Below are 144,179 nucleotides of genomic sequence, written 5' to 3'. Positions count from 1 at the left end.
CTATTTAGAAACTAGTTTATCAAAAAAGACAGCCTACATTTGTTTATATATAAACCTAAGAGTACACTTCTAGTTCTTCATAGGAGGCCTAAATCCAAGAGTAAGAGGATGAAGTTGAAGAATCTTGATGAGGTTGCTATTGTCATAGTCTCAGTTATGACTCCACTTTATCCACTTGGTTTAGGCACTGTAGATCTACTAGGAACATTAGACAAAATATTGATAAAAAGTTGTGTGATAGGTGGAACAAGAGGCCTTAAAGAAAGGTCAACGGTGGAAAGTTTAAATTGATAATCTCATATGCTCCCTATAAACAACAAAGTTGTTTTTATATATCACACAATTATTTATATCTTGTAATGACATAATTCTAATTGGGAGAAAGATTACAACCTCTTCTTGCGGAACAAACTGTGAAAGTGGAATTTCATTCCCTTGTGCTATTAGTGTCATTCTCTTTAGAGTTGATTTAGGTATTTTTTTTCTTCTTTTTTTGTCTTTGTCTAGAGTTACGAACAACATACAATTTATATATCTAAACAATCACAAGATTACGAGCATATCTTTGAAATATACTTTTTGAAGACTACTTACCACTGGATCTATAGTAGTTCTTAACATCATGCAATATTATCATTTTGACTATCTCTCTCTACTACCAAGACCTGTATAAATCATTATTCAAAAATGATATATTAAATACCTTACCATTATATTTACAGACAATTAAACCTCTAACTAATAATGTAATACTTAAACCCTTAACCATTTCTTAAATAAGACAAATCGTACCCTAAAGTAACAATACTTGTGTGGTATTGGTAGAGTTCACTGATACAATATTTTTCTTGCTAGCTCTTCTTTTTTTTCTTGATCATATGCTTTCAATTAGGATCTTTTGAGGGATTGGAGCAAGTCTTGTAGTAATGGTCTTTTTGGCCACACTTATTATAGGTCACTTCAAATGTCTTTTTAGCCTTATTAGAATGCATCTCTCCTTTAACAGAATTAATTCTTTTCTTCATTTTTAGAGGATGAGTAGATTTCTTAATTGAGAGAGGTAATTAATGACTTAGGTAAATCAGTTGGCATCCAGTGCTCTTTACTGTTGACTAGTTTGATGCAATGTTAGTAGGTTGATCTGATATTGTCCATTGTGAGTCATATGTGCACGAAGTCCTCTAACTTTAGCCCCATCTTAGCCATGGATGCAACAACATGCTTTCAGGACAAAGTACAAACTTAATAATTTTATATTAAATTAAACAGACCGAGCAAGTAAATTGAGAAAGACTTTATCAGTCAGCTACTAGACATTGCAGGTAGAAGTCCTATTTTACAAGTTTACTCCAACTTTGTGTCCTTGCCTATGAACTTCAAAAAGTATTTTATTATTGTTTCCAGCCCAGATTGCACTCTACTTGGTGCTCTTAGACTTGATAAACTCATCAAGTTTCTTCTGTTGCATAGGGGCTAACATGCCAATATGATTCTCTAACTTCTTTTTGTGCACAATTCTTTTCTTCATAATGTATGACCTCAAGTGCTTACACATTGTAAGTATTGGCTTTCTCCTGTAATCGACAATCTTGACGTTTCATATCTCGCACATATTATTTGTAATATTATCAATTTTTGGCTCATTGATGAAATAATCCTTACACAACACAGTAGGATCAAACCTCTGCATATATTCTTAGGCTCCCTCATTTATCTGCTTTAACTTTTTCATAGATGTGCTGAATTTTTGGAATGTTTTGCAGCTAGAGCACTTCAATATCCTCTACATATACTCCCATATGTGCATTAGGCATCACTTTCTATTCTAAGCCCTTTCATAATCAGGAAAACAACAACATAAGAGAGTTACATAAATTAAATAAAATCATAAATAAATACATAATAACATATCATACATGAATATGAACAAGTTAGGTTGTAGAATTTACTTTTTGTTGGTTTAAAATAAAATTCTTTCCAAATTGTATTACCTCTTCTAGGTCTTCCTGCAAGAATGTCAAAAACCACTTCCAAATATCCTTGCATTCATTAGGAACCACTGCATATGTAATGGTATAGAAGTGGTTATTGGCATCTTGTCCCACTACACTTAGAAGCTATCCGCCATAATAGCTTTTCAAGAAGCAGCCATCCAATTCAATCAGCGGTCTACATCCCTCTTTAAACCTCTTTTTGGAGCATCCAAACTGATGTATAACTTATCAAATAGTGGCAGAGATTCAGGTTGGAGATTGTCTCCATTAGAATTGTTGATCCAGAATTACTTCTATGCAATTCCATTAGATAATCACGTGTCTTTTCATATTGTGCTCTTTCATTTTCGATCATAACGTTTCTTATAACCTTCTCTAGCTGTCATTCTTGGGTTGAGTTGAACATTATACTCCTCTATCATATAATCCATTACTTTCCTTAATTTAAGGTCAGGTTGTATGAGAAGCCTTTTAACCAATTTTTCAGCCACCTAAGATTTGTCAACCAAATTACTATCAAAATATCTTTCTACAAGAGTGCTCATTATATAAAGTCTTTACTTGAAAGCAACTTTTTGCACTATTTCAAATGAAAATCAACCAAGGACAATTTTTATTTGTACAAGCTACCCTCATTCTATGCTTCTCATTCTTAACATACAATACATCTTTATCCTCGTACACAAAATAATCCTTCAGAGCTCTGTTGAAGACTTTCATAGTAGAAAAGATTTGTCCAACCTTAAATTCCACCTCACCATATTCAGAGTCTCCATTAAAAGAGTCATAAATTGTCTTGCCTTCATCTTCAGATAATATTAGTACATTTCACATTCATACTCATAAGGTTTCTCAAAATCACTGTCCAATTCTACTGCAGTTGGGTTAGGTATGAAATCTTCAGCTCCATCAGCCACATTAGCAACATGTCCACCAAATCCCCCTCCAACAGGCTCACTTCTCCTAGACTTTCTTGGGCCTTTCACATCTAGCCCAGGCCCACTATTCTCATCTTATATTCTCTGTTTATTTATCTCATCTCTAAGTACAATTTTTTTTCTAGTACTAAAATATTTTTTAGAGACTATTTTCTTAGTAGTTTTAGGAGACATCTTTGGCTCACTATTTGTTGAGTTAAGCCCCTTCTTAGATGCACCAACCTTATTACTTTTTTTAGGTGTCACCCTTTTTTTAATAGGACTCATAATCTTTTTTTTCTCTTCAAACTATTGTCATTGCTACTGTCATCAGACTAATATCTAAGAAGCGGAGGCTTATAACCCTCATTCTCAACACTTTCAAATCCATCATCAGAGGAAGATGATGATGAATCAGAGGGTGTCTTCTCACTTAAAATCACAGTTTTCTCCTTAGCTCTAATATCAATTACCTTTGGCAGATCCACGAGATGATTGAAATAGATATAAAACTCATCCACATATCTATTCTTAAGAAGAGCTTCTCTCAGTTCATTAATCTCTTCATTCTCTAAATGACATGAAGCCCAGACTCTATATCAAAATTAGTCACATCATATCAATACATAGCCTTATACTTCAAGTAGCCTAATTCTTTAAATAAAATTACCAAATCAAAAAGATTAATTAGGTCAACATCTAATGGTAAATTTTTTGAACTTTTTCATGTAAATAGTGTAAAACTTTTTCGTTATCTTTCTTAAAATTTTTCTCTTGATGAAACACAAGGACAACCAGATATTTAACCATCTAAAAAATAAAAAGGCCTAAATTAAATCCTAATTAAAAACTCAATATGTTACACAAGCATTTTAATCTGATCTTATTATAAACACCTAATTCTATTACTTTATTTCAACTTTGTTTAATTTATTACATAAAAAATTATTTTTAAACAAATCTCTTCGCTTTCATATTATTTAAATATAGGGCATGACAATATAAAAAATATTTTAACATTTCTAAACCTTAACCAGAGCTGGATTCAGACAACAATAGTTGCATGTCATACTCAAGACCACACACATAAAAAGAGAGAGGGACAACGACACATACCTCTACACTTCGTAGCGTCAACAACAACCATCCAAACTTCGCCAGTAGCGCCGTGCAAGTTCCATCAACTTCATCATGAGAAGCTTCGTCAGCAACCTTGTGAACACATCCCTCTAACTTTGCACACTCACCACTGCCTCAAAGGAAAAAAATGTTCCTCTAGCTACTAGGATTTTCTTATAATTGTTAGAGAGGGTCCATGGAGTTTTATAGAAAAATCTATAAGGCGTGAAATGAAACATCTTCTGGGGAAGCAAAATGGTATTATTTGTGCTCACGTGGAAAAGGCCCCTGTCCTTTCTAACAAGTCACGTGGGTCTCTAACCTCCATCTCACAACCTTAACTCTCTAGCTAAGCAGCTTAATAAAACACATAAACAAGTTTCGTTACTCTTTGATGGCAAAAATGATAGAAGAACCGCATTAGCAAACGGAGCATAGGAACATGAGGTGAAGTAGATCCTTTTTTTTGTTAAGGGTCGTGTTGTCATTCAGGCAAATGAACAGTGTTGGGTTAGTAATTTACTCTTAAATTAAACTTTATTTATTTATATAATTTGTCCAATAAATTTAATTTTAGATAAACCACAAAAAATACACTTGAATTATTTTATCAATAATAAAAATTATCTCTAATTTTGTTATTAACAAAAATACCTTCAAATTATTTAAAAACATGATAAAAATACATGTGTAAAATTAAAAATTTTATTATTTGAGAATATTTTTGTCAGCGATAAGATAATTCGAATTCATTTTTAGTAATTTATCCATCAATCTTAATTAAATCAAAATTATAAATTTAATAATAATCAATTTTTATTTTATTTGTTTTACAAATCTTTTCAACTTTTTTATCTTTTGCCGATTATCGTAGTGGCACTTCAACGCCAAAACAAAACTAAAAGGCACTTGCAAATTACAACACAAGCGTTTACCAAAAAAAGAAAATTACAATTTACAAGACGAGGCAAGCAAGTGACAAACCATGCAATGCAACACCTGTGCACGTGAGGACACGTGCCACCTCTAGTGAAACCCAATTCGTCTCGTTCTTTTTCCCCCTCTCAGATTCATCTCAGGGTTCGTGCAGATTCTTTTGAATGTCTTTGGCTGTGACACTGCCATGTCAGCAACACCACCCTTCTACGCCAAAATTTCTCCCTCCGCAAATATTGCAAAATACTCCATTTTCCACTCTCAACAATATCCAACAACCACCCACAATTATCATTATTATTTTTATATATTTATATATTATACTCAATTTCGGTAGAGAGTTGGTATTGGAATGGCTCAGTTACTCTCTCCAGTCCAAAATCCTTCACTGAGTCTGTGTCCAAGAACCACATCATCATGGCGTGTAATGCCAAACGCTGCAAATTCTTGGAGCTTTGTAACACACAATGGCAACAGAAGAGCCTTCAATTTTGGAAGGCTCAGAGTCGCAGCTGAGGAATCTTTTTCTACCACTGATGCTGTTGCTGATGACTATTATGCAGTTTTGGGCTTGGTAATTGATCAAACTCTATTTCTTTTTCTTTTTTTTTTATCATTTCTTATTACTTTTTGTAGAAATTATTAAAAAACGGAAGTAAAATTACTAGAAGTAATGAAATTCTGACACTTAGTTAAAGAGTCAAAGTTTCTTTTTGTTTTGACCATTAATGTTCATCAAAATATTATGATTCACTTATCAATTGGAATAGTGGTAGTTTCTTTTAGCCAACTAACTAATTCTTTTCCAATTATAGTTACTAAGTTCGTAATATGATTTTTGAAAATCTTAATCATAAAAGCTTCAATAAATTTAAAATAATGGATAAAAACGTATGAATGATTTTATATTCCACCAAAAAAAAAATGAAATGAAACTAATAAAAATTTATTGTTTGGTGGAATTTACTAGCTTCCGGACGCTACACCGGCACAGATCAAGAAGGCCTATTATAATTGTATGAAAGCTTGTCACCCTGATTTGAGTGGCAATGACCCGGAGACTACAAATTTCTGCACATTCATCAATGAAGTCTATGCAGTATTTTTCATTTTGAATATCTTAAATTATGTTCATTGAAACTTTACCCTATGTTTTCTGCATTGTAAATTGACTATTGCAGTGTGCAGGTGCTAAGCGATCCTGTTCAACGCATGGTTTACGACGAAATTCACGGCTATTCTTTGACATCAATAAATCCCTTCCTCGATGATTCTAGCCCAAAGGATCATGCTTTTGTTGATGAATTCAGCTGCATAGGTACTTTTTTACTTAGTCTTGCAATGATATATCTAGAAAGTTATGTAAGTTGAAAAATTCCTGTTATGTTGCAAAATTCCTGAACAGGATGCAAAAATTGTGCCAATGTGGCCCCTGATGTGTTTTCAATAGAAGAGGACTTTGGAAGAGCCAGAGTATACAGCCAATGTGGGAACCCTGAATTAGTTCAACAAGCAATTGATACTTGGTATTATTATTATTATTATTATTATTATTATTATTATTATTATTATTATTATTATTATTTGTTGTTGTTGTCTCTCTGCATGACTCTAATTGATTATTAATCATCCATTTTGGTCACTTGTTGCAACTTTCTTTCTGACGATGTAATTAAAGCATGATACAAATATAATTGAGCCACCTCAATTTTTCATTACTGTCTGAGATATCTAATATCTTTTTCTTATACTGATCTTAGTTAAAAAAAAAAAAAAGAGAAGAGAAACATATTCAAGTCATGATGAGAAATCCATACGACATCGTATAAACTAACATTTCGAGTGATTCGCAAAACATGAAACACAATAACATAGCACATGAACTCCAGATTCAACACACAATAATAGACAAGCTAAACTCTCAAAATTTTTGGCTATCCATTTTACCAAAATGAAAGAAAGAAAAATATAGTGTTATTCAGTATAGGGATGCATTATGTAAGCATATCAATTGAATTTTCATGAAAGCATGCAAATCACATGTTTTGATATTCATCCTTTGTCAACAATATACATATGTATCGAAACATCCAAGGGTTAACTCATTCAACTGATCATTAATTCCAAATGCAGAACCTTCATTTGTAGTTAAAATCCATTATGAGGCATAACAAGGTACCATTACACCAGGATTCAGTTTCATGTTTATATGTGAACAAGAACTTTTCCTCCTCAAGTTTCTAGATGATATATATTATTATCTGTTGATGCTATTAGATCTTAGAACTTCATAACCTTTGGTATGATAATGTTGCAAAAAGAGCCTCCTTCTGTAGGATCTTGAGCCATCAGTGAGATACTAATCTCGAAGAGCTAGAATTTTAACCTTGTGAAGCAACTAAGCCGATCGAGATTGTTGATTTCTTTTATTTTTTATTTTTTAAGCCCTGTTGACTGCATTCATTGGACTTCAGCTGCACAATTGTCACTACTTGAAGACGAGATGCGCCGTGTAGAGAGAGTTAATGTAAGGAGTCCGTTTCTTCCTTCAATTTTTTTTCCCTCTTATGATCTCTATTCATGAGTTTTCTGTCTTCATCTTCTTTGTTTTATACCTCTCTGCAGGTTGCCCTAATGCTTTCTGGTATGGGGTCAGCATCAAGTGATGTTTTCAGAATGGTAAGTTATTTGCATGTTCAAAGTTTTTCTTATAACTTCTTAATTTGCATTTTGTTGAGGGGGTTCAATAGACTTTCTCAGTTTGAAATATGCTTGAAATGACCATATTCTGCATGCTCCGAAAACCTGGCTGAATTACCTTGAATTTTCAACTTAAAACATCTAAGTATCATTAGATAAGGAATCAAACTCAAATGGTTTTAAATTGTGGTTGCGATTTCGGTTGCTTCAACTTCAAGCATAAAGGTGTGATTGTTTATGTTCACAACTTGAAATTTAACTTGTTACAGCTTTGATAAGGCCCATAATGCTATAATTCATCCAATGTTCGTAACCCTTGAAACAGAGGTTATAAAGTCATCATGTTATGGATTAATAGAATGGTTTTCAGGATATTATTCATAGTGTACCATATATGTGTGGATTATTTACGCGTTCTACTTCTTCTTAACTTGATCTTATGACAGGCAAGTAGCAGATGGGAAAAGAGGCAAGCAAAAGTCTTGGTAATAAATCTTATATTCTGATTTATCTTTCCACAAAAAAACCATGTCCTGAATTGAATACTTTATTAATGTGATGAGTTTCTTGAAGGAGCAAGCAAAAGTGAGAATGATGAAGCAGAAAGGTACTGATGCAACAAACTCATACTGGGACAACTTATGGGCAAAACCAAAAGAATACCAAAGTTCAGGTATGGCCATGTCAAACTGCAAAAACTGGTGTAACTTGACACATCACTGATTCCACAACTTGAACCTATAACGTTAAGGTCTCATAACACCACTAAATTGTCATTCCAAGGTTTCCCTTCATTTTTTGATATAGCAATTTAGAAATATTTTATGGCCTAGACACTCTTTCAAAATTAGATTGAATGTGAGACCCATCGTATATAGATCACACACCACATTCAATGGTGAGGAGGGATAAATTATTGCATTCTCATCATGGAGCATTTGGAATATGCTTCTTTCATTTATAAAGTGACATTTCCAATAAAAATACGGATCTATTCATAATAAATGGTAATATATTCTGCCACTTTGTAAATGAATGACACACAATCCACCTAAATCACTAAATGTCTATAAATATGCAATAATTTTTGGATCGAGAGGTGTGCAGTAGAATAAACTACAAGATGTAATAATGAATACAAATTACACATTTACACATTGAACAACTGATATATGACTAGTTATGCCTTATGATTTGGTTTATGTATTAATTATTGTATTACTCTTTATAATTTAACCAAATTTTTTATTAGTTATTTTTTAAAAGAAAAATACAGTCATTCTAGAATGTGTTTTTAGAATATTCCATAATTCATTCTACGTCAAACATAAAAACGAATATTTCAAAAAAAATATTTTTTAACAAAAAATAATTAGAAAGGACCTAATTAAAAGTTTTGATTTAGTATAGGATTTTAATTAAAAACTTTTAAACTATAAAAATTTAATTTAAAATTTAATAAAATTATAAAAATTAACAGAATAATTAATTTTTTGTTTTTTTATTTTCACAACCACAAAATATGAGAGATATATATTCTCTATGCAAAATTGGCAGTTATGATATTTGAGATGTTAATAATTTATTGCAGAGGAGGAAGTGAAAGAAAGAGCAAAAAGAGCTGCTGCTGCTGCTAGAAGATGGAGGGAGTACTCAAGAAGGGGTGTTGATAAGCCTCCAACTTTTAAGCTTCCAGAAGCTGCCTCAAGCAAAGACAACTGACCCAATATTTTACACACTATCTTATATGTAGCTACAAATCCCATGTAATTAATTCATCCATTGACCATAGTCTAAAATTAAATCATGTAAGTCTATTTCTTATTGTATATGCAACAACTCTAATCAAGTAAATATAACACGTTATTTACAAGGGTAAGATACAATAATAATAGAAGAAAGTTACTACTTTACTTCAATGTGCTTTTATTATGACTTTATAGAGATTTGTTTAAAAATAGTCCAACAGTGATGGAATTCCTACTAATTAAGCTCTTTCATTTAAATTGTCAACTTCTTCATTCAAACAACAATATTGTGAGCTGTTGTTAGATTAGCAAAATTTTAAATTTGGTTTCGTCATCATCGTATCTTCCATTTTAAATAGTCGTGAATGAGGGGAGAATATTCTCTCACAAATACCATAGCACACTCATCCTTCTTATCCAATTCAGTTAACCGCAACTGGTTTTTTTTTTTTTTTTTTCAAATCATGTCATTCTCATTCGTACTCAGAATATTGATCGATTTAGTAAAGTTTTTATTTTTTAAAAATGTACTATAAAACATGAATATGAGACAAGATATGACACAGGGTATATAGTTATACGAATTTTAATTTATTGTAAAACATAGGAACACAATATATATATATATATATATAAAATGTAAAATATTTTTTAAATAAAAATTACAATAATATATAAAAATTTTATTGATATTAAAATATAAATTAATGTTTCTTTTAGAAAGTACAAATACATTTTCAAAATATTTTACTAAATCAAGACTATATTTCATCGTACTAGATACAGATACAAATACAAATACAAGGTATAATAATTTGTAAACTATGAAATATAAATATGAGAAAATATTATATTTAAGAGTGAATGCTCCATCCGGCCCCTGACAATTATCTCGAAAGGACAACGAGGTCCCCAAGAAAAAAAAACACCCAATCCGTCCCCTGATAATTTTTTTTTGGGACTGGTTAGCCCCTATGCCAAAAATATAACATTGATTTTTTTTTTGTACAGGGGCCTCGTTGTCCTTTCGAAGTAATTGTCAGGAGTCGGATTGGATTTTTTTTTATTAGGAGCCGGGTTGAGGTTTTTTTTTGTCAGGTGCCTCATTGTCTTTCAAAGTAATTGTCAGGGGCTGATTTTGATTTTTCTCTATATTTAAATGTAAAATAGTAATAAAAATTGATCCAATTGAAGAAATATTTTTAAGCTAACAAATAAATTAGTTTAACTTTGGTTGAAAACAGTTGGTTGTCAAGTTTATCCTATTTTACAAAAATAAATTACATAGTATATAATATGAGATTTAATATTTTATAAGGATTAACTAATTTGGATGCATTGAGATCGATAATATTTTTTTGCATAATATTTCACTAGTAAGTACTTTAAAAGGTCGCCTTCAAATAGCATAGTCTCTCCATACTCATTTAAGAGGTCGCAAATTTAAATGTCTCTATCTTTGGTGAAAAAAATTACTTAAAAGAGTCCAATAAATACCGGCGAAATGTCTTAAATTGTTAAGGAATAGTAGTGTTTTATGCCTTACGATATATAAACCGATATATCATATATATAGCCCCGTATTTATAAAACACACCCACACACTGTTATTCTTTCTATTTCTATTTTTAAATACTAAAATCATAAATATTTTTTTTGGTGACTACTAAAATCATAAATATGCTCTAAGAGACATCATCCCCTACAATAATGAAAATATATTATTAATTTATGAGTCAACCTTTTCTTCTATTCTCTTCCACTTTAGCCCAACCAATCTTATTATTGATTATTCACGAAACAACATAATTTAAGTTGTTGATGAGGTCCCCGTGTCAACTACGCTAACGGCACCTGTCTAATGTTATTGTATTGCTCAGTTATTGAATAAAGAAACAAAAAATTAATTGAAGGTAAAAAATATCTTTATATCAACTTTGAATTTGAATAAACAAATCAAGATTCTTCAGAGGAAGAAAACAAATTTACCCTACCAAGATGGCAAAATCAACTAGTACAGGAATGTCCAAAACGCAAATCAAGGTTACTTTACTCTCAAGAATTCTCTCTCTTTACGAATAAACTTCAAAATGATTTTTGAACACTCAAATCCTTATACTTTATATCTCTATATCCCTCTTATCCCTCTTGAATTTTATAGCGATTCTACTCCATCTCTAAAATCCTAAATTGCAGCCTAAACAACAATGGGGACAAAAATAAAAAGGAACATAGAGAAAAATAAATCTTGGTAAAAAATTGTACATATTGGATAAAAGATATCTACAAATCTACAATTAAGATTTTTTATTAAACAAAAAAAAAAGACAAATACATAAGAACAAAAAAAATATAAGGTATTTTTTAGGTAAAAATTCAAGTACAGTTATTTATGTGATGACAATTTAGTTAAATATATTAAATTATCTTACAATTTTTAACTATTAATTTCACATAAAAATAATTTAACGCGAATTTTGGACGAGGATTATCTTACAATAGATGCAACTGTATGAGCCCAAGACTTAAGATTGTGCTTCATGTCATTCTCATTTCCCAAAGCTGGCACCCTCCAATTGAACAATGAAATATTTCTAATCTCCTTTTGTTCATAAAAATCCCAAGCTTCTGATAAATAAGGCTTAGAATTCGAAACCAAAGCAATTCCATCATTTTTGTTTTGTTCTTCGTTTTCTTCTCTTCCCAATCTTTGCAACCCAGGTATCAAAGAAACCAACCTTGAATCTTTATCTTCTTCAGTGAACACAAAACCCAAATCCATAAACCCTTTCAGCTCCTGAAACTCAAGTTCCGTTAAGCTCTTGCTGCTGTAAAAATTGCCTCTGTTCTTGAATCTTCTTCTTTTGACTGTGTGTTGGTTTTCATGGCTTCTAGAACTTTCCACTGCGAATTCTCTTACGTCTGTTCCGGAAGGAATCGTCCTCAGTTTCTGTAAAGTGAGGACAGAATTCGGCGACGGCGAATCTGAGAAAACAGATGCCGTGTGTCCCAAGTTTTGATCACTGAAGGACCTGAATTCAAGTGTATTATTAGCTGCTTTTGCAACTTCTTCTATGAGCTTTATATCCGTGGAAAGAATCACTTGTTCTTCTTCTTTTCCTTCTTCCACCACCTTCTTATTATGGGAATATTGATCACGTTTTGAAAGGGCTTTGTTGCTTAAGATTGTAGTCTCAAACCAATAGGAATCTAGGAGTTTCAGAACTTGTTCAGCACCAACCATTCTTTTTTTTGTGGTTTGATTTTTGAACTTTGAAATATGGATTCAACTAAGATATGAGGAGGTTGAAGAATATCTATAAATAATGATGAGTAGTTTTTTTTGGAGATAAGAAGAGAAATTGTGCGACTATTTGTTTATTATTTCTGAGTGGCATATTACATTGATTGCCACTGGCACTGCCGAAAAAGTTTTATTATTATTTTTGGTGCTGACCACGCTAGCTTTATTTATTTATATTCTCATTTTATTCGAATATGCAACCTAGGAAGCTTAATGAAAATTTCTTTTGTTTGTCGGGTTTCATGGATATGACAAAACTCATATCCCGATATTCATTTCTTTTGTGGAAAATTGGACAATGAAAATATTTTGTTTTTCTTCCATTAATATGCAATTTCGAAACATTGAAAGTCAAGGGTTCTGAGTTTGATTACAATTATCTCTAGTAGATATAAATTTGTAGGATTGAAATATGAAACTTCAATCTTCCCTTTCTTCGCAGGGATTATGACTTATTTAATACAGATAATTCTTGAAATATTAATAAAGTGGTAAATTTAATTTGTAGTTTAGTAAAAAAGTTTTATATTATTTTTGTTATGTATCAATTTTTGTCTTTTTTTTTATTTTGTTTGTGTTGAGTTCTACTTTTAATTCATTTTATTAAATTAAATTGTGATGTTAGTTATTTTGTTCCTTTTGACTATGTTGGTTTTAGTTGTATCATTTACAATTCTGATGAATGTTGGTTGAAAGGTTGTACTAAAAAAGTTGAAGTGTGCAGTGTTCTTTTTATTGAATTGTATGCGATTTAGAGAAGTTTATTTCTAGTTTGGGATAGTAGATTTCGTGAGGTTATTTGTGAAACAGACGGTTTAAAAGTTCTTTTCTTGATAAACCAAAGAATGCTCGGTAAAGATATTCCAGAATAGAATTTGGCAAAGCATATACAAGAAGTTATGAATTGGAATTAGAGAATGGAATTTGACAAAGCATATACAAGAAGTTATGAATTGGAATTAGAGAATCTCTATTCTTGTAATTCAGAGGAATGCAAATAGTGTTGCAGATTGTATGGCTAAAGCAGCTACTTCTGGCGCGAACATTCAAGAATTGAAGTCAACCATGGAGTGAGCTTCAACATCTAATAGATTTAGATATGAATCTAACCAATTAATTTAGTTTTGTCTTTTTTCTGTTTAGTGCATGTTTGGGCGCCATTATTTTGTTAAAAAAAGGTCTTTTTTCAATGAAAAAAGATCTTTTTTTATTTTTTAACGTGTTTGGCAAATTTCTAGTAGTAAAAGTAAAAGCACTAGTAAAATCAAAAAAAGATCTTTTTTGAGAAGCTGTAATTTACATCTTTTTTTAAAAGATCTTTTTTCCTTAAAAAAAAGATGTTTTTCATGTAATAAATGAATAAAAAAATACTTTTATATTGTTATACCCAAACATAATTGATAGATAAAAAGACCTTTTTACATGAGATATCCAAACATAAAATTACTTTTACTTCTTTATAAGATCTTTTAAAAAAAGATAACTCGAAAAAAGATCTTTTCTTAAAAGCTCACCCAAACAAGCCCTTAGTCAAAACAAAAAAATCATCAATTTCTTCATAGTTCTATTTAAAATACTCATAAGTATAACTCTTAAATCACTTTTAATTTTAAAATAAGTTTTCAAAATCAATTTTAATTTTATTTTTAAATTTAAAACATTCCATTACATCAAATCAAATTCAAATACTTTAAATTCACTAAATATTTTTTAAAATATATTCTTTTAATTATAAGTAATCTAATAAAAACTCATTTTATTTATCTAATTTTCTAAAACTAACTTTAGTTTCACTAGTTTAAAAACTCTTATAGAAAGATTCAAAATCATTCTTTAACTTTAAAATTTTTAACAAAGTTCAAGGCTATAACAGTTAGAAATTAATAATTCTAATTAAAAATCTCAAAAGTATTTATTTTTAAATTTATTACTTTAATTACTCTAAAATTTTTAAAAGTATTCGAGACATATCTCTTTTGATAAAATTAATCAAATCAAACTCATTTTTTTTTTAATCAAAACTTTCAACCTATTTTTGAAACTATAATCAAAACTCTTCAAATTCTTACAAAAATAAGTGAATCCTTGTTATTAAATTTCATTTAAACACTTAAAAAAATTTTAGCAACATCTTTTTTAAAATTCAGACTTTATCACTCTTTAAAAGTTTTATCCAAATCACATTTTTCAAACTTTTTTCAACAATTTCAAAACCAAATCATTACTCAAAATATATATATATATATATATATATATATATATATAAAAGTCGAATTTCTAACACAAAATCTCTTTCTCAATAAATATATATATATACACACGACTTTCAACATAAAACCACTTTTCATATATATATATAAACAAACGAATCCACTTTCCAAATCAATTTTTATTAATAACCACATGCTAACTCAAAAAATCAATAATTTAGTCAGGTAGATAGTAATATACATCCAAAATATTTATTATATTTTCCTTGTACGGTGTCTCCACTCCTTTTTTTATTATATTTATTTTAATTCCTCTATCTTACACCATAATTAAATATTTATTTTATAGTACCCATTAATATTTTTTTATGATACCCATTAATATCTTTATAGTATAACAAATATTTTTTTGTTTTAAAATTAATTAATATTAGTGTATCAATACTCATTATCATGCTTATTGATTAAATCTTTTATACAAATTTAATAAATACACACATTAGTGCGTACAGTAGTATTAATTAGATTTAAAATAAATAATTTTTGTTATAATATAAAATATTAATAAATACTATAAAAAATCAACTATATTAGATTTATATTAAGATTAATCATTAAAATCAACTACAAAATAAAATACATATATAAAAAATATTATTTGTATATAAAAATTAATTATTAAAATTAACCATTATATATTTATAAATAAATACATATATAATTTAATTTATTTTTAATATATATTTTATATTTTAATATATATTTTATTTTAAATTAATTTTAGTATATATTTAATATAATTAAAAAAATATTAATAAATTATTATTTTATTGTATTTATTAATATTTTTTATAGTATAATAAATATTTAAATATATTTTAAAATAGAAGAATACAGATAAATATAATAAGAAAGGGAGGAATAAAAAAAAGTTGGGAGCACAGTACAAAATTTTTTTATAATACATGCCATTCGTCAATACATACTAAGGGAATAAGAAAATTTTGTTATAAATATTCATAGAGGTAGGTTAATCTTGTCATTCATAGCGTATATTTAATTATTTTTAGATGGATGAAGAATTAGGCTCAATTTTTTCGTATGTGATGTGATTGGATATGGAATTAGGATGTGCTAAATCAAATTGTGGAATAGCTTTATGTGAGTAGTAAGAGTTAGAATTCAGACAGTGCGAGTTCTGTGTTGCTAAAAGTTGCTAAATAAATTGGAGAGTCCGATTTGGTAGGAATGGAAAAATTTGAATTTCACAGCATGCAAATTAGATCATGCGTTTTGTATATATATATATATATATATATATATATATATATATATATATATATATATATGAATTTTTGTATGAATCCGAAAATAAATTTGCACAATTCGAATTGTATTTTTTAAATTTAAGAGTGAATACCTCATCCGACCCCTGACAATTATCTCGAAAGGACAACAAGACCCCCAAGAAAAAAAAACACCCAATTCGGCCCCTGATAATTTTTTTTGGGACTGATTAGTCCCTGTGCCAAAAAAAATAACATTAATTTTTTTTTGGTACAGGGGCCTCGTTGTCCTTTCGAAGTAATTGTCAGGGACCGGATTGGATTTATTTTTTGTCAGGGGCCGGGTTGAAATTTTTTTTTGTCAGGGGCCTCATTGTCTTTCGAAGTAATTGTCAGGGGCTGATTTGGGTTTTTCTCTAAATTTAATGAATCAGCTGTGCCTAATTGGTGGGTCCGATTTATGGATATTGTATATATAAAAGTGTGTAACTCGTAGAAGAGATCAGATTCCGTCTTCTTCTTCATCTTGCTCGGCTTCTTCCTCTGGTTTTTTCTATTTGTGTTTCTCTCCTTCTTGGTATGTAGCCCAAAAATCTGGTAGTGAAGTTGCTATTCTTGTTTAGGTGAGTGAGAGAAATGGATGACAGAGTTCTTTTAAAAGTATATTATTTTGGTCAGATTTTGTTACAAATATCTGAAGCAGTAAAATTTATTTGTGAAAATTCGTTAGATGTTGTTATTCTCTTCACAATCTCATTTGAAGAGCTCGAAGGTGTGATCTGTGAGAAGATAGATTCTGAGATGTCAAAAAAAATATCATATATTTTATACAGATATCCTATACCGGTGTTTAGTGGATTCGTCCAATTTCAAACCAAATATGTAACGGACGAAGCGAGTATGCAAGAGATATTTTTAATGTATATTAAAAGTCGTGCTCAGATCTCGTTCATCGAGTTATACGTTGAGTTCGAACAATCTGAGGCCGACTGGAATATTGTACGCGAAGATTACAATAGTGACAGTAAAAAAGAGTTCGAAAGCAATTACGAAGTTGTTAGACAAGACGGAGATGAAGGTCATGGTGATGGCATCATGGTTCCAAATGTGACAGACGTGGCAAATGCACTCGCAAACGAAGTGCCGTTTGAGGAGTCATCTTTCATGCGAGTTTTGGATTTGGAAGCCATGCATGTTCCGGAGTTTCCGGAATATATGAGTGCAGGTACGTAGTTGCCTATATTTATAAAAAGGATTAGAAGCTTGTAATAATTTATCTTGGGTATGATGGGGTAAACTGTGTTTGAGGTACATATTGGCTTCACATAGGTTGTTCTTGTGGAAGTGGATTTGGAGGTGGAGGTGGAGGTGGTGGTGGAGGTGACTGTGGCTCCTGCTCTCGATTGTCAACATCCATATCCTGATTACCCTCATCATTCTCTTGAACCACAAGATTAGACAAGTTCAAACGGTCCCCAAATTTTGTCTGGTACCAGTACTTGTAAGTATCCAAGGGATGCTATGAAGGCATCAGAAGCTCAGTAAGAACGTGATTAAACCTGTTTGTCCACTGCATCACCCAAAATGAATGAGTCGTAGCCGTGACCCAGTTAAGATTCTTAGGACCAGTCAGGACTTCTCCGTGTGCCTTGTCTAGATTCCATTCTGATGAGGAACTCCCCGAACAAAGCCGAACTGTCACCTATACCTATCGGTTACATGCCACTCAATGCATTCAAAACACACCAATGGCACCGTAGCGCTCCACACAACTGAGTGCATGTAGATGTCTGGAGAAATTATGTCCAGATCCACGCGATCGACAGCATAGGCAACCCACACAAACTGAAAAAAATAAAGTAAACTCATGATTACAATCCACTTCAAGATCACAATGACAAGAACAATAACAACAATAATAAGATTAACACTAACACTAAACCCGAAACAAATACTTCTTTAATGAAAACACACATGGCCTTCCTAAAGATCATCCAAGGCTTTCCTAAAGTGAGCAAGCATAAGATATCTATAGCGTCGGTTTTCATGCTCCCAGTTACGCCACCTAATATGACTTATTTCATTAACACAATTGGATTATAAATATGCAGATATGGGGTGTCTATAAGATAATATTACCTGTTTGCAAGCAAAAAATTGCGGAGTTTCCTAAGAAGCGGTGCTAGATATGGCAGGCGGATCCAAGCCCAACTGAGCAGAAGTGTTAGCGGACCATCGATCTCCTTACAGTCATAACGAGATGCCCTACATAACGTCCTGTATAGGTGTGCTAGGCATGCCGATCCCCAACTGTACTGTCCAATACTCCCAAAATCACGAAGCAGAGGTAGAAACTTCCAATGCACAGATGCGCCAGACTTGTCCCCAAACAAGATTGTTCCAATCAACAACATAATGTGGCACTTCACGTACCTTTGTATACTGTTTTCATCAGTCAACTGTAAATTTTCTTTTAGATCTCGCAGCCAGATCAGTTTTATGCAGCTTTCTCTACAGTCCGACTTATTGGGTGCAACTCCAAATTGGTATAAACACTCCGCCTCCAAGGCTTCAAAACTACTCATTGTCATCCCAGTGACTGGAAGACCGTACGTCGAAAGACCAAGAATTATTGCTACATCTTCAAGCGTCACAGCACATTCACCAATCGAAAGGTGAAAGGTATGTGTGGCTAGGTGCCACCTTTCAATTAGAGCATTCACCAGTGCTTTCTGATATTGGACTACCCCAATCTGAGATACATGATAAAAACCAGTTAATCGTAAATGCTCCTCCACCCTATCATTGTACCGATCCGGAGGGATTGGGTGATCACATATCAACATCCTTAAACTCTACAAAATCATAACAAATTATTAGTCAACTCATTAACAATTTCTAATTTACTACTAAACGATAATAATTTTCTTACTAGAGCAACTAAAATATTAAACTTGTGCTAAACTTTTTCGTAATTACAACATTTAGTAGTTACCATGTACTAATCCACCAATTTATTAAGTCTCATTAGTAAAAAATCTGCACAACTAACTCAACAACACATATTAATTGAAACCACACAACTATCATAAATTATCTTACTAAATCCAACTAAAACAAATAATTCTAACTTCTAAATTTAATTAATAATCCTAAAAATTATTCATAACTAACTATTAACAATAACAACTAATACATAATTCTAATTCTTATTAAACTAATAATGCTCTTATTTAATATTAAGACCTCAACTACAACCAAATTAATATTACCAAAAAAACAAATCCACTATATTTAAGTATTTCATAAAACCGAATCATGCTCAATCAAAATTCTCAACAACATTACAAGATTTAGATTAGTTGTTTATTTATTCACAGTTACAAAAAAATGTTATAATATCTAAAATTAATGATAAAATTTAATTAAATAATTATAACTTTAAAAATTATTACAAAAAATTTTAACCATACATTATTTTTTACTTAGTTATTATATCAGTCTAACTCAAATATTATCATTCATTCAAATATTCTCTAATTACAATTAAACAAATATTCTAACTATTATTTTTACATATATTCCTAAATTTTTAAAAATAATAATCATTCTATTTATATTCCTAAATTCAATTTCTAAAAACAATAATAATAATTAACTTCCTATCAATAATAATTATAATTATAAAAAACTAAAAAAATTTCCGAAAAAAATTACATAATCAGATAAAAATAATAATAATCATTCTGTTTACAGTCCTAAATTCAATTCTAACAACAATAATAATTAACTTCCTAACAATAACAATTATAATTATAAAATATTAAAAAATTCCAAAAAAAAGTAATCACGTAAAATAATAAACATTTCTATCCAACTTCTAACAACAATAATAATAACTGACTTCCTAACAATGATAATTATAATTATAAAATATTAAAAAAATTTAAAAAAAATTACATAATCAGATAAAAATGATAATAATTCCTAAATTCAATTTCTAACAACAACAATAATAATTAACTTCCTAACAATAATAATTATAATTATAAAATATTAAAAAAAGTTCAAAAAAAACTTACATATTTTAGATGGCTGAGATAATGTATAATATGAAGTTCAGGACGATCAACATCTCTAGATTTTTTTTCTTTGGTATTTTGATTTTTCTTCCACCATGCAAAGCAAGAACCAGTAGAGAAAGGAAGAAGAAGAAGGAGTGACTACTCTTTGATGTGAAGATGATAGTAATATCGGATAGTGGGTGTGGGTTCAGCATGGGGTAATGTTAGGATTCAGGGCACCGTTGTGGGGAGACATCTATGTGCGACATGTGGCTGGAGAACCACAACACGGACCGTCTGTTTTCGTGCCTACAACTCGGACCGTCCGACAAGCTGTGAGGAACTCACATGGTCCGATTTGTAGTGTTCTGACACCACACACAAGTCAAGCCCCTCTCTTCTTCATAACCACGTCTAACCTCACCTTTGCCTCCATATTAAAATTAAAAAATGGAAGAATTAAGTCTTAAAGTGACTCCTCAAATAAAAAATTATTTATATTTATTTTTGAAATTACATTTTAAAATTTAGAGTAGTTCTTTAAGCAATTTCTATCAAAGAGGGGCATGAATTCGGTACGCGGCTATACATAGTATACCGAAACGCCATTTTCTTGTTTGGCGCACCGGTCAATCGAAGGAGACAAGAATAAAAATGCATATTTTTGGTGGGTCTTTTCCATAATTTCGTATAAGTTAGAGGGGTCACTTTTAGAATTTTTAAAATGAATATATTTAACTTAATGGTCAGAATTAGTTGGACACTCAGCATTTGGTTAACAACTATTACTGCCGCTAAGTTCCTCCTCCAGCCCAGGTTCTCTTTCTCCCCTTCCTCTCCCCTTTCCCCTCCGTCACAATCGCACCCTCTTCCTCCCCTTTTCCCTCCGTCGCAATCGCACCGCCTTCCTCCCCTTCCCTTCCGTCGCAATCGCACCGTCCCTTCCTATCTCCACCACCGAGAACGACTGAAACCTCCCCACTGAGCTAACTTCTTCTCCCACCCCCACTCAGTGTTAACGAGTCTGTTCAGGCGGATCCAAGCATACAAAAAGCCTCACCTCTAACGACGACGGTACCTGATCTACATTGTCGGTTGTCTTCAGCAGTTGATGGCTTCTCTGTCTCCATCAATGGAAAGAAGGTACCTGTTGTATTATCACCCTTCACTTGATTTACAAATATCCCCCTTTGTTTCGTCATAGGTCTGCAATTTTCTTTGGAAGACATCCCCCAATTTTGCGTGTTTCGCTAAATTACCGCATTGTTGCTGTTTGGCACAGGGTTGCCGGGGATGAAGATACCACTGGGGGCATTCGTGTATGATAAACCCATATTTTATGATATATTTTGTGCTTAGTTTGAGTGATTTATTCAATCCTTCACCCACTTATTCATATTAATTGCATAGTTTTACTTTTCCTTCCTCATTATGTGATGTATGTGAAAAACATGTTTCCTATGCTTTAAAACTAATTATTTTAATTACCTTTAATTCCATTCGATGCCGTGACTAGTGTGTTGAGTAGTTTCAGATCTTCTAAGGCAGGAATGACGTAAAGGATGGAAAGGAAACATACAAAAATGGAAGGAAAGCACAAAACGGAGTTTCTAGAGAAACTGGCATCCACGCAATCGCATGGGTGATGCGGACGCATGCCAAGCGCGAATCAACAGCGATGCGGCCGCATGAATGACGCGACCGCACGCCTTAAGCAAAACACATATGACGCGGCCGCATGACTGACGTGACCAGGTGACAAGAAAAGCTCCGAATGACGCGACCGCGTGACCCACGCGGACGCGTGACAGAGGTCACGCACCAGAAATTGCAGAAAATGCCCCCAGCGATTTCTGAAGCCTTTTTTGGCCCAAATCCAAGTCCAGAAGGCATAGACCAGAGGTTATGAAGTGAGGGAACGCATCCAATCAGAGAGACGACTTTAGTTTAGTTTTCATGAGTTAGATTTAGTTTTGAGAGAGGTTCTCTCCTCTCTCTTAGAATTAGGATTTATGATTTCTTTTAGCTTTAGGAGTGACTCTCGATCCCAGGTTTAATGTTCCTTTACTTTAAGCTTCCCTTTCACTTTTGTTCATTCCATTACTTTAGTTGATTATTCACTTTTGCAATTTGATTTATGAATTCTTCCATGTTACAGATTACTCTTTTGAATTAATGTTATTTGAGGTATTTCAGTTTAATATTGCTTTCTTTTCTTTATGCTATTATTGCTTTTACTCTGAAGACATTTTTATTCCAGTAGATTTACTTTTCTTCTTTTGGCCTTGGTTAAGAAATCAGTAACTCAGGAGTTATCAAACTCAAACATGCTTGATAATTGTTATCTTCGTTAATTAAATTGAACTTCAATAATCCCAGTCTTTTCTTAGGAAACAAATAGGATTCGAAGATCAAACCAATTAATCCATTGACCTTCCTTTATCTTAGTAAAGGTTAACAAAGCGGAATTAAGATTCAATTCTCATCATCATTGATAAAGATAGCTAGGATAGGATCTCTAATTTCTCACACCTTGCCAAAAGTTTATTTACAGTCATTTATTTATTTTACTTGCCATTTAAATTGCTTGTTCTTCATTTACTTTATTCGCTAATTAAACTATTCGCTCCTCATTCTCAAAACCCCAATTTACAATCTCCATAACCAATAATAAAAACATACTTCCCTGCAGTTCCTTGAGAAGACGACCCGAGGTTTGAATACTCGGTTATCAATTTTTAAGGGGTTTGTTACTTGTGACAACCAAAACTTTTGTAAGAAAGGTTGATTGCTTGGTTTAGTAACTATACTTACAACGAGAGTTTACTATAACCTCTGAACCATCAATCTTCCGCTTCTTTCAGTGTTGCCGAGGAAGCACAAATGTCCGACGGAGCAGACCACGGAGTTAGATCGTTTGAGGGCGAAGGCTTTGCAGGGATGGAGTCGGACGAGTACGATTTTTAGGAAGATGAAACAGAACACGACCATCATACAGAGGCCGATGTCGACAATGGGATGCGGTTAAATTGGAAGACAATTTGGACAGTGTCGGAGGAATGTCTGACAATTATTCGGATGATGACTTATACACTGTTGATTCCGGCGAATCGATAGGTTGGATTGATTTTTTGAACTTGAGCGAGGAGGAGGTTCTCCGCTTTAATTTCACAGATGTTTACATTGCATTTGAGTTCTACCAGCAATATGCAAAGCACCATGGCTTCGGCGCGAGACGTTTCAGAAGTGAAAAACGTGGTGAATTAAGGATACGGCAGGAGTTCGTGTGCCACCGACAAGGGTACCGATCCCCGAAGTTCTACTCGATGCCTAACCAGCAGAAGAGGCCGAGGGCCGAGACACGGTGTGGATGCCCTGCAAGGATGCTACTTTGCATGGACGATGAATCAGGACGTTGGTGCGTTGCGTACTTTTCAGACGCGCATAACCACCACGTTCTTGAGTTGCGATTTTCTTCCATGCTCCCAGGCCATCGAAGGATGAGCGAAGCGGACATCGAGCAGATGAACGACATGCGTAAAGGAAGCATTGGCGTCTCGCGAATCCATGGTTTTATGGCGAGCCTAGCCGGCGGGTATCATAATGTCCCGTACACAACAAGGGACATGCACAATGTAAATGTGAAGCAACGAAGGGAGGGTGGCCTAGATGCGAAATCGTGCTTAAGGTATCTCTGAGAGTGCAAGTCAAATGATCCAGCACTTTACTATAAGGAAGTTGTTGACGGTGAGGGCGTGTTACAACATTTGTTTTGGTGTGATGGCACCAACCAAATTGATTACCAGGTATTTGGAGACGTGGTCGCATTTGATGCAACGTACAAGAAAAATGTTTACCTTTCACCTCTTGTAGTGTTCTCCGATGTGAATCACCACAACCAAACAGTTGTCTTTGCCGCTGCACTAGTGGCAGACGAGAAAGAAAAGACCTATGTCTGGCTGCTTCAACAGTTGCAAACCTCAATGAAAGGGAAGGCTCCCGCATCCATAATAACCGACGGTGACAGGCAAATGAAGTCTGCGATCGAGCAAGTTTTTCTAGAGGCTCACCATCGACTATGTGCTTGGCATCTACTCCGAAACGCCACGAGCAACATCGGAAAGCCTAAATTCACCAGGATGTTTAGGGATTGCATGCTTGGCGACTACGAGGTCGGAACATTCCAGAGAAAGTGGTTTGAGATGGTTGAGAAATTTGGCGTCGCCGATAAAATATGGGTACAAGACATGTACGAGAGAAGGTACAGTTGGGCCACAGCACACATACGAGGAAAGTTCTTTGCCGGATTTCGCACAACCTCAAGGTGCGAGGGCTTACACGCTGTGATATCACGGTATGTTAAGTCTCGATACAGTTACACTGATTTTTTATGTCATTTCCATCGATGCTTGATGTTCGTGCGTGCAAAGAAAATAGAGGCTGATTTCGAGTGTGCAAATGGTGACCCTATTATGACCACCAACCTGAAACAGTTGGAGCGGGGTGCAGCCGAGAACTACACTCGGACAATATTCTATTTGTTTGTTCACATTCTTGACAGGGCCTGTGCAATGAGGGTGGTTGATTCTGAAGACAACGGTTCGTATTTTATCCACACCGTCTCTCGATACGGCACTCCAGGGAAGGATTGGCGTGTTGTTGCAACGTCTGATATGAGCGAAGTCCGATGCACGTGCATGAGAATGGAATGTTTCGGGGTCCCCTGCGAACATATAATTGCGGTGCTTGTTCTTAACAATGTTCATGAGATCCCAAGTTCTCTGATATTGCCGAGATGGACCAAGGATGTAAAACTTATGGTGGTGCAGTCGATGGGCGTGATTTGGAAAAAACACTGAAAAGTTCCAGTTTGCAAGAGACATTGCATGCTGATGCTGATGCTGAAGCACTTCGAGAACGAACATGCAGCAGACACCAGTTTTTCACCCGAGGGGCCACCCACTGCGGGTGGCAGAGCCCCGGCACGGAATCCACCCAAGCGCAATACAAAGGGTAACGGTGATGACGGTGGAAAGAAAACCAAGCGATGTCGTTTGTGCCGCGAGGTGGGACATAATAGGACGACGTGTCCGGACCGCCGCACAATGGAGTCATCTAGCGCAGTTGCAGATGAAATGGATTCGATGGACACTGACATGGTGGGTTAGTCGTTTTATAGATGATCTAGTTAACATTTATGCCCTGTTAAATGGTTCTAATAATTTGGTTTTTACATTGGTGTCAGCTCTATGATAACCTATCGGGGGATCTGTATGCGACTGCGGAGATTCCTTCGTTCCGATGCTCCGACAGTGACACGCAGGCTGGGTTTGTTGACAGTGACTTCGCTGGGACTAACACGTCCGGGCCAGTCATGTCTCTCGCCGATTGAGCAAAGGGGGCCTATAGTCGTCACTGTCGTGCGTTGCAACGGTATGTTAGTCGAACTTTTCACATTCTCCGGTAGGCGGTAGCCAGACACCGAATATTGTCTGCATTTCATGTTGGTATAGAACCACTATTTGAATTACAGAGTTTATTTTGTTAAACTACATATACCTAAGGATGTCTATATGTCGTCGACATCCAAAATTTTTTTTTGCTATGTTGGCTTTCGTTGGTATGTGGCTGTGCTCTAGAATTAACTGATTTTAATCGTGTATTTTCAGTAAAACCATAGAGCTAAACGGACGACTGATTCCAGAAGTGGAGGTGTGAAGTGGTGTCGTGCGAAGAGCTGCAAATCCACTGTCAAACCCGATGTATTATATATCGTTCATTGTCGACCCTTTTGTTGAACCGGACATGGTAGTTAGGGGCATCTTTATAGCGATTCTATATTTAGTGGATATTTTGTATGCATGTTGGGGATGTTAAGTGGATATTTTGTATGTAACGTTGTGTAGTAGCTTGTGTACTCATTTGAAACCGAATTTGGTTCAATCGCAGTTTTGAAATGCTTTGTAACTTGTAAAAGGTCATGGCTTCTGGATGTAATTTAAAGCACCCGATTAAAACACTAGATGTGATGAATTAAATACACTGAATGAAGCACGGTAACAACTCTGAATCAACAAACAACTACTACTAATTAGCATTTTTAGGAGATTAACAAATCATTGCGAAGTTTCAAAAGTCAAAATTACAAAAATTAGGTAAAGTTGATCGAAAAATTGAAAATTCCTCAGTCGTAATAGTAGAGGGTGATGTGGTTCTGTAAAAAACACATAAACAACAGACTAACGCAGTTTTTTCCAACGAAAATAATTTGACCATGTCCCATATTAACACCGGCCGACGACTACTTCAGTCATTCAAACTTTAAAGCCATTAGCACTAATTGACATACATTTCTAATCCTGGGAGAACACTTTACTTGCATTGCTATATGCACATTAACAAAAGAAAAGATTATCGTGTTTAGTATCTAAAGCATAGGTTAAGGAGGGCAAGGTAGAATTGTATGCTTGGAAATAAAATATAGATTAAAGATATTAATATATTGACATGCAACTTGCAGCATTGTACTTTACAAATGGAGGCAAGAAAACAACATGGATCGAGTGTACTTGGATGGGGGTGGGGGTGGTGGTTGCGGGTTTAGTACACAGGAGTTCTCAATATATATGCAGACGGTAGTCTTGCGGCGCCAGCCGCTCGAAGACACACACATGGCCGTGTCTTAGTTGGCATGCAGTTGCTAGGACAGACCAGCCTACTCCAAAACATCCGTTCGTCCTCCCGGCAGAGTGCCTATACTGAACGGTCCAAGCGCCCCTCTCGTTGGTAATCGAAATTGTGCTATCCTCGTAGACTTCCGGCAAAGGTGGGACATTTGGCTGGAAGCGAAACATATTTTTTAGAGTGAGTGCAATGAAATAATTGGCTAGAACAATAGCACCAGAAATAGTTGCCTTTTAAAATGAACATTTATAGTATAGACCATAGAGTTACCAATTATGATCCAACATAATGTAATTCGGTGAGGACATATATGTTAATTGTCAGCACACTTACGAGAAGACGGGATGTCATGGGGTATACGATTGACACAACAAAGAATGGATTGGTCGATCTGAACCCGTTGGCTATGTGCATTGTCCTGGGGGCCGTCGGATACATTATACAAGTGCAGTCTGTTCCCGGTCCGTCATGAGCCAAGTAGTTTATTTCCATTGTATGCCCGTTGAAGAACATGGCATACATGGTATTTTGAATGTTGTGATAACGGAACAGGACCAGCCACTCATCCCTTAGGCCGTAGTGTTCCCTAACAGTGTCCCATCCTCCACGAAGCACGATCCTTCCATTAGGTTCCATATTCTAGCCCACGCGATGATGCTGTCCTGTAGGCATGATTAGGGTTAAGGGTCGCGGTAAGGACCGACCATAATCCCGCGAGAACCGTCGCGGCAGCATCTGTAGCGGATGGTGAAAAAAAATGCGGTGTCATACATTGATTGATGATTGCAGGTAGAAAAGGAATTGAAATTGGCGTCTATACCAGTGTATCAAAGTCGTTCACCGGGATTATCGCGAAGAACTGGACTGTGTAGTTGCCATGTGCCGGTATTGCTGGAAGACTTCCATGTCGTAAGTTTCTGCTGGCACAACATAAAGCAGCAGAAAACACACGCTTTACTCAAGTTCATATAGCATATAGAAAACCCGTTAAATAATCGTGTTACCTTCCATAGTTGATCTCGCAGAAACTTGTGCCATGGATGGCTACATAGAAAAACTTTGGTTGGTGATACGATAATAGCAGCATGGAACCTATTCGAAGATGGTAGTGTTCGTAAAAATGCCGCCACCCTCCGGTGAAGACGATTCGATGCGGATGCTCCTCCTCGACGCCCCACAAGATGCTCCACGACTGACCATTTGTGGTGCTTATCTCAATGGGTTGCTCATGGTCTCCCGGGCAAGGTTGGAGAAGGTCGTCAGTATTCTCTACACGATTAAGAAAGCGATAATGATGTGTCCTTGCATGCGGGTCTTAGGGTTATGGGATTAAAACAAAAAATGAAAACTTACAATTTGATTATCCATGTTGGGGATTATGAACTTGAAGAAGCGGAAATCCGCGACCGACGGCATTGTGATACTTCGCCTTTGATTACTTTGATGGTTGACAGTTCTTACTGTTGGATGCTTTGGAGTCTTCTACAATGGCTTTCCTTCTTCGAAACGTTTGCGCGTTAATTTGGCAAAAAACCTCCGGCTTTTTAAATTTTTTTTTTAAATAACCCTTAAACCTGATTAGACTGGGCATTAATTGGGCATTAATATTGGTTCAATTACCAAGGGCAATAACCAAATTTCTAAAAAGGTGATAACCAAAGTAATTCAAAAATTAAATTATAGGGTTAATTTAATCTTATCATTTATTCCATTGAGTGGGTCAGTGAAGGATCACTTCGTATTGTCAGCCTTGCCTTGGTGATAGATGAACGGATTGATGTAGTCGATGGTAGCAGGTAATTAGGTCATAATTACACTTTTTTGTATGTCAATGTTTTTTAGGGTTTTTTTTTTGGAAAATAACGTTAAATAACATTAATATGATATATGACCCATGATATAATTAGCCCACGAAGAATGCCCGTCCATTGATTAGGCCCAACAATTTCACATAACATTACTTGTACCATGACATCGAACAACCAAATTAAAAAAAATTGTAGTGCATGACAAAAAACGTTGTTTTAGGCCACTTCACACTTAGCTTGGAAACGGTTCCCATGCCTTAGCCGAATCTGCTGCCTTTGCAAGCAATGCACCCCTTTCCTCGTTGCGTCTTCCCGTTAACAGTGCAATGGCCATTTTGATTCTGGTCTTCTCTTCGTCAAGCTGCAATAATCATTGCGGCGTAGATTAGAAACACACATTGGAATGGCATTTTACTTGTATGCATGCGTTAACTTACAATTGGCAACACCGCGTACGTGAACCGCCGTCTCATTGTCATCCATTGCATGACCCAAATGCCAGAGTCTGTACTGCTGCTGTTTTTGGCACCCCCTGTGTGGCCATGATGTCCAAACTGCAAACTCGGCAGCACTCTTAGAGCGTAACTCTTTATACGCATCAGCTGCAATGATTCCATCCAGCGCAGTCAGCTGCCATGGATTCGCCAAGATACAAAGATTAGCGTATTCGGACAGGACGCTGATTTAACCTATGTGCGTCGCTTACCATGCATTGTATGACACGTCTCCTTCTTGCCTTCGATTCTTTAGTTGCATTCGTGTCAAATTGGAAGACCTGCTTTTCCGACAGGTCCACCACAGCCAAAAACTAGTGCTTGTCACAGTCTTCTTCCAATACTAGCATATAGACCTGCGATTGATAAAAAGGCCGAATACGATAAGATAGTCATAATTCAGTCCACCAATGTTCAGAACTTGCATACAAGAATTTTATCGGTCGGGTACTTACAAGGCGCAGGTCTTCCGTCGGGTGCATTTGGTCATTGCCGTATCGCTGCGCCAAAATCTTAGGGTGGACACGTCCATTACATCAGCCTAGTTACTCAGGGAGTATTCAACGGATGAAACAAGTCACCGTGCATGTCAACGGTACATGGTTCATGTTAAAACAGAGAACGTTAAATCATAGTTATGCACTCAATTAAGCTACGAAATTAGAATTTGTACCACAAACTTCGTATGCAAGCACCACACATCTCGAGGGTGATCTCCATCGGTTTCACCCTCTGATGCAACCATGATCGTGATCAACTCCATTATCTGCAAATCATCGGATGACAGAAAAATCAGACATCGCACAGAAAGGTCAAACACGGGTCAACGGATAAATCCATTAATTCGAAGAGGATACGATAGATTACTACGTGCCTTCGGGGTTGGTTGCCGGCCGTCTACCAGGCATTCCATGTCAGAACGAGTTGCATGTTGCGAGCTGACACGTACAACGATCTCTCCGCGGTCAACAAATAGAAGAAGTTACACCCGTGGGGCCAGTTCAACAGGGGCCTTCCGGCACTAATGACGCCACACGTTAGATTCAGTTGTTGATTTTCATATAGAATACTCACATGGGGTCGGCATCATGGTCGTAGACGTACTTACAGATGTCCAGCTCGTGCTGAGAGATGGGCCAGCCGTTGGTGGTGTTTATTCCCTTCTTGGTCAAGTTTGACAGAGGACTTCATGAAATCTGCTTATAGGTGTCGGCTGTCCGTCTGTGGCTGCTTTCTGGCTTTGATGAGCTCTCGTCGGATGATGTCGCTGTGTTAAAAGGAAAACTGCTTTTTCTGTTATGTGTTGGCTGCAGTCTATTGGCACCCTTTGGCACCTGTTCCACGCTGTTCGTGTTTGACCTACAGATCTTTGGGTGCACGGCCTGTTTCTGATCGTCATCGTCATCGAAAACAGACATGTCGACGTCTCCGGCGCTGCTTTTTGACGACAACGGGTGTAGTCTCTTCCTTATCGCTTCTGGAAGCATCATCTGTCTATGGTTTGGAATGGAGGCGCGTGACATCGGCTTGTGAATGTATTCCCCGTCGGTGACTGGTAGTCTTTGTTTCTCTATCTGGTTTCCATCGGATGTTGCGTTAACTTTCTTCGCAAGTCCCTTATGCGCCTGGGTGAAAGGCTCTCTGAGACCGCCCACCAACAACCGAATCATGACCATTTTTGCCTCGACCCTGTCCATTCGGTGTTGCGTGCTCTTTCATGGAAAATCGGAACAGATCTGTCAGACGGTTCGATTTACCAAAACAGTTAGAGCGAAAATTGACACGGGTGTTACTCACCTTTGTATTCTCGAGCACTTCTCTCATTATTTCCATTAAATCATCGTTCAAAGTGTTGTCATTTGGGTCCGGTGTTCTCTGGTCCTCCTGGCATTGGGCTTTCGTTAGTACGTCATGGTACACAACTAACTCAGTAGAACCGAGAGCAGCATAAGCATAATAAAAAAATGGAAACCCAGCCAATGCATCAGAACCGTACCTGAGCCATCTCGTCATTGACGTTGTTGGTTGTAGCGAACGTTCCATGATTGGCCATTGTTGGTTGCAGTATCGCTCGTTGGGGTCCGATGGGTCGGTCCGCATTGGCTATGTATGTGGTTGATTGTGTTTCCGTGATGGCTTGAGGCATGTAGACGATCGCATCGGCTAGCTGTTGCCCAGTCAAAAAGTTGGGTCTGCGAACACCTTGCTTGGAGTATGAAGACGGTCTTATCCATCGAAGCAGGATGCATCACATGCGTTAAGAATTGCACCAGTTAGGCAACCTCAGGTGCCGTCCAATGTTGAAGCCTTTGCAAAGTATTTCCTAACATAGCAAAAGGTGACCTGCCATTATACGATATCAGCAGCGTCTGTACACGGCGATACGATATTAAAATCTATTTTAATTATGTGGCATGGAAAAAATAAAAACATAATATGCAAAATGAAAAAAATTCAAATAAAACGAGCAGAATAAATAACATTTTTATTATATAATCTACATAATGACGCGTTAATATTATGATTAATTTATCCTTTTAACCCTATTAATTCATAATTTTCACACATTGTTCAAAATTTCACATTGTTCACACATTGTTCAAAAATTGTTGGTTACCTATACTTTTCCTAATCTAAAATAATAAGAATCAATAATGTATAGTAGCTGTATCAGATTGCATACCTTTCATTATTTTCATGTTAACGTTTAACGATATGAAGTTTTCCATTGCATAATAAGCTATATACATATGAATTATTTTTTTCCCAACTATTGAATACACAATGCAGGGATCCTATTCCATAATCTCGTCCTCCGTCGATGCACCGACGCCTCGCTGTCACTGTGGCATGAGGCCGCCCATCAGAACTGGTTGGAAATGTGATTGTCCAGGCAGAAGGTTTTATGGCGTGACAGCCTACTTGCTGTATTTGTGATCGTCTAACACAAGCAGCCGCTCCATCAGGGAACTAGAGAACCCACCCCCACAATTAAAGAATGCTGAAGGGACATGTTACTCGGCCACTCGCCCTTAAATGCGGTGACTATGTGTCGGCTAACTAAATTTATCTTATCCAACAAAATCTCCGTCACAGGAACACCGTTAACCCCTCTTGCTGCCCGTCTATGCAAATTTTTGCGCACTGTGATCATACAATCACCCATGATCGTCACAGGATTCCATAAAACACCCAACTGACCAGCAACTCCTAGCTTGATGAATGGGACGACGCACATTGAGTCCAAGTCAATCTTGCACCATATGGTCGATAGTCCGTGCGGGGATCGTTCATATCTGACCAAGTGTGGGATGCCATCGAACACACGCATCGCCTGCACGTGCTGAATTGAGCTACGATTTATCCTAATCTTTCTCATAAGAAATTTGTCTGCATCCAGAACGACCACATGTGTTGCAACCGTGGCATCACGTCCACCCCAGTTGACCCACAAGGTCTTACCAAGGTGGAACACTGAGCTGCACTAAGGTAAGTGAGACGCTGATCGTTTATGTACACGTGTTTCCAGTATCCGTCTGCGGAATTAAAAATATTGTAGTGCAAAAACCTATTTTTGAGATGCCTCTTTGAAATATGGACGACGTAGTAATTGTCAGTTCCCGCCCGGTATCCAAATGCATATCCAATAACGGCTTGTTTTCATAGGGTGTCGGCGGGATCGTCCAGATGCCGAGCGACTCGCAGCAATGGATTCCATACCATGAGTCTCGTATCAAAACCAACCCGGCCTTACCGGACACAGATCATACCGCAATCGAAGCCGATAACATTCCACCATCCGCGAGGACCCAGTTGTTCTGGCATTGGCGCGGTACTCTTCCTCCGTCTAGACAGTCCACAAGACAGAAAGATACTGTTGAACAGTACGTCTTCTTGTCACCAATCTGGAGCAACACCTTATGGTGTTTCCCACTATTTGCGAGCGTGTTGCCCCTCCTAAATTCGTCGGAAGACAGTCGGACACGCCAGGTTGTGCTTGCGGTTCTACATCTCGCCGCCGTCTTAGGGTCTGTCTGGGGGAAAATCTCCATCAATATATCGTCTGGAAAGACCTAATCACCCATCTCAGCCAATGACTCCGCCAACTGATTTGCCATATTCCAAGCTGCTTTTCTTCTCTCTCTTTTTTTTGAATGTCGTGAATTAGACTATCCAGAACAAAATGGAGTAAACATTTAAGGGATGCGTGTACTATACACTTTCTCACGTTTGCTTGATTTTATCATTGATGCGCGCGGTTCGCGGTTGTGCATCATGATGGGTCTGACCCTCTTGTTCCGCGGATAGCTACAACGAGCTGTCACTCACGTCACATCAAGAAACATAAATGCCCCTTAAATAAAAACAGTATGAAACAATTAATTAACATCGTTTTTCAAGGAATAACAAGAAATTAGATAACAATAAATTTTATTTATTCCAGTGTCAAACAAACTAGGGCAATTGCATTGAGAAGAGTCCCGCAATAATGACCACGGAAAGCTTTTTTTATTTTTTATTTTTTTTTAACATGGCTTTGTGTCATCAGTCCGACCCGGCCCAAAACAATAGAAACAATTCGCCCCGCAAACCAACCCAATCCCCACACCGACCCAGATGAAATCGGACCCTACAAGATATATAGATATGCATTATGTTTCCGATATTTTTCCTAGAGAAAGATTAAACCCATCGGATATAACGGGGCACATATTTAATGTTAATGGTTTGAGTCATCAGCTAACAACTCAATGGGGGTGAAGATGCCTCCACCCTCGAGGCTTTAATCGACCGGTCCATGCCAGATTAGCGTCACAGGTGTCAGTCAACAAGAAGACTGTTGGGATGTGAAGACATGATGCCATTAGCAGAGACGTGAATATGAACCCTCGTTGCGCGTTGCTATTTCAAAAGCCAGTCTTTCACTCTCCCCGTGAACTATTGAACACATAATGCAGGGATCCTCTTCCATAAGCTCGTCCTCCGTCAATGCATCGATGCCTCATTGTCACTGTGGTGTGAGGTCGCCAATCAGAACCGTTTGGAAATGTGATTATCCAGGCAGAAGGTTTTACGGATGTTCTGGGTACGGAACCAACAAGAGATGCTCGTTCTTTCAGTGGTACGACCCAGATCCCCTGGCTCGTTATTTTGATGTCATTTGCAAGTTGCTGGAAACCAACGAGGGCATTAGAAGTGAGAACATGGAGTTGAAGAAGAGCAGATAGGAACTCTTAGACGAGGTGCGTCGTTTGTAACAGTGTGTGCATGAAACGACGTCAGAGCTCGAGGCTGCCGTTGCAGCCTCTATGTCCATGGAAGACAACATGCGAGTTTTACGACGAGGAGGAGGCGTAGAGTTGTGATTGTCGCGCTGATATCCATGATCATTTTGTTGGTTTTTTTCCAATCAAAGTCACCAGTTGAGGGTTATTTTTTTTTTGGTGTTGACGACTGAAATACATTGTTAATTCAAAGGATTTGTTTAGCATTGATTGTAGCGTGGATTTGTTTGCATTGGTCCATACGTACTCACGGCAAGCATAAATTAATCATACCCAGAATACAAACAACGATTACATTTTGTCCATACGTACTCGCGATAGATTTACGCAGTGACAGCCTACTTGCCGCATATGCGATCGAATCACACAAGCGGCCGCTCCATCAGGGAACTGGAGAACCCACCCCCACAATTATAACGCGCTGAAGGTACATCTCACTTGGCCACTCACCTTTGACTGCGGTGACTCTGTGTCAGCTATCTAAATTAATCTGATCAACGAAATCTCCGTCACAAAACCACCATTAGCACCTCTTGCCCGTTTATGATTGTTTCCGCGCACTGTGATCATACAATCACCCATGATCGTCACAGGATTCCATGGAACACCAAACTTATCAGCAACTCCTAGCTTGATGAATGGGATGACGCACATCAAGTCCAAGTCAATCTTGCACCATATGGTCGATAGTCCGTGCGGGGATTGTTCATATCCGACCAGGTGTGGGATGCCATCAAGCACACGCATCGCCTACACGTGCTGAATTGAGCTACGGTTTATCCTTATCTTGCTCAGAAGAAATGTGTCTGCATCCAGAACGACCACATGCGTTGCAATCGTGACACCACGTCCACCCCAGTTGACCCACACGGCCTTACCAAGGTGGAACACTGAGCCTGCATCGAGGTGAGTGAGACGCTGATCGTTTATGTACGCGTGTTTCCAGCATCCGTCTGCGGAATTGAAAACATTCAGTACAAAAACCTGTCTAGGGCGTGCCTCTTTGACATATGGACGACGTAGTAATTGTCAGTTCCCACCCGGTATCCAAATGCGTATCTGATAATGGCTTGTCTATATAGGGTGTCGGCCAGATCGTCGAGTTGCCGAGCAACTCGCACCAGTAGGTTCCATACCAGGAGTCTCAGATCAAGATCAGTCGTGCTATACTGGAAAGATCATACCGCAATCGGAGCCGATAACACTCCACCATCCGTGGGGACCCAGTTGTTCTGGCATTGGCACGGCTACTCTTCCTCCGTCTATACAGTCCATAAGACAGAAAGATTCTGTTGAACCGTACGTCTCCAGGTCACCAATCTGGAGCAACACCTTATGGTGTTTTTTGATGTTTGCGAGGGTGTTGTCTCTCCTAAATCCGTCAGAAGACAGTCGAACACGCCAGGTTGTGCTTGTGGTTCTGCATCTCGCCGCCATCTTCGGGTCTGTCCGAGTGAAAATCTCCATCAATAGATCGTCTGGAAAGACCTGGTCACCCATATCAGCCAATGACTCCGGAAACTAATTTGCCATATTCCAAGTTTCTTTTCTTTTTTTTTTGAACGTCGTGAGTTAGACTATCTAGAACAAGGGCAATGGAGTAAACATTTAAGGGAAGTGTATACTATACACTTTCTCACTTTTGCTAGATTGTATAGTTGAGGCGCGCGTAGAGTTGGGCATCATGATGGTCTGACCCTCTTGTGCTGCGGATAGCTACCGCGAGCCATCACTCACGTTACATCAAGAAAAGTAAATACCCCTTAAATACAAACAAATATGAAACAGTTAATTAACATCGTTTTTCAAGGAATATCAAGAGATTATGTAACAATAAATTTGATTTATTCCAGATTCAAAGAACATGGGAGATTGCATTGGGAAGAGTTCTGCAACAATACCTTGGAAAGCTTTTTTTTGACGTGGTTTTGGGCCAGCAGTCCGACCCAAATCAACACAACAGAAATAATTCACCCCGCATCCCAACCCAGTCCCCGCACCCGGTCCAGATGAAGCCCGACCCTACAGGAACCTTATCTTTGCTCTTTGTCCTCGTTCACGCTGTGTTCTCCCACTACTATTACTGTTTCTTTCAGCTCACCTGAGTTTGATGCATTATAAGATGAGGATACGGAAATTGATGGGTGGGGCTGTATGGTCTGGATAGGGTTAACGAGCTTAGCCAATAAACAAAAGAAAAGTCAGAATAAATAAATTTTAATTTAGAAATCACGAAAAAATTAGACTTTAGACATAATAATAATAATAATAAGACCCAGCTGGCCAGGACGAAGGTGGACAGGTGACCTCTATAAATGTAGCGTGATTTCCTCTCTTTCCTATAATAATGTCAGGGATAAATGGTAATACTAAATAATAATATAATAATGATAATAATGTTAACAACGTTACTTATTTATTAGCCGTGAAACAATAAATAAACATTGTATTTCAAAAAAGTCCAATTATAAAGAAATATATTTTATAATGCTTTATGTTATTCTACATTAGTGTTTAAGGGGTTTATGGTTGAGGGTTTAATGTTTAGGGTTTATGGGGTTAGGGTTTAGACTTTAGGGTTTAGGGTTTATAGTTTAGGGTTTATGGGGTATGGTTTAGGGTTTATGGTTTATGGTTTAGGGTCTAGGATTTAGGGTTTAGGGTTTGATGTTTGGGTTTGAGGGTTTATAGTTTAGGGTTTATTGTTTGGGATTTATGGTTTAGGGTTGATGGGTTGATGGTTTAAGGTTTAGAGTTTAGGGTTTAGGGTTTATGGGGTATGGTTTATGGTTTATGGTTTGGGGTTTATGGTTTAGGATTTATGATTTATGGTTTAGGGTTTAGGGCTGGGGTTTAGGGTTTAGGGTTTGATATTTGGATTTATGGTTTAGGGTTTAGGGTTTGGGTTTTAGGATTTGGGGTTTATGTTTAGTGTTTAGGGTTTAGGGTTTAGGATTTATGGTTTATGGGATATGGTTTAGGGTTTAGGGGGTATGGTTTAGGGTTGATAGTTTAGGGTTTAGGGTTTATGGGGTATGGTTTAGGGTTTAGGATTTATGGTTTGGGGTTTAAAGTTTAGGGTTTAGGGTCTGGGATTTTGGGTTTAGGGTTTGATGTTTGGGTTTGAGGGTTTATGGTTTAGGGTTTAGGGTTTGAGATTTAGGATTTGGGGTTTATGGTTTAGTGTTTAGGGTTTATGGTTTAGGGTTTAGGGTTTAGGGGATATGGTTTAGGGTTTAGGGGGTATGGTTGTGGGTTGATGGTTTAGGATTTAGGGTTTAGGGTTTATGGGATTAATGTTTAGGATTTAGGGTTTATGTTTTAGGGTTTAGGGTTTATGGGGTATGGTTTAGGGTTTAGGGTTTATGGTTTGGGGTTTATGGTTTATGGTTTAGGGTCTGGGGTTTGGGATTTAGGGTTTGATGTTTGGATTTGAGGGTTTATGGTTTATGGTTTAGGGTTGGGGGTTTTGGGTTTAGTGTTTAGGATTTAGGTTTCAGGTTTAGGGTTTATGGGATATGGTTTAGGGTTTAGGGGGTATGGTTTAGGGTTTAGGGGGTATGGTGTAGGGTTTAAGGTCTAGGGTTTAGGGTTTATGGGATATAATTTAGGGTTTGGGGGGTATGGTTTAGGGTTGATGGTTTATGGTTTAGGGTTTAAGGTTTAAGGTTTAGGGTTTAGGGTTTATGGGTTTATGGGTTTAGGGTTTATGGTTTAAGGTTTAGGGTTTATGGGTTTATGGGTTTAGGGTTTGTGGTTTGGGGTTTAAGGTTTAGGGTTTAGGGTTGAGGGTTTGGGGTTTAGGGTTTAGGGTTTAGGGTTTAAGGTTTAGAGTTTATGGTTGAGGGTTGAGGGTTGAGGGTTTAGGGGTTTGGGGTTTAGGGTTTAGGGTTTAGGGTTTAAGGTTTATATATTAATGTTGGTTATTGAAACAATAAATTAAAATGAAACAATAAAATTAAATCCTGTACTTTTCCAATTAAAAATAACGTAACGAGATTCGCGGGCAATTGTGCCCATAACTGGGAGAGAAATAGATACTACTAATCCGCGCACGATAGTGAAAAGTAACATCCTCCACTAATTTCCTTGTAATGCGCACGATGCCAAACTTTATGACGCGCTGACCTAGAGCATGGGTAGCTGCAGACAAGTAGGTGTATATGTCAATTCGGGTATGGGACAATACACTGTGTATAGATATATATGCTTAAACAAGTATGTCACAATCTTTGGACAAACCGGTTAATACGTACAATGGAATAGGAACCAGATAGCTAAAGGCATCTAATTTATTTGCCATTTTGGCTTTGTCCCATCTCCCAACGAATGCCTTTTGACGGTGTACTGGTGTAGGCAAAAAAGCATTACGCCCATTGCATATGTAGCTCGCAGTTCCATGCCTGTACGATATAATCAATTAAAATAATGGCCCTGTTGTATTGATAGGGGGCAAAGCAATTGTCAGATTTAGTGCTGTAGTAGAGAGTTTTGGATAGATTTGACCGCAATCATCCCAAAATAAGTGATTGCAAAAGGAAATTTTATAGTATATTGTCACTCAGAACATTCATTTTTGGATACGGAACAGACTCTAAAACGATCCCGCATACGAAGGTACCATACGGGTGAAAGATTTGTCACGCGTTTGACGATTACAATGAATACCCGTGACTCCACCCACAATACCATACTATCGTAAACATAAACGCAACACACTCCGAAAACGGAGCATACAACCATCGGCATTTACAAGAATCTTTGCAATTAAATAAACCCACCTACCCTTCTAAACCACCATCATTCGAAACACAAACAACAATGGGTGACAAATAAGCACGCTCGAGCTCCGACAGTGACATACACAACAGGTTAGACTAGTTTCATTTATGACTTTTAGAATACAATAAAATACAGCACGTTGCATATGCATGGTAGACGAATATTCGCATTAACAACCATGTACGACGTACATGCAAGGACGTATGCGAAGAGGTCCATGATGCAGATACAGTTGAGCAGTCGCAGCCCCCGCAAGCATCTGAGGTAAATCTTCTGCTCAGGTGTACTGCACACATTCTTTCAACAAATAACTGATTCGTTGGCACCCTTTTGTCTTGGTATGTAGCTTCCCGGTGTACCCAAAGCTGCTTCCAAAACCTCGGACGAATCTCCACAGCCGGAGGATGTTACTACGGTCAAAGGTACAGGTTAAGACTGGTCGTTTCCGAAGATTGGTCTCATTGTCAAGGACTTGATGAGGGGCCTCGTGGAAAAGGTCCAGGTTAGGATTTACTCCTTGGCCTTGTATGTAACGTGTTTTGTTGGTGTCCCTTATCCTAAACGGGTTTAGCTTACATTTTGATAGAGGGACCTCGAGAAGGAAACTGACAACCTAGCTGCTGCAAGCCGCAAAGAAACCATCATGTTGTTGGACTCTAATGGGAAAACGGATGAACACTCAACCCCACACAGTCCATGAAAGTTGCATCCGGCATCGCAGGTGGAACGCCGGTTGTCCCGGATTCGGCTGAGAAGAGTACTCCACCCTTGGAAGGAACCGACAGCATCATGCGAAAGTTGTTCCGCACATCACCATCTGCCACAAGGAACACCAAACGGCCACATTCCGATGAGGGAACGGATAGATCCGTGCAAACTGGCTCCAACAGCGAAAAGTCTACCCATTCAACGAGCAAAAAGGTAAATAATCGGTTAGTTAGTTTAACCCCAAATGCGACTACCGACTGACGTTAGACAAACTTATAGCGTAGAGCCATAGATGAGGTTCAAGATCACTCCTGCCATGGACTTCAACAACCGACAGTCGGCCTTATTCGCCTATGTGTTCGACAAGAATCTTGATCCATGGTAAAAATTGATGCCCGTGTGTTTAAACCCGCCTATCCCGGTTGTTTTAACGCCTTAACACTTTCCTCCTACTGTAGCGAGGAACTTGTTTGCATTGGAGTCAAGTCGGCAGACAGAGCTGATTTACACAGCTTACTACCAGGAAATGACGTTGATGACAAGGTATGGCACCTGTTTAGTCTTGTTTTGAAGAGGAAAAATATATATGATGTATCGTGATACACCATAAAATTTTTGTTTGCTATTCTTGGTTACCAGATCATCTATATGGTTGCCCTGACAATGACTGGTGCTGAGATCCTTGCCACGTCCCCCTCGTACTGGTGCATTCTTCCGTTGGTCTCGGTATGTTAACTCTGTCTAGTGTTGGTACTCGAAATGAATCATTGCGTGATTAACGCTCCTTGACAGTCGTCGGGGATCAGATATAGAACATGACTTATTTCAATCGTCAACGTTGTCTTTGTAGGATGAAATTTTGAACGGGGAGACGACAGAACTAATGCTCAATCGTTACATGGAGAAACGGATGAGGCCATCCAGATTCTTCGAACTTGTCTGTTAACGGAGAACTATTTGTTAATCGAGACCTAAACCACGAACAAATGTCTTCCGTGGATTGACTATACGTGTTTATTTTGTGGAGATTTATGTCCCCATGCTGGACGCGTTGGACCACTGGTTTTTTATGCTCGTGTCTTTCAAAGACCGGGCAATTTACAACCTTGATTCATCACCGAACCAGTTCGAGACGCCGCACCGAGAAGACTGGATCCGAAAAATGGTTTCCAGACAATTTTGATTGTAGCCTTTACTTTAATTTGGCATACCATGCAACAATTTTAATTGTAGTCTTTACTTTAATTTGGCATACCATGCAACACGACGTGCATAAAAGCGTTCTGACTAATATTTCGCGGTTCGTGTAGGCAAGGGTCTTATACAACATGACACAGGCAGTATACGAGAAGCACTTAATGAACTTACCAAGCAACTTCAGAGATTTCCCGATAAGGAGCCCCGTAGGGATACCAAATTGTGGGAAAAGGTACGTTATCACCCAGTAAAACATGCATGCATGACATCTAAGTGTTTCACGGGTTATCCATGATACGTACTAACGGTTACTGTCTATTTGTCCGATCAACATTCAGCATGAACTCTAGGATATGGGTCATTGGATGGCTCAACATGGGGGACAACTTCAACCCGATCATGGATGGGATTGTAAGTACGCTCAAATAAAAAAAAAGTAGATTATGGCTATTATATTATACGGGCACATTAAACCCGAGTGTCGATCGTTTTACAGTTACGGGAGAACGAGATTAGGGCAACAATTGCGGTGAACCTGACCAGCACACCATTCAACAAACTCAAAGAGCGTGTGTTGAGCAAGGCAGAGTTATGGAGGATGAAATCAAAGAAGAACACCTAAGTCAACCGCCTGGTACTGCATAGGATACATGGTTCAACCAGCTTTGACGCTAATGGCCCCCAAGTTATTATTAGGTTGCTTCTTTCTTTTGTTTTTTATTTGGGTACACTGCGAGCATGTGTGACGATTCAAGTTTTTCTTACTCACAAATTAGGACTTTGTGTGTTTACGGCCTTTCCCTTTATGTTTTGTCTTTCGTGCATGGACGTCTGTTGCAATTTCCAAGACAGATTTTCCTTAATTATATATATGTATATGAATGCGATGATGATTTATTAAAATATATTTTATTTTCACCCTTCTAGCCATCGACTAAATACGCACCAGCGAGTAAATACAAATCTAATAAATGCCCTCAATTAATAATGTTATTAATATTTGCAATGCAAGTGCATAGAAGCCTTCTTTTTTTTTTTTGAAAAAAACAAAAATGGATTTCGTCAAGGATAAGATGCGACGGTTAAGGCCGAGGGAACTAAATTCCAAAGGGCGCAGTTAAACCATAAATATACTAGCAGGCGCATTTTCAATACCACTGGATAACACCGTCTTAAGCATATACACTGCCAGGCCCTCGTCCAACGAAAAGTTACAATGAAACGTTTGTCTACCACCGTCGAACTACCCCGCGACTTTGGTTAGTCATAGCCATTAAAGTCACGTCAAACTCCATTGAGGACCTGTGCAGGTTCTGTATGACGTGTTGCGCTGCGCACGATGTAGGCGACGAGGATACTGTACTCAGGATGGTTGCCATACCACCCCCACATGAGATGAATTGGTGGTGGATACGCAACCCGATAAGGCGAAGATTTTTCGAGAGGTGCTTTGAGATTGGTCATCCAGAGCTTCTGTTTCGGGAGGTGTTGTGGGAGCTCTACATACGACGTAACCACGCCATCGGATGGGAAATACTACAGAATGTAGCAAGCAATGGGTTGGACGCTGCCAAGTACGCACTTTCAATGGAGTTGCTCATCCGAAGGGATGACAGCAAGGCCAAAAAAATGGTTTGGAACTATTTCGAGTGCTTGAAGCAGGTGGCTTACTCCCCTTATGTTACTCGAGTTGCTTCGCGGTCCTCACAATTTCTTGGCCGGATGAAATCTAAATGCCAAAAAAGAGAGAAGAACATACGGTCTGTGACTTGACCAGATGCTTGACCCGAGGCCACATGGGTCTTCTGTATGAGTACTGCCGAAGGGCGGCAGAGCGGGGCTCCGTCCACGGTGTCGGAGGCGCCGACCATATTCGGTGCATTCGCTATCGCGCCGACTACGAGGTCGAACGATACGTAGACATACCTAGGGTTTAGGATTGTAATGGATATTGTGGTTGACGGATCAACACTGGGTTTAGGATTGACGTATAATTAAATATTATATTGTTTATCGTATAATGAATGCTATGTTTTTTATATATCCATGATGTAAATATTTGACAGCGATTTATATTATCTAGCCGATTACTCGTTTATAAATCCCAACAAATAACAGGCAAACCGTAGCAAAAGAAAAAAAATGGAAAACCCCAAGCGACGAAATGAAAAAAACAGAAGACAATATGATAAAGAAAGTTAGACTTCTATAAATCTATTTTATTAAGTGGACATCATATTTTTCAAGATTCTCCTCGAGTTCACTATATTATTAATTATGAATTTCTTGACCGGAAAGTAAAAAAAATAAAAAATAAAAATAATCTAAATACAAGGGACGTGTTTGCTAAGGAAGCCGTGTGTGAGGCGACGGGAAACTAAATCTGCACGCTCCTAAATCGATGTGTGGCTGAGTTGGTGTAGAGGCACGGTACATAACCGATGGGATACCATCGCAAACGGCACCAGGTGGCTATAAAGACACCGTAAAGAATAGCCATTGACAGAACTACTTGGAGCCTTTGTGTTGTCCCCTCCTTATACATAACTGTCCATTCAACTATTGTATCAGGCATTCATCATAAGGATAGGAAATGGAGCGTCCGACAGGAACCGCAAACCTTTTCCACGATGTTTGGACTTTAATTGCTGCGAGGACCACAGCACAATCCTTCAGGGACTTGTGCAGTCTCAGGATGTCGTGCACTACTGCACACAATGCAGGGGATGAGGATTTCGTATACTGATGCGCCTCGATTCCGATTTCTGACCAACGGTGGTGGAGTTTCAGTCCGATGCACCAAGGGGAAAGGGACTTCTTAGCGCGATGCAAGCAGAGCAGACACCTAGAAGTTCTGTTTCGGTCTGCTGTGTCTGACCTTTTCCTCGGCGGGTGTCGTTTTGCGGGGATGGAAAGGATGCACGTTGTCGTAGCCCACGGCCATTTGGCCGCCTGGTATGCAGTGTCAACGATGCTGATGCTACGTGACGACGCCGAGGCAAAGAACAAGGGCTTGGAAATATTTCGTGGGCTTGAGGCGGCCGGTGCCCTAACAATCTGCAAATTGGTGTTCTGCGGTGTTATCCAAGGGACGTGGACACACCTGCGTCGCGTGCCAATGCTAAGCGCAGAGAATCTAGTCTGTTCTTCGCATGCATGTCTAAGCCGTGGAAACATGGGTGCTATTTACCACCGTCAACGCTGTGGAAGAGGGTGGCACGTAAACGACGGTGATGGAGGTGCTGCTCATCTTCCGTGCGTGCATTGTCGGGCAGACTATGAGTTGATCCTGTTTGTCCACCTCTTTGACTGATAGGATATGATTGGGTTCACCATATTTTTTTGGTTATCCTATCTAATATATGTATTATGTAAGCATTTTTCTATTATGTGACTCGTGGTGCTATCATTTTATTTATGTGTTTTGTGTTTCGTATTAAAAATTTTATTTATAAAAAAACAATTGTTCCTCGTTATTGACCTCCCATTCAGTGACTCCCCATTGCCTCTGCAAGTAATCATTTTTGTATAAACTTACCGACAGTCCCGTCTGCCACGTTATTCATAGCAGTCCATAACCCTTCAGCCCTTCATGTCTATTCTAACGTCACATTGCCAAGATTTGCATTTATTGCAAATTCTGCGCAATCAGTACAACACACGTTTCCCCATATTTTTTCTTCGTTTACCGATAAAACTATCAGGGGCATTATTATCTTCATTTTTCAAGGAATAGCAGACGTACATTAATTAAACACATTAAAATGTATTAATTTATTTATTCGTAACTAAAATTTTGATTAAAAAATGTATATCAATGCACAAGTAAGTCCGTCATAAGTCATAACCATTTGTCAGTTCTTATAATCCGTACCTTCTTCTCTAACCTCTCTGCCGGGAGAAAAATCATTGCTTGAAGGGCCTTCATCGTCTAGCAGACCTCCCCGTCTTCATCCGAGAAAATGTCGCACGAATCCCTCAACGACCCGCCGTTAGTCCCGACGACCTCGCGGAACTTCCGACCGCAGATCTGATCGACACCCTCCAACGAAGGATGAGGTTTTTGAGGGATAGTCTTCAAACAACACAAGAAGAACTAAGGCAGACGAGGATGGAGACAATCACCACGAAGGTCAGGGCGAGTATAAGGAAGCATGAATTGGAAGAAGGTCGCCGGTTGCAAAAGAAGTTGCGCATGGAGCTGGAACAGCATCAAACGACCACTCGCGAATTGGATGACAACGCAAACTAATTGAAGGCAAAAATTGCCGATCTTCATCAAAGGGAACAACAACAAATTGCAACGTGGCGTGAAGTGGAAGGCAGGCTCGAGGTTGTGGAGATCAAGCTAGGGTTATTGGCCCGCCAATTGTGTGGTCAAGCTCTGGTAACGGCACATGGCTCAACTATCAGGAGTCCGCCGGGCAGAATGGAGACGATGTTGGGGGTATATGACCTACGGCTTCTATGTTCCAAATCTTTATTTGCTTTGTTTCTTTAGCCATTCTTTTGATGTTCTGTAACTTCTACATAAAACTCGATTTTCTTAATTATATCTAATATCTGCAGCATTTGAATTTTCTCTGGTTTTTTTTTTCTCCTTCCGGATGAAGCTATGTAATAATGCGTGAACAACAATGCGAATTAATTATGTTAATTTATTGGATCAAACTGCCATTTTTTCAACCAAGAAATAGATTGTTAACAAATCGCCAGTTGCTAGCCACTGTTTTGGCAGATTGCATAAAGATAACCCTACAACAGTTCATTCGGGGGCAGATTGACAAGAGTGATAAACAACCACGTTCACTAAAATCTAAACATCTCTAGGAAAACCCTGACCTTGTAATCCGTCAGGCAGTACACACACGAGACATGGGATACATCATTCACATAAGCCATGGTGCCGCGGGTAGTGCAAGTGGTGGACCGACAAGCCACGGCATGTCCCGGATCCGATGGTCTCTCGTCAACCCATCGCTCCCAGAAAATGTCCGCGAAGAACTCCCTGCACCTTTCGACCTCTCCAGAAGTACGGATAGACTCTAACATTGCAACACCCCTTTGTACTTCTTCTTCGTTCTCGTGATCACACAGTAGCAACATGGTAGACAGGTAACCTGCTTCGACGCTGCCCTCCGTCAGGCCCTAGAAAGCAGTTCCATCCCAATGCCACAGCAAACAATCTAGAAATACTCCGTCAACCCCTGTCGAAGAATAGCATCCACATTTTCTGCTTCAATGCAGCGATCGAGGAACCTCCTTTCCGGCCGGTCAGGGTAAAATAAAAAGGACACTAACGGTATAACCCGCATCGTCGCATGTTGGTACACAGCTTCGAAACTCGCTGCATCCAAAAAAATCTTACAACTCGCCTGCATGTTGAACAGATCATGAATCGAATTTGATACAACTTTAGTGGCAATCCTCACCCATATATCGCGAGGAAGAAGATTTAGCGGACATTCATGCTCGACGAGCACGTTCCCTTCCTTTCTGTTTGTCTTGGAAGATCCAGTCATTTGCAAGGGCTTAGCAGAGGCTGAAGGGGGCTTGTTGAGGGATTATAAAAAATTATTAGCAGGAGAAACGACCACTAATTAAGAGACGGAATGTAAGCTTTTATATATTATTATTATCATTTAAACTTATCGGTTATCGCGATAATACCAATTTCCAAAACATGTATATCCTCAGCTATAACATTTATTTTCTATCCTATAAAAGTTAATTTATCTATAAATATATATGTATATAATATATCACATTATCGGTCAGAAAAAATTATATATTATATTATATACTGACATTAATTAATTATTACGGCTTAGCGCGTCAGACATTTCGTTGCCCAATATTATGGATAATACCGGATAATTAATACATTTAATATATGTACTTATACCCATATTTATCTATACGTACAAGCAGAAGTGTCTTTCTTCTGCCAAACGGCAGTGGGCAGTCTCGTTTTCATTTTCCAATTTGCCTCGATATCCGAAAATGGGAAACGTGAATGACGTTTTGGTTGTTTGCAATTTTATTGAAGCTCATCGATAACAGTTAATATTAGGAAACATCAGATAAAATAATTAAATACATATCGTAATTGCGTAGATTAAGAAATCTTAAACCGATTAAAAAACTGTGAATGGTCAAATTAAATTAAATTATCGAATTAAATGATAAATTTTTTTTGCAGTTAATTTCATTCATTTTAATATGTTGATTGACAGAACAAACCTTTTTTTCTATCTAAGTGGGTGCAGTACACCCTTACTCCTAACCCTGGTATCCCTGCACACCTGCTTCTGAACCTACTTCCGTGTGAAGTACCCGCTTACTCCTGAACGTGAGGTCCGCGTGACAGTGCACCTCTGCTACTCCGTTGGAGTTCTTCAATTTACTTTTCCAGTTTTGAGCATCCAGGCGAGGGAAAACCCCTAAACCACTTTACACCATCAAGCTTAACCAATTCAAACTAACTAAGATCTATCCACGCACGAAAACGGAAACACAATAAAAATATATTTAATATGAGGATAACCATGCGTAAACTCTTAACAAAAGTGGAGATAATGCTTCATACGGTAATACCAGATACGAGAAGCATAAATGACAAACTTGGGAAACACAAACCCTAAAATAGACCATTTTTATTCGAATGCAAACAACTCACGAAACACCCGAACCTTGTAATCGGCCAGGCACTGCACACACGAGATGTGGGACAAATCTTCCACATCACCCATGGTGCCTCTGGTGCGGTAATTGGCGGAAGACAAACCTCGGGCAGCCCAGGATCCAACGGTTTAACCTCCACCCATGGACCCGCGAATACCTGCCTGAAAACCTCTCTGCACCTTTCGAGCACTTACAATCTCCAAAAATTCAAGTCCCTTTTGCAGGTGCTCTTCGTGTTCATTGTCATAAGACAGTAGCAGCATCGCACACATGTAACAGGCTTCCAGGTCGCCCCTAGTTGCAGCCATAGTCAGAGTATCCATTCCACCAACGCAGTGACTAAGCCAGACAAATTCAGTCATCCCCACCCAGAGTAGGGCAGCCGGATTTTCTGCCTCCGTGCAGCATTCGATGAAACTGTGTTCAGGTCGGCCATAGTAGTATAAAAAGGATGCAATCGGCAACTCCAACATCGACGCCTCCTTGTAAACAGCATCGGACCTCGCTGCACCCAGAAACACCTTGCAAGTCGCCTGCATGTTGAATCGATCCTTAATCGAATATGACACAACCTTAGTGGCAATCCTGACCCATATGTCACGAGGAAGAAGATTCAGCGGACATTCGTACTCAACGGATACGGTCCTTTCTCTATGATCGTCTTGGCTGCGTTCCTTTTCTTTCTGTTCTTCATGGAACCTCCAGCCATTTTGCAAGCAACTTAGGCCAGGGGTTTTAGAAAATACCAAGACGACACACGACCACCAAAGAAACGTTTTGTACTCTTATTATATCCTTTTTTTGTTGTTGTTAAAATGGTTCAGTGCCTCGTACGTTTCTTTGCCAATTGTTCTGGAAAAGATAAGATAATTAATAAATAGGGGAGGAACGAAATACTCATTTTCATTGATTTATTTTTCTAGGAATATGAAACAAAGACAAGCTTAACTCAATACTTTACCCCTTTATTTTAATATTAATGTGCTATCCTATTCAAATGCTTTGGTTTTACAACGCAAGAATTTACTGTTGACTGTTCGATTTTTGTGTTATATTCATGTCAACTTTAGTTGCTTACTTTAATTACTCGCGGAATAAATGTTATCTTTTCTTCTTTTTTTTTCCATCAAAATAGTTTAAATTAATGTTTTATTTTCCTGAAAATAAATCCCCGTTATTGACACATTAGTTACGAAAAAAAGGATACCAAGCAACTTTCTACCTACTTCATAATATATATATATATATATATATATATACGTGCTCGTTATTGACAACTCCAAACCCTACTAAGTACTAACCCTTCTTCAGTTCTTCCATGCCGTAACTCCTTCTTTCCACTATCTGTCTATCCTTCTCCCTCTCCTTATTACTGCCATACTCCACTGCTCTCTCCGCCGTCTGCCACACCACCACAGTCATCTCCGCACACGGCTTCCACGTCACACTGTCGGTGTAACTTCAGAAGAAAGATTCGACGTCTATCGCCTGAGAATGACCACCCGGAGGACAGCCGTCGTCGCGTGGAATAAAAATCGTTGCTTTAAGGATCGTCATAGTCTGCCATATGTCGTCTTCTTCCGAGAAAATGTCGGAGGTATCCATCACCAACCACGCCATTAGTCCCGACGACCTCGCGGAACTTTCGATCGACACTCTTATCGACATCATCCGTGTGGATGAAAAGTTCGCGGATTGTGACCTCGTTGAGGCCGCACTGGTCAGGAGGGAGGAGATTTTGAAGGATAGACTTGTAACGACCATAGCAAAACTGAGGTAGGCGAAGGTGTAGATGTTGGCCGCCAAGTTCGTTTTCGAGGCAAAGAAGGATGAACTGGAAGAAGAGGAGAAGGAAAGGCGACGGCTGAAAAAGGAGTTGAAAATAGCGCAGTGAAAGAATGACGTGATCCTTCACCAATTGGACATCAAAGCAAAAGAATTGGAGGCAGAAATCGCCAAGCGCCGTGAACGGAAACAGCTGGAGGCTCTATCGTGGCGTGACCTGGAACGCAGGATCGACGTTTTGGAGGAAAAGCATAAGTTTTTGCTCCGTCGGGGTCGTCATCCAGCCGGGCAGAATGAAGACGGGGCCGGAGTTATTTGACCTGCTGCACATGCTTGATATCTTAATGTCATGTTTTCCGTCGAGGCCTGTATGATCCTTTTATTACCTTTTTTTGTTCTGTCTCACATTTGATATTCTGTAGTGGAACTTAAACTTTGATAATATAATTATATCTACTTTCATATGTCTATTCTTAATTTCAAAAATCATGTGACCTGTTGACTCACAATTAGGGATTTATGTTACGATGGAGCCAAGTACCATTTCCAAATCGTGATTTCGGACCATTTCTGCAATTATTTACGTGTGCATTATCAAAGACGTGTTTGTCGATTTATCCTTCCATGCAGATTGGTATTACCCCATAGGCAGCGCGTTTGATTGTCACGAATGCTTATGGGTTCCTTCTGATTTAAGGTCATATACCGTCATTTTAAACTAGATAATAAAACAAAGGAATGTAGACATAGTATCATTTTTATGATATCCTAATATTATATGAAATTATAGGAAATAAACATCTTTCAAATTAGATTGCTTGGATGAACAAAGAATACGAAGCCATTGATCGAAACAAAATTCAGATTACTTCTCTCTCAGGTTATAATAAAACATTTAGTGCAATTACAGAATAAAAACTCCTTAAAATATGAAAGCAAATTTTGTTCTTTAAAGGACAACTATTCAATCTCTCAACCGGTTATATTATACGAATAGAATCCCGTGGTTCAATTGGAACATAGATGCATGTTCATTACTCAACGTTTGTACAGATTTTATACACCATCGCCAATTATCATTGCACATACAAAAATTATCTCGTACCCATTTTTTACCTGACCCCTTTCGGTCACTCCCTATTGCCTATCCAAGTTTACCAGTTTTGTATAAATTCACTGTCACGGTCTTAGTACCCAGCCTGAGAAAAAAATCGTTCGATGGTTTAAAACGTTGATTGACTAAACAGTCTTCTGTCCATTCAAACGTCACTTTATTAGTGCAAAGTTCAGATCATATCCCACTCAAGAAGAAAGCATTATTTGGACTAAGTTATAGGCTTATAGCCAAGATACGCATTAATTGATGAAACTGACAGTTTTTTAACAAATAAAATAAAATACACCATCAGTACGCATAGTAATTAGTAAGGGGTTAATGAAGGGGTTAATGAAGGATCATAACAAACCGGCATTTGCTAGCCACTGTATTGGAGGATTACATAAAGATAAACCCACAACAGTACAGTCGGGGGAGGATTAGCAAGAGTGGTAAACAGTCACCTTCGTTCAGATGCAAGCATTTCTAATAAGAGCACCATGATATCTTTGGAAATGTCCCTGAGGAACTTGATGCAGCTCTCGAGCTGCCCAGAAATACGGATAACCTCCATCATTTGAACACCCCTTTGCACTTCTCCCTCTTCTTCGTGATCAAACTTTAGCAAGTGGGCACACAGGTAACCTGCTTTGACGTTGCCCTCCGTTGAGGCCCTAGCAAGCAGTTCCATCCCATTGTCACAGTGTTCAAACCGGAAATACTCCATGAACCCCAGTCAGAGTATAGCATCCAGATTTCCTACTTCCACGCAGCGATCAAGGAATCTCCTTTCAGGCTGGTCGAGGTGAACTAAAAAGTGCGCTAACGGTTTATACGACATCGTCGCATGCTTGTATACAGCGTCTGAACTCGCCGCACCCAGGAACACCTTACACGTCGCCTGCATGTTGAACAGATCCTCAATCGAATTCGATGCAACCATCATGGCAATACTCGACCATATTTTGCGAGGAAGAAGATTCAGCGGGCATTCGTGCTGAACGGATACGTCCACTTTCTTTCTGTGCTTTTGGGAACTTCCGGCCATTTGTAAGGACTTCATGGAGGGATTATTAGAGATTATAAAGGGAAAAGTATAGGTAACCAATAACATTTTTAAACATTGTGTGAACAATGTAAATTAATAGGGTTAAAAATTTGCAACTGACGCCCTGACCTTGTGGCATTTTGCTTTTTAATATACTGCCATTGGGGGGGAGGGGTTGTGGTTCAGTACCGCATACGTTTCCCTAAATGTTTTCTTCATTTACCGATGCGTCTAGATAGTATAATAATTATATTGATTAGAAAGGTATTTATGGTATCCATAACCTTGCTTTAGTTTTCAAACTATATTAAATTAAGTCATCCTTGAAAAACTGTATCTTATAAAAAATGAGCATCCACATAAGATGTGATAAGATATTCTTATCACAACAGATTGCAATTTATAATGGAAATTAATTCTTGATCAAAATTAATTTTAAAAATATAATAAATTCATTGAAATTAATAGTGGTGAATAAGACAGACGTTATTACTTTTTTATTTGCTAGTGCAAGTACATCCCTATTCCTGTACTACTGTACATATAGTCCCTGCACCTACTCCTGAACATAGTGTCCGCGTGCAAGTAAATCTCGACTGCTGTTGCACCATTCTAGTTGCTTTATTTGTTTATTCTTCCATTTCTTAGCCTCCAGGTGAGAGAAAAACCCATAAACTGTATTCCACCATCAAGTCTAACCCCCTCTCCCTCTGCAAGGTCTACCAGATCTCCTCTAACAGTTGGATGGCAATGCGAACAGAAGGTGGGTGGTACGTCGTCTTTAGGGAAAGGATACCCAGAATATACCCCAACTGCGAGACGGCATCGGCTTAGGTGGAAGGCTTTCCACGGAACCTGCTTCTTCGTTACCGGAGTTACCAAGAGGCCGTGATCGCCTGGAACGACTACTTCCAGGTGACTGTATCGCCTGTTCCGGGGCTAGGCAGCGAGCTCCCGCCGGAGTCGGAGTTCAATCAATTCGTTCAAGGTGGACGGCACGAGGCGACGGTGACGACGACTTCGCCTTTTCCGGGGCTGGGCAGCGAGCACCCGCCGGCGTCGGAGTTCAATCGATTCATTCACGGTGGACGGCACGATACGACGGTGACGACGACTCCTGCGACGGTACCAGGTGCATCTGGTAAGCGAAAAATGTCTTCTTGCGACGCCCCAATGTCTAGTCACTTGCGTTGGTATCAATATGTTGCTAACAAAGTTACATCACTTGCAGCTAGCCAATCGATTGAGGACCTACAACAGGCCATTGCGTCGATCGAGTACCGTGTATCCCAGATCGAAAGAGAGAGATAAGAACTCAAGACTCAACTGGGAGAAATCATACGGCAACTGGCCAACGTTTTGCTGGACAGGTAAAGTCCCAGGTCTTAGGGGTCAGTGCAACAACGGGATGGAGACATCGTAAACCGACCCCACCCCTCCCCGGCAATGTATGAAGTATCGTACTGTTCAGGTTTAGTATTGTACTGTTTAGGCCCAACACTAATATTGTACTGTTCTGGTTTATTTTTTTTTATTCGGCATGGCCTATTAGCTAATGAAGTTATAAAATAGTGCTTCTATCGAAGGTTATACGTGTGAGCGTTTAAAACATGGTGATATGCATCGGTTCAAATATGTCATTTGTCTGACCCACAAAAGCAAAAATTTACAAAGCCACCAAACTCAACCACCCGAATCATTAGCAATAAAATACATTCAAATTTGGTTACAACGAAGCTTCATATGAACGTAAACAGACTAAAGAAATGCAACACCTCGAACTCTGCAAGGCAGTGGACGCACAACACGCTCGACAAATTGTTGGCGGCAGCCATGGTCTCGTGGGTCGGGCACACGCTTGACCGACAGACGACGGGCTTTCTTGGATCCGACGGGTTCACCCCAATCAGCAGATTCGCAAACATCTGCCCAAAGAGTTCTCTGCACATTTTGATTTTTCCAGAAGCCAATATGTTGGCATACAGTTCAACCCCCCTGCCAGCGTCTGCCTCGTGCTTAACACTGGGCGTAAGTAGTAGCATCGCACACATGTAGCGCGCTTGGATATCACCCGCATCGGCGGCCGCAAGCAGGGTGTCGATCCCACCGACGTATCGGCCCATCCAGAAGAATTCTCTCATCCCTATACGGAATATAGCGGCCGAATTTCCTGCGTGCGCGCTTCTATAAAGAAACCCATCCTCAGGACGGTCGTCGTCGTCATAACCGAACGCGACGGGTAGCTCCGCCATGGAGGCCACTTTGTACACCGCAGATGCATGGGCTGCATCCAAAAACACCTTTGCAGGTCGCCTGCATGTTAAACAAATCCCAGATCGAGGCCGACGTAACCCTTGCTGCAATTCTCACCCATATTTTGCGAGGTAGAAGAGTCAGCAGACAGCCGCGTGGGGGCACCCCCTTCCCTTTCCGTCTCGCATATCCGGCCTTCTTTTCCCTTCTGCCTTTGTCGGAGGTTGCACCCAATTTCATCCTATTTAATTTAAAATTGTTGGATGGGGGGAAGGGGAAGGTTACAGGAGGACCATCGTTAGTATGGAAGACTAGACGCGATGAAGGAACGCTGGGGAGGAAACTTATATACTACAAGACGCCTTACCAGATAAGTCAGGTACCGTGCCACATATGCCTTCATTTACGCCCACTGTAACCGATGCTTCGTTTGTGGGTTTGGCACAGGATTTGAAGAGATCGTAAACGTAATTTTTAAAGCTGATCATTGAAACATAATTTTAAAAACAAATTTAAAACTATATTAATGCGAAATGTTAATTTAAGCCAATATGTAATTAAATTGTTATCTCTTCTTTTTTTTTCTTCCATCGAACTAATTTAAATATAAATTGTTTATTTTCCCAAAAAAATGAAGTACATTAATTACTCATTTTCTACGTAAAAAAGTATTCGAAGCAGCTTCCCACTTTACACTATATATGTATACGTGCCCGTTAATGACAAACCCTATCCCTCCTAACGCTTCTTTCCCAGTTCTTCTCTGCCGTAACTCCTTCTCTCACCTCTCTGTCTATCCTTATCCCCATTCTTATTTCTGCCACCCTCCACTGCTCTCTCCACTGTATACTTCTGAGAAAATGTCACAGGAGTCCGTCACCGACCACGCCGTTAGTCCCGACGACCTCCCGGAACAGCCGATCACTTCTCTTATCGACATCGTCCGTACAGATGAAAAGTCCGTGGGATTGTGACCTCGTTGAGGCCGAACTTGTCAGGAGGGAGGAGATTTTGGGAGTCTAGACTTGAAAAGATCTCAGATGAACTCTTCAACGTCAGAGCCGAGAGGTTAAAGTTAATGGTCAAGTTGAGGGAAAAGGAGGATCAACTGGAGGAAGAGGAGAAGGCACGGCGCTGGGAGGAAAAGTTGCTGCGCAGGGCGCAACAATAGTTTGAAGCGACCGTTCGCCGATTGTATGACAAAGCAAACGAAATGATGGCGAAAAGCTCAAAGTGGCGTGACGTGGCACATAGGGTCGTCGATGTTTTGGAGGTCAAGCACAAATCTTTGTTCCGTTGGGCAGGCGTTCAACCGGAGCAGATTGAAGACAGTGACGGAGGTATTTGACCTGGTGCACATGGGTGATATCTTTATGTTGTATTGGTTTCTATCGAGGCCTAAAGCCCTGAATGATCTATTTGTTTTTTTTTGTTTGGTCGTCCTTTTGATCTTATGAAATGCTAATTAAAACTCGGTAGCGATTATTATATCTACTTTCATCGGTTCGATATTAAAAATTTGTTTATCTTGAATTGTTAATCGGTTTATTCTTCCTCGCCAGTGAGTATAACACGACAAGAACAAAATTTTTGAGTTATTTCCATTTTGATTGCTATTGATTCGGAAGATTAATATTCTATGCTTCGTAGTCAGTATAAATTCGTTTAATCCAGATGCGGTTAACTATCAATATCTTCTCATCTCCTTTCTTGTTAGTAATAATTTGAATTGATTTAAATTGAAATAGATATTTCCTAAACATACGCAAAACACGCTTTTCGGTGACTCCCCATTGCCTATCCGAGTTACCAGTTTTGTGGGCTGTTTTGTATAAATTAATTGTGATGGTATCAGATAGTTCACAGCCCCAAGCAAAAAACGGGGGATGTAAATCATCCAATATAAAACAAGTCATCTGAGCGGTTGATACATAAGTAGGAAATCATCTTGCGTTGTTAGCATTTACCGTTTTCAAATCGTGATCCAGTACCTTTCGCCAACTATTTACGTATGCATTCTCAAAGACCTGCTTATCGATTTTTTTCTTTCTGAATTATTTTCATGTGGCGTATCGTAATATTATGCCCAATTCGGTTATAATGGATAAAATATTATCCAATTAAAATGCTTGGATGAACAAAGAATACGAAAGGATTGATATAAACAAGTTTCATAGTACTTCTTTCTCAGTTTATAATAAGCCAATTAGTGCAATTAAATACTAAAAACTCCTTAAAAAACCTCATCAAATTATGCTTGTTAAAGGAGAGGTATTCAACCTCAACCAATCATATTGCTCGAATGCAATCCCGTGTTCAATTGGAAAATATGTGGATGTTCCTTATTCAACGTTTCTGTTAATATTATGCACCAGCATATGGCAAAACTTTACATTAATCAGATAAGTTGGTTTTTTACAGAGCATTTTAATTATTATATCCTATAGAATATTAGATTGTTTAGCAACTAATTATACATGCAATAACTGTTTTTGTGTTATCCTTTTTTTTTGGTACTGGGTGTTCCTCTACTTTCTTCAGCCATGTAATTTTTTTTTACCATACCAAATCAGTGATCCATTTTTAACAAAATTATTAATAACCCAGCACTTGAGCCCATCATTGGTTTCAGAAAAAAATTATAACGTAGAGGCCCATCTGGATTGAGCCAAGTCCAACCAACTGTGTTCCAACTTGACCCGCCCGACCCAAAAAACCTTCTTCCTCTCTTTCGTCATCCTCTCGCCCACCATCTCCACGCCGCTTCGATCCTTCCTTGTTGATCGTCTCCGGCAAAGCCATACAGCTAGCCGAAACATCACTCATTGTTATCCGACGGTGATCAAATCCAGCTCCGGCGAGGACACTATGCAGATCTTCATCCTCCGAACCAACGAGTCGCGACAGATGCGCCATTCTGAGTATGACTTGGCCACGAGGGAAAGAAGGCGCCAGAGAGAGATAGCTTCTTGGAGGACCGGTTGCTAGCCCCATCATCATCTCGAGCTTTCACTAAGGCGAGATTGGCGGTCCCATGCCCATATTGAGAAACGACGAGCCCTATGAGCTACCTCTTCCGTCTCTGCCGAACGGTGGGCAACTTTGCAGTGTGATTCTGCGGGAAAAAACATTAACTTCAGGTGAGTGTTACGTTTAATCTCTTGTGGTGTCGAGGAGGAGCACCCGCGTCGAATCGTCTTCACCGGAGGCTGGCGGGACTTAATGCAGAATCATTAACTGCCATTAATTTCAGTCTTAAAACATCGTGAACTAATTCTACATAACCCAAATAATTTTTGAATCTAACAAAAATAACCACCTACAAAGTAAATTTTGCAAAGTGACCCCTCTAACACAAGATATCCACTAGCCAATCAAAGGAGAGAAGAGGTAGCATGATCTCTATCGTTGGATTACAAAAACAAGAGAGATCCGACGGCCATCATCAATTGGTGCATCGGTCAGCCGAACATAAACTCTATGTGCACTAGTGTGCTAGAGAGCGTCGGCACATGGAATCCATGCCCATCAAAGAGACATCATCGAAAAACTGTCGTAAACTCGTTGCTGACATATTGGCAAGCTCTAAGTGACACTATAATTGATTGACGCCTAAATTGAGTCAAACCACATTGCTTCATTCTTTAAGCATATAAATCCTTTTCTCAACAATAATTTAAACCACTCAGATAAAAATATTTAAAATATCTTTTTTTAAAAACGTTTTTAATAATTAAAATTCAACCTATATAATTAATTAAACTGTATTATTTTTATGAAAATTAGATCAGATAAATCGATTTAACTAAAAAATTAGTAAATCAAACTTTAAACTTATCTAAATTAATTTTTTTTATAAAAAATAACTATAATATTTTTATTATAAAAATAAATAAAATATTTATATTATATTTATTAATTTTAAAAATTTTAAATTTTAATTAAAAATTAGAATTTAAAATTTTTAAAATTAATATAATTAATAAATATATATAATAAAAATATTATAATTATTTTTTATAAAAAATATTAATTTAAACTGATTTAAAATTTACTAATTTTTTATTTAAATCGATTTATTTAATATAATTTTAATAAAAATAATATAATTTAATCAATTATATGGTTTAAATTTTAATTATTAAAAAAAAAACTTTAAAAATTTTTTTTCCAATACTTTCTCTCCCTCCCAAAGCACAAGCAGAGATCTTTTTCTCTCCTTGTTCCTCCTCGATGGTGCTGTTCTGAGTGTTTTGATTACATTAAAAATCAGCTGGTCTCCAGAGTCAGCTTCATCATCGTCGTTGTTGAGAGAGTGTGTTCAAAATCCTATAGCTGATCACCGTACACGGCGATAATGGCCGTGAAGAAGGGGGGACAGAGAAGGGGAAGGGGAAAGCTGGGAGAGCTAGAGGAAGCGGAGGAAGGAGAGGATCTCCGGAGGCGAGGTGGAGACGGGGGAGGCAGCGTTGCAGGAGCGGGAGGCCACGGAGAAGGAGGTTGAGAGGTTGAGGAACGCTGTGAGGAGGCAGAGGAAGGATTTGACTATTTGAGTTCGAGGATGCTTGAAGAGGATGCTTGATGAACGCTCCAATTACCGGTCCACTTTTGTTTGTTTTTTATCTTTTCATTTGTATAATTTTGTCCTAATTTCTGTGTATTGTGCTTGATGATTGTTAAAAAGTAGAGAGAACATATTACATAGCAGAAAAATTGGTAGAATTTGCCTTACCCTAATTTGTGTATATATAGAAAGGTCAGTGAAGTCTTGTTAAGGACAATATCTGAGATGCAAGTAAAGTAGTATAATAGCTGGTGCTAGAGATATGATTTTATGAGTTATGTTTAGAAATATGCGTTTAATGATAAGAAATTAAAATGTAATTAAATATGATTTATGATTTCTATTTAAAAGGAAGGTTTATATACTTTTGTCTATGCTGGTGATATGTTTGAAGCAACAAAACAGCTGCAACAATAAGCCTTTTTTCTATTGGTGTGATCAGCTACACACTCTCTTAACAACGACCATGACAAAACCAACCGTGGAGACTAGTCGATTTTGAACGGAATCGCTGCAGTGAGAGTACTCAGAGCAGCGCTATTGAAGAGGAATGAGTCCACATCAACTTTTCTATGGCGCTTCGTGGACAGAAATTGTTTGACAGAACTATTCTGAATTTCAAAGTGTAATTTAAGAATGAATCTAGGTAATTATTAATTTAAAAAGACTATTTTAGAGTTCGAACATAATTTAAGTGACCACTTTAAAATTTAACTGATGAAAGGAGTAGCTATTTTCAGAGTTCGTTAAGGATTATGTGAATTTTGGAAGATAAGTTCGTCGAGGGTTGCGCGAACCTGGTGAGAAGCCAAAAGAATAGTTATTTTGGTTAGATTTATTTTTGAAAATAAAGATTTTTTTGTTTTTATAAGAAAAAAATTCACAAAATTTACATCCTCTCTCATGTTTCACGCGCACGACGCGTGCTATTCCGCACACCCTCAGTGCTGCCAGCTGGCACCTATCGGTTCACTCGGTTGGCCAACCTTATCCAATTTCATATTAAAGTTTTACTAACCTCACCTGCAGTTACTCACTCACTTACCCCTTACAGCTAAATCTCACAGCAGCAGCGATTTTGCAATGACGGTCCCTTCTTCACCTTTGACCTCACACGTGCCAAATCAAGCTCTCATTGGTCTGTGCCGCGATTCCTTTTGCCTCTGAAACTGTAGATAAGAGGTGCACGATTATGTTGTGCTTTAGAAAAAGATAATAAAGAAATAAAAAGAGACACCAACTAATATTTTTGTTTAAAATAAATAAAATTAAGGTATTTTCCAGTCATCACATCTCTTGAATAATAATATTTTTTAATTATTAATTATATGAATTAATGCGTAAAACTGAAAACTAAAAGGTTTATATTATTAATTCTCTGAATATTCATTATTTCCTAGCGCTTTCCTATTTCATCATCATAATAATTCGTTTCTTATTTTTTATTTTATTATTATTGTTCTCATTTTTGTGGGAGAGAAGAATAAGGAGAAGGAGAACGAAGAAGAAAAGAGTTGAGAATTGAGATCTTGCGAAATAAGAAACCCTAGTTTTTTTCCTTTCCCTTTTTAGGTGTTATCTGCAGAAATTTTCCCAATCGAATTCAGCTCCAACCTGCTACTGTCACCAATAAGGATTCTTTGGTCATTGTTTCAATCGCTACAGGTATGTTTTAATTCCCCATTTTCCCAATTCCTTAGCTCCATTTCTGTGTTGCTTAGAATGAGGGTAAAGAACAAAAGGTTTCTATTTTCATTTTATGTGGTCGGATTTTGTTGTCTTTGATCTTATTGTGATGGGAATCGACGGGGTTTGGTTGGTATAATGCATGTTTTCTTGTTTGTGATGTAATATAGCCTATGTTGGAACACTGTCAAACGTTGGAATGCTTCTTTATCGAATCATGTTGCATATGTGTATGCGCTATGTGTCTGCATTTGGGTAAATTGCAAATAATTTTTCAGCACAAATGACTAGCCAAGAGTAAGTGTTCTTGGTTATCATCAGTTCATGAATCTTACTTTCGCTTGTTAATGTTTATGCTTACGCCCTCTTGTGTATGTTGGTTGTGAGTTTCATTGTTTACTTGTGTATTCAAATGATGAATGATTTTAATATTGGTGCTTTTTGTCAATTTTGTAGAGTAAGTCAGTTTTTTTGGATTGTGTGCAATTAAGACGACGCAAAGATGATGTCAAGGTCGTATACAAATCTCTTAGATTTGGCTTCTGGGAATTTCCCGGCAATGGGGAATTCGTTTAAAGAACGGCGGCGGATGCCAAGGGTTATGAGTGTACCTGGGATTGTCACAGAAGTAGATGATGATCAGGCAGTTAGTGTTTCTTCTGATAACCCGTCAACTGTTTCTACAGATAGAATGATCATTGTAGCAAATCAGCTACCTTTAAAAGCAAAGCGACGAGAGGACAACCAAGGTTGGAATTTCAGTTGGAATGAGGATTCCTTGCTTTTACAACTCAAGGATGGACTTCCAGAAGAGATGGAGGTTCTTTATGTTGGATCATTGCGTGTTGACATTGACCCAGCTGAGCAGGATGATGTGTCACAGTATTTGTTGGATAAATTCAAATGTGTTCCTACTTTTCTACCCGCTGATGTTTTGGCAAAGTTTTATGATGGCTTCTGTAAAAGGCAGTTATGGCCACTTTTTCATTACATGTTACCATTTTCAACCGCTAACAGCCACCGTTTTGATCGATCTTTATGGGAAGCCTATGTGCTAGCAAATAAGCTATTTTTTCAAAAGGTAGTTGAAATAATAAACCCAGAAGATGATTTTATTTGGGTTCATGATTATCATTTGATGGTGCTGCCAACCTTTATAAGAAGGCGCTTTAACAGGGTTAAACTGGGATTTTTCCTGCATAGTCCCTTTCCTTCATCAGAGATATATAGGACTCTTCCTGTCAGGGAGGAGATACTTAAAGCATTACTCAACTCTGATATCATTGGATTCCACACGTTTGACTATGCTCGTCATTTCCTTTCTTGCTGTAGTCGTATGCTGGGTCTGGAGTATCAGTCAAAGAGGGGCTATCTAGGATTGGAATATTATGGAAGGACTATCAGTATTAAGATTATGCCTGTAGGGATTCACATGGGTCGAATTGAAACCGTTATGAAGATGGCAGATGAGGAGTGCAAGGCAAGGGAGCTCAAACAGCAATTTGAAGGGAAAACCATTTTGCTTGGTGTTGATGATATGGACATTTTTAAAGGTATTAATTTGAAGATTTTGGCTATGGAGCAAATGCTCAAACAACACCCCAAATGGCAAGGAAGAGCTGTTCTGGTCCAGGTTGTAAATCCTGCAAGGGGAAAAGGGATACATCTAGAAGAGATACATGCTGAAATAGAAGAAAGCTGCAGCAGGATTAACAGGATGTATGGACGGCCTGGTTATGAACCAATTATTTTTATTGATAGATCAGTTTCAGTTGCTGAAAAGGTTGCCTATTACAGCCTTGCTGAGTGTGTTATTGTCACAGCTGTGAGAGATGGGATGAATCTAACTCCTTATGAATATATTGCTTGTAGACAGGGAATATCTGGTAATGGTTCATGTTCCGATATTAGAAGCCCAAAGAAGAGTATGTTAGTAATATCAGAATTTATTGGGTGTTCTCCATCACTCAGTGGGGCTATACGTGTCAATCCATGGAATGTTGAGGCCACTGCAGAGGCAATGAATGAGGCTATCTCAATGAGTGATGGAGAGAAGCAGTTGCGGCATGAAAAGCACTACCGGTATGTTAGCACACATGATGTAGCATATTGGTCACGTAGTTTCTTGCAGGACATGGAGAGGGCTTGCGCTGACCTTCTAAGAAAAAGATGTTGGGGAATTGGTCTTAGTTTTGGATTTAGAGTTGTAGCACTTGACCCAAATTTTCGTAAGCTCTCAATTGATGCTATGGTTTCATCTTACAAGAGGGCAAGGAGTAGGGCCATTTTGTTGGACTATGATGGTACGGTGATGCCACAGAATTCCATTAATAAGAGTCCAAGCAATGAGGTTATCTCTCTTTTGGACACGCTTTGTGCAGACCCCAGAAATGTAGTTTTCATTGTTAGCGGAAGGGGGAGGAATAGCTTAAGTGATTGGTTCTTACCCTGCAAAAATCTGGGAATTGCCGCAGAACATGGTTACTTTTTGAGGTATGATCTTTGCTATTACTTACTGTATGGGTCATATAAAACATTTACGCACATAACTTATGCTATAAGTTAGAAGGGGCCTTTTGTCTGAATATGAAAAATGATGTTAATTTCCTTTTGTTACTCGTGGTAGTTTTCTTCCCAATCCAAATTTGGCAGTATTTAGTCATTTAATCTAATTGGAAATCCTTTTATCTCTGCTTTGACAAATGCTTTTAACAAGTCGTTTTACCCTGTATAAGTTTAAATTAGTCATGAGAATTGAGAAAACCCAAGATTAAATAGATCTAGGTATTCTTGTAAGTAGAGGTGATCAAATCTAGAAACTAAATTCACTAAATACTACTTTTTTATTTATTCTTATCCAAAATTAAATAAAAAGGGGTGTAATTATATATATTGAGGGCATTCTTGTAAATATATGTGCATTTGCATTTTTCTTCAGTATAGTTTCTTATCTCTTGACATTCAGTCATATGTTCTCTTTTATGATGAGGCGATGTTTTAAGAAATTTGAGCCCATTTCAGATGGTCGCAAAGTGCACAATGGGAAATTTGTGGTAAGAACATGGACTTTGGATGGATGCAGATTGCTGAACCCGTGATGAAACTCTACACAGAGGCAACTGATGGTTCCAACATTGAAACAAAGGAAAGTGCTTTGGTCTGGCAATACCGGGACGCAGATCTTGGTTTCGGATCTTCTCAAGCTAAGGAAATGTTGGATCATCTAGAAAGTGTTTTAGCCAATGAGCCCGTTGCCGTGAAGAGTGGCCAGTTCATTGTTGAAGTAAAACCCCAGGTATATATAATTTCTTTAAATCATTATCTAATAAAACCCGGATAAGCACTTAATAGCAAATGGTATCAGCAGCAGAGATCATTCATGCCTTGCCAGCAATTTTATTATTGGAGTGTTCATTTCAGCCATTGAGTGACAAATATTAGAGGAAAAGAAAGAAAAAAGGAAAAAAAAAAAGAAAAAAAGGGACATTTGCAGCCATAAAGGTTTAAAATTTGTTGATTGTCAAATTATAGGCAGGGTGGAACTTTATTTAATATATAAGAAAAAGAAATTTTGGAGATTCTTATAGTTCATTTGGTTGAACTACAAGCATATAGTAGAACTCCTCCATCAACTTGACCTGTGAACCTGAGCCGTTTAATCATAATATCTTTTGTTTTTTTTTTTTAAAACATTGGCATAAACTCTTATGGTTAAGATTGCTGTTGTGGACCCTGATGAGAGGTGACCTGCTTCATGTTGAATACATCTGTCAATGTTTTTCTTTGCAGGATGTGAGCAAAGGCTTAGTTGCCGAAAGGATATTTTCATCAATGGCAGAGAATGGCAAACAGGCTGATTTTGTGTTGTGTGTTGGTGATGATAGATCAGATGAAGACATGTTTGAAATAATCAGTAGTTCAATCTCAAGAAATATTCTTTCAGCCAATTCTTCTGTATTTGCCTGCACAGTTGGACAAAAACCAAGCAAAGCTAAGTATTATCTGGATGATACTACTGAAGTAATAAGCATGCTTGAATCTTTGGCAGAAGAATCAGATTCTTCACCCGACTTAGAAGAAATTGGAGATTCTTTTCAAAGGCAAGTGAGATTATGATGAGGTTTCTCCTGACTTTTTAGATAAAATGATTTGTTTAATTGGGTGTAATATTCGTGGGTGAGCTATCATTTGGGGCGTTGGGCTGAGAATGCTTTCATAATTTTTTTTTTCTTTTCCTTTTTTTTCCCCAATCTATTTCTTTTTTTATTATTATTTTTAATTTCTTCAATTATATATTACATATATTTTTGGGATAATCCCGTCATTGGTTTTCTGTTCATGTCATTGATAATTCTAGTTGGAAGAGTAGGGAAAGATGTTATACTGGCATTCTGTAACAAAGGAAGCAAGAAGTGGAAGCTCTTATTTGCCTTCCCAACATTTCCAAATATATTTAGACAGTTGATTCACTTGATTGGATATAGAAATGCAATTATTTCAATTTTTTTTACATAATTAACAAAAATTAGAGAAGTAAATAGGAGGATAGAATAATAGCATAGCTAGGCCACATGGGAAATGGATATTTTCATATTAAAATTTTATGTACTTCTTTCATTTGTTAATTGTTGTTAATTGAATGTTTTCATGGTTAATATTTGGATTTAATTTAATTTGTGTTTATGTGTATCTATATGAATATATAGAAAAAATTGTATTATATACATGTTTAACTAGAGTAAGGCATGGGCGATGCACATAGGAATAACGAAAGTGAATATACTATAATCGTGGATTAGTGTAAAAGTATAAACATTAATGTTATGTGGATGTTAAAATTAGTTGTTAAAATTAATTATTAGTATAAAATATATATTAATATATGCATTTATATAGTCACCAAAAATATGTATTTATATATAAATACAGAGTCATTAATTGCAGTGTATAAATATATTTTTTAATTGTAAATGTACCATGAAATGCAATGGAGATGAAAATAAACTATACTTACACGAGATGCACAGAAAGAAAAAAAAAGACAAAAAAGAAAATAGTTAAACTATATATTAAAATGAAAAATAAAAATATCTTGGAGTGGAATAAGATTATAATAATATAAAGCATAGTTATCAAAATCGAATCGGTAATCGATTCGATCATATGATTGGGTTATTGGTCACTAATTCAACTGGTAAGTTACTAATTTACTCGGTTGATCCGGTTATAATTAAATAAAAATATAAAATTATAAAAATATAATTAAAATTAAAAGTTAAATGCATATTTTTTTAAAATATATTAATAATAATTAAATATTAATTATTAGATATAATTTATACTGTAAAAAGAGATAATAAATTAGTCACTAGTATAAAATATTTTTTTAATTTAAATAAACAAAGAAAAAAAGATAACACAATCAATATCAATATATCAATATATTTATATACTATGTGTTTTTACTTGTTTAGTATCCATGTGAATCTATACTTAAAAGGATAAAAAAAAAAAATTCATTCATGGTTTTTTATATATATATTTTTTTGTCATATATATATTAGTAAGAAACTAGTTAGCATAGTGAAGGGGGAGCTTGTGTGCACAAGCAGCCCCATATTCAAACCTTGCTTTTAACATTTTTGGGGTTGTATTGGAGGGAGTTTCTACGATGATTCGGCGGTCCGTGGGTGCACCGTGAATCCGCGACGAGTCTAGTGGGGTCTGAAGTGCGAATGGATCAGTTTTTAACGGATTTAACCATCGTTGACCAGTTTAAATGCAAGTCCGATCTTAGTCTACTAATCGAATCAGTTAAACTATCGGTTTTTCGGTTTACTCGGCTGATTCGGTTCAATTCTGATAATTATGATATAAAATGGTAAATTTGTATTCCACTTAAGTGGATGACATGAATGTTGATAATATTTTTAGTTAAATTATATCTTTTTAATTTTGTATATTATATAAACATGATCAAAACCCTTTTTTAACATTTTTTTTTCATTTTTTTGTATAAAATCTCAAACTTTAGTAATTAATTATCAACGCTCCAAAATCTAAGAAAAATAATTTATATATGTGATCGTTGGAGAATTAATTTCACTTATGTGTTGAAATTAAATGTTATTGTCTATTTAATATGTTAATTGTTCATGTCATATTTAACAGTGAGATAATATTGAATCCATTTGAAACTTTTTGAGACTAAAATAGAACTTTTAAAAACATTAAGAATCAAACTAAAATTTAGACAAAATATTGAGAAATCAAAATAATACTTTACCCTTTAAATTTTTTTCTATGTCTTCTTTTACATTTAATTTTTGCTTCACCTATATTATTCATCGTTTATACCATCTTAACTTTTGACATAAGATATTGTTATCTTTGTCATTCAAATATTATTATTTTATGATATATGATTAATTATTTATGATATTTAAGTAATCCAATTTATGTTTATCTTTATAAATTAATAACGAGGATGATGATTGGTTAGGCATTTTGACTGTGATACTCAACCAAGTTGGGTGTTTGTTTTTCTGATGAACCTTGGCTTGAAGATACTCTAAATTTGTATTATCATTTCAGTTATCTTTTTTGATTTTGTCATTTTTACTTCTGGCAATTGGTTTGTTCCTCAATACAGTGGAGAGTAGTTTCACAGAGTTGAAGTTATTAATTATCAATGCATTTGTGATTGTTTAGGATAGGTCCATGATGTTTTGGAGTAAAGGAATGACTTCAACCTCAGTTGTGCCTCAAAAAAGCCTTTGACTAGTTTGGCTGCTTTGATCTGGGCATGCATACCTCTTTCGCTTGGGGATTTATGGATCCATTAGATCGACATAAATGAATATTTGAAGGCTTTTACATTTAGCAAGGAGGATGACATTATGGTACTTTTCTTGTACAACCTTTTCTCTTTTGACAATTTTCATGATTTTTTGATATGTGATGTACTTCTTCAATAGTAGCACCACTGGGATTCCCTGGATCTAATTTAGGTTTTGTTTTTCCTTTGGTGACATTGCAGGCCAAGTCGAAGTGTATGATTTACCACTTCATCTTAAAGGATTGGGTATCAGAATGTTTTGATGGCGATGAACAAAGTGATGTGGTCATTAGGTGCGACTTTTTCCTCATAAACACTTATGAGTTCATCATTATGATACTTTTTCTCAATGTGTTAATCCTAGAGCATTAATAAATTGGAGGAACATGGTGCTCAATATCCCAACTAAAATCATGGCGGTGGGGGGTTTGGTGTTGGTAAGGGATCGTCAGATAAGCTTGGGAGCAAGAAAGGTACTAGCTGGGAGGGGATTTGTTATCTAGCTCTCTAAGACTATGTTTGGTTGGAAAGAAAGAAATTGAGTGGATTTTTATTTTTTTTAGATGTGTTTGGATGAAAGAAAAATAAGAAGGAAAGAAATGTTATAAAAAGACAATTTCATTCTTGTATTATAAAATATATTAAAAAAATTGAAAAAAAAAATTGGTATGTCTCATCCACTTTTTTACACCATTCAACTTTTTTTCTTTAATTTCTCTTCTCAACCAAACAATGAAAAATAATTATTTTTCTTCTAATTTTTTTTCCTCCCTTTTCTTTCCTTCTCATTTTCTCTCAAACAAACATAACCTAAGAGCGATTTGGATGTTGAGTGTCTCCTACTTCTTGGCTTCAATGAGGTTGGATTTTCCTCTTATGGTCATAGGTAGTCATACACATAGTTTTGGATCTTGATATTGTTTTTTTAGTTAAACTCCTTTTGAAATGAGTCTATTTCCATAACCCTTTTATGAGGGTTATTAGGATTGTCTAGGATTGTAGGTAATCTATTTGAAGGTGGTTCGTGCTGAAACAATCTATATGATCTTTTTGTTGAGACTCTTCTGGTTTTTGTATGATGGAGAACATGTTGACACAATTTTTAAGTAAGATTAGAATTACCTCTCGGAGTCATAGAACATTAATTTTTAGGATTGAGACACGAGACTGTGGATCTCCTTGATCCTGGTTAGTGTCTCAACGCGGTGGCAATGTACCTACAAAAAACTATGACGCTCAAGTCAATGATTGTCTAAGAGGTATAAAGATTAAAAGTAGATATTATACCTTGATCATATATTAGACCATTTATTTGTAATATTTGGAGAGTAAATGTATCTCAAGTATCCAACAAGATCAGCTCCATTTGAGAGAATCTTTGGCAAAGAAGCAGGGAGCGAACACAGAACTTTTTCGAAACCAAAAGGCAAGTGAAAATTTTAGAATATTAAAGCAAAGATCCTTTATAGTATTTGTGGATAATATTCCACAATTGGTGAATCTTCAATGGGTATGGGAAGTATTTATCAAGGAGAGACAAGATGTTGTTGTCTTTTTATCGAAAAAGAAACAGTTGAGCACTCCTCATGAATTTGCTTTTGTTAAATATACCTTCAAGAACCATACACATAGGGTAGTTTATAACCTTGAAGGCTGGGAAATAAATAGAGTATAACTATTAGTGTCTCTTACCTAGATTATTTCTTTATCAATAATAGGTTTACCATTGTAATTATTTTTTTAGTGAGAGTACATAAAAAGTACATAGTATATAAGGTGTAATAACTTAACAAATATTTTCTAAGGTGATTTTCATTCTCTCCATTGAGAAGAACTTATTTCTCTTCCTCTCTTAATCCCTTCTGGTTCATCAAACCATCAACATCACAGCTTGAACAGTTTAGGGCATGACATTTTCTTCATGGTGCGGTGAGCGTAGATAGGTGAAGTATAGTTTTCTACTAAGAAGGGCGTCTGCACGCAAGCGACGTTCTAGATCATGTATAATAACGGCGTCTTTCTCATCTTGATTTAACAGCATCGGAACCATCAGTCGCACAGGAACCCCACGTATGTGGGAAAGGACTAATCTTACCCACCCAACGGTTGTGGTGTCTAAGACTTTGAAACGGAGAATTGGTTCTTCGGGCCCTGGAACCTTCACGAACATATCCGTAGCTTCCATTGTATGTGCTTTAACGAACCCTTGACCCTTCTTGAATCCGTTTAGGGACAAGCATTTGTCTGGTCTCATTCATTTTATACCAGTTCGTTCCAAGGATCAACTTGCTGATTTTCTTACCAAAGCTCTGCCACCGGGTCCTTTTCTTGCTAATGTTTCCAAGCTAGGATTGTTAGATTTACACACTTCTAGCTTGCGGAAGGGTGTTACCTAGATTATTTTTTTATCAATAATAGGTTTACCATTGTAATTATTTTTTTAGTGAGAGTACATAAAAAGTACATAGTATATAAGGTGTAATAACTCAACAAATATTTTCTAAGGTGATTTTCATTCTCTCCAACATGGAGAAGAACTTATTTCTCTCCCTCTCTTAATCCCTTCTGGTTCATCGAACCATCAACATCACAGCTTGAACAGTTTAGGGCATGACATTTTCTTCATGGTGCGGTGAGCGTAGATAGGTGAAGTATAGTTTTCTGCTAAGAAGGGCGTCTGCAAGCAAGCGACGTTCTAGATCATGTATAATAACGACGTCTTCCTCATCTTGATTTAACAGCATCGGAACCATCAGTCGCACAGGAACCCCACGTATGTGGGAAATGACTAATCTTACCCACCCAACGGTTGTGGTGTCTAAGACTTTGAAACGGAGAATTGGTTCCTCGGGCCCTGGAACCTTCACGAACATAGCTTCCATTGTATGTGCCTTAACGAATCCTTTACCCTTCTTGAATCCGTTTGGGGGACAAGCATTTGTCTAGTCTCATTCATCTTATACCAGTTCGTTCCAAGGATCAACTTGCTGATTTTCTTACCAAAGCTCTGCCACCGGCTCCTTTTCTTGCTAATGTTTCCAAGCTAGGATTGTTAGATTTACACACTTCTAGCTTGCGGGAGGGTATTACCTAGATTATTTCTTTATCAATAATAGGTTTACCATTGTAATTATTTTTTAGTGAGAGTACATAAAAAGTACATAGTATATAAGGTGTAATAACTCAACAAATATTTTCTAAGGTGATTTTCATTCTCTCCAACATGGAGAAGAACTTATTTTTCTCCCTCTCTTAATCCCTTTTGGTTCATCGAACCATCAACATCACAGCTTGAACAGTTTAGGGCATGACATTTTCTTCATGGTGCGGTGAGCGTAGATAGGTGAAATATAGTTTTCTGCTAAGAAGGGCGTCTGCACGCAAGCGACGTTCTAGATCATGTATAATAACGGCGTCTTCCTCATCTTGATTTAACAGCATCGGAACCATCAGTCGCACAGGAACCCACGTATGTGGGAAAGGACTAATCTTACCCACCCAACGGTTGTGGTGTCTAAGACTTTGAAACGGAGAATTGGTTCTTCGGGCCCTGGAACCTTCACGAACATATCCGTAGCTTCCATTGTATGTGCTTTAACGAACCCTTGACCCTTCTTAAATCCATTTAGGGACAAGCATTTGTCTGGTCTCATTCATTTTATACCAGTTCGTTCCAAGGATCAACTTGCTGATTTTCTTACCAAAGCTCTGCCACCGGGTCCTTTTCTTGCTAATGTTTCCAAGCTAGGATTGTTAGATTTACACACTTCTAGCTTGCGGAAGGGTGTTACCTAGATTATTTTTTTATCAATAATAGGTTTACCATTGTAATTATTTTTTTAGTGAGAGTACATAAAAAGTACATAGTATATAAGGTGTAATAACTCAACAAATATTTTCTAAGGTGATTTTCATTCTCTCCAACAATGAGAAGAACTTATTTCTCTCCCTCTCTTAATCCCTTCTAGTTCATCAAACCATCAACATCACAGCTTGAACAGTTTATGGCATAACATTTTTTTCAGTGTCAGTAGCTAAATACGAGAGAGATGTTAATAAGAAAGCTAGTTATAGGATCAATCCTAGTAGTTACCACATGAAAGAGCAACAAAATACTCAAAGAAAGAAGGAGACAAGATATACAAGTTATGATAGATCTTTCAAACATGTCCTTATAGGTTCTGATTATGAAAAAAAATGATTATAAAGTGGTTGAGAAGTACGAAGAAGGGAGCATGTGATGTTGGAAACTATTAAAAGAATATCCATGGACCCATTTAAAATGGTCTTTGTTTACAATTCAATTGAAAATATGCAGGAGACTCTCCAATCTTCTTTCCTGTTGTATTATTTCGGAGAAATAAAGAGATGGTCTGAGGATGAATCTTATAAAACAAGGAGTGAGGAGAAATTTTTGTAATATTGTAGAGGTCTGGGGTGCTATTATGAAATGAGACAAAAATTCCTTTCAAGGTCAAAGCTTCAATTTGATACATGTCATGGCGGAAACTACATGGGTGTTGATATACAAGATAAAGTTCAGTTGGAAGTAAATGAAGCAAAATATGAGATCTTTGTTGAGAAGAGGTATGACAATTTTCGGGTTGATGGTGGCAACATTGTGAGAGTAAAAAATAGAAGAAGGATGAACGGATATGAAAATGAGATACCTATGGGTAGCAAAGCCAAACACAAAGGGTTAGAGAAGATAGACAATGATGGGAAGGGAAAAGGGGAACAACATAGTAAATGACGTGGGTGCAATTTATGATTTGTTGGTAGTCTTGGCCTCGAGGAGAAGCAATGGAAAATGATATGGGTGAACTTCTAGATATACAAGACATGAAACTAAGAAATAGTATTGATAGTTCAATCTCAACTAAATACATAGAAGATGATAAATATACAGATGAAGTGATACAAAAAATTCAATTGGGCTTGGTTGGTTGCCCAAGCCAAAGAATGATTTAAAATAAAGTGGAACGAGTTGTAGTAACTCATAAAGTGGATGATGATGAATTAGTGTCTACTCCTCTATATCCACCGAACTTTTAAAAAGTTACTAAAAATGAGCGCCTCCATAATAAGACGAGTAAGGGCAACAAAAAGTCAAGAGTAGGGTTGCAATATGTCCTAGTGCCACAGATGAAAAAAAAGGAATGCAAATCATCAAGACCTAGAAGAAGATTAAGAGTAGAAATTGATGCTAAAAAATGCTTAATGAAAAAGAGCAAAGACAAATAGTTCTAGAAAAAGAGAGCCATATAAAAAATATCAGTAAAAACAAAAAGAAACAACACAATTTCTCACTAAAATGAAAAGTGAGTAGGGTGAGACCATAGCAATGAAAGAGAAGAAGTAGAGTCTCAAGATAAAACTATTAAAATTTGGAAAGTAAGAATTCAATTAAAGATGACTTGCAATGATGAAGAAGCAGTAGTAGCGTATCTCATAGAGGAGCTTCTTGAAACTAACAAGACGGATGAGAAACCTATTAGAACAAGATCAAGATGAACAAGAAGGACTAGGCAAAGCCAAGTAGGCGGCAACAACTAAGGCCTTCATTTACATGAAAAGTGAAAAACTCTAGCAAAGTACAGTCTTTATACGTGGGTGTTATTAGTCTTGCTTGATTGGTGCTTTTATGAAGAGTTATTGTCAAATTTTATTAAGGGTAAATTTGTCAAAAGATGATTTTAATACTAAATATAACGTTAGAGTCATTTTGAACCAAAAAATTGGTTAAGTATAATTTTGATTTTGCATAAATCTTTGGGACCAAAACAATACTTATCCTAAAGATTGAGTATTATTTTAGTCCTTATGATTTTGGCTGAAAATCAAAATTGTCTCTAACATTTTTTTATGTTGAAAATCGTCCCTATCATTAATTTTAGTTTTAAACTCATCTTTTAAATCTCAAACATTTTTTAAAGATAAAATTGCATCTTCATTTCGTTTTCATTTTTTCACTCTGACAAAGTTTTTTATGTATCTTTCGTCACTTATAACGTAACAAATGAAAACAGTCACCAAGATGGTTGCTTGAAGGTCTAACATTAGCATAAGTTTAATAACAAAGAATGAATAAACTACCATATGTACCTATAAAAGATACGAACACTAACAAATGTACCCATCAAATAAGAAAACGACCATTGTATCCATAAAAAAATGGGTTCTGTGTGATGGAAATATCCAAACCTTAAAAAACTATTCAAAAATCCCAAATTGTCTCCATCACTACCACCATCATCCTCTCTCACTCACTCTCTTTCTCTCTTTCTCTCTCTCTTTCTCTCTATCTCTTTCTCTCTCTAAATATTCTTTCAACTCTTCGGTAAGTGTCCCAATTTCAAAAACTCAATTTCAAAGCCAAACCATGAAGCAGCATCCCCAAATTCACTTCACTCATTGCAGCCACCATAGGAACCATTGTGACCATAGTAGTAATACCAGGAACCGAACCTTCATCACTACCACCATTCAACAAAACCTCCTTAAACAGACCACAAATCTCACCAAAAAGTCTATTCTCCGAGAACATAAGCATAATCGAGTTCCACGAAACCAAGTTTCTTCGAGACATTTTCTCAAATACCTTGAACGCACTCTCTACAAACCCACACTTATCATACATAACAATAAGCGCATTTCCCACAAAAGAATCAGAGCACAGTCCTAGCTTCAAAGCAAGCGCGTGAAGCACTTCCCTGAGCTCCACCTCTATGAGCCCAATGCAGGCCTTGACAGCACACGACAGCGTGAAATTGTCCGGCAGAAGTCCTGCCACGGAAACCAATTCAACGAAGAGCAAAATGATGTATCGGTAGAGCACGTAGCTGCTGAAAAGCGCATTGTAGAGGAATATGTCTTTCTTATTGGGAAAATTGTGGAACACTGAGCGTAATTCGGAAGGTGAGCCGCATGCGCGGGGTACATGGTGATTAAGCGGGTGGTGAGATACTTGACAAAATTTGAAGGAAGAAGGAATCAAATGAAAGAATAGGGGAAAAGAAGGAAGGAAAAAGGGAGGGGATCGTCGGCGGGGCACTCATCGAAGAGTTTGAAGAAGAGAGAGAGAGAGAGAGAGAGAGAGAGAGAGAGAGAGAGAGAGAGAGAGAGAGAGAGAGAGAGAGAGAGAGAGAGAATTTGGGGTTTTTAAATTTAGAGTTTCTGTCATACGAAACCTATTTTTTATAGGTACAATGATTATTTTCTTATTTGATGGGTACATTTGTCAGCGTTAATATCTTTTATGAATACATATGGTAATTTATTCAATAAAAAATTTATGTTAAGATTTTAAGCAATTATCCTAGTAAATGTTTTCTTTTGTATTGTCGTGAGTGAAAAAGGATGAATAAAAGGTTGTATGAGAATGAAAAAAAAAATAAAGGTAATTTTATCTTTAAAAAATATTTAAAATCAAAAAATAATTTTAAAATTAAAATTAATATTAGGAACAATTTTAAATATAATAAATGTTAACAATATGACATCAGTTTGATGGGACAAGACAACAACAATGCTTTCCTAAAATTATTTGTCTCATCTTAGACTTATTAGTGTTAATGAGACCTGCCTAATAAAAATGTTGGTTTAATATTTTTGCTAATGAGTTTAATGTGCAAAACGAATGGTTTGGGCCTAATAAATTTTAACGATTTTAGTCTTTTAAGCATTAATTTAAGTGAAATATTAACTATAATATTAAAGAATATACAACGCATATAACCAAAATATTATTTGTTACTGTTCATGTGGATTATATAGTTCACAAAGAAATTTTATATTAGGTTCTGGGTTTCATATATATGGGTACATATTTCTTTTCAACATAGCAGAATAAACACGAATTAAAAGTCTCTTGGAATAAATTAATTTCAATAACCCAAATCATCCATATTGAATCACCAAAAATATATCATAATGCGGAAGTATATCTTTACTCACAAGAGTTAGAAATTGATGGAAGAATTTGGATCTAGTGGTTCTTTCGATCTTCCTTAACCAAAGCCTTCTATATTCCTAGGAGGCTGAACTGTAACTCTTTTGATGGAAAAAGAGTAACAAAGGCGGCTTTGGTATATTGGGGACTGAAACCCTGAATGCCTATTTATATTTGAGCATGGCACCCATTAAACCCTTAAACCCAAATAAAATAGTATCTAAAGTCCAAAAGATAATATATCTAAAATCTAAAAGATAATTATCTAAGGAACAAAAGATAATATCCGGTTTTATTCTCATTTAATTCCAAATCAAAAAGTAATAATGACTTATTCAATTTAGCATTTATAACAATAAATGAAATCACCATTATATAAGTCATTTAATTTGAAATAGCATAATTTGTGATTACAATTAATATATGTATTGCCCACAAACAAATTAGGAAATTAAAATAATTTACTAACAATCTCCCACTTGGGCTATACATATATTCTTTCTTGACATAATCACACTTTATAAACTTTATGCGCGCATCTGAATGCTATTTCTCTCATTACTTTAACAATCTGGTCCATCTCATACATTAGATATGGAACTACCGCAGCTTTTATCACATTGATTGCCGTGACTAAACCACGCCAATCACCATCCTAATATACTTAACGACATAGATCAAATTTGGATGAGTAATATGGAAATTACATGCCAAGTGATCTCATGCATGTCTATTTCCAGCTAGTCCAACTTTATTGAGATCAAACACAATACAAATATTACAAAATGAATATTTTACATAACATAAAATAAACCATCAATTTAATTCTGCAGAAAAATAATTCAATATCTGTCATAGGACATATAGCATAAGATAAACTCCCACTAAACCAAGGCATCACAAATATTGACACCCATCCGAGCAGTATGCTCATGAAAGACTTTAGGGATCAACCCCTTGGTAATGGGTCTGCTAGACTGCTAGCATATACTCTGTTCCTATATGTCCTATGGAAATCTGTTTTTCTTAAACTTTCTCCTTGACAACTAAGAACTTGATGTTTGTATGCTTCGATTTTGTCAAGCTCTTATTGTTATTGGAGTATAGTACTGCTGACTTATTGTCACAAAATATCTTTAATGGTCTTTCAATGTCATCTACTATATGAAGCTTAGTGACAAGGTTTCGCAACCATATGCCATGAAATCGGAATCAGAGTACCTAATGATCTCCAAATTTTCTGATCTCCGATAAGTAAGCATGTAACCTTTGTTCTCTTTAAATAACGCATTACGCATTAAACAGCTATCCAATGATTCATGCCTGGATTGCTCAAGTATTTACCCAACACTCCCACTATAAATGATATATCGGAACGTATGTAGACTTGAGTATACATTAAGCTCCCTAGTGCTGATGCATAATGTTTATCATGCATTGCTATCCTCTCAAGATCATTTTAGGGCATTGTTTGAGACTGAACTTGTCTCCTTTAGCTACGGGTGTGTCCATTGGTCTACATCTTTCCATGCCATATCTACTTAAAATTTTTTCGATATAGTTCTTTTGTGATCATCCAAAAATACCTTGAGAGCGATCTCTTAGTATCTCGATTCCTAATACAAAAGAGGCATCACCAAAATCTTTCATTTCGAATTTGTTCGATAGAAATTTCTTAGTTTCAAGCAACAAGCCTATATCGTTACTGGCAAGTAGAATGTCATCAACACGTAAGACCAAAAAGATATATTTACTCCCACTGAACTTATGGTATACACACTCATCTATGATATTTACCTCAAAACCATGAGGTAATGACTTGATGAACTTGTGATATCATTGACGGGAAGCTTGTTTGAGACCATAGATGGATTTTCTCCTTTCTCTATTGGATCTCCTTAGTGACACTTCTTGAGGTTGTTGAGTTTGCTGTATGGATTGGGATTGAGGAGGATTCTCATTATTTTCCTGTGCTGTAGCAGTATCTTGAGAAACAATGATATTCTCATTGTTCTCTTGTACTGTAATTGGATCTACAGTAGAATTCTCATTGTGCTCTTGTACTATAAATGTGTCTTGAACAATAATAGGTACAAAGACCAGATCATTGTCAGTTACAGAATCCTCATCAAAAGCAACATTCTTAATATTTCCTTCCCCCCAAACTCAACATCCTCAAGAAATCTCGCATTTTCTATTTCAAAAATAGACCTTGATGCAGGATTGTAAAACTTGTACCCTGTGAACGCTCAGCGTAGCCAACAAAGTAGCAACTAATTGTCCTTGAGTCCAATTTTCTTTCATGCGGCCTATAAGGTCGCGCCTCAGCTGGACATCCCCAAATATGCAAATGCTTTATACTGCGCCTTTTCCCAGTTCAAATTTCATATGGGGTTTTGTTAACTGCTTTGCTTGGCACCCTATTAAGGATGTACACTGCGGTCTTTAAGGCTTCTCCCCAGAGTGATTCAGGCAAAGAAGAATGACTAATCATACTTCTCACCATGTCTTTAAGAGTTTGGTTCCTTCATTCTGCAACACCATTCATGCTAGGTTTGCCTGGCATGGTGTATTGCGGAGCAATATCACACTCCTCTAGGAAAAGAGCAAAAGGCCTGGGACGTTGCTCACCTGAACCGTCATATCTTCCGTAGTATTCACCACTACGATCATATTTGACAGCTTTAATTTTCTTTCCAAGTTGAAGTTCAACTTCAGCTTTGAAAGACTTGAAAACATCCAAGGCTTGAGACTTTTCATGAATTAAATATAGATACCCGTAACAAGAGTAATCATCTATGAACGTAATAAAGTACCGTTGTCCATTCCAAGAGACAGTAAGGAATGGGCCACATATATCGGTATGTATCAGTTCTAAGACATCTTTAGCTCTCTTGGCACCTAATTTTCTTTTGTTTGTCCTTTTTTCCTTTATGCACTCAATGCAGACTTCAAAGTCCGTCAAATTTAGGGGTCCAAGAATTTCATTCGACACGAGCCTCTGAATTTTCTGTTTAGAGATATGACCTAATTTGTGCCATAATGATGCCGAATTCTCATTTTGTTTTCGTTTTGTACCCGTTTGTAATATTTTATTATTATAGGAATTTAAGTCCAGCCTATATAGATTATCCACCAAATGACCAGAGCAAATATTATTCGAATTATAGAAGAGATTAACTTTATTGTCTCCGAACGAACAAAAATAACCTGATTTGTCCAAACGAGAAACAGAAACTAAATTCCGTTTAAATGACGGTACATAAAATGTCTCTAATAAATCTAAGTAAAATCCACTCGTGGAACATAATCTAAAGGTTCCTATAGCTTCGACTGCAACTATATTGCCGTCTGCCACATAGATGTATCTTTCAGCATCACTTGGCGGTCGGCTCCACAGGCAACCCTTCATAGTAACACTTACATGAGCAGTAGCAGCTGAATCTACCCACCAAGTATCAACAGGTGCATAACTTAAACTAGTCTCAGAACAAACGAAAGTAAGAATTATACCCTTCTTTACACGTCAGGTGGCATATTTGGTACAATCCTTTTTTATGTGTCCCACCTTCTTACAAAAGAAACAGGTTAAAACTTGATCGTGTTTCTTAGCCTTTTTCTGCTGAGAAGGCACATCCGCAATGGTATTATGCTTTCTTTTATACTGAGAAGATGAAGCTATGTGAGCACTTTCAATCTTATCTTGCTGTAGCCTCTCTTCTTCTTGCACACAGTGAGATATAAGCTCATTTAAGGACCAAGTGTCCTTCAGAGTGTTATAACTCATTTTAAATTGCCCAAAGTGTGCAGGAAGGGAAATCAAAATGAAATGCACGAGTAAATCTTCAGACAGCTCTAACTTTAGTGCTTTCAATTTTGAAGCAAGATGAGACATTTCCATAATGTACTCCCTCATGTTCCCTTTACCTTTATACCTCATGGAGACAAGTTTGCTCAAAAGACTACTTGCCTCCGCCTTTTCATTCTTAGTAAAGAATTTTTCAACATCTTTCAGGAACTGTTTAGCATCTTTATCCTCAGTAATTGAGCCCCGAAACGCCTCAGGAATTGAGCGTTTCATGATCATAATGCTCATTCGATTGGATCTCTCCCACTTCTCTATTTTAATCTCATTGAGATTTTTCGGAGTGGAAGTGGGTTTCTCCTCTCGAAGAGCTATATCTAGATCCATACAACCGAGGACAATCTCCCCGGTATCCTTCCAAACTTTAAAGTTTGAACCATTCAGCATAGGAATACTGCTAATTTGTGCAGAAACATTGGTAGTTAAAGCCATAGTTTCTGGTTTAGAACAAATAAACATGCAGTAAACATTAGTCAAATAATGGAAAAAAATCCATATTGAGATATCTAGAACAACATTAATTTTCAATCTTTGGATAGAAAAATTAACTGTAAGTGATAGTCTCATTGCAGTAATCAAATATTGTCAAAATTCCCGTCACACATTAAGCATTTCTTTGGACCGACTTAATGCGCACATGGAAACTTAAACTTCGCAACCTATTTATTACCGCATATATTTTCTATTAATTGGCAAAACAATAACCTTCCTTTGGGCCGATTATTGACCGCATAATTAATAGAAAATAAACAAAAGTGTGCAATGCTTATTATTTGGCCAAACAATAAACTTCCTTTGGGCCGATTATTGTCCGCATAAATAATAAGCATTACTTTATTCTTAATTAGTTACCCAAACATGTATTTACCATGAATATGTGTATGTAATTCGGCCAAATATAGGCCTTCCTTTGAGCTGACCAATATTCGCATGAATTACATAACATCACATTCCTTATGTTTTGAATAAATCAATTTTCCCAAAAGAGGCTACTTTGGCAGCATAATGTTCAATCAATTTATTCTAAAACCAAATCTTTATAAAATAGATGGGGATACTAATCCAAATTGTTACCAGTTTTTTTATGTAACAAAAAAATATTTAAATTCCAAAAGAAATTAAATCTTAATAGTATCCTTTTAGATCTTTAAAAAAAAAAAAAAAACATAATTATAACTAAAACATATTCATGTATCAAAGGAATTTTTTTGATCCATTAAAATTAAAATTAATCATTATATATAAATTAAGTGCCAAATTAATATCGTATAATTATATACATATATAAATATACCTTTACTGTATAACCAAACAATTAATGTCCATCAACATACATACATATTAGTATGTCTTTAATCATAAGTTGAAAAACATAATGCATCTGTAGACATATATATATATATGACACACGATGCACATGGAAACAATTTCACAAAGCTTGCAGCAATTTTATATGTAATGTAAATAACGCATATGTATGTATATTGATCGAATAAAATAAAATTAAATATTTTTAATGATTAAATTATGGATGGCTCTGATATCACTTGTTAGAATAAATTAATTTCAATAACTCAGATCATCTATATTGAATCACCAAAAATATATCATAATGCAGAAGTGTACCTTTATTCACAAGAGTTAGAAATTGATGGAAAAATTTGGATCTAGTGGTTCTTTCGATCTTCCTCAACTAAAGCTTTCTATATTCCTAGGAGGCTGAACTGCAACTCTTTTAATGGGAAAAGAGTAACAAAAACGACTTTGATATATTGAGGACCAAAACCCTGAAAGCCTATTTATATTTGAGCATGGCACCCATTAAACTCCTTAAACCCAAATAAAATAGTATCTAAAGTCCAAAAGATAATATATCTAAAATATACAAGATAATTATCTAAAGAACAAAAGATAATATCCGGTTTTATTCTTATTTAATTCCAAATCAAAAAGTAATAATGACTTATTCAATTTAGCATTTATAACAATAAATAAAATGACTATTATATAAGTCATTTAATTTAAAATAACATAATTTGTGATTACAATTAATATATGTATTACCCACAAACAAATTAAAAAATTAAAATAATTTCCTAACAAAGTCAACATTGTCAATTATTCATCAAAGTTCCTAAATATATATCTGAGTTTGAGGTTGTCTGGAATCACTTCACATAATATGGACGAATATGAATGTCATACATTATTAAACAAATACTAATATACTATATTAAATAATATGTACGTGAGTTTAATCACAATAATAACAAAGGACTCGATTGCATAATTAATTAATTAACCAATATAATTTATATAAACCATGCATATATGGTTTTATTTATTAAAGCCATATGTTTGCATAGAAGCATATGGAGCTGCAAAGATGTGATAAAGCACCCATATTTATTAAAGCCATATGTTTGCATAGAAGCATATGGAGCATACAGAGAGATTATTGAAGTGATATTAATGCGTTAAATTTAATTTAATATTATATATACTGATATACATGTTTACTCTAAACTAATTAAATTTATGAGAAATATTAGAGAGCCATTAGAATTATTATTTTTAATAATTATTTAATTATTAATTTAAATTTTTTAGTTTAATTTTTTTAGTCTAATAATTTAACAATATATTTTATTTTATACTTTTAAACAATTATGAGGAGTAAGAGGAATAAGATTCATAGTTTGATGCTTAAAGATAATACTTGATCAAAGGATGAGAATATCCTTAAAGCAGAAGTTAACACGTATTTCTAGTGATTGTTCTGTTTTAGAGAGAATGTGATAATTGATGGTTTGAAGAATATCCCTCTTCCGCAGCTTAGTCAAGATGCGTGCTTTAGATAATTCTTAGGCGTTGAGTGCCCATTTTTCTGAGAGTTTAATATTGTACCTTTCTTATTTACTTCTCTTCTCCTGATTACTTTAAAAACTAATCCTAAATGCACAATAATTCTAAAATAACTTCAAACATATTATTAGTCATGAAAACTTCATTAAAAACGTAAGAACTTCAAATTAAATATAAGAAAACTACTTAAAAAGATATGAAAAAATTACTAGAGATGTCAAGGTATCACAACACCAAATTTAAAACTTTGCTTGTCTTCAAGCAAAAAGATGGATAAACATAGATTATTTTAGTGATAAGAATTGAAGAGTTTATCAATTCAAGTCTAAGTTGGATATTTAAAATAGAAAGTGAGGTTTATAATAATCCTTATGATCACATGTGGATTTTTTTTGTCTTGATAAATCTTGCATACTTAAGAATTAAGAATATTCAAAAACTCAAATCAGGATTATATTATGAGAATTCTTTTATAATTTTATGACCTTAAAAGCATCTTACTTTTCAAAGAGTTTGACTTTTTTTTTTAACTGGGGTGGATGCTTGAGATTTTTTTATTCTAAGTATTTTGTCTTAAGAAATCTCTTAATATAGGTTTTCAATTGATAATCTCGAACTAGTTGACTCAAGTTATCGGGTGATAAAGCACCCATCGGATCTAATCACCCAAGCCTCTCCTCGACACAATCAACACCACAAGTACATAACTATAAAATCTTTTCATTCATCCAGACATAAGTGCCCAAAGCTCCCTTGAACAGTTGAACTCTAAATGCTTTATCTCAAGGCAACTCTTAATATAGGTTTTTCAATCGATAATCCCGAATCAGTTGGCTCAAGTTATCGGGTGATAAGGCACCCATCAGATTCACTTACCCTAAGTTTCTCCTTAACATAAAAGCATCACAAGCACATAATTGGACTCTAATCATTGGTTCTTAGAGCCTTAATATTCTTCTGCCTTAGTGTTCTTCTGTTTTTGATCTCTCTCTTCGTCTTTTTTTTTTTATGTGAAAAATCACTACTTCATGGTTTGGAGCTTGAATTCTCATAATACTTTTCTAGATTTTTGTTTTTGAAGATTCTATCTCCTTTTCCACAAGATTCCATATATCTTGGGTCCATTAATATAATCATATACTTCTACTAGTCCCTCACTTTTATTTTAATCTCCTTTTTATTCGTCAATTCTTTTCATTTAAAAACTCTCTTTTTACATAAGCAATTTGTTTACCTTGCTTGATGACTGAATTACTTCAACAAACCAATTTCGTTTTTTCTATTCCATCTTTTTTGATGACGCTTCAGTTTCGTTTTGGAGGGAAGGAAACTCTGATTTTTGTAAAGGAGTTAGGACAATATATAGTAATTTATGTCTTTCAAAAAGATTTTTAATAATAATTTAAAATTTGTAAAACGACGTCGTTTTTATGATTAGAGATTTTTTTGTCTTTGTAAATTTTAGCATTCTTCCAGCATGACACCATAACAAATACCTGGATATTGTTACAACCATGTCAGTCAATTCTATTTAATTTGTGAAAGATAAATAGACAGAAGAATAAAATTATTTTTTGTTTATAAAAATTAAAGACTATTTTATATTTAAATTTCGTCAAAAATATATTTATCAAAAACTTAAAAAGACAGACTTTTTAATACTTTTTTCAAAAAAAAAATTCAAACAAACCAAGTTCAAGCAAGCATAATATCACAGTAAATTTTAGAAGGTTAGATTTAACAATGTTTGTATAGTTTTCTAGAGTGTTTGAGAATACTCTAGATGATTCCGGAACGTTCTAGAATGTCTTAGAAGGTCCCGGAATATCCTAGAAAGTTCTAGAAGATTCTGGAAGGTCATAGAGTATTCTAGAAGAGTGTAGATGTATAATCTAGAAACATTTAGAGAGTTGTGGTAGGATAGATATTTGTAAAGAAGGTTCTGGATGATTAATCTGGACCGTTGATTAGATTTAATCCTAACCATCCATTGAGGAGGTGGATGGCTATAAATAGGGGTGAGAGTTAGAGTTTGTGTGTGTGTGAATCATTTGTAACAAACACTTGAGCAATAAAGTGTCCTTCTACCAAAGCTTCCTTTCTCTTGTGTTCTCTTGTATTCTTAGCTTTCTTGCTAAGTATTGAGGGTTAGGTTGAATTGGTCTTAGCTCAAGAGGTTGAGTAAGTCCGAGTGCCGACACGATAGCGTTGGAGTGTGTCCAAGGCCGTGACAATTTGGTATCCGAGCAAGGTTCGAGAGGGAGCACAAGTCGCTTGTGGGTATGGCTTATAGTATCACCATGGAGCATGTTGAATCTAAAAGGGGAAGGAATGCTATTCCTTCTCAATGGGGAGGCAAGAAGGTCCGTTCTTCAAGTGAGCCTAGAGGTAAGGACTCTAACTTCTTAGAAGAGAGAGTTTCTATGTTGGAGAATGTTCTATCCTCTATGGATGAGCGTTTCCAAAGGATAGAACATGATAAGGAGACCCTCGAGGCTCACGTGTTAGGAGAACTAGATGCTTTCAAAGAAAGCATGCTCCAAATCGAAGAGAAGCTTGAGAATTCCTTAAAACTATTAGAGGAAGTTCGAGTTTGGTTCGAGGAGGCAAAATCTCGACCAACCATTATAAGGGAGACGACAAAGATTGATCTCCCCAAGCCAAAGGAGTTAAAGGGCGTAAGGGACGCTCGCGAAATGGAGAACTTCCTATGACAAATGGAGAGGTACTTCGAAGGCCAAGGTGTGGTCAAAGAAGCAATAAAGGTACGCACTGCAGCTCTCTACCTTTCTGATAATACTACTTTGTGGTGGAGGAGAAAGTGTGTAGATATGGAAAAGGGTATTGCAACATAGCCACATGGGAAGACTTTAAAAGGGAGTTGAAAAGACAATTCTTCCCTAAGAATATGGTTTATGAAGCAAGGAAGAAGTTGAGGGAGTTGAAGCACAAGAGTATGATTAGCGAGTACGTAAAGGAGTTCACTACTCTTACGCTTTAAATCCCCAACTTAGCATTAGAGGATGCATTGTTCTTCTTCATTGATGGACTCCAACCTTGTGCAAAGCAAGAACTACAAAGAAGGAATGTTAAGGATGTCGATGAGGCCATCGTGGTGGCCGAATCACTCACTGAGTATCATAGGGGATACTCTAAACTTAAGTCTTCCTCCAAGCCTAGTTTCGCTAAAGGTGGGGGAGACAAGGGGAAGAGTTTCTCAACCAAGAAGGAAGGAAAATACTCTTCAAAGAAAGAGTACGAAGAAAAGAAGAAGGCTTTCGTGCCCAAAGGAGGATGCTTCGTGTGCAAGGGACCACACCAAATGAAGGATTGTCCCAAGCTAGAGACTTTGGCATCTATCGCCGAGGAACGAAAAGCTCAAACTCAAGTAACTGAGTGTGTTGGATCTATCCAACACATAAATGCTGTGAAGGGCAAAGAGGCAAGCACTGCAGAAAAGAAAGGCTTGATGTATGTCAAAGCCTTTATCAATGAAAAACCTGTCATGGGATGATCGACACTGGTGCTACACACAACTTCATCACGCCTGATGAAGCAAAGAGGCTTGGGTTGAAGATTATCGAAAAGAATGGCTGGTTCAAACCCGTGAATACCAAGGGTGAACCCCTTAAAGGAGTAGCAAAAGGGGTTGAGATGACTCTTGGTTCTTGGAAGGGACTTGTGGATTTCTCAGTAGCACCCATGGACGATTTCAAAATAGTCATCAGGTTTGATTTGCAAAGGAAGGCAAATATAATACCTATGCCATACTACGGCATAGTATGCGTCATGGAGAAAGGCTCTCCATGCATGGTCCCTACAATCTTAAAAGCTGGAGGAATCCCGATGTTTTCGACCATGCAACTCAAGAAAGGTTTCAAGAAGGGGGAGATGACGTCTTTGGCTCTACTACAAGAAGAGTCGACATCTGAAGGAGAAGCTATTCCCCCTAAAATCAAGGAAGTCCTTGAAGAAAATAAGGATGTGATGCCTCCCGAGTTGCCAAAACAACTACCACCTAGGAGTAACATGGATCACAAGATTAAATTGGAGTTAGGAGCGAAACCACCTATCTCAGCACCATACAGGATGGCAGCCATTTCTATGGTTGAAGGAGATATTGTGCATACCATCAAGGAATGGTTGCATCACGATCCATTAGCCAAGAAGTTGGTGGATTTGGCTAGAGAAGGTAAGACCAAAAGATTTTGGCTAGAAAATGACCTTCTCTACACTAAAGGGAGAAGATTATACGTCCCTAAATGGGAAAATCTAAGAAGAAAATTAGTGAGAGAATACCACGACACCAAGTGGGCTGGTCACCAAGGTCAGCGAAGGACCTTGACACTCATTGAATCTTCTTATTATTGGCCTCAAATGAGAGATGAAGTGGAGAGCTATGTGAAGACTTGTCTTGTGTGCCAACAAGATAAGATTGAAAACAAGATACCAAGCGGGTTGTTGGAACCTCTGCCTCCATCAGAGCGACCGTGGGAAAGTGTCTCTCTAGATTTCATCTCTGTCTTACCGAAGTCCGAGGGGTTTGGATCTATTCTCGTGGTAGTGGATCGATTTTCGAAGTATGCTACCTTTATACCTGCCCCTACTGACTGCACTGCAGAGGAAGCAGCACGACTATTCTTCAAGAATGTGGTGAAGTACTGGGGATTGCCTAAGAGCATCATTAGTGATCGAGATCCACGCTTCACAGGATGACTATGGACAGAGCTGTTCAAACTCCTTGGGTCGGAGCTTCATTTCTCAACAAACTTCCATCCTCAAACCGATGGGCAGACTGAGAGAGTGAATGCCTTACTTGAGTGTTACTTGAGGTATTTTGTAAGCGCTAATCAGAAGGATTGGACAAAACTCCTAGACATTGCTCAGTTCTCATACAATCTGCAAAGGAGTGAGTCTACAGGGAAGAGCCCATTCGAGATTGTGACTGGACAACAGCCGCTTACACCTCATTCTCTTTCTTCCTCTTACTCAGGGAAGAGCCCTGGAGCTTATCATATGATTAAGTCATGGGAAGAACAAGCAGATGTCACTCGTTCTTACCTCGACAAAGCTGCCAAGAAGATGAAGAAATGGGCAGATAATAAGAGGAGGCATGCAAGCTATCAAGTGGGAGACAAGGTAATGATCAAACTTCTTCCACAACAATTCAAAGCCTTTCACAAGGTTCATAAGGGCTTAATCCGCAAATACGAAGGGCCATTTGAGATCATTGGACGTGTTGGGGAGGTTGCTTACAAAGTACAACTCCCTCCCTCTATGAAGATCCACCCGGTCTTCCATATGAATATGCTTAAACCATATCATGAAGACCAAGATGAACCGAGTAGATGTGACTCGAGTCGTGCTCTGCCTGTGGTGATTAGATCTTTTGATAAAGAAATCAAAGAGATCTTAGCTAATCATGTCGTACGACGAAGAGGAGTACCACCAAGTATCCAATACTTGATCAAGTGGAAAGGACTCCCGATAACCGAAGCTAGCTGGGAAGCTCATGAAGATCTGTGGCAATTCCAGGAACACCTAGAGCGCTATCATGAACAGAACGCGATAAGGACGTCTACGCATTAGGTGGGGGAGAATGTCACGGTAAATTTTAGAAGGTTAGATTTAACAGTGTTTGTATAGTTTTCTGGAGTGTTTGAGAATACTCTAGATGGTTCCGAAACATTCTAGAATGTCCTAGAAGGTCCCGGAATACCCTAGAAGGTTCTAGAAGACTCTGGAAGGTCATAGAGTATTCTAGAAGAGTGTAGATGTATATAGAAGTATAAGGAGTGGTATGGAATAATCTAGAAACATTTAGAGAGTTGTGGTAGGATAGATATTTGTAAAGAAGGTTCTGGATGATTAATCTGGACCGTTGATTAGATTTAATCCTAACCATCTATTGAGGAGGTGGATGGCTATAAATAGGGGTGAGAGTTAGAGTTTGTGTATGTGTGAATCATTTGTAACAAACACTTGAGCAATAAAGTGTTCTTCCATCAAAGCTTTCTTTCTCTTGTGTTCTCTTATATTCTTAGCTTTTTTGCTAAGTATTGAGGGTTAAGCTGACTTGGTCTTAGCTCAAAAGGTTGAGTAAGTCTGAGTGCCGGCACGGTAGCATTGGAGTGTGTCCAAGGCCGTGACAATAACACTCCGTTTGTTTCATGTGTGTGTCTTGCCAAGACATGGACACAGTGGGGCGTGTCTATTGTTTGGACTGTGAGACACAAAAATAAGAAGGACACGCTTACACACATACATACACAGAAAACATGTATTTCATGTCTCAGTAAAATGGTGAGACACGGATTTTGGACGATGGACACGGATCTATATCAATTTTTTCAGACAATTTTATCCTCATTCATTTTCTAAAATTCCAAATGTCTCCCCTGTTTGATTGAAACCCTAACCAGTGATAATTCCTTCTGTATACTGAATTACTGACAGTGGCTCTTGAGAGCGAGAGAGGGAGGAACAACATAAGCTCTATTGTGTTCTCTTTGAAGTTCTGAATCTGTAAGTTGCTGCTCTTCCAACTTCCCTTCTAACGCACCGTTTTAGCTTCTTTGATTTGCAAAGTTTGCTTGCATCTTTATAATTTTCTAGCTTCAACTATTGTGTAGATTTTTTTTTTTTTTGTTCTTTTGGGTGGGTGGAATCTGATTCTGACGTGTGGAATATAGGAATTTGAATTGATTAATTGGGTTAGAAGAGCGGGACTTGGTTGAGTTTTTAATTATTGTTTCTTAATTGGTGAAAGTTCAATTATTTCTCTTCCTCCCTTTTTCTCACTTTGCATGTGGGCCAAATTCCATTCCTTCTTAGCTATTGAAGTATTGATTGGTAGGAAATTTTTAAATTTTTTTTTTGCGGGTGCATTGCTGTTAAATGCTTAAACCACAAACTCAAGATTTAAATAATTTTCATGTGTAAATATTATAGTGTAAAAAAAAATTGGCGTTAACTCCATGAAATCTCTTTTTTGTTCTGCATCATCTCATATGTATCACTACCGCAAATCGTCTCTTTTTTGACATGTTAATTTACAAGTCTGGATGTTATTTCATTGTGATAGTAGTTAAAGTTAATTTTTTCTTAAAAAGTTATCAATCACATGTCTCAAAGCATTATTTCTTTATTTTAATTAATAAAAAATTACATATTAAAACTCTTAATTATTTTTCAGCTGACATTTTTATTGATATGTATAGATTTCAATCATATCTTTTCTATTTTGTTCATAGCATTTAAGCCGGTTGGTTGGTTACTTAAGTTTGAAATCTATTAGTATGCTTTGAACTTGATTATGTGAGCATATGCTTATGTAATGGGTGTTTTTCCTATTTTTAGTTTAATTGAGTATTTTTTCTATTTGTACAAATTATTAGAGTTCTTCATTTATATATTTACTTGTTATTGTTTCTTAGGAAGTGATGATGGATCGTTCTGAATAAATTAAGCTATGTGTTGGATATTACTGGATTATGAGAATACAATTTGACACGTTAATGCTGCTTTTATTAGTCACTTTATATATGTATTTTAGGAATAGAAGGCGGAGTCATTCTTCGATTGGTCGAAGAGTGGACACACTGCCATTAAGGCGAGATGCATTAGATAATATCATTGGGGAGGGTGGAGATAGAAATTGCATATGGGAGTTAAGAATGAGTTTGAATGCATTTGCAACTTTATGTGAATTGCTACAAATTCAAGGTGGATTAGACGAAGATGGTCATGTTAGCATAGGCGAGCAAGTAGCTACTTTCTTAATCATATTAGCTCACCATACCAAAAATCGCAGCGTACAAGTCAGGTTCTATAGGTCTGGTGAAACTATTAGTAGGTATTTTCACAAGGTATTGTGTTCGATTTTGCGTGTCCAAAGTATCTTATTTGCAAAGGCAGACCCTGTACCGGAAGATTGTGTAGATCCCAAATGGAAATGGTTCAAGGTAGGTCGTGTATGTAGCTCCAATTTTTATTAGTCAAGTTTACTCTGCGTGTAATAACTTTTTTTTTTTTTTACATTTGATAGGGTTGTCTAGGAGCATTAGATGGAACTTATATAGGTGTCACAGTCCCGAAGAGTGATAAATCTAGATATCGGACGAGGAAATCTAGAATATCAACCAATGTCTTAGGAGTTTGCAATCGGAACATGAATTTCGTCTATGTCCTTAGTGGTTGGGAAGGATCGGCATCTGATTCAAGGGTACTTAGGGATGCTATTACTCGACGTAATGGCTTGAAAATACCTATTGGTATGTCTAAATTAATCTTTTCAAAAGAATAATAACTATTGTTTATGAGAATTAAAAATTATTTCTTATATTTTTCCATCCTTTTAGGGTGTTATTACTTAGTGGATGCTGGCTATACCAATGGGAGAGGATTTTTATCTCCTTATAGAAATGTTCGGTATCATGTGAATGAGTGGGTTCAAGGTCATCGGGCACCACAAAATTGTCTAGAGTTATTTAATAAGAAGCATTCTTCGGCTAGAAATGTAATTGAGCGGTGCTTTGGGTTTCTTAAGAAAAGATGGGCAATTCTACGAAGTTCTTCGTTCTATCCTATAAGGGTTCAAAGCCACATTATTATTGCTTGTTGTTTGTTACAAAATTTTATTCGTATGAACATGGATGTTGATCCCGAAGAAGATGCAACTCTTTTGCCAGAACACATACCCGTAGGAGATGATACTATAGTTGATGAAGCTGACACAATTGATGTTGTGAAAAGTAGCCATGAGTGGACTCAATGGCGTGAGGACCTAGCAACCGAGATGTGGGAAATATAGAGAGGAGAAGGTGGCGCGTAGAGTTTTTATCTTTGCTAGTTTTGTCATGTTTGCATTTGTCCTAGACGATAAATTATTGTATTTGAATTCATGTGAGTTTTTTCTTCGTGCAGTATGTATTTGCCAACTCGGATTCATAATTTGTATTCTAATTAAACATATAATTAAGCAAGGGTTTGTTTTAATTGTTTCAAGAGATGTCAAAATTCTAGACTAGTATTGAAATCTTTGAAGTATGTTAATATTGTGCTACTGATTGTTTTAATTGTACTGCAATTATAATTTGCTGGTAGTACTTTTTTGCACTATCTTTGGTAGTAGATTTCAGTTTGTTGTAAGTAATTCTAAAGATAATTCTAATACCATTGAACTCTAATTTTAATAGTACTTATGCTTCCATGGTTTACTTTATTTGTTATTGTACATAAATATTATCTAGCAGCAAATGGTCTCCACACCCCGCCAATAGACTGAACAAGAAACTGAACAATTCGTTGTGTTCATGAAGGAATTGGTTGTTGAAGGCAAGAGGGCAGATGCCGATCAATTTAAGCCAGGGGCATTTCAAAAACTGGCGGACAAGATGAATGAGAAGTTTCCTAGATGTGGTCTCACTGTGAAGCACATCAGAAACAAACACAAGCGCCTGAAAGAAAAATATATGTTTGTGGCTGAGATGTTAGGTTGTAGTGGTTTTGGGTGGAATTTTGAAAAGATGTGTGTTGAAGTGGATAGTAAACAAGTATTGGAAGCGTGGGGAAAGGTGTGATAGTAATTTTACGCATTTAATCATGCTTCTTACAAGTACTTTTTAATTCTCATGTAATTGTACACTTTGTTTTATGTTGTACAGGGTCGCAATGTTACACTCTACACTCCAGGCAAGCCATTTTCTTTGTTTGAACATCTTGAGAGCATTTTTTGCAAGGATAGAGCTACTGGTCTTGATGCATGTAGTGGAAAAGATGCTGAAGAAGATGTCACACCGGGCTCTAGATTTGCTGCGGCCACAGCTGGTGGGTTGGGTTTAGGCGGAGACGATGTTGACATGGAGGACTTAGCAACTGGCGAGAGCGAACTACCCAATACTTTTTCAACCTCATTTGCTTCGTCAAGTGAGAAAAATCAATGACGTCACACTGCAACTAGAAAAAGCAATGATGCTACAGTCCTATCAAACTTAGCTGAAACTTTTAAAGCTGCGGTTGAGGATCAAGGAAAGCATGTGCAGGTACTAGCCAATGCAATGTCTGGTGTTAATGAGCAAGTGAATCTTGGCCGAACGCTGAAGAGTCTTGGTTTTAACACAATGGAGATCGTGCAAATTGCAAAGAAATTTGTGCAGAATCCAAAATTGAAGGCAACCTTTTGGAGTTTGGACGAAGAAAAGGCGACATTCGCATGAGATATAATGGAAAACTTTTAGTTATTGTTGGGTGTAAATGGTGGTCTTAGTAGTTAACTTATTATGGTCTCTTTTGCTAAAACTTATTAGACTTTTCTGCATTATGTTGTTTTTTCTTATGCTAATCAAGTGAAGTACACTAGCTAGTTTGCAACTCCTTTATGCGTGAATAGAATTTTATTCATATTGTCCAATTTTCTGTGTTGATTTTCTGCTATTATGCAACTATGTTATCCATCAGGTAAATATTAATCGTATTGTGCAATTTGCACTTAAATTGTGCAGTCCTACTAAATTATATTGAATTCTGCATTATGTATATTAGGTTTCTGCACTTAACTTATTTATTAGGTGAGTGTGTGCAACTGTGCACTTAAATTTCTGCAAAACTACAAAATTCTATTGAATTCTGCAAATTTGGAATCAAGTCTTGCTTATAACTTGTGTTTTCTTAATCCTGTGTTGATGTTTATAACCTAAATTCTTAATTTCTGCACTTATATATTTGTGCAAATCATACAAGATATAACTTCAAATACTATTAGCAAAACAAAGAAACAGAACAAACCAAAGTAAACATCAAAGAAACAACTTTTCATTGAATTTTCAATTCATATAATTTCATTACAAAAGAAGGACCCAGCAATCAATTATGTATTTGCTAAAGCTAAACCAAGTTTACTCTTATGCTGTTGTTTGTCATGATTTATTGTACAGATACAAAGCCAAATATCACAAAGAAAAAAATACAACTTTCAAAGTCTATTAACATTCCCAACAGCCATCATAAGTTACTAGCACTTTGTCTTCTCCTCTTGTAGTTTTATTCTTTGAGATTTTCTTTCTTTGTTTGCTCCTTATGCATTCTTAAAGTCATGCTTATCTGAAATGGGATAGATGTAATACAATAAATTGAACAGTTCACAACTAAAGAATTCAATAACAAAAGAAAAAGATAAAATTCACTCCTCTTCAGTACTTTATAAAGATAAAGCAATTTCTTTACTAATAGTATGATGAATTCATTTAAGCCTTTACTCAATATTTTCAACTTGGATTACGAAATGAATTAAAATACGATTCAACAATGTCCAAACTGTGATGATGATCTCTTCTTTAAGATGAGGCAGAAATTGAGATCACATCATTGAAATCAGCAAGGCACTCAATTGGAAGGGCAAGGAAGGAATTCATGAGAAAATCATCAATTGAATCAACTTTTGCCACACCAACCAGCATGCAATTTCCCTCTTCATCCAATCTCTTCCCTCTTCCACTTTTCATGTCATCCTTTGATTCTTCAGATCTCAAGGATGTCATCACCATTAGAGGTGGAGCCTTGTAGATACTCCCAACAGAAAACAAGAACTTGGCCTTGAATTCAAAATCAACCTAGCTTGTTACAAAGATGATTGTAAGAATTTAAACTCAATTCCCACTATTGATGTAAGAATCACTATGCCATACATATAAAATTCTAGAGTTCAAAGATTGTAATCTCCTATAAAATTAAATTGGTTACCTTACCAGATTCTCGGTTAATGGTTCCTTGGAATGATTCTGGGACTATATCAATCTTCAAGAATGGGGGTAATGGCAACAATCACACTCACGTATATATAAAATAAGAGTTATCTACTTAAACAAGTCCTATGCGTAGTGAGGTTAATTAATTTTAAATATTTTTTGTAATGAACTTCAGCTAATTGTAGAAAATTTTTTTATGTTTTGCGGTCTCCACTCTAAATGAGTCATACAAGATGCAATAGCATTTTAAGTTTTCAACCCTTATCAGGATAATTTTATATCCATTACACTTTGAGAAGCAATGAGAAATTATTAATTTTGTCACTAATTCACTTTCACGACACCAAAATGCATCAGATGCTCTGTAGAAAATAAGAAAGAAACATTGATAGGAATACAGAGAAAGAGAGTGACACCTCTAGAGTATTTCAACGGTAATGAATAAAATCCAATATCAGCACACGCGCTCTCCATGGATGAGCAATACTTTGTGAACAACATTGGCTAAATGGACCGCAAATAATGACAACCACACAAAGATGCACCTAGAAAATATCCACCAAACAGCAAAGAAGAAGGAGGCTAGAAGAGAGATATTTGTGGGTAGGGGTGAGGGGGAGAAACCCTCGAAGCAATTTGCAAGTTTCTGAAGTAGGTTTTTTTTTTAATTATTTGATTCTTATTTTAAATTATAGGGAGAAAACTGTCTTTTACTAATTATGTAGTGTCTTGTTCTTTAAAACAAACACAATATTAGACACTTTTCTAATGTCATGTCTATTAGGTAGCGTTTGTTTTCGGGGGCAGGACACGGAAACATGGACAACACTTGTTTAAAAAGGGTTTGGAAGCAGAGACATGAACAGTGGACATATTGTCTCCGAGACAGTTTTTTATACTTTTGTGTCCACTCTTTCACGAAGGACAATGATGGACACGAGATTTGGAATAGTGGACACGGACAATTTTATAAATTTTGTTTTCCTTTTTTCCACTATTATCCCTTCTTATTTTTTCTATTGCGTTGTTCAGAGATACTTTTTTCTTCCTGTTCTTCCTCTATCTCTTTCTTTTTCAGGTACTCTCTCCTTTCTGTAGAATTTTTTATTGGGGGTAGATAATTCTTTTCTTTTTATCGTTTTACTTTAATACTATTTTAACCTTATATTATATTATTTGATTTGTAATAAAAATAATAACAAAATTAATTAATCTTAAAATTTTTGAAAGATAAATATTAGCAAAAGTAAAATTAATCTTTTAAAATGCTAAAAATAATTTATAAATTGTAATTGATTTTATATAATTTAAAGAAAAACCAGTTTTTAGATAAAAAAAATTAGTTTTTTTTTTTAAATAAAAAGAGATTTTTATATGCAAAAACTAATTATTTTTTCATGTAAAAATGGATTTTTTTTAAAATTAATTTTTTATTTAAAATTAATTTAGTTTATTAACTTAAACAAAATTTTTTATTAATCAAACTCAAATTTAATTAATCTTAACCATATGTATTCTTATATATTAATAATAAATTTTAAAATAAAATAATTATATTTATAAATTTTATTTTAATATAAATACTAATATATTTTTTTATTAAAATTTTTTGCCTCTTCAAATATTTTTTTCAAGTTCCGTTTATACTCCTACGTACTCTCATTTTTTATTAAATTAATTTGTATTGATGTAGAAAATTTGGAATCACAGGGCTATTTTAGTCATTTCATATAATATTTTAGTCTTGTATATCCAAATATAATATTAGACATTACATTAGTGTTTTGTCCATCGTATCCAAACACAATACACAAAAGATAATTTTTAGTGTCTCCATCCTATTGTCTCCGTTTCAGTGTCATGTTCTGTCCTGTCTCTAAAAACAAACGCAGCCTTATATCCAAACATCATACACAAATACAAATATTTTATGTCTATATCTCAAGTGTCTATGTCTTAATGTCTATATCTTAATACATACACAAACCAAACCCAACCTAAGCCTACATCTAAACCAGAGAGTTCCAGTCACCCAAAAAAAAAAAACCAGAGTTCCTGTTAACCCGGTTCGACAAGTCTGAGCTCTTCTCAGAGCATCTCCAATGGAGAAGCCCAGCTACTATTCGGTCAGAAAAAAAAGGAATTGGAATCGTTGGAGAGAACTAACGTGAGTTCCTTCACGTTTTTTCAAGAAGAGAGAGAAGAGGGAGTCCCTCTGAATGGAGACTCTCATTAACCAATATATGTTTGCCAAGTGGCAAGTATAATAAAAAATAAATAATTATATTATATAATTAAATAATAATTAATTTAATAATAATTATAATGACTAATTAAATTAAATATTAATATTTTTATTTAATTAATAATTTATATTAATTAATTAACTAATAATTAATTAAGTAATTAAGTTATAGCCAATGAGTTATAGTTCAAATAGCATAGTCTCCCCATACTCAATTAAGAGGTTGCGGGTTCGAGTCTCCTATCTTTGATAAAAAAAAAAGTAATTAAGTTATAACTAATTTATTAATAATTATAATAAATAAATAAATTAAATAATTAAATTTTATTTAATTAATAATTTATATTAATTATTTATATCATAATTAATATTAAATATTATTTATATTTATATTTATATTATTATATTAATTTAGCCATTGTAAAACTAGCTGTTGTAAAAATAGTCGTTAGAAACTAGCCGTTACTATGTTACCGTTATTGTTAATAAATTAATATTTTGTTACTCTATATATACCACTTAGATACACTTCTATTCTCACACTATCTACTACTCTTCTTTATCTTCTTCCAAGTTTACGAAATCAAAATTCTGCTACTATTATTTTTTGTTCGAAAAAATGGATCCAAACCAACTCAACTCTTTTTTCAATTACTTACAAAACTTTCTTCAAATTCCAAATACCCAACAATCTCAAATATTAATATATGAATTTATTTAATATTAATATCTTTTAATAGTGAATTATTTTTAAATTTAAATATTTAAATTATATTAATTACAAGTATTTTAATTAATTAATTAAATGAGACCACAGCAGAAACTAAAGTTACTTCCTCCTAATAGAAAAGAGGAAGATGCTTTGAGTTCCTATTTACTGTTCTCACTTCACTCTCTCTCATACTCGTACACACACAACAGTGGCGGCACTGAAGCTTCTCCTCTCCCAAGCTCGCCGCCACCATTTCCTCTTCAAACACCCTTGGCGCTTCCACTCCCCATTCTCCGTCACATCTCACAGACCCCTATCTTCTTCCTCGCCACTACCACAATATCAACAAGACTCACCGAACCCACCACAAGACCCTCCTCAAAGGAGACTCTCCTTCCAATCCGTCCCAATCCATCCCGTTTCCTACCCTCTCAAACCCAAAGACCCGGCGCCCCAACAAAACGAATCCCCGGAGCCTCAGTTCCTCGCCGCCCGGTGTCGGCCGAGGGCCAGGAGGAGTCGCAGCGGGGATGAACAAGGGAGGACATTCGGTACGTGAAGGATGCACCTTCGATTGAGCCGGTTTCTTACGCTCCGAGAGTGGCGCCGCCGCCGGAGGATAAGGTCGGCGATGATCGGGTGTTGTGACCGCGGAAGAGAGGAATGAGGAAGCGGAGAAAGAGAGGAGGATGCTTGAGGTTGAGGATGAGATAAGGAAGAAGATGGAGGAGGAGAAGATGAAGGTGCCTTTTCCGATGCTGATCATGCCCAAGCGCAATGAGACTCCCCCTGTCCTTGATTTGAACGAGGCCATTCGCCAAGTTAAGGTTGGATCATATGTTCTTGTTATCGAAATTGCAGTTTTGAATTCATTTCTGAGTTTGATTTCCGTTCGCTGTGTGTGGATAACTGTTTTAGTGCATGCTTGGTATGCATATCTCAAAATCAATTTCAAGAAAAAATAATCCATACACACACTTAGGTTGACATTGACATTGTATCAAGTGTGCTGCCAGGTGCGTTTTAGTAATTTCTTTGAGATAGTGGATGGGGAAGTTTATTTCGGGAACAGATTTTGATTTGAAGAAAGAAAAATGACGATGTTTCGGATTTTCTCTTTTTCATTTGCCTTTAGACTCCCAAATATTAGGTGGTTAGGTTGTGTAGATTTCTTATGTTCTTTCTTCAGTGAATATTCATCTTGGGATCCAGGTAGCCTACCCTATGGGAGAAGGATTAGTTATTGGTGTTGCTGACTTGCTTTTGCTTCAGTAGGATTTGTTCTTGGCCCAACTTTAGTTTTAGGTGATTGGTGCTAATAGAGAAGGTAGAGGTTGAAAAAAAAATTATTTGAATAGTTTTGGCTGCCTTAGCAACTTGTATAGACCATTGAAGATAGTACTCTTCTGAGATAACTTGTAAGTTATGCATTTTGAGAAGTTAAAAAAGGGAAAATAAAAATCTTTTGTGAGACTAGGGTAAACACTAGTAGGTCATTTCTTTTCAGACAGCAATCTATACTGAAATTCTACATTTAAGTGGACTTAAAATTATTGCTGCTAGTAGGTAGCATGTAGGTATATAATATGCATTTATCTGTCTCTTCCTATAAAAGTTAGTGTAGTAATTATAGCAATAGAAGTTGTAGAAGTAACAGCCATAAGTCATAGATATATCATATATGGATGGAGAAGTGTACTAATGTTACTTTCTTTCTGAGAGGAAGAGGACAATTACAAAATTCTGGTGGGATTTAAATTTAACACTGCTATACTGTGTATACCTGCAAAACATTAAAAAAGTGACTTTAATTTTAGCAACAACTAAAAGGTGTTGCAAAGATTGTTTAGCCACCATAGCCGCTGTAGGCATAGGCACCATAGACTCCATATGTATTCAAATTTTTCAAGTATCATGATGTGTAACAACAGTATTGTGCCTTCTTTCCTTTTTTTTTTCCCCCTTTTTTTTGGGGTGTGTGATTTGTAAATTATTGGATTTTAAAGTTTTGCTTGGTGCCAGTTGCTATTTTTTGGTATGGACTCTACTTATTGGCCGTCGGCCTCCTGCTGATCCTTTGAATGAATCTTCTTGAGTTCTTGACTTCTTATGTTAAATGATCCACGACTTACTATTATTTGAATATATTTTAAATATTGTTCAGGTCAGTGCCAAGGCAAAGTTTGATGAAACTGTTGAAGCACATGTAAGATTGGGTATTGATTCAAAGCGAACAGAATTGGTATGAGTCAGTATATATCAATTCCGTTTCTTTTAACTGTCCCACGTCTTATTTGCGTGGCTAACTTTTTTAAGTTGACATAACGGCATGAGCTTTGAAAGTATGACTTGTTGTCCATGTATTACATATATCGTATGAGTGGTAGTCTCAATACATCAGAGAGAGAATATGATTATTATCCCACTGATTAAGCAAATTCCTTCTTTATACGTATAACTGCCATGTGATAAGAAGACTGCCTGTAGGACTTCAAATTATCCACTTCGAATCACCTATCATATATGCTTGTATGTGCTTCATTAATAGTTAAATTTTGAGGTCCAATTTACATTATATTTACCAAACATGGAACATCTGCATGTTTTTATTTTGATAATAGCATTAGCTTTGCATGGGAATTTTTTTCCCTAAAGAATATATAAATATTATATTTGACTGAGATAGTCCTTTTAAAGCTTTTTTGGTTCTTTGTTGGACCAGGAAAGAGTGAAGAAATTTATTATCCTTGATGCTTGTGGTACAAAACTGCTCTAACATTGCTTCAGTCAAACTCATTTGCCCAATCCCACTTTGAAAGAGAGAGAGAGAGAGGGGGGGGAGGGGGTCTTAACTGTTCTAAGCATTGCATGCTTTAAATTATTTATTATGTTGAGTGCATTTCTTTCAAAAAATTTCAGGACTGCTAAGTGAAAATGATATTTTTTATTCTTTTGCTTCTACATCCATATCATTGCTAGATGGTTTTTTTTTTTCCGTCTTGTTATATGGCGTTCTGTTAATTCATTCCTCCTGAAGATAATGGTTTCAACTGTGGCAGGCAGTTCGTGGTACTGTGATTCTGCCTCATGGTGCTCCAAAGGTAACCTGTGATTATTAATTACTGCATATAATGCTTGGTTTGTAGTCTAATTATTTATATCTTTCAGGCTGTCAGTGTGGCTGTTTTTGCAGAAGGGGCAGAAGCAGAAGACGCCAGAAATGCTGGAGCTGATATAGTTGGTGGCGAAGAACTTATTGAGGAGATTGCTAGTAAGGAACTGATCTCTCTCTCTCTCACGTGTGTATTGTTCATCATATGAATTGGTATTATAGCTTTTTCCCATTATAGTTTTTTCCCTTATGATTCAGATTTTCATAGTTTTTGACATGTCAAACTCGGGCGTGCTGATCTAGGAAAATGTGTTTTGTTCATCACATGCTTATGTTAGTTACGAGACATTTGTGTGCCATTAGTTATGCAGAGGAGATATTAGGCTTATCTTCCATGTTTTAGCAATGATAACTTTTTAGTTTTAATGCCAGTAATATAAAACCCTAAGCTATGTGTTAGGCTTTTTTGTTTTTTGTGCTTATGTTATTCGTATCTAATAGAATTTGTATTTGTATTAATTACTACAGGTGGCAATAATAAACTTAAAGTTGACAAGTGCTTCTCAACTCCTGGAATGGCACCTCATCTTGGAAAGGTATTTTGAATCTGTCATCTGAATGATTGGTTGGTTTTTCTGAAATATGAAGCTTATGCGAACTATTATGTAGATAGCACAATATCTTAGAAAGCGCAGGCTGATGCCAGACAAGAAAATAAGCTTTTCCAATGCTTATTGACTTTCTAATTTTCTTTTTGAACGGCACGGCATGAGTAGATCGTATTGACTCGTGATTGCAAATATGTTTTACAGCTAGGTACTCTGACTAGTGATATTGCTGGTCAACTGAAAGAACTAAGGCAAGGCCGCATTGAGTTTAAGATAGAAAGTAAATCAATTTTGCATATTGGACTGGGAAAGGTGAAATCATGTTCTCCTTGAACTCCATATGGGAATTGCTATGCTGCACGAGATGTAATCTTATACTTAAAAGTTAAAAGTACTATTTGCAGGTAAGCTACAAAGAAGAGGCTTTACGAGAGAATATTGGCGCATTTATGAATGCTGTTTTGCTTGCCAAGCCTGCTGGCTTAAAGAAGAGCAAGTAAGTAGCACATATCCTTGTGCTATTGTTTTTTTTATCTCAGGAGAAAATATGATTTACCACTACCTATTGGGAAAGGAAATTTTCAATGTTTTAGCTCCTGAAATAGTGGAGTTGCATGTTAATAGTTGGTCACAAAAAATAACCAAGCACACTAAAAAGTTAAGTCTAAAATTTTTTTAAACACTCCCATGTCTCAACCTTGGCAGCGAACACAAGAATTTGACCTGTATGAAGACTACAATGTATATATATAAGACTGTTAATATTGAATGGTAGCAAATAAATACCGTATACTGGTATTGTAGTTTTACTGTTACAATGGAAGATTTCACTTGGTTTTTCATTGAAATGTTGATCTTATCTATATAATTGATAGCATTTAAGCTGGATTCCCTAACATAAATCACAGTATTTTGACATGTTCTTAAGTCAGATTTATCCTTTGCACTAATGCTGATATTTCTTTTTGACTTATATAGCTTAAGCCTGTGGTTTTCCTGGAATCCTGTTGTCACCTTCCATGATTGATTTGGTACTAGTGTTTATTTTTCTTACAACTGGAAAAGTCATTGGAATAAATTGCTAACTGAAAATTCAGGGTATTACCCTTGCTGTGCGTTGCAAGAAATTCTGTAGGTGTTAATATAAACTAGGTTCTAGATTTTAAATAAACAATATGGTATCATTTTAAGACAACCATAAGTATGACTGAGAAAGGTTAAGGATATTATATATCAAAATTAGGTTTATTTTAGGGCAAGCTTACTGTAGAGAATGAGACATTGATAGTTCATTAGATGCATGTGATGGTAATGCAGATTCACACAGATATTCACATATTTGGAATGATGATTCTGTTTTGTATGGAGGAGTAAACTTCGAATGCTTGATTCTGGTTTTATTTTGTTTAACATGATCACCAAGTTCATGTGTTAGTGTTACATTTATTTCTATTATCCGACACTTTTTCTTTTTTGCTGCTCAGCTTCCAAATATGCTGGGTATGTGCTTTCTGTCCATCTAAGCAGCACGGTAAGCTCGAATTTATTCTTCTATCTGTTCTATTTTACTTCACCACTATCTTGGCCTTTGCTTAACCACCAGAATATTATAGAAATGAATCATCTCCTGGTGTTACAGTGCCTTGTAGCCTGATTCCTACTACTAGTCCTAGGTTAGATGGACTATACAGTTCAGAATTTTTTATTAACTTGGAATATTTGTGCTGAGGATCATCAATTCAGAAAAACTGATAATGCACATTTTCTCATTCTTGTATATCTGCTTTCTTTCTTTCAAGTTGCTAAGTCAGTGCAATGTTGTTGTTGTTGCAGATGGGGCCAGGAGTACCTGTTTCAATACAATCGCTATCCAAAGCAGCCATAATTACAGGAAAGTGCACGTGGTATGAGTCAGTGGATGAGGTGCAGTTATTATGGGCTCTCAACATGACTTGTAAGTTTTGGTAACAAAATGTTTGCTTAGTTTTTCTGTTTATTACCTTGATTTTAGGTGGTTTCATTTTAGATGTATCTGTCAATAATTACTTGAATAGTAACATTTTTGTGCGAACTAGTGGAATAGTGACCTTGTAAAATATAGGTTACCGAATTTGGTTTAAAGAAAAACATTCAGCTAACCTTTTGGTCGCTAGTGTCCGGGTTTAGCTAGTGGCATGCTTGCTGATCTTTAATCTTAATGAACTTTTTTTTTTTTTCAAATTGGTATTTGAAGATCACTTGGGAGTTAATGTAATGTTACATGATGACATCTGCTAATAAAGTCTAAACTTGGTTTGAAGAAAAAAAATGCTTAATGCTAAACATTGGTCATCAGATTAGGTATTATGTATTCGTGTGTATTTAACTATTTATAGGTGTTGTTTTACTCATTCTCTTTAACAAAGTGGTCGAGTGTAAAAGTAATCATTTTTTTTTTTGCAGTAGAACATTATATTTTTCATGAGCACATACCATTATAAATTTTATACTTTTATTTCGGTTTTGATTATAAACTAGCTTTTAATTTTTGCATCAATGTTTAATTATAATTGGTTTTATATAATTAAGTTCAATATGTAATATGGTAAACTTAAATTCCTTAAATAATTGAAATTGCTATCATTAGTGTTATTCATGCTCAGAGATTAAAATAATCGAAACTCGTTTAGGATAGAAACTAAAATCAGAAATACATATAAGATATATCCGAGATGTAAGCCACGAATCCTACAATACGACGGTAAAAACCGAGATATTTTCTAACTTACTATTGGATTCTCTTATGGTAAATTCCATGACAATGCTGGCAGAGAAATTTGGACAACAATGAATGTGTTTCTAGTAGTACATGCACTTTCAATGCTTGTCTCAACAAATCCAACTCCTTATAAATCTTTTTGTGATTCTCTTATGAAGACGATGCTATCAGCCAAAATATGTACCATAGTATGGGTTTTTAGATATGTTCAGTAAGTACAACCAAAATTAGTGTGGAAAATTATGGACTTAAATATTATGCAAAAATTTCTTTAAAGTTAATTGTGATGCGAGTGCCTTTTCGGACTCTCATGTAGCGGGGTTTGGTTGCATTATACGAAATCATTATGACACTTGGGTGCGGGATAGTTCAGGACATTTGCCATATGATTCAGTCTTTAAAAATGAGCCTTTGTCAATCTGGAATGGTCTTATGCTTGCGTGGAAAGTTAGCTGTGATACGTTTTTTTAAGGTGTATCTCTTCCTGGAAAGTAGAAAATATTATGAATTATGTTGTAGGTGATAATATGAGATGTTAAACAAGAATTGGAAAGTGCCTTTCAATTGGGTTTGAAGATACGCTAATGTTGTTTCTGACTGGCTGGCCAAGACAGGAGCTAAGAGTGTTTATTCCCTATTTGATGTGGGTTCGGCTGAGTGAGGATCTCTTGCAGATTCTGATAAAAGAATTTGCTGTTTAGTTTTCTGTTGTGTTCTTGCTTTGTTGCTTGTTTAGATTTTCTTAGACATGAAGAAAATACTACCATGGGATCCCAACCTAGTTATAACATAATCATATGTATGCACTTGTACGAATATATAGAAGAGAAACATTCAAGGACCATCAGAATTTATTTTTTTGGCTATCACTTTTAGCCATTAACCTAATTCTTTTAATCTAGTAATCTAACAACATATTTTTATCCCATATTTTTAAATATTAATGGTTAACTGTTGATTAAAAATAAATTTTGCTGGCCTTCTAGCATTCTTCTATATGAAATATTTGCTTCCCTCTTCTCTAAAACCCTTTAAAGAACTTATCTTGGCACCTTATCATACAAATTTTCTAAGTCAATAAACATAACGTGTATATCCTTCTGGTTTTTCTTTCACATATTCATGTTTTTCTTTCATTCTATATTATAGATTCGATTGGATGGTAGGATTGTTCCTTGAAATACCTCCAAAACAGGATTGTCTTATATGATATGTACCTACTTTAACTTCTCTTGTATACAAAGGCTCTATATTAAGAATATATGACAAATAGTTGAAGTTGAAGTAGGTGCAGATTATAAATTTATAAGTTATATAAGACAATCCTATCTTTTGGATGTATTTCAAAGAACAATTTTACAATCTAATCAAGTATTTACTTCATAATGAGAGAAAAGCATGAATGTGATATTAGATATTCTTCGGAAACAAAGCAAATTAATAGTTTCAAGCTTGGGAAGCATATTTTAGAGATTGAAAAATATATACATTCATACGCATGCCGTTGTCTAATAAATTCTGCTTTTGAGATAAAAGGCTCTCGACAATAAGTGCAAGTTTTGAAATTGCCTCCATTGCAATTGATTGAGTATTAAGTCAAATTTCTTTGAGAAATTTAGGTAGTTGTAAGCAATTTCAACCATAGCCGCAAGAGAAGGTATCCCCCGTAGTCCCGTACCAAATAACCAAATGTCCTTTCAAGGTTTCCAAAATGATAGGGTATGATAAGGTTCCAACGAATAATGAGGAGGCAATCTAGATAGCCGTGGCTAACCAGCCAGGTCAGTTTCTATTGATGGCAATGGAAGTTTCATGTTTTACCCAAGTGGAATTTTTATCGGAGAATGTAGAACTCCGCTAGCGCTTTTTATTTTTAATATTAGAGAAGAGTATGTGTTTTGCTATATCATGAAGATGAAGCTGTATCACGAAATTGTGGAGGACAGATAGAAAAAACTTGAGGGTCAGATTTATGGGTAATTGGGTATACAAAAAATTTTGAGGGTTAAATTTGTGTTTAAATTTTTTTATTATTTTAAAAATACAAATCTGAGGTCAAATACATTTAAAGTCATTGATTGTATTTATGGTCATTATTTTTAATTTCTATTAAAATATATTTAATAAAGATATTAAAATAATTAATTTCATATAACCATAAAAAATATATACAAATAATACTTTTTAAAAAATAAAATCATATAACAATTAAAAATATTCCATTTCAATAGAATAAAATCATATAACAATTAAAAATATTCCATTTCAATATATATTATAATTTTATTTTTGAGATAATTATTAGTAAATATATCTAATAAATAAATTAAAAATAAACTACTAGATAATCGTTTTTAAATATATAAATTGTACTGTTTTATTTTCGTGCAGGAAACGGAGCCATTTGCATTGCGCATGTGGGCTTATCAATCCAGGTTATTTTCATTTCGATTTGTGCAGTCATCAAATTTATTTAAGTCGGTAACTAACCGCACCTTAATTAATTGTCATATAGCACATATTAATTAAATAGTTTTAAAACTTAAATGCACAAAATATTTTTTATTAGTAAACCCTATTATTTTAAAATATTATTGTTCCTAAATCATTTTTAGTAGAAGTATAAAATTGTTCTACCTATTTCCACTGCCACTCTATCCTCTTCTCCCACCACCACCACCATTACGTTAACATTCACTTTCGTTTTATTTTCCCACGATTTTTATGGGATGGCTCTTGTTCCCACTTGCAATCTTCACCCTTTCTTTGATTCCTTCAACACTATCCCCAAGCTCCACACTCTTTGCTTCTTCAGGTACTCTTCTTATTCTTTTTCTTCAATTCACTGCTCTGATAAGCTCACTTTCTGCGCAACACGGAACTGGGTCTTGTGCCATTCAATTAATGGAACAATACCCTCTAAGAATTCTAGTCTTTTTGGTGTGAAAAATATAATATTTCAATGTAAGGGTTTGTGTAGTGATAGTTGGTTGAAACGTTGGAACGAGCCTAACAAGTACACTCGTCCAAAACAGCCATGTGCTCTTTTGGATTATCAAGGTTCTGGAAATGGGCACTCATCAAAATCTGGTTTTGTGAGTTCTGATGATGATTATGATTATGATGATAGAGGTGGTGATGGAAGCAGTGGTGGTAGTACTATGGATAGGATTGTGGAGAAATTGAAGAAATTTGGGTATGTTGATGATGATAAGATTGAGAAGCAAGATAGAAGGGAAGAGAGGGTAATAGAAAAAGGATCTGTGGAGGATATATTTTACGTGGAGGAAGGGATATTGCCCAATATACGAGGCGGGTTTTCACCGGAGTCTCCATTTGGAATTGGAAACATTGTGAGTGATAGGGAGGTGAGATTTCCATGGGAGAAGCCAATAGATAAAGAGAAAGAAGAGGAAGAGAGGTATAATCGAAGAAGGAGGGAAAGTAAGACTTCTCTTGCAGAACTGACTCTTCCAGAGTCGGAATTGAGGAGGCTGAGGCGCTTAACTTTCGAGAAGAAGCATAAGACCAGAGTTGGGGGTGGTGGGGTTACTCAAGGTCTTGTGGACAAGATTCATGAGAGGTGGAAAGAGTCGGAGATTGTTAGGCTGAAATTCGAAGGGGAAGCTGCACTTAACATGAAGAGGATGCACGAGCTACTGGAGGTTTGCCTTCTACCTTTGGCTTAGTTTCATGTATCTAAGTCTTCTATGTTTAGTTTAGCTTCATTTATAACTTATAATGATAATTAGATTCAAATGCAATAGTGTATTGAAGGTAACAGTGTCTTTGTGAAGCATAGGTAAACTTGTCTTAGATGAATTGAATAGCATTCTATAGACACCTTCCCTTTCTTGGTGTTATAGTTGGACATCCAAGGTCAAATCTGTCCGTATGACATGTTCTGATATTCTTAAAAGGTTTTGATGTGAAACATGATATTTCTTTTTCACAAATTTTTTCATATAGTGATGAATTCTTGTGACATTTTCTAGAATTCGAGAGAACACTTCCTCTCTTTTGGATTTGGATACATTTCTTGATCAACCTCATCTCTTGTTAGAATAATCCCGATTATCCTTTGGGATTTGTTTGAATGTTGAATGCTCTATGATTACATGTTCAACTTGCTTCTTCTGACTGCTATTGTTTTGTTTATGTGTTTTCTTTTCTTTTATATTGTTGGGGTGTGGATATATTCTTCATTGGTCATCAATAACCTTAGCCTTATTCTTATTCTTGATTATTTTAAAATCACATTCAGAGGAAAACTGGTGGTCTCGTGGTTTGGAGGTCTGGCAACTCTGTTTCCTTGTACAGGGGTGTGAGCTATGAAGTTCCTTCAATACAACAGAACAAGTGGATATATAGGAAAAGAGGGAGTTCTTCAGTGCAACAGAACAAACAGATATATGGGAAAAGCGAGATTTCTTTTAAGTCTTTACCAGCACCTTCTCATCATTCATTGGAAAAGCATTCTGACATTGCTTCTAATTTTGGGACAAGTCCACATTTGGAAAAAATGGAAGCTACTGATGACCAAAAGGAAAAAAATTTGCTTCCAGAAGTTAGTTATGAAGATGAAGTAGACAAATTTTTGGATACTCTAGGCCCTAGATACACAGATTGGCCTGGGAGTGAGCCGTTGCCAGTTGATGCAGATATGCTTCCAGCAACTGTTCCTGATTATGAGCCTCCCTTCAGAGTTCTTCCCTTTGGAGTGAGACCCTCGCTTGGTCAAACAGAGGCAACTTCTCTACGAAGGATCGCAAGGACCCTTCCTCCACATTTTGCATTAGGTTAGCAATCAATTCTCTTGTGCATGTGAAGTATATAGTTTCGTGCTGATTATAAATTAATCATTGTGTATAGGCAGAAACAGACAGCTTCAAGGGTTAGCTACAGCCATGATTAAATTATGGGAAAAAAGTTCTATTGCAAAGGTTGCACTCAAACGCGGTGTGCCGCTAACTACAAGCGAGAGAATGGCAGAAGAGATCAAGGTGATAAATGATAAATCATGTCTCTTCCAGTTCCACTTGTAAAAATGTTGACTTTTTCCCAGTTTTTTCTTCAACGTTATTTTTATTACGTATGCCGTTTCATAATGAAAAAGCTTTTCCCGTGTTCAAAAAATGTACGGTTTTTTCTCCATAATTTGCTAATGGCAGCTTCCTTTAGTAGACATGAAATGTATTTAAGGGGTCAAGACTGCTCCACAACTTATGTTTGTAACACTTGAGGGATTCAACTCTTATAGGTGGAAGGCAGGCGATGGATTTGTATCTCTAACAAGTTTTAGTGATATCAAGTTATTTTGAAGCTATCATATTATAAAGGGGATTTTGGAAAAATATAGATATTTAATAAGTTAAATGTAAAATTATGAACTAAATGTATATTAATGTATAGAAGTCAGTCAGATGGCCTTGCAAGTTGCATTTAGATTAGTGTTGGATGGACTTTACATGCATCAACGAATCTAGTTATAGACAAATACTGAAATAATAATAAATGGTTGCCTGTTATATGCTGTTGATAAATTATTACTTTTTTTTTCCCAGAAATTGACAGGTGGTGTACTACTCTCGAGGAATAAATACTTCTTGGTCTTTTATCGGGGAAAGAACTTTTTGTCAGCAACAGTCACACAAGCCTTGAAGGAGAGGGAAAGAATGGCAAAAGCAATGCAAGATGAGGAAGAACAAGCAAGATTGAGAGCGTCATCTTTGGTCTTACCAACTATGAATAATTCAGAGATATCTGCAGAGGCTGGGACCCTTGGTGAAACTTTGGATGCAGATGCAAAATGGGGAAAGACCTTGGACGAACATCACAAACAAAAAATAATGAGAGAAGTAGAACTACAACGACATACCAAAGTTGTTAACAAGTTAGAACGAAATCTGTTTCTGGTAAGTGAATAGAAATCTCTTATCAACTTGCTAATGGATTTCATGTTAAGTCACTTCCATGATTGAGAAAAATGATAGTTCCCTAAGGGTTTTCTTACAGGCATTAAAACAATGAATAATGAAGGCAATAGACCAAGTTTACAAGGAGAAAAAAATATTTATTACTTATTTTGTACCTGACACTCATCCGTACATTATCAACAAGTTTAAACACTTTTTATAACTGCTAAGCTTGTTTAATTTCCAACGTGCTCAGTATGACACTAAATAAGGCCTTATCACCAATGCTTATAGATATTATGTTTGATGTGTAAGTGCCTTGGAGTTTTTTACATTCTTGTTGTCTTCTTTGATGTCCTAACTCCACTCTAGGATTGTTTTCCAACTTGGCATATATATTATTGTGATTGATCCTGGGATTTTCACTTATACCAGGCTGAAAGAAAGGTAATGAGAGCTGAACGAGCCTTGATGAAAGTGGAGTCATCTTTGATGCCATCGGAACCCAAATCAGACCCTGAAAGCATAACTGACGAAGAGAGGTTTATGTTTCGCAAATTAGGATTGCGGATGAAAGCCTTCTTACTTCTTGGTAAGAGCATATAAAATTGTCTCCAATTTATTTCAGGACCACTTTGGTTCATTTCACCTTTAGCAAAGGGCGGAAGGGAAGAAATCAGGGTGTCCTTGGTTAGAGTAAGGGTGGGATAGTAAATTTGATTAAAACTACACATGATGCTTATCCATAAAACAAATTTAAATCAAATTTGTTTTATATGAACCTGATTTTTGGTGTCAGGTAGACGTGGAGTTTTTGATGGTACAATTGAGAACATGCACCTGCACTGGAAATATAGGGAACTGGTTAAGATAATTGTGAAGGCTAAAACCTTTGATCAAGTGAAAAAGGTCGCATTGGCACTCGAAGCCGAGAGTGGAGGCATTTTAGTTTCGGTTGACAAAGTTTCAAAAGGATATGCTATAGTTGTTTACCGGGGTAAGGACTACCAGCGACCTTTAACTCTAAGACCGAAGAATCTTTTGACAAAGAGAAAGGCTCTAGCACGGTCAATTGAGCTCCAACGACGTGAGGTATTGATACAAACTTTTGTTTCGTGATATCTAATATCAATCTTCATGCAAAATCCAAAAACACTTGTAGGTCTCTCTAATTAATTGATAATTTATCCTAATTTTCTTCTAGTATTGTACTTACTAGTACAATGCATGCTCTTTTTTAATTTCCCTTTTCCACTGATAACAGGCTCTCTTGAAGCATATTTCAAATTTGCAAAAGAAAGTGGAGAAGATAAGATCTGAAATAGTATGTACCTACCTTCTGATCTTATATCTTTAGCATATTGCAAGCAAAATTGTATTATGGGAAGCAGACTGTACTCATATTTTGCTTATTTCACTTTTGATAGAAACAAGTGGAGACTGTAAAGGACCATGGAGATGAAGAATTGTATGACAAATTAGAATCTGCTTATGCTAGCAATGATGATGACTCCGAGGTTGCTCTCTCTCTCTCTCTCTCTCTCTCTCTCTCTCTCTCTCGTTTTATTTTTAATTTTTATTTTTGGTTAATATGTTATTTATAAATAGGTGGAAGATGGCGAGGAAGGAGATGAGGCATATCTTGAGACCTATAATAGTGAAAGCGACAGTGAAGACAATGAAAGTGATAATTTGTATACTTCAACTGAGCAATTTGCATCACAAAGTTGAAAGGTAAAAAGACATGTCTGAACTCTTAAGACTATTTCTACCATTTATGGAACAGTATACATTGAACACATGCTGAATGTGGATAAACATAATAACTCTTTCTGATCAAGCCACTAAAGAAAAGACTTAGTGCCATGTGTGTCAAAGGACATGTTATGCAGTCATGATAATGAATCGAATTAGACAGAATTATTGAAAATTGTATGTAGGTACTTTTTGTTCATAAGGGAGCTCTCTGAGTTGAATTAGTTAATAGATCTTTTTTGTTTATGTATTAAAAATTCAGGTTCAGTATTATGAGCTTATATAAATGAAGGAAATAACTGCTGATTTTAAGGCTTAAGGATTTGATGATGTTATTGTTGGTGTTTACTGTTTACCCCCCCAACATTAAAGATAATACGTATGTTCTTAGAGGGAGTGTTTGGAATTCTTTGGAATTGGAATTAATTTGATTTGTAAATCAATTCATTATTCGGAATTGATAAAAAGTATGAATTGATTTGATTTGTAAATCTATTGATATACTTTTTAACTAATTTTGAATCATCTCAAAGATTTCACTAGAATTAAAATGATTTCTTATTTTAGAAGTGTAAAGAAAAGGGATTTGAGAGGGAGATGACACTTCGATAATGGTATAGGATTGTGTAATATAATTGAAGAATAAATGATAAAAATGTAAAATCTTACCTTAAAATCAATTCAATTCTCGTTAATTTACAATCCCCAGTTATAAGCAAGAAAAGTTCACATTGTGGACTCCATATTGCATTATAAATGCAGAAAAAAAAATGCATCTTGATCGATTTGGCTGGCTGCAATGGTTAATGTTACAAATAATGGTTACTTGGTGGAAATGGATCTTCTCAATTTTTTTTTTTTTTAAATTGAGGGAGTAAAGTATTATCTCTAACTTTTAAATGATTTTTCTTTCATGTTTTCTCTTGGTCTCCTACTTATAAAATGTATGATGAGAGATCATGTTTTACCCCTTCAAGTTACTTGAAAAAAAAAAATTAAGAGGATCCAATCCCGTTAGTTGGTTACTGCTTCTTGTTGGATTTTCCTATTTTCAGAATTGTCTCCCCTAACAGTTTATGATCACTTGTCCTGGAAGATGATAGAACAATTTCCTTCGAAACAGAACCAGGTTCCGTTATAAGGCTTGATTCCTTGTAAAGTTCATAGATGGAATCAGCTTCCACATTCAAACCTCCTATCATTTCCAAGCATTTGATATCTTCAGGATCTACTAACAGGTTATGATCATCATCCTTCCACCCTATGAGCTGTGTTGTATGACAAGAGAACATAGTTACCATTTTATCATCTTAATGTATCATAGTGTAATGTCAGTATTTTTTCATGACAAGGTTGAGTAGAATATTGTTCATATGATTTTAATTTCCTTTGGTGGACCATCAACAGCATTTGTGCAATAGAGCCTAGCATTATCAACAAGTTTGCAGTATCTTGGAATGCATTAGCAAACCTTTTGTGAGATTTCAACTGTGAATTCACCCTCACTTCTCTCCCATTCATAACAGCTCAACCGTCAAAATTCCGGTAAGAAATGTTAAATTATCATACAAACTCGAAAATAGTAATAATTAGCAGAATTCTTTCACTCACACAAGAAAATATATATATACCTACCTAATGCCTCGAACAATAGCAAGATAGCCATCACAAACTACACCAACTAACTCTATTCTGTAAGGCTTTTGATCACGGGGTTCTCCATTATTGTTCTCTTCTGGTTGTTCTTCTTCTGCCTCATTCACTTGCTCCCAGTAGTTTTCGGTAATAGTTCCGTCTTCAGATACTTTACTTCCATTGCATTTGTGAACATTTCTTGCCATGGAGATAGTCTGCTCCACAAAAGGCTCCCATGATAAGGTTCCATCCATGATCACATGTCTCCCTTCATTTAGAGCTCTCACCAGCAGAGATGATGCTGCATCAGTCAACGATTGGTGCACCTGTTTCATATTTCCAGAGTTCAATGTGTTCATTAGTTAAAAGCGAGTTTGTAATGGTTTAAAATGTATAACTAATAATTTTATAGGAATTTTATCAAAGCTACAAAAGGACAATCTTTTAAGATTTGAAAGTAGTGAACTATCGTTTTTTTTACTATGAAAGATTTAAGTACTGACAATATAATTACAAAAGATGTACAATAATTCAATACATATTAAATATTGGGTTAGTTCGACAAAACTACCATCAGTGGCAGATTACTGTACCTGTATCAGATGTTGATAGTCCAATGTTATAATTTGTTAAAAGCTGGTTTATAATGTAACTAACCCATCAGATATCCAAATATTTAGAAAGAATCAATTGGATAGCTTCAATTGGATCCTTCACTCACTTTTGGGTATCGTACCTCAACCTCCAGGTTAACCTTGATCAGAGCACAACTTTGCCTAATGTAAGACTCAATATGTAAACAGAACAACACCACAATCCAATATGTAAACAATTAAAAGAAAAAAACAAGCTTGCAATCATAAAGCACAACGCAATTGGAATACCACTCCTAAAAACTTAAAGAGAAACAGGTTTACTTGATTATTCCAGTAAGAGAATTTTAGCAAGTTATTTGGACAGACCTATGAATTAAGAAGAGAGAGTGAGCTCAGCACAACACAAGAGAACAAAGAAAGTGAGATTGTGAGAACCCTTATGTGACTATGTGAGTGTTTGTGTGGGACCACCATTCAATTCAATTCAATTGAACCCTCATGCAATTATTTTTTGGACAAAATGCTATATTAAATCAAATGGAATAGGAAATTACGTTATTCTACCAAACTAAAAAATGTAATCTAGATTATTCAAAAGCATATTTTAATAGCATATTTTAATGTAATTCGAATGAGATTAGTTCGAATTAGCTAAAGTAAGAGTAATTCGAATCATTTAAATTTAAATTAGTCCCTGTCAAAGTAATTCGAATGGGTTCAATTCGAATTATGCATGAGTGGATCTAAAGAGTAATTCGAATTATATTGATTTGAACTATATGCAAACGTGACCCACACTGGTTTGAATTAGGCTGATTCGAACTAGCCCACCGTTTTGACACCCTAGTAATTCGAAACAGGTTGATTCGAATTGCACACATACAATTATTTTGATACACCAACAATTATATCTATATGGAATTAATGTTAAATCGAATTCAATTAGTTCGATAATACGAGTCTATGAAAAAAATTACATTTTATAAAGTTTAAAAATTTTTATTATATGATAGGTTAGTAAAAGAGTACATTATAAATTTTTATAGTACTCATCGTAACAATGTTTAATTTAAAAATTATTATTTAAATTTTAGTTGTACTTATTACAAAATGAATAATTACAATAACACATTCGAATTATATTAAAATATGCTTTGGGATGATTCATGTTATATCTTTTACTTTAGTAGAATCACATAATTTCCTCTTTCATTTGGTTTAATATGGCATTTTTTTTACCTACAATCACTCCATCTTTTTGTACTCTACATCTTTCTCCAATAAAGCCAGAGGACTCTTCAATAATGCCCTCTCTTTTGGGAACCACAAAGGTGTCTATGGCAAACGTGTTGAGAAAGAGAAAAGTGTGTTTGAATTTTTTGAAAATTTTATTTTTATGTTTGGTAATCTTTATTCAAGTTGATGGTGGCTGATTACACCTAAAAAATTAGGTGAAAAATTTATTTCTTTTTTATCAACTTTACTCTTCATTTTCTTCTATGAAGAGGATATCAGTAATTATTTTTCTAGTAATTCTCTGTAATTTTTTCTAGTTCTTCATAGTTCTTTGTTCTATTTTTTTTTCATCAAAATCGTTTAGATTTGTTTCCATCACTCACAAAGTGAATATTTTAATTTTTTTTATTATTTTTAGTATTCTCTTTCATATTTTAATTTTTATATTTTTATTGTATTTTTTTATTTATATAATAATATTTTTATATTATTTGGGTAGTGTTTTAATTTCTAATGTTATGTTTTTATGATTTTTTTTTATGATTTATTATACTATTCTTTATATATGTATATTTTTTACGAAGCTTTTTTTTATTTTTACTTGGCTTTGTTTATATAATTTTTTATTTATTTTATTTTATTTTTATTATTTATATGACAAATATTGTTGACTTTTTTAATTTTTGTTAGTGTTCTGATTTTTGAGGTGTTTTATTAATTTTTATGATATTTTTGTTTTTTTATCCACATTAATTTTTTTATCTTTTACTGCTTTGTATTTTTGTTGTATATAATTTTTTTTATTTGATTTTATTCATATAAATTTCATTTATCTTTCATTTTTTTGTTCATATGATATATGTTGTTAATTTTATGGAATTTTTATTATCTTTTATTTATATATTTTTTGATGTACTCTATTTTCGTTTTGTATTGATTTTTTTATTTTTTATTCTGACTTTGTAAAATTTGTAATTACAATTATTATATACTACATTTATTATCAAAATTTTATATAATATGAATTATGATCCTATAAAAAAGGACAAAATAAATAAAAAACTAATTATAAGTAACAATAGAGTCATAAATAATAAAAATTTATAGTCCAAAATAATACTAAATTAAAGAATATTGACAGTACTAGAAAAATTATAAAATATTTTCTTTTTGTTTGACATTATAAAATTTATAGTATTCTCTTTCATATTTTTATTTTTTATTGTATTTATTTTATTTATATGATAAATATTTTTTATATTATTTTTGTTATAGTGTTCTGATTTTGTATGTATATAAAAAAAATATTTAAATTGATGTACTTTTTAGTAATTTTTTATCTATAAGAGATTTTGAATAGTATAATCCAAACAATATTTATTTTATTATAATTTATTTTAATTTAAACATTGCCAAACATAAATCACGTTAACATAAATTTATTTTTCATCAAAATCAATTTTATAAAATTAATTGTATACAAATTTCTGTTTACAAATTGTAATATTTTTTTGGTGACTTAAAAGAAAAATAAACAAAAACTAAGAAAGAAAAAAAAACAAGAAACTGCTTAAGAAAGGCAGTCCCGCTGAATACTACTCTCAAACTCCTTCCAAGGCAATGGAAGCTCCACTTGGGGAGAAATAGTCCTCATTGCAGTCTTTGCCATGATGTCTGCTACTGTATTTGCATCTCTCAAGATCAACCGAAGATCAGCACGCCATTTCCAAGACATGATATCTCGGATTTTTAACACCAAAGGATCAGTAAACCCAGAGCAATCTTGTAAATTATTGACAATAGTAAAAGCCTCCACACAGTCTGTCTCACATATAATGTCTCTTTGTCCCGAGTCCCATGCTAAAAGAAAGCCTCTCCAAATAGCAAACAACTCTCCTTGCAAAATGCTACGACTCTCAATTGTTCCCAGACAGCCTCGTTGCCACCTTCCCTTCCAATCTCTGCTAACACAAGCAAAACCAACTCGAGCACCACTGCCAGGATAGCTAGCATCACAATTAATCTTAAAGGTACCCACTGAGGGGGGAATCCAAGAGCCACTAATGGTTGAGGGGATAGATAGTCGTTGCAACTCAAAAATATTTCGGAGCTCCTTTTCTAAGGACAAAGCCATACCAATCACCTTATCTGTGGTCCAATGCTCGTGAGGATGAAAGATCTCGTTGTTTCTCGAACACCAAATCCACCAGAGACCAGAAAAGAATCTAAAGGGGCGCTGTTTGCTATTATGTAAGAACCAACTCATCAAATCCACTGGTTGATCGGAGATCCCTAAAGCTTGCCAAACAAGTTGGGCTTTTGGACAATCCCGAATACAATGTAAAACCGACTCCTGATTTGAGAAACATCGTGGACAGCTATCCGTGTGCGAAATGCCCCTTTTAAAACGAAATGCAGCAGTAGGAAGAGCCTCCCGAAGACATAGCCAGGCCAAAAATTTGTGCTTTTCCGGAACATGTTGACGCCAAAGCCAAAGCCAATTACCCCTATCCTCCCAACTAAACATCTTCTTACTGAGCCATAAATAACCACTATGAGCATCATAAACCTTTGAGGCCGCACCAGTCCAACACCAACCGACCTCTGAACCAGCTTGAACATCTGGGTTGTAAGAATTAATGTTGCTCTGCAGAGACTGATTCAGAGGAGAATAGATATTCTCAAGGTTCCACTGTCCAGATGACCAAAGGTCCAAGATCCTGAGATCCGAATCAGAAATGTGAACATAATCCATCTCCTGACACAGTCGCCCCTCTCTTCTCCATTTAGAAAACCAAAAGTTCTGTTCCAAATCCCCAATGCACCAACTAAAACCTTCCTTTAGGATATCCCAAGCTCGACATATACTCTTCCAAACATAAGATCCACTTCCTCGAGACCGACTAAAACAATCATCCTTAGAAGAATGGTATTTCTCCGTCAACAGTTGAACCCATAGCTTGTTGGGATGGTGAAAAAGTTGCCAAACTAGTTTTCCAAGAAGAGCAATATTGGCACAAAAGGGATCTCTAATTCCCAGACCTCCAAACTTCTTAGGAGTGACCAACACTTTCCAGTTAACTAGATTCAGGCCTCTACCATCAGCTTGACCCTTCCATAGAAAGTTTCGCATCATGGATTCTATCTTATTAGTTACCCCTTTAGGGAAGAGAGATACCTGCATGCGATAAGTAGGAATCGCAGTCACTACCGAGTTGAGCAAACAGAGTCTGCCTGCCTTATTAAGCAATCTTCCTTTCCAGCTGGCTAGCCTTCCCCGAATCTTGTCCAAAACATCGTTGAAAGTTGCGCGTGTCACCCGAGAGTGATTAAGGTTCACCCCTAAATACTTGCCCAAGTTCTGAACGAATCTGATGGAGGAGACTCTAGTGAAAATCTCTTTTCTTGTCGCTGAAACATTCTTGGAGCATAGCGCTTTAGATTTTTCCACATTAACCTTCATCCCAGAGGCTCTGCAGAAATTTTCCAAAGCTACCATTACAGTTTGAACTTGCTGTTTTTCAGCTTTACAGAAAAGAAGCAAATCATCGGCAAACATCAAATGAGAAATTCTTGGACCCCCTCTAGAAACCGCAACTAGCTTCCACACGCCCTTATCAACTTGCTGATTAATAGAACAGGACAATCTCTCCATACACAACACAAACAGATACGGTGATATAGGATCTCCTTGCCTAAGACCCCTGCTCGGAGTAAAGCTATTTAATCTATCCCCATTCCAGAGGATAGACAGTGAGGAAGCAGTGACACAACGCATAATCAGATTGACTGTCGGATGAGGAAAGCCAAAACTCACCAGGGTTTGTTTCAGAAATCCCCAATCCACTCTATCGTACGCTTTCTCCAAATCAATCTTAAAGGCCAGGGTGCCTTTCTTTGACTTTGTCTTCTTCATGAAATGGAGAACCTCTTGTGCTACAATAATGTTGTCAGGGGTTCCTCTCCCCGGGATAAACCCTCCTTGAAGGGGCCCAATAATCTCTTTGAGATGGGGACGAAGTCTATTGACCAGGACCTTCGTTATAACTTTGTAAACCACATTACAGAGACTAATTGGTCGGAAATCCTTCATGGAAACCGGGTTTTCTACCTTCGGAATAAGAACCACAAGAGTTTCCATCATCCTTGGATCCATATCCAAACCAGAGAACGCATGACGAACCATAGTCCAAACATCAAAACCAACAATCTTCCAGTATTCTTTAAAGAAGAAAGCCTGAAACCCATCAGGGCCCGGCGCCTTAAAAGAATGCATACTGAAAACAGCCGACTTAACCTCTTCCAGAGTAACTGGCGCTGTGAGGCTACAACAGGCTTCATCATTCAGGGAAGGCAGTGGCACATCACCAAGACAACCTAAGTCTACATCCTCCGACTGGCAGAATAGGCGTTTATAGAAGGATTCAGCTTCCCTTCTAAGGACATCCGGGTCCGTTTCCCACACCCCATCTTGAAGAAAGAGACCATGAATCTTATTATACTTTCTCCGCACAAGAGTCTGGACATGAAAGAACTTGGTATTTCTATCCCCAAATTTTACCCACTGCTCTCTGGATTTTTGAAACCATAGAAGTTCCTCCTGCACAAGCGTGTTATTAAATTCCTCAATCAGCTGTTTTTCTTTTTGCCGCATAGACAAATCTTCCATTACTTCAAGTCGCTTCTGAAGGAAATTAATCTGTCTCTCCAATTTGCATTTCCTAACGAAAATATTGCCGAACACTTTAGAATTAAACTCCAAAGATTTCTTCTGCACTTCTGAAAGCTTGCCGTGCATCTCTCTGTAGCCAGCCTGCCATGACTGGTTCACAATATTTCTGTACCCCGGATGAGTTGCCCAAGCTGCGATAAACCGAAAAGGTCTATTCTTTTTCGGTTGGGGACGACCTGTACAGCGTACTAGGATAGGACAATGATCAGATTGAAGCCTATTTAAAATTTCTGCGTAAGCCTCTGGAAATAGAGATAGCCAGCCACTATTGATACAAACCCGGTCAAGTTTTTTCGCCACCTCAACACCATTTTTAACCCTTCTGTACCAAGAAAATTGTCTTCCAATAGTCTTCAAGTCAAACAGATTACTATCCCCTAGAGAGGCAGCAAGCCGATCTGCATGATGACTCGAGAAGAGGCAACCCTTAGATTCATGAGAGAATAGTACTTCATTAAAATCACCAAGAACAATCCATGGCCCGTAGAAAGACGAAGATTGAGTAACAAGATAATCCCATAGCAAAACTCTGGTATTAAATTGAGGACTACCATAGATACCACTGCACCTCCAAATCACATTATTTACCTGAACCTCAACTGTAACACACTGATCGAAAGCATCAACCCATTTGCAGTGAACACCCTGTATTGCAGAAAGGAACCAAATACCCCCCTTGTGTCCTGACGCCTCCACTATACCAATAGGGTGATAACCAAGTCTTTCCCAGAACATTTTCAAGTGTTGAAAAGGACAGTGAGTTTCAACCACAATAAAAATTACAGGTTTAAATTTCCTAACCAGCTCTTTACAATTCACCCGGGCTAACTTATTAGAAGCACCCCTAATATTCCAAGCTATTATATTTAAACTATCCATAATATAAAATATAAAAATATAAAACAAGGAAATCAAAGTGCTTCACCAACCTCAAACCGAGGCTTGCCCAGCGGAAGTGACTCCCGTGACCTTCAGGTTTGCCGGATCTCCCTGGAATATCTCCTTAATCCCGCCTACCGACGCAGTAACAGTCGGCAATGCGCCTTCCTTCTCCAATGGAACCGCCATGGTAACACCCTCCTTCACGGTTGCAGGAAGACATGACGATGCTTCCACCACCGTGCCTCCATTCTTCTCAACTGGCGAGCTCTGTAGGGACCCCGGCCTTGGTCGTTTCCGGAGAGAGGACCCGCAAGGCACTGGGGTGTGTCGGGTTGAGGAGATCGACGTCTCACCAACACGGGAAGCGCTGTGTCCGACCTTGACTCGTGACCCGACCCTAGCACGATAGGAGCTTGATCCATTCGTGTGAGAGAAGTGAATGGTGGGCCTGATTACTCTACCCGAATCGATTCTGGATTGAATGCCTCTTTGGACCTTGTTAGATTGCTTCTGACCCAGCTTGGTTTTACCTTTCCTCACAACTTGCTCCCAGCCTGGTTCATCATGCATGCAAGCCTCCTCAACATTATTTCTTTCCAAATTATTAGCCTCCAAATCTTCTTGCAAATTCGATGCAGGATTCTCGCCAGTAACGCCACTTACCACATTAGGTTCTACTTCATTTAAATTATGACTTTTGGTCTCAGGATGTGGCACTGCCTTTGTACCGTCCCGTGGCTTGGTGGCATCGGAATCAACACTCTTTCCTTCCCTAGAGTCTCTACCCAAGCACTGTGCCATATCGTGACCATAACGTGCACAAGAGTTACAAATTAAATTTAAACTTTCATACTCCACTACATGAGTTACGCCTTCCACAATGATATGCTTGATCACTGGCAGTCCTAAATTTATTTGAACACATACTCGGGCATATCGTCCTCTCTCAGCCAATTTAGTGGCTAAGTCCACTTTGATGGGAACTCCTATTGCAGAAGCAATACGCATCATGGCCTGTTCCTGATAGCACCAGATTGGGAGCCCCGAAATCCGAACCCATACAAGCGTAGACCCGAAGGATTGCTCACATGGCCGAAAATCTATATCCCACGGTTTTACAGCAACATAGTGCCCCTCAATCAACCACGGACCACCAAGCATGACCTTCTCACGATCTTCACATGCATCGAATTTTACCATGAAGTACCCAAACCCCACATCAAGCAGATCAAAGCCACCTTTGATGCGCCAAACCATCCGAAGCTTGTGTGAAAGAGCTGTGTAACTATAATTTTTATCAAGAACCTTAATCACTAAAGCTTCTCGATAAGGCTCTGCCAAACAAAGCTTGGCTTCTTCAGTGAAGTTCACACATGGAGGTTGGGAATCGCCCTGCTTGCCCACCACCGTGGCTATACTATCCCCAGATAGAGATCCTGCAAGTGCAAACGCCTTCGATTTCTCTGGACCAATAACTTTATCTCTAAAGGAGATCTTTGTAGGATTTGAAAAACCCCCTCGTGAAAAACCCTCCTTGACACCGGATGCACCCCCACCCACACTCTCCCCCTTATCTCTTCCGACGGCATGGCCGCCATGCTCACTGTGTTTCGCCCTCAAACACTCGTTCCCGCTCTCTCCTTCTCTCATTCTCTCTGAGTACGGAGTACGTACTCTTTCTCTGCTAAATTGTAATATAAACACACACAGTCAATAAACTCCTTTTTTTTTTTTTTTAATATCCTGTCACCTTACTTGCTCATGTTTTAGACTTGAATTACCAATATTTCTTTTCAATCTAACAAAGTTCTTGAACAACATCATTGCAGTAATTCACAGTTGCTGCTAAAAATTCAACTAATTCTATTATGTAATTGTCTAAAACTCTAAAATGATATAATGTCAACATTTGAGATTTAGCCGTTCGATTATGAAAGTTACATTCATTCAAAAGTACAGGTGAAGAAGGATAGAAATTTTTTAGATTATGCAGTAGTCTAAAAATTTGGTAGCAGTTATTTTCTTAAAATGTTCTTAAAGTCAATTATGATTTTAGTGTTTTTGAATTTTTTTAGCGAATTTTAAATACATTTTTCGTATCATTATAGTACCTAAGTGCTAGGTAGTTCGGAACGTCTGTTATTTGATTTAATTTTTAGGAATGAATTTTTAATAGTCTAAAATAATCTTATGATTACGTGACAATTGAAGTTAATTGTGATTAACTGATTTATGAAACTAATTCTATAAAATAGGGGTACACATGGGTCGGGTGAAACCGGGTTTAATGTGATCCAGACCCGATCCGAAATATACACCGAGTTTATTTATTAGACCCGACCCGAAATATACACTGGGTCTATTTATTAGACCCGAACCCAGCCCTAAACCCGATGAAACTAATACACTTTCGGGCCACAATTATATCGGGTGAAAACCGGACCGTTAACATTACATTACGTTGATACCATCTTGTAAGTTAGCATGTAAAAATATCAAAATTTCCAAGACTCCAACCATTAGTTAACATGGTAAAATTCACTTAGAAAAATATAACAAGAACCAACCCTTCTTCAAAATTAAAACATAACCACAATCAATACTAATATTGTCTAATAATATCAAATATTTAAATCAATACAAATAACACAATCTTATGTATTAGTCTAAAGTCTTATGCATTCTAAATATAAAACATTAATTTATAGTCTTATAATGACTAATAACACAAAATATTAAGATTTACAATACTTAAATTTCACATAAAAATAGTCATGTTCCATCACTAATAACACAAAATATTAATTGTGTATGATGACCGGGCCACCGGGACGACTTCGGATGACCCGAGCTATAGCTCGGACCCGACCCGAAATAATAACCAGGTCTATTTTTGAGACCCATACCCGACTCTAAACCCGATGAAATCACACCAAATTAGTCCTCAAAGTGTTTGAGACCGGGTCGGGCCTTCGAACCGGGCCGAGTCTGTGCACCCTTACTATAAAATATATCTTCTACTGACTAATATTATCAACTATATTGCAGGTGATAATATAAATATTATCGAAAAGATTATAAAAATATTAAGTAAAAATTAAAAATTCATTCTGTTGGATTAAAAGAGAAATTAATGTTATTACTGATTGTCTAGTTAGGATAAAAACTAAGAATGTTTATTCTCATTAGAGCTGTTACTCATCCACGATGACAACGACCATGATTATTTCTTCCAAATAATTGCTGCCAAAATTTTACCAAATACATTTCTAATAAAAATTTAAACAAAATCATCAACCTATTCGATAAAAAATTTAGACCCAAATGATGGTGTTATCCAGTAACCCCTTTAGCCAAAAAAAAATTTAAAACCAAGACTTACTAAACATGTTTCGTTAACATATTAATGATTCTTGCAAAAGATTCTAATCATAACGTTTGGACCATTAAATAGTTTCATAATAAAATATGTTTTTTAAGTTTTTTAATAACTGCTAAATAGTCTTTATTTAATTTTAATTATAAATTAGTCTTTTATATATTATTTAATTATAAAATTTATTTTTTATTTTATAAATTATTTTTTTATTATTTATTTATTGAGAATCAAAAACTAAAACAATAATAAATTAAATCTTCCATTAATTGTAATAAATATTTTACAATCTTAATCGATCATAATTTTATCATTGATCCAATTACATTTGTATTGGGTTGGAAAAATCGTTTTTGTTAAAAATTCAATCGATTGGATGTACAAACCAATTGATTGAAATTCAGACTTCCCAAACTTCAATCGATTGGAACTGATATACAATCGATTGAATTTTGCAAGGCATGTGAGATTTTTCGTATTCAATCGATTGGTCATATTACCCAATCGATTGAAATCATCAAAGCAATCTAATTCAATCGAGTTCTATTAAATTATTATTTTCGAAAACCCCATTTTTAACTTTAATTCTACGACGAGTTTTTTTATGCAAAGCAAGTTCGCCGCACTATAATTTTTATAGAGTTTGTCTAACCCCGACGAACTTCACTCCAAATTCTAAAAAAAATAGCTAACTCAAGTTCTTAAACTTCACAATAGACAATGACAACCATTATCATCGTCTCCAGAGTACATAGGATAGGAGTACACAAGAATATTGGAGAAATAATAGTTTTTTTTAATTTATAATGAGAAAAAATCCTTGTTAAATATGCCTTATTCGTTGGTTTTGAAAAAAATTCGAGTGAAATTCGTCGGGGTTAGGCAAACTCTATAAAAATTATAGAGTTCGGGAGGTCAGACAAACTCTATAAAAAAATATAGAGTGCGGCTAACTCGCCCTAAATAAAAAAAAATCGTATTTGAAAAATTAAAGTTGAAAAATAGAATTTTGGAAAATGATATTTTTTTAAATGATAAGTAAAAATGATTTTAGTGTTATAGGAAGTGTACTGAAATTTTTTTTCATTGGTAAATTTTGAAGATGTCAGGTATATTTACGGACATTGAGATAGATGAGTAATACAAGGACGATGACATTAACCAACAAGAAGAACTAATATGTGACCAAGATATGATGGATAAACAATATGAACCTGAACAAGATTTTGGAGATGAATTTATTGAGGGAATAACAGAACCAATCGATTGAATTAACTAAATCCAGCTTTGATGATTTCAATCTATTGGGTAATATGACCAATTGATTGAATAAGAAAAACCCCGTTGCAAAATTCAATCGATTGAAGTTTGGGAAGCCTAAATTTCAATCAATTGGGTAGTATAAGCAATCGATTGAATTTTAAAAAACCAACATTTTAGTCATCGTTCAATCGATTGGGTAATATGACCAATTGATTGATTTTTGCGAAAACCATGATGCCTTGCAATTTTCAATCGATTGTTTTGTGATAACATGTTGTCTAATCGATTGAGTTATGGAAAACCTGAAATTCAATCGATTGTTTTGATAATCCAATCGATTGATTTTCAAAGAAACAAGATTTTACCGCCCTGGACGAACGTCACAGATCAAATATAAACTTTTAATTGATTATAATGGTCAAAAAGTTTATTACGATCAATGGAAGATCTAATTCGTTATTGTTTTTTATTTTGATTTTAATTGTTAATAAACATAATAGATGAATAATAAAATAATAATTTATAAAAAAAATTTATAATTAAATAAAATATATAAAATTAATTTGTAATTAAAATTAAAAAAAATTATTTAGTAATTATTAAAAAAATTTAAAAAATATATTTTATGGGCTGGGCTACACATACAAGCTTACAAGCTTACAAGTTGGCCCAGCCCAAACACAAATCACGCGCATCAACACAGATTACATGGAGCGTCACTTCACGCGCTCAACACAAACGGTTACGTATGGGAAACTCTTCCACTTCTTCCACTTCTCAAAATGCTTCGAAAACAAGGAAACCCTTCCATTTTCGAGCGAAAATCAAAATTCAAAATATACAAATCGTTGTTCGAAACCTCCATCAAAACACCATCAAACTCTCCGTGAAGAATCTGAAGAGAAAACAAAGCAACAATATTCAACGTAAGTTCATTAAGATTCCTGTATATTTTACTTTTCTTCTACGTTGTTCTTCTAGGGTTTACTATTATTCTTGCTTCTTTGTTACACTGTTCTAAGTTCTACGTCGTTCTTCTAAGTTCTACGTCGTTCTACGTTCTTGTTCTAAGTTCTCCTGCTATTGTTGTTGATTTTTGGGGGTTTATTCCGTAGATTGGGGGTGTATACTGCTTGAACTTGTAATGTGGCTTGATATTGAAGCATGTTTGACTGATATCTGACTGATATATATGGATGTATCTGAATAATATCTATGGGTGTATCTCACTGTTATCAATGGGTGTATCTGATTCTTACATATGGGTGTATCTGACTGATATCTATGGGTGTATTTTTCATTTCAGAAAAAATGGCAGGCAGAAACCAAGCTGAAAAAAATGTAAGAACAAATATATGTCTTCGATCAAATCAGTTTTTCATAATAGAAATATATCTAACTCTAATTTTGCTTTGTTTACAGCAAATCAAGGACCTAAAGTGTGCAACCCATCTGTTGAGTGAGAAATTCAGAAATATGAGCGAGGAGAAGTGATGCAATAAGACTGTCCAGGCTATCCTCATTGTTATTGAGTCCATTTTGTCAGATAGATTCTAATGATATTGTCACTGATTAATGTAACTGTTATATACTCTTGTAAGAAATTGAACACATGGTATAAATATATTTGATCCAATTATAAGTAAATTTTTTTTTCCATAATTAAACTCTCTCTGGTGTATTCAAAATGTCTGATTTACAGGTACTATAATATGAAGTGGTGATCCAGATAGATTGGAACCCATATATGACGGTCTGCATAGAGATCTACATAATACACCCAAACACAGACTATAAATACACCCGATAAAAAATTAAATTTACACCTCTACTGCAGATTTTAACCCAACACTACCTGAAATCCACTTGTTGTCCACAAGACCAAAATTAATTAAACTATCTCTGGTGTATTCAAAATGTCTGATTTACAGGTACTATAATATGAAGTGGTGATCCAGATAGATTGGAACCCATATATGACGGTCTGCATAGAGATCTGCATAATACACCCAAACACAGACTATAAATACACCCGATAAAAAATTAAATTTACACCTCTGCTGCAGATTTTAACCCAACACTACCTGAAAGCCACTTGTTGTCCACAAGACCAAAATATAGCAGAAAATCATTCCAATTCCTATCAAATGAGTCTTTACTATGAGGGTTTCATTTTCCCTCTTTGCTACATGTAATCAATTGATTCTTAATCTCGTTTTCCTTCCTATTTGTGCTCCACTTCGCCCTGATTCAGCTGACAATCTGAGGTTGAATCATCTATTATCTTCAAAACGAGTTCAAACTTTGATTTCAGAAACCAAAAAATCGAAAAGAAAACGAAGCTGGAGTTACAGAGAGAAGAACTAACGTCAATGACGAAGAACAAACCAATGAGAAAGGAGAGGAAAAGAACGATCGAAAAATCAGGGGAAGACGCGCGAGAAGAAGAACGATGAAATTTGGAAAGAAGAAAAATAAAGAAGGAAACAAATCTTTTAAATTTGGTAGTTATACAAACGCGAGATCTTTGTATAGCGCGTGTAAGTGACGTAGAAGTTACAGCGCATTTTAGTGGATTAGGCGTTAATGAACTTGTAATAGTTACAAGTCCTAATCACTTGTATACTGAACTTTTCTCATATTTTATTATGAGATCATTTAATGGTTCAAATGTTTTGGTAACATGATTCTTATACGAAATAAACGGTTCAGAAAAATACTACTCTATCCACGCATTGCACAAAAAAATGATACATTTTAAATTTTTTAGTATAGATATTTTATACCATCCATAGGATAAAATCTCCTTTATTATTATTATTATTATTATTATTATTATTATTATTATTATTATTTGTTTCTCCAAATGTAATCCTAATCATCATCCGTCATGCATTGTCATCTATGAGTGCAGAAATCCTTTTCCTTTCTCTAAAGATAGATATTCTATCTTGTAAAAGTCGCCAAGTGTGGCTACTGGCTACCATGAACTCTATCTTGAATTTTTATTATTATTACCCACGCAGTGACACGCATTTCAAGGTTGTGACATAAAGCACACAGATTCTTCTAGTACTCTCCTTCCTAGTTGAAAACAAGTAAGCTGTCTAGTTTTGTTTGCTAGTACTAGATCGGATCTCAACCCCTTCCAAACATAAATTCAAGATATGTGTTTTTACCCCCAAAAAATTGCCTATAGTTTTTTTTTTTTTTATGAAATAAATAGCTCAACACACAAGGTGGAGCATACAGAATTCAAAAACCATAAGTACAAATAAAAATAAAGATTACTAATAACTGAAATAGGTAGCGTAATCCCGAGTCATCTTCGTCATTGTCATCAACAACCAAAGGATGTCCCACCAATCCACTCGTCGGAAAACACAAAAGACCTATTAGTAATTTCCTGAACTGCTGATCCTTTATTCTGGAACACCCGATTATTTCTTTCCAACCAAATTGTCCAAATTACAGCAAAGAATCCAATCAACCACCTCTTCCTCTCATTCTTTCGTGGTGCAGCAGTCGTCCAGCTCTCAAAATGTTATTTTAGTGTACCTAGGACATACCATTCTCGTCCAAGAGCATAAAGTTAAGCACCCCACACCTGCCATGTGACCTTACACCTAAAAAACATATAAAAAACAGATTCAACAAACTTATCACATAAGGCACATAGATTATCAAACGGGTTAATGACCCCTAATCTGCCTATAGTATTAATACTACAATTTGTCAATTAAATCACATCTTGTATTGTAACAAATCCAAAATATTGTTATATCAGAATTTCAAGATATTGTCTAGCAGATAAAATATTTACGGTATATTTATTTCCGGTTCCCAAAATTAAATCCTGTGGTCTCTATCTAACATAAGGTGAAACTGCAGTATCGGTGTGTAGCCGTGTACGATTGGATAATAGTAGTTCTTTTTCTCTACTTCTTTCTTCCACTTTGTCACCTAATAAAGAACAAATTACAATGTTAAGTACGCAACATTTTCCAATTACGTACCGTAAACACGTCATGATGAAATCTCATGGGACATGGGAGTCGGATAAATATGATTTTTTTTTAAACCTTTATAAAATCACAATGACAGTGACATTCTTCAACATCAGTCATTCAAATTAATGAAATTATAATGTTTGCACTACTTTTTGTGGTTTCAATTAAAGGTCGGATAATTTTCAAATTTGATTTTTTTAGAAATAATTATTTATCGAAAAATTTAGATAATATTAATTGTTTTATCAATATGTGTGCAAATAATACTTATCTATATGTATGTGTATACTGTATACTAGTGTCTGTGTAGTACAAAATAATAAAATATAAAAAAATGTAGTGTACTATAATAAAAGATTATAACTACATTGTAGGAATATAAGAAATTAACTACCAATTAATTATTATATATATTCTTTAAAAATTTTATTATAATACTATAAATATTTAATTATTTTATAATAAAATATTTAAAATTTTACACTAGTTATTTTTTGTTAGAAAATATATAAAATAATATACATAGATACACAAATATACAATAACAGGTTGATTAGTAATATATTTTGTTCATAAATTTATTAGTCATTTATTATTTTAATTTTAAGATAAAAATTTGTATATAATTATTTTTAGTAAAGATAATAATTAAAAATTATTAGATAATAATTTAATTAAATATATTAAATTATCTAATATTTTTATTAATAATTTTACATAAAATAATATAAAATTTTATTTTTGGTTTTTTATTTAAAAAATAATAAATATTAAATTTACATTTAATTATTTTTATATAAATTTAATAATTTAAATAGTCAACCCCAAACCTGAATAAAGAAAAAAAGTTATATTAGATCTTAAACAATTAATATAAAAATTTAGTCAAATTTTTATGATATGAATTAAATTTAATAATTAAAATTATTTAATAAAGTTTAAATGTTAATTTAAAAAAAAAAAATAGGCACGCTTGAGTGCTTGACACTCCCTCGACCATTTAAGACAAGACACGCCGTTTTTTCCGTTCTGTTCTAACTCACGTCTCTCTCTCTCTCCTCTCCTCTGTTTCATCGATCCAAGACGCCGCGTCATCACTGAGACATGGCTGTTCGCAACTCGCTATCCGGACAACTCTTCCGCCGCAGCTCCGTCGTAGCCGGAGCCAGATTCATGTCATCGTGGTTCCGGAGCATCGAACCCGCTCCCAAGGATCCAATCCTTGGTGTCACCGAAGCTTTTCTCGCCGATCAGAGTCCAAACAAAGTCAATGTTGGAGTTGTGAGTTCTCTTGTCTAATTTTCTCTCCCTTCCCATCTCCAACTGGTTTTCTCTCTCGTTATCTCGGAAAGTAAATCCAACAGCCAGTCACCTTAGTAGGTAGTGATCTAGCTCTCTACGTCACCGCAAATAAGAGTGTGTATTTATTCCTAAAGTGCGAAAATTTTGTAATTTTTTAGCTCAAAATTCCGATTCTAGTGTATTTTCCTAGCAACAGAGAGTAGCATGCAACAGTGAGGAAAATGATTTTTGTGCTTTGTTGACCATTTTTATTTATTTATTTAATTTTTATTTGCAAAAAGGGTGCATATCGTGATGACAATGGGAAGCCTGTGGTTCTGGAATGTGTCAGAGAAGCGGAGAAGAGGATCGCAGGAAGCCAGTTCATGTGAGTGAAGAATATATATGCTATATTTATTTATGTTCTTGTTATTTTTTATTTATCTTTTTAATATTCTATATATATATATTTAATCGGTTTTGCTTACAAGTTACAACTTACAAGTGCCAATTTGCCAATTTGTGCCAATTTATCTTTTTTTATTTTTCTTTTTCAAATAAAAACTTAAAGAAGAATGCTAGGGGCACCAGAGAAAGAAGAATGTTAGGAGACACCAGAATTTATAATGTATAATCATTAATTAGTCATCATCAATATTTTTAATAGTGTGAGATGATATCTAATGATATAGTGTAGAATTACTCATTTTTTTTTATGGTTAAGTGCGAACCAGATTTTAATATTTCAATAAAAGTGGTGCTTCTGAGACTTTCTCAAACTAAAATTAATTTTTAAAAGATTTTAGATCTGATATATTTGTTTTTAATAATTTTTATTCTAGAAAAAATTAAAATGATATTTTTAAAAAATTTAATTATCATATAATAAAATTTATTAAGGACTTGTAATATAATTTGTAATTATGAAGCTCTTTGTCCGTGTTGTGTTCCTCTCTCAGAACTCTGTCTCTCTCTCTCTTTCCCTGTACCCACGAGGGGCGGTTCAGTGTACAATAAGAGAATGAGTATTGGATTCTTTAGGTGAGAGTGAGAAGGACCAGGAGAATCCTGCTTTATTTTTGCTTTTCTGTTCTGAAAGCTGAAACCCTATGAACATCGCTCAATTATTTCTCAACCTCGTTTTTAATTGTGTACCTACCTGACTAGTTATAAAGGAGATATGGTGTGTAGGTTGGGATGATGAATGGGCAACTTCAGAATTGTTCTAATAATGTAATTCGTTTTGTAGAATGTGGGAATGGTTGAATTTTTCTTTTTCTAATTTATGTTGTCCATAAGTTAAAATGGGGAAGTTGTAATGCCGTCGATCCTCTTAAATAATGTCACCGTATACAGATTTTATAAAATAATAATAAAAAATATTATAAACTAATACTTTTTTATCAATATTAGCCAACACTTTATATTAATGTTTTATTTGTATAATATTAGAATTTAAAAATTTAAATTTAAAATTTAATATAAAAAAATTTATTGATCAAATATTGACAAAAAATAATAAATTTTGTTTGTTATATTACTCAAAAAAGACTTTGCGGACCAATGCCTTCAACCTTTATATTGTTATTGATGAACGATCTTGTTAGAGATATAACATGTTGCCTTCTTCTATTAGTTTAAACTTTTGGGATAAGTGGTTTTATGATATGGTATTAGAATTCTATGTCCTAAAAATCTAGAGTCTTGGTAAACTCCAAAAATAAAAAATAGCATAAGATAAATAAATGAAAAAAGAATGTTAGCAAAAATCAAACAAAGCTAAAAGAAACTCTTGCTTAAGAGAAAGTGTTAAAAATATAATCATTAATGTTACCTTTTCTTATCCGCTTAAATTTTTAGGAGGAATGATTTTATGATAGATCTTAACTTTCTTTATGGTAGAATGAATTCTTCGTCTACTGTTCAAATATTTCTGGACGTAAAGATTAAGTGGCTCACACTTCAAGGTGTTAAAGTGTTAGCTAGCAAGGATGGTGATAGTTTTCTTTTTATTAACTGCATTTAGTTTACAAATCAGGATATGACAAAACACTAAAAATATAACAGAAAACAGTCTGTTTCTCTATTTTGTATTGCAATCTTATGCGAGATTAATGCCCATACTGTTTTACACTGAAACACATGTTTGGCCAGGGAGTATCTTCCTATTGGTGGAAGCATAAAGATGGTGGAAGAATCACTAAAGCTAGCATATGGAGAGAACTCCGAGTTCATCAAAGATAAAAGAATAGGTGCAGTTCAGGCTTTATCCGGGACTGGAGCCTGTCGACTTTTCGCTGCATTTCAACACCGTTTCCATCCAAACAGCCAGATCTACATACCGGTGCCTACATGGGCGAAGTGAGTATTTGATACAAATCTTCCTTAAATATTCAATTTTGCCATCGGCTTTTTTAAAGGTCTTTGTACTTTGAGATTTATGAAATTTAATTTTGATGCACTGTCGATGTAAAACAATTTTACATATGTATCTAATTAAGTAACAACACATCATAAAAAATGACTACCATTTATATTAACCGCATGAATAATTATCTAAAAGAATGAATGAAATTAGACAATTGTGTAAAGCATCTCACACTGTGAGTGCATCATAATTAAACTTAGTTATGAGTTTTGTGTTTGTCCCATATATGTCTAGATATTTATCTAAATCAACATTGCAGCCACCATAACATTTGGAGGGATGCTGGAGTGCCTATGAAGACCTTCCGTTACTATCACCCTGAGACTAGAGGATTGGATTTTTCAGGACTGATGGAAGACATAAAGGTATAATACCTTCATTCTTCAGATTTCTCTTTGTAGGTCAACTTTTAGATCAAATGTTGCTAGTAATTTATACTTTTAACCTCTTAGAACTGTTACTTATACAGAATGCACCAGATGGTTCATTCTTTCTGCTTCATGCTTGTGCTCACAATCCTACTGGAGTAGATCCTTCAGAAGAACAATGGCGAGAGATCTCGTCCCTCATCAAGGTAAATTGGTAAACAGTTTATAATGGTATATAACATTGAGGGCTTTAATTGTTTGTTCTGATTTGGATTATTGACCCTTTTCTTTTTTCAGGTTAAAGGTCATTTTCCTTTCTTTGACATGGCGTATCAAGGTTTTGCAAGCGGTGATCCAGAGCGAGATGCGAAGGCCATCAGGATTTTTCTTGAGGATGGTCATTTGATAGGACTTGCACAGTCATATGCAAAAAATATGGGACTCTATGGCCAGCGAGTTGGGTGCCTTAGGTAATTTTATGTTTATCTTTAATCTTGTTTTTGTAAATAGGCTATTACACTAAGCACAAAAATGCTATAACACTCTCAATGGCTTTCATTGTGGTTGGGAAGCAAGATATGTTGAACTGTCATCATTCTTTTAGTACATAACATATATATATATACTATTTCGTACTTCAATTTAAGTTTCTTGTTAAATTGATTTCCGTAGGTCAGCTTTCGCAAATTTCGGCTTCCTTCTTAGCTTTCTGCTTGAAGCAGAGTCATAATAATTAAGGCACAAGCTTTGACATGATTATTATGATTTTGTATCCTCAATTGATTCAAGTTTATTCGCTAAAAGAACATTACTTGATAAACATAAGTAGAAGTGAAACTAACAACTTTGAAATGCCATGTGGAATGAATCTTGGTCTTCCATATATACCCTTATTATTTAATATATTTCATTTTCTATAAAAATGGAATCGTTTAAAATGTGTTTAAACATTGAAAATTCTTAATCTTAAAACCTTAGATTGGCTTTCAATGACATTCATCAAAGGATAGAACTCATATTCTTAAGTTGCTTGCAGCGTGCTTTGTGAAGATGAGAAACAAGCTGTGGCAGTAAAAAGTCAATTGCAGCTACTTGCTAGACCAATGTACAGTAATCCACCTGTTCATGGAGCACTTATAGTTTCAACTGTTCTTGGTGACCCAGAATTGAAGAATTTATGGCTTAAAGAAGTTAAGGTAGAGTGCTCCTATATACACATGCTTTCATATTTATTTGTGTAATGCAAATGCATTGTGGTACTAGATCGTGCAAAATACAAATACTTGAAAAGAATCAGTAAAGTATTTCAATACAATATTTGTTGTGTCTTGACTCTTGAGTGTTTTGTTAAATATGCTCTCTTTCTCTCTAACTCTTCTTTTGCGCAAAATGTTAGCTAGGATTTACATTGAACTTTTGTTATTGACCATGTTTCTATATGTAAGCAGTTTTAGAATATAACTAAAATAGTTTTGCTAAGGAGTGCCCCTAGCTAGGTAAGGTACTCTTAAATTAAATTTAAGGTTTAATATTTTCAATAATATTGAATGTCTGAAAAAAATTAAAACCCTTAAAGGCTGCAGCACTTATTACTCGTTAGTGAAAATATTAAAGGAATAATCTTAATTTCTTAATAATCTTTATTGTGTCTGACATAAAAAGACAAATTATTGACAAACATAAAGATTTGGTGGTAGTTGTGATGACCTTATACAGATGTTATCTTCACAGGTTATGGCGGACCGGATCATTGGAATGCGTGCCACCCTGCGAGAAAACCTAGAAAAACTGGGGTCTCCTTTGCCATGGCAGCACATAACCAACCAGGTCTCATCTTGAACAAGCAACCAATCTATCTATATTTAATGTTGCGATAAATTAAACCGACATTGCATGAGATTAATATCTATACATGGCAGCATGTCACCCATTTGTACTGGGTGTTATATAACTTGAATCTCAGGAAAGAGATTAGTGTATACCCTTTCAAATAGAGAGGTTCATGTGCAAATTCAATATTGCTTAACCTCAACAGAGTTCAATATAAATAATTTATAACAGCTGTGTTTTCCTCACCAGCAATGCTACGGAGCCAACTGTTTTTTAACCAACATTAGTCAATTTTTTTAGGGTAAACTATATTTTTTGTCCTTAAAGTTTGACAAAAGTTTTAAAAATATTCCTAAGTTTTATTTTAATTTTGTCCCAAAAGTTTTCGATTTGCATCAAATATACCCCTGGCGACTAATTTTTCAAAAAATTTAAGACTAATTCAACAACAATTTCATAAGAACAACTCTCAATACAAGCAAATCAAGCATAATTTTCATGCATTATTGTTAGATTGATCTTAAATTTTTTTGAAAATTTAACTGTCGAGGATATATTTGATGCAAATCGAAAACTTTTAGGACAAAATTGAAACAAAATAAAACTTAGGAGTATTTTTGAAATTTTTGCCAAACTTTAAGGACAAAAAATATACTTTATCCTTTTTAAAAAAAATCATTTTGTTTATTTTAAATTCTAGATCTTAAATTATGAATCTTTAATCCTAAATTCTAAATTATAAACCCTATATGCCAAATCCTTCAAAAAGTTAGAACTTCTAGAATTAAAAAAAAGAAAAATATGACTAATGTTGGTTTATATACTTTCTCTTTTCTTACAATTTATCTGTTTGCTTGTGCAGATTGGCATGTTCTGCTATAGTGGGTTGACACCTGAACAAGTTGATCGTATGACGAGCGAGTTTCATATTTATATGACTCGTAATGGTCGAATAAGGTAATTAACTCGTCTGGTATTCATTTTCTATACAAAGTTAAACCAATTCTATACTAAGCTGTGTTAACTTTCTCTGTTATTATTACAGTATGGCTGGTCTTAATACGGGCAATGTTGGATATGTAGCTAATGCCATTCACGAGGTCACAAAATCAGCTTAGATGATTCAGCTGAACAAAGAGGCCAAAAGTTTTTTGTCTTATGAAATGTCAAACACCGAGTTGTCCTTTTCAGGGCTCAATAAAATTAGAAATTTAGAACCATTCTTCTTATTATTGTTGACACTTTCACCGAGTTAGGTAGTGATACCTTCAAGGGGTGGTTTATATCAAAGACCCCCTCAGCATTTATATCTCCATTTTTTGTAGCACTATGTTGTGCTTCTCGCTATCTCTCCAAATTTTTCTAGCAAACAATAAATATTTGAGAAGTGGGTTGGAATTTAAGGCTCGCTTATTTATGATACTATCACAGTGGGTTTGTTTCTAATAATGCTTTGATTATCCAATTTCCAATGTCATGTCTCCATAATTGAATAATGCAAGATTTAGTTAACATGTGTTACAAGATTATCAATTAAAATAGTTTACGTATGCAAATCACAAGAATTTAACTAACATGTATTCTAAAAATATGTGATAAGTTTATTATTAGTAAAAAAATTTAAATATTTTTATTTAATGAATGCAAAATAAAATACATTGAAAATTTAAATTTTTTTATATTTTTAATAAAAAATTTATAATTTGTAAATTTAACATGCAGGACACAAAATAGATAACTCAAATCATAAAATTAAAGTTTTTGATGTATTTGTTCTGTATTTATTAAAAGAAAAATTTGAAACTTCTACTAATAATAATAATTTTAACAATTATGCTACGTGTATATCAAAATTAATCATCAATATAAAATATATGTTAAAATATAAATATACATTAAAAATAAATTAAATCACACATGTATTTATATATAAATATATTATTGGCTGATTTTGGTATAAAAATAATATTTTTGTAATTTTAATTTTAGTTAAATACAAACAAAGAATATTGAGTTCAATTATTATAATTTTTTTTATATGTGTTATTTTAAATAGTAAAGAATCGTTTTTGTTTCTAATGTTTGGAGTAAGTTCTATTTGTATCTGTGACGTTTAAATTGTCTTATTTGTATCCCTAACATTTGTAAAAATGATTCAATATTATCTTGCCGTCAATTACACATAATGAAATATTCCATTTTTTGGTTTCTAATAATGCTTTGATTATCCAATTTCCAATGTATGTCTCCATAATTAAATAATGCAAGATTTAGTTAACATGTATTACAAGATTATCAATTAAAATAGTTTACATATGCAAATCATAAGGGTTTAGCTAACATGCATCCTAAAAACATGTGATAAGTTTATTATTAGTGAAAAATTTTAAATATTTTTATTTAATGAATGCAAAATAAAATACATTGAAAATTTAAATTTTTTTATATTTTTAATAAAAAATTTATAATTTGTAAAATTAACATGCTGGACACAAAATAGATAACTCAAATCATAAAATCAAAGTTTTTGATGTATTTATTCTATATTTATTAAAAGAAAATTTTGAAACTTCTACTAATAATAATAATTTTAACAATTATGCTACGTGTATACCAAAATCAGTCACCAATATAAAATATATGTTAGAATATAAATACACATTAAAAATAAATTAAATCACACATATATTTATATATAAATATATTATTGGTTAATTTTGGTATAAAATAACATTTTTGTAATTTCAATGTATTTTTAGTTAAATACAAACAAACAATATTGAGTTCAATTATTATATATTTTTTTTAGATGTGTTATTTTAAATGGTAAATAATCGTTTTTGTCTCTAATATTTGGAGTAAGTTCTATTTGTGTTTCTGACGTTTAAATCGTCTTATTTGTATCCCCTAACGTTTGTAAAAGTGATACAATGTTATCTTGCCGTCAATTACACATCATGAGCTTTAGTTGGAGTCTGAAAATCTCTTCTTGAAGTTAGAAAACAAATGTTTGGAATAGAATTGATGATTCACTCCGAATAATAGCTCATCAAAAGTTGAAACTAATTCCTACAATATTTATATAATTTACCTTTTTAGGGACATAATTGAACTTGAACACAAATAATTGGTACAATATTAAAATCGAACACATTCAAATGAGACCAAATTGAGAATGAATATATCTAAGTGAGAATAATTGAAAAATATAATGTTAGTATAATTAATGGTAAAATAACATTAAATCACTTCTATAAACGTTAGGAATACAAATAGGACTTAATCTAAATGTTAGAGACAAAAACAATACTTTATTCTTTTTTCGTTTAATGAGTTATTTACGCTTTCTAGCACAATTCATGAAATGAGATAGTCTAATGGAATTCAAATCCCAACAATCAATAGAATTGTGTAATTTTAAAATTTAAATACTTTGATCACTGAGACAGGATATTGAGACACAAAATCGTGTTTGACGGATGAGATAATGGACAGAGACATTATGTCAAGAGACACTGAATTAGTGTATTTTGTGTCTATTCTAACAGAAAGAATACAAAGATACTAACAAATAACTTTTTTTTCATTATTCTTGTTAATTTTTTTAATTATATTTTTTTTAAATTTTTTAATAAAAAAATTAGAATAAATTAGATTTTCATAATTTGTTTTATTTTATCACCAAATAGAATATAAGAACACTAAATTTTGTATCTCTTTCCTTTATGTCTTGTTTTCAGTGCCTTGTCTTGTCCTATTCTTAAAAACAAATGTAGCTTTAGAGTTGGACAGCAATGGGAGTGGAACAAGGGTACTGATAATCTTGTTGAGAGAAATATCGAAGAGATGGATTACGGGTACACTTATCCTAAAAACTAACTTAAGAGGTAAGAGTTGTCTCACATTTATGAGAGAAATTTCATTCCCCTCTTATAAGAGATATTAAAATGACACTCCTCTCTCCTCTATTTGTAGAATATACATTTTTCTTTCTTATAAAAAAATATATCCTTTAACAAAAATTTTATTTTTTGTGATAAAATTTTATTTACCAAAATACCCTTTAACAAATTATCTTTCTATTGATTAAATTATATTTTTTTTCAAAATATTTTTTTAAAAAAATTTTAATGATTAAATTTTTTTTCCTAATTAAGATACCCTTCAATAATTTCTTTAAGAGTAAAGTATTGCTTTTGTCCCCAACGTTTGGGGTAAATCCTATTTGTATCCCTAACGTTTAAATCGTCCTATTTGTATCCCTAACGTTTGTAAAAGTGATTCAATGTTATTCTGCTGTCAATTACACATCATGAACGTTTTAGTTTGAGTTTTAAAAAGCTCTTCTTGAAGTTAGAATACAAATGTTTGGGATAGAATCGATGATCCATTCCGAAAAATAGCTCATCAAAAGTTGAAACTAATTCCTACAATATTTACATAATTCACTTTTCTAGGGACATAATTGAATCTAAACACAAATAGTGGGTATAATATTAAAATCGAACACATCCAAGTGAGACCTAATTGAGAATGAATGCATCCAAGTGAGAATAATTGAAAAATATAATTTGATTTGTTAGTATAATTGATAGTAGGATAACATTGAATCACTTTTATAAACGTTAGGGATACAAATAGGACGATTTAAACGTTAGGTACACAAATAGGACTTACCCCAAACGTTGGGAACAAAAACAATACTTTACTCTTTTTTTAATTATTAAGGAACTTGCTTTGTAAAGATGTGAAGGAATGAAATGTTAATATTTTAAATTTTAGATTTATCCATCTCGACTTATTTTTAAATTTTGATAAAGTTATTAATACTTTTTAATAGTTCTATGAAACAAATTATTTATTAATATTAATTGTTATACATATTAACAGTGATAAGATTTTTTTAATTTAATATTAAAATAATATAGATTGATATCAAAAAATTAATAATAAAATTAAAAAATAATTGTTAACAAAAATTTTGGTAAAATCACAATTTAATAATTAAAAATTTATTGAAAAGTATCTCAAAAAAAAATTTAAACATTAATTTTTTTTTAAAAAATATTTTGGTTAAAATATAATTTAAGCAGTAAAAAATAATTTATTAAAAGATATTTTGATAAACAAAATTTAATCACAAAAAAAATAAAATTGTACTAAAGAGAATTTTTCTAAAAAATAATTTATTTTTTCTTGAAAATTGGATAAAATTAGTGTTAACTAACACAAAAAATTTAAGATAGATTAAAGAGGAGAATTTTTAAGAATTATAAAGAAAGAGAGTGTACATTTTATAAATAAAAAAGATGAGAGTATCATTTTAGCATTTCTTAAAAAAAGAAGGTGAACTTTTATCCATTTATAAAGATTATTAGGCTTTTAATTTTAACAATGTGATACTTAATAGATTTTCTACCAACTAACATCTTTAAATTTTAAATACCGACTACCAACTAACAACTAATAGCTTCTTTACCATATAACAATAAATTCTTTGCTAGGCATAATGTGCCATAGGTTGAAGAATCAGTTCGGAAAATTCTCAAATAATAAATAATAAAAGAGTAGATCAAACTTAAAATAAACGGTTCTATTAAGATGTGAAAATATTTATTTCTGACATTCTGCATTTTTTTTCCTAGGTTTATATATAATCATAATTACAAAGAAGGAATATGCTTCAATACATATTGCACATAATATAACTAATTAAGCAGTTAGATAAGAAGCATCCATGCAATTCACATAACCTTAGCTTACTTAGCAGCTATGTCTTTCTTCATCCTTAAATATCCTTTCTCACCTAATGTTTCGCTAGCCAATTCTCGGCATAAATACAAATCTGAGTATAATAAATTTGACCTTTAGATTTGTATTTTTAAAATAATAAAAAAATTAAACACAAATCTAATCTTTAAATTTTTTGTATAAACACAAATCTGACCCTCAAATCTTTTTTATCTGTCCTCCACAATTTCGTGATACACCTTCATCTCTATAAACCTTTTTCAGTGTTTATGCATACAATATTTTCGTTTATGCAACTGATTAACATGAAAATTTTGTAAGCGTACACTAGAATGTCTGAGAATCTGAAGGGCATCCTTCAAAATAATAACATGCACACGCTCATTATATAATTGAAATAGTATGTTTTATGTTGAGTATATCTTATCGTTGAAGACTAGTTAAATGATATAAGCTCAAAGTACAGCATAGACATCAGTCACAGTACGCGCAAGTTAGTAATTTAAAATATGCAATTTACCCCAGGTCTCCTCCGAGGAGCGGGTAAAACAAAAATGGAAATGAAGGATTTGATGGGTACTTTTTTTTTTTGTTCACTTGATGGGTACTTATTTGAATGAGTTTTACGAGGATGTCTATGTTCATGAAGATTTTTGTTTTAGGCGAATGGTGGGAGGCTGGTTCCAATTGTGTCAGTAGTAGTTAATGTTTGTGCTAAGTTGAAGTATGGCACATCAGTTGTGTGGGTAATTAAGCAATGTAATTTGTAAATGTTATGATATACATATATCAATGTCCATGGTTTTAATAATCCATGATTTCTAACGATTCAAATTTCAATCTTGGATGGCTTTTGTTTTTCAAAATTGGTGGATTGATTTTACACATGTTCACTTTGGCCTCCCTATGTTTTGCCGCTTGTCTTTAATATCCCCTGTGTGCGTGTGTATCACAAAAAGATGAGGCAGAGAATGTGATTTTCACTTTTTCAGTGCCATGAGATTCAAGAAATCGGAGGCACCGATTTTTCTTTCGGTTATACAGTAGTGTCCAAAACTAATACTTACGGATTTATATTGTTTAATTTTTCTAAAAAAATTACAAATCCGACGGTCCGATTTATGTTTTAGAAAATGAACAAACTTTAATATTGAAATTGGACTCTTTGATATTTGTTTTCAAAAATAAAAAAAAATAAAAAATTGAAATCGGACCCTTCAATTTATAAATTATTTTTCCTCCTCAAACAAATCGGACAATCTGATTTGATTAATATCAATTTTAAAAAAAATAACTTCATATTAAAGTGTGACTGAGATATGCACATATTTATTTCGTTTACACTATAAACGAGATATACGCTAAGTTAAAACATTGTCACTGTAAACGAGATATATTACGACAAAATTCAATCAACTATAAAAGGATCTACAAACCATTGGTATTCTCCACAAACATCTCAATCCTTCTTCTCATCAATTTCTTCAAAAATTTAGTAGAAATATCAAGTGTTAGTGGTTTTTTTGAGTGTGAGAAACCTATTCTGTTGTGCACTTAGAGAGCAGATTCTTTGTCTAAGTTAAAGAGTCTGATATTGACGCACCTCGTCTATTCTGACTCGATAGCGATGAGCATGTGCACCTCATATTTGATATCCACAGAAGATTCATGGCTGAACAAATGATGGAGCTTTCTGCGAAGGTTTGTGATGTTGGTGGTGGTGGTTTTGGCATCTCGAATTTCGTCCAGGATGACTCACCTCTTGCACCACCACTCCTGCACTGTGCTAGACCAGCGGTAGACATGGACGTGTACGGTGAGGAGTTCGATGAAGAGTAAATTGTTGATAGAAACGAAAGTGGTTCTTCTAAAGATGATGACAAGGATGAGTTCGTACCAGAGACTCCGATTGGTGGATCAGTTCGATACCTTTTACCTACTCCGCAGCCAATTCCATAGTTATAAGTTGTACCCAGCCACTATGATATATTGGATTTGAACGTGATGCACGAGGTAACTCCATTTTTCAATATGGGTGATGATTACAACACAGACGGTAATTTGGAGTTTAGAGTTGGTCACATCTTTAGAAGCAGAGAGGCAATCATGCAAGGCGTGGAGAATTACAACATTCGAAAAAGTGTTGAGTACCGAGTTGTGGAGTCGGATCGGTTAAAGTACCATGTGCGTTGCAGACAATTCATTGATGATTGTCTTTGGAGTCTCAGTATCGCCTTCTGACAAAATTTCGGATATTGGCAAGCTTTACTTTGTATTTGAATGCATTATCTTATTTTGGTTAGAATTTTGACTGATGATATTTGAATTCGTTAGGGAGGTATGTTAGAATTTCCACCTATTCACATATGCAACAATCAAATTGTCTCACTCCATGCAATAAAAAATTTAATTACATAAATAGAAAGGACAAAAACCGTAAATGAAAATAGTTACCTCACTGCTAGAGAAAACTTCAAAATCTATTTCTAAGGTGGACACCACTAAAGAAAGCTATGGTATATCCACGAGACCAGGAGCGAAGTGCATCCAGCTATATCTATCGTATCTCGATGTGCTGCATAGTATAAATAGTGGTACGTTCATGTAAGCACTGCTAATCCCCAAGACAGACTGCGACACCTAGCGATGTCATCCAAAAGTGGCAACTATCTGATATGCACCTGATTGTTTGACTTCTCCGTCACTAGGTAACCCTTGATCAGCAACAAGATGTAACACCTCGTGTATTGACAGGGTGGCTGCATCTGCATTCGCTAGCATATGCCGGACTCGATTTCGAAGTCATGTCATCTTGATACTAAACGATTCCTTTCTCTGGACACCCTGCTGTTGAGCATGAGGAGGACTGGCATCTAGGAGCTCGTCTACGTACTCCCATGTCGGGCGCTGGTACCAAGTTTGGAAGTCACGCAAGCACCCATCCACTGGCTCTCCATGTGTGCGTAACCTAAGTGGTACGCAACGTCCTACAGGGTGATGGTGCACTCACCCCATGGCAGGTGAAAAGTGTGGGTCTTTGGATGTCATCGCTCCACGAACGCAGTGATTAGGGAGTTGTCAAATCCAAACCCAGCCTGCCTTAGGTAAGGGACAATGGTGTCCGGTGGTACAAGAGTGTGGCTCATCCGCCTAGATAGTAGTAAGCGAGGCCTCTGTTAAAATATGAAACCTTTTAATAGCAAATCTATTTCAATTGTAAAATCTTGGATTTCAAACTAAATTTTTAGCATATTCAAAATTAAAATTAAAAATATAAAATTCGACTAAAAAAAGTAAGATAACGTAATAAACAGTTAATTAATAAATTAAATTAAATTAATTAGTAAATTAATATTTACTAAAAATACATTCGACATCTAACAAATGTTAATAACTTGTCAAATAACCTATTTTATATTAGAAAAACATAATCTATTCTACCTATGTGTAACAACACCAAATCTATATAAGTGTCCTAACTATAATCACATATGCTTATTTATTTAAAAGATAAAAACAATAATACTGACCTGGAAGTCAATTGCTCCCACGATGTGCCAAGTAACATTTAGGTGGTTGATGTCATCGTCCCATGCATCTGCGCGCGCCATAACGTTGAAGTATCTCAAGAATATCAACAAAACGTGCGACAAAGAGAGAAATGAAGGTTGATAGGTATAGATAGTGACACTAGAGGCGCTGTGAACGAGTTACTTATATAGGCACGTCTAAATCTTATCTTATTTGCAGTGTAAACGAAATAAGTATGTACGTATCTCGTTTACAGCCACGCATCAAATCACGTGTATAAACGTGATATGTGTACTTGCTGACATGTCTTATCTCGTTTACAGTACTGTAAACGAGATATGCACATACTGTAAACGAAATAAGACATGCTGCACAAATCGATAAAAACGTTTCAAATAACTTATAATGTTTAATCCATATAAAAAAGTTAAATGTTATTTGCATACTAAAATCAATCATTATGTATTTGTGTTTAAATACATGTGTAATTTAATTTATTTTTAATATATATTTTGTATCTAAATACTTATTCTACCTTGG

General features: G+C 35.4%; 8 protein-coding genes, 3 long non-coding RNA genes and 1 pseudogene across 19 annotated transcripts; 8 read left to right on the top strand and 4 right to left on the bottom strand.

Moving 5' to 3' along the window:
* Positions 1-1,222: 1,222 nt before the first annotated feature.
* LOC114925057 (uncharacterized) lies at positions 1,223-4,267 on the bottom strand. The gene is made up of 2 exons (XR_011869487.1): positions 4,028-4,267; positions 1,223-1,832 (listed from the first exon to the last, which is right to left on the bottom strand). It is a non-coding gene; the product is annotated as an uncharacterized lncRNA (long non-coding RNA).
* Positions 4,268-4,890: 623 nt separating this feature from the next.
* Positions 4,891-9,585, top strand: LOC112737787 (chaperone protein dnaJ C76, chloroplastic). The gene is made up of 9 exons (XM_025787894.3): positions 4,891-5,540; positions 5,937-6,065; positions 6,155-6,284; positions 6,372-6,492; positions 7,412-7,493; positions 7,592-7,645; positions 8,113-8,151; positions 8,240-8,339; positions 9,258-9,585. The coding sequence occupies exons 1-9, from the start codon at positions 5,319-5,321 to the stop codon at positions 9,386-9,388; spliced, it is 1,008 nt and encodes a 335-aa protein (XP_025643679.1). The 5' UTR covers positions 4,891-5,318; the 3' UTR covers positions 9,389-9,585.
* A 2,077-nt stretch (positions 9,586-11,662) lies between these two features.
* Positions 11,663-12,948, bottom strand: LOC112737786 (uncharacterized). Its single transcript, XM_025787893.3, has one exon. It carries the CDS (start codon positions 12,656-12,658, stop codon positions 11,903-11,905), a length of 756 nt encoding a protein of 251 aa, XP_025643678.1. The 5' UTR covers positions 12,659-12,948; the 3' UTR covers positions 11,663-11,902.
* A 10,389-nt stretch (positions 12,949-23,337) lies between these two features.
* On the top strand, positions 23,338-25,670 carry LOC112733122 (protein FAR1-RELATED SEQUENCE 5-like). Its single transcript, XM_025781993.1, has 4 exons — positions 23,338-23,913; positions 24,085-25,086; positions 25,186-25,437; positions 25,524-25,670. The coding sequence occupies exons 1-4, from the start codon at positions 23,338-23,340 to the stop codon at positions 25,668-25,670; spliced, it is 1,977 nt and encodes a 658-aa protein (XP_025637778.1).
* Positions 25,671-58,248: 32,578 nt separating this feature from the next.
* Positions 58,249-64,853, top strand: LOC112737785 (probable alpha,alpha-trehalose-phosphate synthase [UDP-forming] 7). Its single transcript, XM_025787892.3, has 5 exons — positions 58,249-58,702; positions 59,109-60,331; positions 60,809-62,845; positions 63,374-63,647; positions 64,142-64,853. The coding sequence occupies exons 3-5, from the start codon at positions 60,855-60,857 to the stop codon at positions 64,466-64,468; spliced, it is 2,592 nt and encodes an 863-aa protein (XP_025643677.1). The 5' UTR covers positions 58,249-58,702; positions 59,109-60,331; positions 60,809-60,854; the 3' UTR covers positions 64,469-64,853.
* Positions 64,854-67,063: 2,210 nt separating this feature from the next.
* LOC112735831 (uncharacterized) lies at positions 67,064-69,736 on the top strand. Its single transcript, XR_003168560.3, has 2 exons — positions 67,064-67,254; positions 67,392-69,736. It is a non-coding gene; the product is annotated as an uncharacterized lncRNA (long non-coding RNA).
* A 3,809-nt stretch (positions 69,737-73,545) lies between these two features.
* LOC140177507 (pentatricopeptide repeat-containing protein At1g18485-like) lies at positions 73,546-74,248 on the bottom strand. Its single transcript, XM_072210625.1, has 2 exons — positions 74,245-74,248; positions 73,546-74,156 (listed from the first exon to the last, which is right to left on the bottom strand). Exons 1-2 carry the CDS (start codon positions 74,246-74,248, stop codon positions 73,546-73,548), a joined length of 615 nt encoding a protein of 204 aa, XP_072066726.1.
* An 11,652-nt stretch (positions 74,249-85,900) lies between these two features.
* On the top strand, positions 85,901-90,683 carry LOC112735830 (protein ANTAGONIST OF LIKE HETEROCHROMATIN PROTEIN 1). The gene is made up of 5 exons (XM_072210624.1): positions 85,901-86,063; positions 89,308-89,323; positions 89,427-89,835; positions 89,919-90,144; positions 90,232-90,683. Exons 1-5 carry the CDS (start codon positions 85,901-85,903, stop codon positions 90,681-90,683), a joined length of 1,266 nt encoding a protein of 421 aa, XP_072066725.1.
* A 1,978-nt stretch (positions 90,684-92,661) lies between these two features.
* LOC112737784 (uncharacterized) lies at positions 92,662-94,296 on the bottom strand. Its single transcript, XR_011869501.1, has 2 exons — positions 94,032-94,296; positions 92,662-92,971 (listed from the first exon to the last, which is right to left on the bottom strand). It is a non-coding gene; the product is annotated as an uncharacterized lncRNA (long non-coding RNA).
* A 2,369-nt stretch (positions 94,297-96,665) lies between these two features.
* LOC112733119 (uncharacterized) lies at positions 96,666-102,512 on the top strand (annotated as a pseudogene).
* Positions 102,127-112,160, top strand: LOC112737781 (CRM-domain containing factor CFM3A, chloroplastic/mitochondrial). Of its 9 annotated transcripts, none has more exons than XR_011869499.1 (11): positions 102,127-102,246; positions 105,442-106,715; positions 107,315-107,849; positions 107,923-108,053; positions 108,615-108,965; positions 109,401-109,557; positions 109,769-110,057; positions 110,230-110,289; positions 110,393-110,482; positions 110,574-110,699; positions 111,844-112,160. XR_011869499.1 is itself a non-coding variant. In XM_025787883.3 (11 exons), the coding sequence occupies exons 2-10, from the start codon at positions 105,780-105,782 to the stop codon at positions 110,694-110,696; spliced, it is 2,676 nt and encodes an 891-aa protein (XP_025643668.1). In that variant the 5' UTR covers positions 102,127-102,246; positions 105,442-105,779; the 3' UTR covers positions 110,697-110,699; positions 111,844-112,160. The 9 variants fall into 9 exon arrangements, 6 of the variants coding, with proteins under 6 accessions (XP_025643668.1, XP_025643672.1, XP_025643670.1 ...); XM_025787883.3 differs by having other exon boundaries at positions 109,765-110,057; XM_025787887.3 differs by having other exon boundaries at positions 109,765-110,057; positions 111,794-112,160.
* Positions 112,161-129,419: 17,259 nt separating this feature from the next.
* On the top strand, positions 129,420-135,782 carry LOC112737780 (aspartate aminotransferase, mitochondrial). The gene is made up of 10 exons (XM_025787881.3): positions 129,420-129,731; positions 130,034-130,119; positions 131,886-132,092; positions 132,419-132,524; positions 132,629-132,733; positions 132,825-132,997; positions 133,564-133,723; positions 134,259-134,354; positions 135,220-135,314; positions 135,403-135,782. The coding sequence occupies exons 1-10, from the start codon at positions 129,555-129,557 to the stop codon at positions 135,473-135,475; spliced, it is 1,278 nt and encodes a 425-aa protein (XP_025643666.1). The 5' UTR covers positions 129,420-129,554; the 3' UTR covers positions 135,476-135,782.
* The last annotated feature ends 8,397 nt before the right edge of the window (positions 135,783-144,179 follow it).

The sequence above is a fragment of the Arachis hypogaea genome, chromosome 13 (genome assembly GCF_003086295.3).
Source record: "Arachis hypogaea cultivar Tifrunner chromosome 13, arahy.Tifrunner.gnm2.J5K5, whole genome shotgun sequence".
Classification (NCBI taxonomy): domain Eukaryota; kingdom Viridiplantae; phylum Streptophyta; class Magnoliopsida; order Fabales; family Fabaceae; genus Arachis; species Arachis hypogaea.
This window is presented reverse-complemented; position numbering and strand designations above follow the sequence as displayed.

Coding starts and splice junctions, on each gene's coding strand:
- LOC112735830 (XM_072210624.1), top strand. CDS start 85,901: ATGGATCACAAGATTAAATTGGAGTTAGGAGCGAAACCACCTATCTCA. Junction 89,836..89,918: donor CCAAATGGAAATGGTTCAAG/GTAGGTCGTGTA, acceptor TACATTTGATAG/GGTTGTCTAGGAGCATTAGA. Junction 90,145..90,231: donor TGGCTTGAAAATACCTATTG/GTATGTCTAAAT, acceptor CCATCCTTTTAG/GGTGTTATTACTTAGTGGAT.
- LOC112737780 (XM_025787881.3), top strand. CDS start 129,555: ATGGCTGTTCGCAACTCGCTATCCGGACAACTCTTCCGCCGCAGCTCC. Junction 132,734..132,824: donor AGATCTCGTCCCTCATCAAG/GTAAATTGGTAA, acceptor TTCTTTTTTCAG/GTTAAAGGTCATTTTCCTTT. Junction 132,998..133,563: donor CAGCGAGTTGGGTGCCTTAG/GTAATTTTATGT, acceptor AGTTGCTTGCAG/CGTGCTTTGTGAAGATGAGA.
- LOC112737786 (XM_025787893.3), bottom strand. CDS start 12,658: ATGGTTGGTGCTGAACAAGTTCTGAAACTCCTAGATTCCTATTGGTTT.
- LOC112737787 (XM_025787894.3), top strand. CDS start 5,319: ATGGCTCAGTTACTCTCTCCAGTCCAAAATCCTTCACTGAGTCTGTGT. Junction 7,646..8,112: donor CAAGTGATGTTTTCAGAATG/GTAAGTTATTTG, acceptor ATCTTATGACAG/GCAAGTAGCAGATGGGAAAA. Junction 8,340..9,257: donor AAAAGAATACCAAAGTTCAG/GTATGGCCATGT, acceptor AATTTATTGCAG/AGGAGGAAGTGAAAGAAAGA.
- LOC112733122 (XM_025781993.1), top strand. CDS start 23,338: ATGTCTGACAATTATTCGGATGATGACTTATACACTGTTGATTCCGGC. Junction 23,914..24,084: donor CAACAAGGGACATGCACAAT/GTAAATGTGAAG, acceptor ATTGATTACCAG/GTATTTGGAGACGTGGTCGC. Junction 25,087..25,185: donor TGCCGAGATGGACCAAGGAT/GTAAAACTTATG, acceptor CTGATGCTGAAG/CACTTCGAGAACGAACATGC.
- LOC112737781 (XM_025787883.3), top strand. CDS start 105,780: ATGGCTCTTGTTCCCACTTGCAATCTTCACCCTTTCTTTGATTCCTTC. Junction 108,054..108,614: donor GAATGGCAGAAGAGATCAAG/GTGATAAATGAT, acceptor TTTTTTTCCCAG/AAATTGACAGGTGGTGTACT. Junction 110,483..110,573: donor GCAATGATGATGACTCCGAG/GTTGCTCTCTCT, acceptor ATTTATAAATAG/GTGGAAGATGGCGAGGAAGG.
- LOC112737785 (XM_025787892.3), top strand. CDS start 60,855: ATGATGTCAAGGTCGTATACAAATCTCTTAGATTTGGCTTCTGGGAAT. Junction 62,846..63,373: donor GAACATGGTTACTTTTTGAG/GTATGATCTTTG, acceptor AGCCCATTTCAG/ATGGTCGCAAAGTGCACAAT. Junction 63,648..64,141: donor TTGTTGAAGTAAAACCCCAG/GTATATATAATT, acceptor TTTTCTTTGCAG/GATGTGAGCAAAGGCTTAGT.